This window comes from Corylus avellana, chromosome 3 (assembly GCF_965113065.1).
Source record: "Corylus avellana chromosome 3, dhCorAvel1.hap1.2, whole genome shotgun sequence".
Classification (NCBI taxonomy): domain Eukaryota; kingdom Viridiplantae; phylum Streptophyta; class Magnoliopsida; order Fagales; family Betulaceae; genus Corylus; species Corylus avellana.
Window position 1 is genome coordinate 34,860,258 of NC_142492.1, and position 137,994 is coordinate 34,998,251.

Consider the following 137,994-nt stretch of genomic DNA (forward strand, 5'->3'; position numbering starts at 1 on the left):
AGTGAGGACCATTTCCAATGGTGAATCTGCACCATTTGACAAACGTCCTATATTGGCATACTTCCAAGGTGCAATATATAGGAAAGATGTGAGTTGTTCTTCTTTTCCCTTTTACAATGAATCATTACTGCTTCATCTCGACATCTCTCTTCTTTGTATGGACTTATTCTATCCCCCAATTTTGGAATTAATCACCACATGCTTTAAAGTATTTTTATTCTTGTGGAATTGGTTGATAAGAATGAAGAAGGTATAATGAAATGCTTTGTGATTAGCACCCTGAATTTAATATCGAAATGACTTTAGATGTGAATTGAGGACTCCATAATAAGTACTGCATAATGGAGAAAACTTAGATTATCTTATCCTTCACTACACAGTAATAGCAAAGTCGCAAACTTCAATAATAAGTTGAAAGGAAGAGTAACAAATGTGATTGTTGATTTACTTTGGAGGTATCACTGATCTACACTTTTGTCATGGCTGGTTCTGATTGTTGTAGAAATACCAAAAATGAGTGGGGCAAGGGATTTTTGTTATTACTGATCGCTCTGGAGATCAACTTGGTTATAACCGCATAAAATAAACACCATTACAATGGTTCTTGGTCTGTCCACAAGAATGTTCCGTTGGATTTGGCTTAGGTGCCGTAAAACAACTACAGCATATGTGTTGTAGTTTTTTCAACGGTCCAGATTTAATTTCACTCTCTCTCATGAAAAACTTGGAATTAAAGCTGGACTGTTATGCTGTAGTTTTTTCTACAGCATCAAAGCCAAATCCGTATTGTATTGGATATGCCATCAAATGTACCATTATTACCGCTCATATAGGATGGGTACTTCCTAGCCAAAACAGAGGAAGGGTACTATAGATATAGATTTCCGGTCCTCCAAGCTGTACCAGTTTTGTAGTAATCTATCTTTCTGGGTTCCCAAGCAAACAACAGTTTGTAATTGCTTACACTTCATCATATGGGAAATATTCAAAATGTATAGGGCAATGGCAAGATTTGATTTAAATACTTAGTTTCAGTGTCGCAAAACCAAAAACTTACCCAATTTATGTAATGTATATGAAGAACGCTGTCAATTAATATCAAGTGGATATGATTGACACAATAAGTTTCTAATGCTAGTTCTTTATGGTGGTTATGATGGCCTTTTTTGTCATCATTGCTTTCTTCCTCTCTTTTTTTCATGGTTATCCATATAATTTTGACAACAATATTTTTTTTTCTTTTGAATTGCATCATGATATCTTACTCCATGTAGATCAACCTGATCTTGATTTTAAATTTATTTTCAGGGAGGATTCATTCGCCAAGAACTGTATTACCTTCTCAAAGATGAGAAAGACATACACTTCACATTTGGCAGCATACAAGGGAAGGGAATTAGCAGCGCAGGCCAAGGGATGGCATCATCCAAGTTCTGCCTCAATATTGCCGGAGACACCCCTTCCTCAAATCGCCTCTTTGATGCCATTGCGAGTCATTGTGTTCCTGTGATTATTAGCGATCAGATTGAGCTACCATTTGAGGATGTCTTGGATTACTCACAGTTTTGCTTATTTGTCCGTGCATCCGATGCGGTAAAGAAGGGTTACCTACTGAATCTTCTTCGAGGAATCAAGCAAGACAACTGGACCAGAATGTGGGAAAAATTGAAGGAGATTGCTCATCATTTTGACTATCACTATCCTTCCCAGCCTGATGATGCTGTGGATATGATTTGGGAAGCAGTTTCACGTAAGATATCTTCATTACGAATTATACTCCATAGGGGGAACAGATATAAAAGATCTCAGTCTCTCGTACATAATAATTGAAATGACAAACGCCTACTTGAAAGAGCCATTGAAGGGACAAGCATAATCATTTTAAAGATCTGTTAGGGCATTTCTTCACCTATGTTTATCCACACTTCTTGTAATGTTCATTGATTCAGTTTTTTTATTATAATAACAATTGCATTTGCTGTGCTGATCATGGAGCACTTGTATAAACCTCTTTTTACTACTCTCTTCCTCCTTTTAGACACTCAGCCCAGCATAAAAACTGAACAAATTAATAAAGTATTATTCAATGAAGATGGCCTCTGAGTTTATGATTGGAAATTGCTGCATCAAATTTCAAGTGAAACAAGCATACAGATGAACAAGGAATGAATCAAAACAACATGAGGAATTGGCTATAGCTGAAAAAAGACAAAAAAAAAAAAAAAAAAAAACATTCTATTGATTAACTGTATCCATGAAGAAGAGTCACCAATGCAAAAATATTGAAATTCTTGTGTTTTTTTCATATAGAAAAATTGGAAAATTCACTATATATATATATTGTATGCATTAGCCAGCATTGTCATGCATTTTTTAGTATTCAGCTGTTGGAACCTAAGATTACAAGATACAGAGATAGTGCTGGCTCACAGATTGGTTTTAGCTGCAACTCTTCAGCTTGACAGAAAGCTTCAACTGAAACAAATAGAAATAATGAAATTCAACCACTCCGCTTCAAGAAATTGTCGAGGAAGCACAATGCCAGCCACCCATGTGTTTCTCTTTGCATCAGTTAATAGCCTTTAGCCGTCTCTTCCTTTAGAGTAGCTCCCTCCACAGCAAAAAAAAAAAAAAAAAGGAAAAAAAAAAAGAAAAAAAGGAGAGGCTGGAGCATGTCAACCCCTGTTGTGAATGGGGTCTGATCCTTTTCGAACACTTCTTTTGTTCGACTGATTGGGATCAAACATTATTGAAGGCGAAGGTGCCAAATTCAGCTTCATATGCACATCCTCCTCTGCAACAACCTCTAGAACTCGCAGATGCTTAAGAAATGGAGATTGCCCTTTGCCCCATTTCAGAGCAAGATCAATGCTTCTCAGGCCAGAAACCTCCTGTGGTTGAAGAGCTAAAAGCCCTATACAAGCAAGAAGAATGACTGCTCTATAAGCCAAAGGACCCATGCTTGTACTCTGCAGAAAAACTAGAGAATATGTGGTATGTCTCAGACTCTTATGCCTTATTCCTATAAGAATACGCCTGGGGTTTTATCTTTTTATGGGATTTGGAAGGCTAAAAGCACAAAAGCACCAAGGAGGCCCCAGAACATGTAGGGAAGTTTTAGATTCAACTCAATCATAAGCCTGTCACAGAAGCAATAAAAGGCTGTTTTAGAAGACTCTGACAGGTTTGAATAAAAAGTTAGTTTGGAACACTATCCTTGGGAAGCCAAGTATCTTTGCATTTCGATTCCACATCTCTCTTATCATTTGCCTAGTTCTTTTTTACCAAACCAAGACCAAGAACTGACTCTTGGAACTCTTAACTTAACTGCCCCACGTAATCCCACCATACTGACATGTCCTTAGGACATGTTTCATGCTTTACATGCAGGGCTTCAACTGAACTGATGCAGATCAAACATATCTCATTTTTTTACCACACGAAACATCATATGTAATATAGTCATAGGCATTACTCTAACGTTTAACCCAATTTCATTCTCCCCATCTTCCAATTTCAATTTAGTTAAGGTATGAGGAAGTTAGAAACAATATTTAATAGCATCCTCATTCGGCTAGCCAAATATTATTTTGGCTGGCCAAGATGCTAAAATGGAAGCAAAATGAGCTACATTCAGCTAACAATTTGAAAAAACATTTGATGAGCTATATTCGATGAGTACTGTTCACTCACCAAATGTAAAATCAAAAAATTTTAAAGTGTGTTTTTATTGACACGAAACATCATATGTAATATAGGTATGACTGTATCGTTTAACCTAATTTCATTCTCCTCATCCTCCAATTAATTAGGTTATGGGGGAAGTTAGAAAGAAGATTTAAGGCGGAAAATGTATGGCTCACAATGCGACAAAATGGGTCACCTTCCAATCTTTTTTAGGAAGCATTCTCATCTCTTACCTTTACGCATATAATAACAATATCACACAAAAGAAGAATATTAATATCTATAAAAAAAAAAAATTGAAAAATGAAAAATTTGCTACAATGAGATGTTGAGAATGCTATAGTAGCAAGAAAGACATCAAAAGTAGATATGTTGGGGAAATGGGTAGGGAATAGTAACCCCTCCCAAAAAAACCCAAATACTTGCTTTATGCACCAAGACTTGCTTTAAGCTAACTCACTTTAGAATTCCAAGCTCTTCCCTCCATGCAACCAAAATCACAATCTTGGTTTCTTGTGCTAAATGGAATTCCTTTATGCTTTTCTTTGCTCTCTCTTGGGATATCTCAGGCCTAAATCCTCCATTCAAAGTTTCAAAGGAAACTCTCATTCGGCTTCAATATCTGGCCTTGTCTTCTTTTCTTTCTTTATTTTGTTCTCGCTTATCCATGAAGACCATCTTTCTCTTCTCCCCCCTCCCTCCCCCATCTTCTTTTTTGTTTTTTTTCCCCCAGCTTCTTTCAACAACTTGAAGTTATAAAATCCCACAAACAACAAAATATGCTAAAAGCACAGGCTTCTTCCCAATTTAAATTCATTGTGTGAGAGAGAGAAAGGTAGGCTAAGAAGGAAGAATGGGGGGGAGTGGTCATGGTCCAAACCAAGTATCCCTTAGATACTCTTAACAATGTGGGCCTCTGCTTTAAGTACTGTATTAAAGCAAAAGAATCAATGAACTGTTGCTTTCCAAAAATCTTCCTTCACCATCACATTTCACTTTAAGACCCCCCCTCCCGGCAGAGTTTCTTGCTTATATACAAGGATAGATCGTTTGTTTCGTGGCATGCGGGTATCATTCTGCTTGTAGAGTTTGGCTTACCTCCGGTAATCACCGGAGATTTTTTATGCAGAAATAAACGGTGGAGATTGCAAGAGTACTGAATTTACATCTAACAAAAATAACAGACATTAAATTAGAATTAGAAATGATATATCACAAATCAAAGCGGGGTGTCTTTGCAGATTCTCAAGAATGGTCCTACTAAAGTAATAGGATTCCAGAACCTCAAGGTTTTGTTAACCTAAAGTGATACAAGATAAGAAATCTAAATTGGATGAGGCAGTATAAGAAGTGTCATCAAATTCCTTTTGGGTCCGCAATCAAGATAGAACCAGCAACAAAAACCTTGACGCCTTTCTTGCCAAATGACAATAAAAAAATGTGTAAAGCATAAGTATGGTACAAGTAGAGGATAATTAACATTTCAATCATTGCTTATCATATTAATTTATAAAACCATAAAAATGCAGATAAATGAAAGGGTGAGAATGAGAAAAAGAATACCTATGGCTGCTACAAAGTAACAGTATAATAATAATAATAATAATAATAATTCGTTAACTCAAGAGATAATTAATTATGTTTAAAAGTCAAATTTTTTGCTTACGCATTTTACTAATTATGGGTTGGCAAATCGGTCTGTAAATAACTTTATAAAAATGGTAGAACCCTTAACAACACTCGTACAAGATTACGAGAATCCCCAAAAGTATGTTAACAAAGCAATGATGTCATGCCAAAAACAAGAAATGTTAAGGACCAATAAGTTCTCCATATTCGACTCATATTTTCTAATAAATTCAATAAATCAACCATTAGATTTGCAGGGTCTATCATTAACTTATGTGGGATTCACATAAGTCCACAAATCTAATGGTTGATTTGTAAGATGAAATTGACCAAATATGAAGAAAAAAAAAATAGACCCTAGCATTTCTTTGCCAAGAAAAAGCATGCGAGCTCCAGTCTTGCCACATGGCATGGTGTGTCAAATAGTAACAGCAAACTTGAAAACCGAAGGATCATTATTGGCGAAAGAAAAATGATTCTTTTTATTCTCATTGGTCCTCTCCCTATACAATTCTTGCAAATCCTAACGGGGGATTTGCAAGAATTGTATGGGAGGACCAATAGCATGCCTTTTAGCAAATACAATTGAAATGTGTTGTGCTGCTTTGATGGTAGGCACACTTTACGACAGGCTCATCATTTCCCACAAAATTCTAATATCAGGATAGTTTGCAATATAATAATCTGTGAAGCCAGCTCTTCTACTAAGTTGACAAGTTTCCCAGGCAGCAACTGCTGCAGTAAGATCCAGGATATATGTACAAAAATATTGAGAAATAGCAACATTCAAAAAAATAAAAGAGGGGGGAGGGGGTGATAGAATACCCAATTAAAGATACAACTCAAACAGCCTTCCAATTTTCTCACTGCCAGTAGCAAATTTTAAACAACATGCTCACATTTCCAGTTCCAGCTTTTCTGCTCCACTAATGCAGAATCTTACCACCGTTATGAACACCATATCATTGGAGTGGTTCCTGATGGGGAGTCACTGCAGGTCCTGGTGCTATGGCGAATTGCAGGCCCCTACGTTGTCCAGCCTGCAGCATAAAAGCAACTTCTGCGGCTGCAAGTGCTGCTGCTTCCTGATTCAAAAGAAACATTTATGAACAAATTAATGAAAAAGTACTAAACAAAATAATGTACAACAATTTCGAAATTATTGCATTACCAACCAAACAAGTCAGCAACTCTTGAGTATGCCAGACAAGAAATGATAGAATTTGAAGATGACATATGTATGAGAAGTAAGAAAGAGAAAGAAAATCAAGACCCATTTGTTGATATAGACAGCATTTCCCAGCTGAAGGAACGGAACTAGACATAATTCAATCCCAATTACATCAAGGGAAAAGTTCTCTTAAATGACCAGCAAAGCACGATTCCAACAATATTTTCCAGTGCATGAGAAGCAAGCCAAATTCCAATTAACTTGACTTGCATAATCAAAGTCATTGCTACACTACTGGACTATAATCAAGAAATATATTTTGGTAAAAAAATTATTTCCTCCAAAATAGCAGAACCAAATGCTAACCTGTCTTTGCCTTCGTCGCTGCAATATACTGATGGCCCAGGCCATTATGTAACATGGCAGAAGAAAACCAGCAGCCCGAAGTAAGAAAAGCTGTAAAGCATTAACAATTTAGTTAAGCAGTGCAACAAGTTGCACTTTTGAACTCAAACACCGAAATCTTACTTACAGAAAAAAAAGTGGAAGCATCATCTTCACCATCAGCATTGGTAAGGGATAGAGCATGCCTCAACAGTAGAAGAGCCATTAACTGCCAAGAAACAAGAGAGTAGATCCAAACTATAACCACACAGCATCTTCATGTAAATTGATACTATACTATCACATAAAAAGAGTCAATAGAGAGCACAACAATAAATTTCTCCTTTTCAATTGAGAACAAGTGTATCCAAGGTGTTGTCCTCAAAAGGGACCCAGATCACAATGTGAAATAAGGTCTACATGCTGCCGACCAGTATAAACCAGCTCAAAAGGAATGTAAAATTCCATAAATCATGCAGGTGTCAATTCTTGCTCATCTTCAGATATATCTAACAACATAAGTTCTCAATGAAAATGACAGGCTCACCAAGACATTTGATTCCTATATACCAAATATTTAGACATCTAATGTATAGATTCAAGTTAAGAAGTGGTTTTCCTGGCTTACAATTAGAGCTGCAGAGCGGCAAAATGCAGCTCCACTAGCACTAGTATTAGCATAGTCATCATACTCGGCCTCCAAAAGATGTCGTTCCGCCGCTGCCATTGCCAATAGTCGAGGGTCATGCAAATCCAAAGGGGCACCAGAAATTGTCCAACCCTCACTGTGAGACACTTCCACAAAACAAAAAGAATAAAAGTTTTGAATAGATGAGCATGTAAGATACAAGTCCATGCACAGTGACCCCTAAGAGTAGGGACAGAATACAAACTTGCCTTATATCAATTGCAGTATCTTCAGAGTGAGGTGGAGGAGGTGGGGCAGTATAACCAGGTTGATAAGGCTGCAGAGAGAAAAATATTATGTGAAAGTTGATAAACTGATTTGACTTCTCAATTCATAAGTGGAATTAGCTAATGAAGAACATATGATCATAAGTTTTTCAAGCAATTTCACACTAACACGCATTCAAATATGAGACCATGTTATTGGAAGTCCACCCTTACCCATATCAAAATGACCCCAAGAATTCAACACCTCTCAATGTTTTTTTTTTTTGATAAGTTCAACACCTCTCAATGTGCATATATCACATTGAAAAAAACAATTATCCTCAATATTTAGAGAGAGAGAGAGAGAGATCAAACTTCAGAAGGTATCAAGTTCTCTCGAATACAGGATATAACACATAATCCCACTTGGTACCTATGCAACACCAGATACAATTGCTCATGATACAACAAACTATTTCGTACTCACAATTCAAATTCACCAAGAAATGGAAAATTATCACCATGGCCAGTTTCTGAAATAAAACAAGTTTTACGTCCATGTCTCCATGAATATTGGCAAATTTCATATATTATAAATCCATCATATAGAAATCATCTATATAGATTCCTTACTGAACGGGGGTGAAGATAGCAACTATTCTAGATACTAAGAAGGTGAGGGCTTACCTGATGGCATATCTCACAAGTTATATCTCCCTTCTCATTGCACCAACGCTGAACACATTTCCTATGAGCAAACTGTATAAACAGAAGGGGCATGGGGAGGGGAGAATAAGTTGTAAGTTTTGGTGATATATAACATTATTACAACAAGACATTGGAATATAAAAAGAAAGAAGGGAACAGAGCAATATATCCAAGTACTGATTGTGGGGAACAAGCTTTTAACATGTCAGATACATCTATGTGTGTGTGTGTCAGTGTGTGTGTGGGTCTGCATCTATGTTTGTGTCTGTGTGTGCAGGCGCATGACAGCTGATAAGCATGACACGTACCAATGTCAGACCATTAATGCATGGCCTAATACTACTGTCTAGCTTGATTAGAGCAATAGGTCCTTAACATGAAGATTTCTTATCTAAAACATGGTGTCATATATTACTTGAAAGTTGCATTCTTTTCTATTAGAAAAAATAACCGCTGACCCTTGTGTTAGTGGAAATATCTGTCATTATTCATACTTTTTCTAATAGAAAAAATGACCACTGGCCATTGCAGCCAAGTGGTAGTACCTGTCCCCTTCTGATGAAGGAAAGGTCTACCATTCCAAGTGGAGAGGCTACACAATTGCATACCCCAATTTACCTTTTGATTGTATTATAGGCCAGCCACCAGACCATTTAGACCAATTAGATACACTAAAGGGAAATATTTTTGACAAGCCCAAGCCTCTGAATATGAACTAAAAGTATGTGAGAAGCAAGAAGAAATTAAACCCTCAGATATTCAAACATTTCACATTCAGAAAGGAGAGTGTTGTCTTAAAAACAAAACCTTCAAACTACCACTGCAAGCACAGGGGATCTCCAAATTCTTAATGCTGTCTTCCTCCTGGCAAATGCGACATTCCACCGACTGAATCAGTGGCTCTTCTTCAGATGCACCATGTTCCCCAACCCCCTCAATATCAATGGCACAATTGGGTGGATCAGCAGTTTGTGTAGAACCCTCTCCAGAAGATCCCGGGGCTGCCTCAGCCCCTTGCAGCGATTGCAAACTTTCAGGCGTAACGGGATGGTCAACACACAAAACCACATGGTCTCCCATTCTTACTCAAACTGAAGCTCCTAATTCACCATAACATAACAAAAATCATTGAGCTCCAAAGTTGTGAGCAGGCATCTAATTCCCCAAAAACTAAAATTCCATTTAATTCCAAACAATTTGCTGCTGACAAGCAATGAAATGCATTCAATAGTTCACAGATAAAGTTACAGTTTCAAAAATATTCATGCTGGGTTTCATTTCTCCTCATAGAAACACAAAATATCATACTTGAAAAAATATTCATTTCGCTTCTACTTTCTTAGTTTTATCAGCAGGCACACACAAAAAAAAAAAGGAATTTGTGACAATTTCAATTGGGAACTGCAGCTGCAATCTGGAAATTCCACATTTTTCTTTGCTTTTTGCAGAGGGTCCACCAAGCTTCCAACAACATCACAATAAACTAAAACCAAAGGAAAACATTTACATATCAAGAACTTCAAATTCCCAACAAAGTCAACCCATTTCAGCTCTCTGTTTGGCTGATCAGAAAATGCAGGAAAACGCCATCTATCCCAGCAAAAACCCATTCCAATTAACAACAAGAAAATCAATAAGACATTGGGGGGGGGGAAGGAAAAAACCTAATCGAAACGAAACTCAAAAGTTCTAATTTTCCCTTCTTTTCTCAAGCAACCGCAACCCCAACACCAACCTAAAATCCCAAACTTTTCTTCAAAACCCCTAAAACGCGAACAGAAAGATCAACAACTTACCAGAACGATTCAACACAAAACCCAAGAACCAACAATCCCGATCAAATTTCACCTAAATCAGGATCATTTCATCAAGACCAAGCTAAATTAACAAAACCCAAACGAGAAAATTACCTGAAGATTTCGTCAAATTTGCGCTGTTTGGACCTGAATTTTGAGCTTTCTATGGAAAAAAGTCTAACACGCCCTCTTTGCTTTCTCTTTGAAATTATGAAATAAGAGAGAGAAAGAGAGAGAGAGAGAGCGATTGTTTTATATGGAGAACGCTCATGTCAATCAGGTTCGGTGTAGACGAAGCTGGTGTTCCTCTAGGCTTGGGTAACGTTCGTCCAAAGCGAAATGTAAAATTACGATTTTGTCCGTGTGTGAACTCCCTTCACTTGTCCATCGTATTGAAATTATGTCTATAATTTTTTTTTAAAAAAAAATTAATTAATTCCCTTTAACCATAAGCTGACACATGTCAATAAATTATAATTTATAAGTTTAATACTTTTTTTTTTTAACATGTCCTCACAAGAAAATGAGAAAGAAAATTTGAACTAATAACCTTCGTTTCATTAAAAAAATATAATAATTTGAGGGAAACAGAAAGTCTCTTTATCTTTCCCATATCAATTTTGTTAAAACTCTTAATCACCAACCAGGTAACTATTCTTTTAATATAATTACATTTTAATTACAATGCTATGAATTAATTAACTATTTTATCCGAATCATAATAAATAAATAAAAAATATTATGAAATATATGCATTTTAATTATACCAACACTCTTTTTGAAACATTTTCAGATGAACATATTCAAAAAATATTTAATATATAGTATAACCTATAAATTTATAGATATAAATATCTTAATTAGTTAATTTTGTGAGTTTTTTTTTTCTATTTTAAACAGTAGAAAAATAAAATATCGTAGGAACGTATGCTAGAGGATCTGCCACCGTGCCAATGTGCCATGGTCCTGGTCGAACCCATCCTATAGGGCTTCATTAAATTTTAGGTAACAGGCTGGTGCTTTTATCCCCACCTGCCCTTGTAGATGGGTCCGGCAAAATGTTGTCAAGTCATCAAATTGTGATTCTTTTGTCAAGCCAATAAAACCTCACCAAGCCGACGTCGTTACTTCGAATATCTCTCCTCATTTCTTCGTGTGGATATATTAAAAGAAAAAAAATCAACTTTTACTTTTAAATTGATTTGGTTGTTAACTACATTTTTTATTCAGCTTGATTATATTTTTGAGAAATGATTCCTTTAATGTTATAAACAACATTTTTATCATATTATTATTCCATTTTGCTGATGTGTTTCTTATAAACCATAGTTTTATCATATTATTAACTAATGTGTTAATGTTATAAACTTTGGGTATAATTCACTATTGAAAATCGGCTTATAAGAGAATGGTGTCCAAAAGCTTATACACTTAACCCATGTAGGACAATAGAATCGTAACAGCTAATATCAATCAGTTTTTTATTTTTTTTAGAAATGTTATATACTACATTCTCGTTCCACACTCATCATACAGAACTGATATGGAAATCTTCACCAACCTTTGAATTTTTTTTTTAAGGGCTAATCCAATGATTGATGAGTATTGCAACATTAGCCTAATAAAATGAGAGTATAATATATGGTATTACTTTTTCTTTTCTTTTTTTTTAATAAGGGTTGATTGACACTATCACTTCAACGTACCTAGTAGGGTAATAATGAGATAAAAATGTAATTTCTAACATTACTCAATTTTTCAATGTATTATGAACCAGTATGTTCATATTGTGAACAAATTTGTCAAACATCACATAAATGCTCTCTCAGCCTATTATTGCTTGGACTAGAAACTTTCACTTGAAAAATTAGTTGATTATCTTTGCTCACACTCACCCCAATCCCTACCTTCCACAATAATGTTTCATTTTGACATGATAACACTTGCAAACAAATATATATATATATATATATATAGCTCATTAGCTCCATCATAGTAGAAATATCCATTTGTTCCCGCAACTTGGCGAGTTAAAAGAATTATTTTTTTTAGCCATATGTTTTAAAACCGCTAAACTAAACCGACAACTTATATTCATGGAGCACTTAAGAAACTACTCAAGTTACGACATTCTAAAAAGTTAGTCATATATTAGAAAAATAAAATCTCACTGTAAGCGCATGATTGATAAAGTTCATATGTACTGTCACTTTAAAAAACGTCGTCAAATTACAATTAAAGTTTTTTATAATCATTTATAGTCAAATTAACCATATACCTTTTTGGTAGGTAACAACTCAAATTACCCCTAGATTTTTTTGGATTATGATGAGTTGCTGGAACAAGTGGACCAACCAGTTTGATTGCATATAAAATAAGAACTCTACACCAATCCAAATAAATACAACTTTTCCCTCAAGCAGCATTGGCATGGCAACCCCAGCTAATAAAGTCTTCACTATATATTTTGATTCTATTATGGGGAGGTTGGTGCTTCTAATAAATTTTAAAATAAAATTGGGGAAGCATCCAGCTTGAGAGTACTTCAAACAAATATTCTCATTTTTGTTAACAAAATTATTTTATCTTTTTTAAACAAAAATATTACAAACAATTCAAAAACACAAAAATAGCTTTCACATTTACGTTACATATATCATAACACTTTTTCAAATCAAAAACAAAAAACACCCATAAAACACATTAACAAATAAAGCTTAGTATTCAAAAGATAGTTTAAGACATTATTTTCTCAAATGGCAAGCTTTATCAAACACTTAATTACGTTCTTAAAAATTATTTTTTATTAACTATATTTTAAAATTATCTTTTTTAAACCGTATGTTTTGAAACTGTTAACCCAATTAATCATTAAAGGTTCAATTTTTTAAATAACGGAACAACATATTCACCTATAAACCATTAAATATGTTAAAATAAAGGGAAAATTATATTTTATCCCCCCAAAGTTTGGGGCGATTTGCAATTCGACTAATATTATCCCAAAATTCTCATATTGCCTATAATTTTTACTTTTTATATAAAAATAAAATAAAAATTTAGGGGTACAAAAATGGCCAGATGGCCAAAGGAGTGGCTACCGGCCACCTCGAATTTTTTTAAAATTTTTTTTATAAAAAATAAAAAATTGTGGGCAATATGAAAAGTTTTGGATACAATTGGTCAAATTGCAAAAATTTGAAACTTTGGGGGGTGAATTGCCAAAATTGAAACTTTGGACGTCGAATTGCAAATCCCCTCAAACTTTGGGGGGTAAAATATAATTTTTCCTAAAATAAAGCTTAAGCTTTTATTAGTTTAGTTTTTTTTTTAACCAAATTACGAACACAAATACATGCATAATAATTTTTTTTTAATATATATATATATCAAGGATTATTAGGTCGTGCCAAGATAATGAATCATGAGCCGCGGCTTGGCTTTCCATAATTTGTGGGGAGGAAATTCATATTGGTGGCCTTGGTAAGGATGGGTTAAATATCATCAGATTGTAGGGAAGAGATAGGATGAAGTTAATAATATGTTGGTGAGTTGAATGAACTTAAAATTAATATTTATTTTAAAAGATAATTCGTTTGCTTATTATGTTTATTATTCTACACATCCGCTTCGACTAACAGTAGTCGTGTTGCTAAGAATCACATCCAAATTATAACTTTTTTTAAGTTGATTAATGGTGATTTTAAAGTTGTTGGAGCATCATAAAAATATCGTGACATACTTTGCGAAAAATAAGCTATTGAAATTGTGGAAGCACTATAAAATAATGAAATTCCTACTTGTTGCAGCTTGAATCAATAAATGAATCTAAATAGACTTTGAGATATGCATTATAGTTCTCATCATGGTGCACTTGTTAATTTTCGTGTGTCATCAATGTGATTGGTGTTGGGGTTATCCCACATCGGTTGTGGAATAAGCTCGTTGTCACTTTATAAGTGTGAGGGAAAACATCACCTCTTGAGTTAACTTTTGAGGTTGAGAGAGGCCCAAGACAAATATCTTAATTAATTTGTTTCAAACTTTTTAATTTATTTTCAATTTACATTTGACGAAAAGTGTTTTAGGGATTACATATGAATTACCTCAAGCATTATAATGAAAATATTAAGATATTGTGAATGCAACGAAGTTATTTGAACTTTCAAAGCAATGTCAACCATTCCATCAAAATTCAACGTTAAATCTTAACGGATGACGTGATATCCCCAAAATACCCATGCCCAAATTCAAAGTATTTTTGTAATTTATAAACATATTAAGGGTATTTTGAGAATTTCACTCATCAACGGTTTGATTTAGCGCTGAATTTTGACAAGAGGGCTGACATTACAAATTTTTGAAAGATGTTAACCATAAATTTACGCTTTTTAAAGTTCAAGGTATGATTGCATAACTGATGAACGATCAGGGGTGGTATGTGAAGTTTTTTCCAAATTGTTAAACTCAAAAGCAAAAAGGGAAGAAATATTTTGGAATCTCTAATTATCGATATAGTGGCACAAAAGGTTAATAAGTAATTTGTTATTTTTTTTTTTTATTGGCTCAAATCTAATAACCCTTTGAAATATCGAACGATTGAGGGCCTATTCACAGCTTGATGCAATATTAGCATAATCCAAGCCTGAAACAAAGTGACTTTTGCTATAAATAATTCTTTTTGTCGATGTAGTAACACAATTGGTTAGTAAGGCATTTGTTCTTAATTTTTTTCTTTGTTCAAATCTAATAGCCCTTTGAAATATCAAACAGTCGATGGCCCATTCATAGTTTGATGTAGTATTAGCATAATTCAAGCCCAAAACAAAGTTACTTTTGCTATAAATACCCCATTTTCACCATTGTATTTGGCACAAGGGAGAAGAAATATGGCTGAAATAAAAATATTCATTTTTATCTTTGCTATCCTCTTCATCTTCGCATTTCCTTGGAACGGTGGTTAGTAATATTTTTGTTTTTGTTCTTTATTATGCTCCTATTTAGAATTTGGTATAACCTTTAACTTTGAATTTGTTGAGCCAAAAGTAGATCGTATTATTATTTGCCTTATTATATAAAGGTTTTTTTTTTTTAATTATTATTATTTTTTATTATTGTCAGTATATTAAGTAAATGATTAAATCACTCATTTATTAGGAGATTAAACTTTTGGAATAAATGATAATTTAACATTGTATAAGAGTAGTAAGCCTAAATTCAAACTCTCACTTTATGGTTTATCCATTTTCAGTTCATTATTCCACATGTTGGGTGAGTGTTAGAATATAAATTAAATGATTAAATTAACTTTTTTTATTAGCTTAAACATGTTATCAGACCAGAGGTTATGAGTTCAAACCATGCATCTGTCAACTTTCATTTCAATTAACATTTTCGAGTGTTGGGTCTCACTTGTGATTTAAAAATCTTGATAATTTATATTTCAACCCTTCTCATTCTTAAATTCTCACTTATTGATATTTCACCTTCAACATCGAGTTTTAAGTAGCTCTAAACCTTTGGTAATTTCTAGACAAATCTGCTCGATCAACCCGTATTAAAATCAATAAAATTTTCCTTTAAAAATGTTATAGAAAAAAATAATAATGTTATATGTATCGGTGTTTTAGAAATTCTATTTATAAAATTAACATGATTTTATAACTCAAAGTGTCACTTCAATAGCCACAAGAATATTGAGCAAATTAACTTTTTCTCTTTATTTCTCTATCTAATTGGCTTCAAATCTCTCTCCCGTTGTAGAAGGTGAAAATACTAGATTAAGCAGAACATACAGAGAAAAATGTACCTCAATTAGGTGTGTAATTGCTTCCAAAATAGAGGGCGCAGCTGATGGAGTATGCATTAAGAAGAAGTGTCACTGCAAGCTCGCGAGCCGACACAAACCCTAGAGGCCAAGGGATCAAGGGTGCCACACACAGAGATACAATGAGAATACAAGAGACAAACAAATGAGAGAGTGATTATTAATTGTCTTACTTAAATAAATTGTGCTAGTGATTTCCAATAAATATTTCATGGTAGAAAGAACGTTGTTTGGAACAATACTTCTTAGAAATCTAGAAAACTTATGTCGCATTTTGCTGCTCTAATTTTTTAATTTGTTGTAACCACCAAACCTTGAACCTTTGTTGTTGAGGATAAAACATTGAGGGGGAAAATTTTAAAACACTAACTGCAACCGCATTTTGTCTCTTAAGAGACTTATGTCTTTTGTCTCGTGATTCTCAAAACAATTTCAAAAAATCAGTGTGTAAGGTCAAGTAGACGGGAGCAGAGTGAACGTCGTGATCCCCACGGTACGGTATGGGGTATTTTGAAAATTTTTAAAATATGTCTGTATAATTAAGGTTTAGGGTTTTTCTTATATATATATATATATATATATATATATATATGTTATGATGTAACCATGAATCATTAATAGCAAAATACAGCTGTCTCTCTGTAGACGTAGGCAGACACATTGCCGAACCACGTTAAATCTGTATCTCTACTCTCTCTTAATCTCTCTCTTTTCGATTATATATTGTTTATCATTATTGTGTGCGGTAACAACAATATTTTTCCTCATTTTTAAGAACTTTCAGAAAGTTTATGTAGACTCCACAAAAAATATTTTCTTAAATACAAACCCTATAAAAAAATTTGGAATTAAACACCAAAAAAAAAATAAAACACTTTCAAAACAATTAAGAAATAGAGACATGTTATTGGTTTTTAAATATATATATTTTTTATTTGGATCTCACAAATTCAATAATAAATTAACAAAAATTTAACGGAAAAAGACCGATAAAAAAAAAAAAGGATCTCTAAGAAATATTAACCACCTATCCAAATTTAAATGAGAAAAAGAAAAACAAAGCCGAGGCCGACAAGGATTCGGGAAAAACCGGTTGGGACCGAAGTAAACATGGGTTTTTAGACCCGGTGATTCACACCTTTTAAACCAAACTCAATTAGGGTTTTAGGCTCTGTGTTGTTTGCTCATAGAGTCATGGCCGAAGAGACAGCACCAGAGCTCGCCGAAGCCAACGTGGCCGCCCAAGACATGGACCTCGAGGCCGTGGGACCCGAACGGGATCCCAAGGATGGTGACGACAAAGAGGTCGACTCGGAGGCGCCGAACGGCGACGCGGACTCGAAGCGAGCGAGAGAGGAAGGGGCTGAAGAAGAGGAAGAGGAAGGAGGAGAAGACGACGCCTCTTCGAGGAAGAAGCAGAGGGTGGAGACGTCCGTGGAAGAAGAGCGGTTGGAGAAGCTCGGGGGAGGAGAGGAGGATGCGGGTCGGGTCAACTTGGGTCCGAAAGAGTTCGGGTCGTCGGTGGAGATGTTCGATTACTTCTACAAGTTTCTCCATTACTGGCCTCCAAACCTCAATGTCAACAAGGTAATAAAACCTTACCTTTTTTTTTTTTTTTTCTTCTTTGTTTAAAATTATGTTTGATTGCTGAGGAAGTGAAGGGAAGGGAAAGTTGAGGTTTTGCGTTTTTTTTTTGTGGGTCGTCGGTTGAGAACAATAAAAATTGAATTGAAGTTACTATTTTTGAGAAAATTTGGATGTGTTGGATAGAGCTGAAGGGAACATTGTAAAAAGTTTGATTTTTATTTGTTATGTATTATTTGCTTTTGGTTGCTCAGAAACTGGAGGAAGAGTTAAGAAAAGGGACATTGATGTTTTTGGGCTTTACTTTGGGGTGGTTCTGTGGGTTTTTTTTTTTTAATAAAAAAAGAGCTGAAATTCAAGTATTTATTTTTTATATGGTTTTCGTAGCAACCAAACAGGGTTAATTTTTTTATTTCCCCTTTTTATCAAAGTTTCAAACTTTTGATAGTTTGATGTGTATTTTTCGTGTGCTTAACTAATAAAATCCTCTGTTCCTCAACAGAGTGAAAAGAATGAAAAAAAGGAAAATCTGCAAGTACTCTGTCATTATTCTAAGTGAATTTTATACGGGAGCATTATTATATTGGTTAGTCGTTGTTGTATAATTAGCATTTTTTTTATATAAAAAAAAAAAAAAAAAAAAACTGGTGTGGATTGATTTTGTGGTTCTTTTCAGTCCCCCGTTTTGTGGTTTTTATTCTCTCACATGATTGGTGGATATTTGAATCATTTTATTATTTTGTTCCTCAATTTAATCGTAGCAATACTATGCATGACTATTTGTACAACCTATTCATAGATTTGTTCTTGTGGAATTAAAGTTGGATGTTTAATAGATGGGTGGTTCTGAATTCATTACATTAGGATTGTACGGGTTTAGGTTCTGGTTAATTAGTAACCTAGGTGTGAAATTCTGTGTTTTGAAGTAGGGATAGCTGTAGATTTCTGTTTGTTCCAAATAGGAAGTGTTGAAGCTTCTATTTGATGTGTTATGAGTCTAATGATGTGGAATTTTGGGTACTAATTTAGATTACGGGCAAGCAAGAGTAATGAAGATGAACATAGTCCATTCAACTGTAGTTCGACTCAGTTAGTTATGGGCTTCTCGTGTATAATTCCATGTATCGTCATCAAAGTGGCAGGGTTATATTTTGGATTCATATTGCAAGTTGTGAGAGATCTTTGGCATGTTGAACAACTCTTGTTGATTTGTGTCCTTTGTAGCGGATTCCAGTTTGGCATTGTCTGCATCTTTATGCAAGATTCTATAGATGACTTGCATGGCATCTGTAGAATCATATACTTTCTGGAACTCAGTGGATGAAGAATCTCTTGGCTTTTACTTAGGAGTCTCATCTGATATTTAGAGGGTTCATTATCTTTGTATATCAGAGAATCGCCCTCTATTTTGTGATGTAGAACAAGAATCCATCAACTGAGTTTTCTGTTAATCTCCTTTATTGCTATTCCTCACTGTAGAAAAGCTCGTGAAATTGTGTCAATATGTGAAATCTTGCTTTGCCCATTGAATGTTGCACGTTTTGTTTAGTTGCATTATTGGGTTATTTGGTCATAATTTCTTTGATTACTGGTCCCATAACAAATGTTACAAATTTGTTTCAAAATGAGGCTGTAGATAATGTGGCCTCAAACTTCCGAGGTCCACAAATGAAAAGCTAAAGGCTGCATTGCATACAGATTTAGTCATTAACAGAATATACTGCTTAACTATTTTAGCCCCTGCCATCCGCCCTTTCTGCTCGCCATCTCTGTCCATGCATGTGTCTCTGTGTGTGTGCGTGCATGTTTTAATTTTTGCTTCAAAAGGAAGGAAAGTTATTCTAAAATGCTAACCAGACAATTCACTAATAATTGCCACCCCAAGCCTGTGGCTTTACATTCGTAAGTTTAAACATAGAGAAGGGTAATTGCCATACTTGAATTGTATAATGCATTGGATTGGGATTAATTTCTGTAAAATTTATATCCATGTTCATTTTGTATTTCAGTATGAGCACATGGTGTTGATGGACTTGCTTAAGAAGGGTCATCAAGAGCCAGATAAAAAGATCGGGGGAGGGATTGATGCTTTTCAAGTGCGATACCATCCTTTGTGGAAAAGTAGGTGCTTCTTCCTCATTAGGGTTGATGAATCTGTTGACGATTTTAGCTTCAGGAAGTGTGTCGATCATATACTTCCCCTGCCAGAAGACATGAAGATAAAATCCGATGTCAATAAGGTGTCAGGTGGCAGAGGTGGTAAGGGCCATGGTGGAAGAGGTGGTGGGCATGGTGGAAGAGGTGGGGGGCGTGGCCGTGGAAGAGGGGGTAAGCCAAGGTACTGAGCTATCATGTTTAATTTACAAGAGTTGGGTTTCATGGCGGGAAGAGTTTGTAGAAGAAACATCTAATTTCTTCAGTTTTATCTTTATAGTACTGTTTACTCTATTCTAGTTGATATTGATATTTAAAGTGAGTTTTTTTTTTTTTTAAATTATATATTTGGTTTTTACTCTAGATGCTGAAAGGGTGTTTTATGGAGTATTAAGATTGCAAGATACGTACATATGCTGCATAGCTCTTGCTTTGCAACAATGCTGTGGATTTTCTGGTCTCTTGATATTCACTTTCTATGCTATGGATGCCGGATGGTGGTATAAACTATAAACTCGGTAAAAGAATTCTACTTCTTTGATGCTGCATAGGAGTGATACAATTGAAGAACATCACTGATTCACTGCTGTGCCTGGACCCAAGTTGTGGCCTGGATTGAGATTCGGGGTGCAATGCAATGCCTCCAATCTGAACCATTCATTTTAAATGAACGGTGCAGAATGTGAAAGTACATAGGAGAGAGAGAAGAGGTGGTATGGAAGTCATGAGAATGGCTGAATCACTTCCTTTGGCCACTAGAGTGGTTTGGTCACTTCCAAACCAATTATGAAAGGCGGCCGAACTACCCTTTTGGCCAAAGAGGTAGTTTGGTTACTCCAAAACTGGCCAATAGAGTGGCTGAACCACTTTTTAATGGTGGTCAAACCACTACTTTAATCAAAGAGATGATTAGGCCACCCCCAACCTTGTCATTGGGAGTGGCCGAACCACTCTTTAGAGGTGGTTAGTTAAAGTTAGGAATGCATTGCTCTTTTTGTCTTTGAGAAATGCTAGGTAGGGTTAATAATTCTTTTACTAATATATGGGTAATAACATGATGTTGAGCTTATTCATTGGAGATGATTAAAACAATTAATAAAGAAAAATGCTATGAATACTAATAAATAAGCTATATATCATGTTAGTATTCTCATCTTTTTGTAAAAGAGTTAGTACCCCTAACATTTCTTCACATCGACTCTTTGCTTATTATGCCCCCCTATTGGAACTCACGGCATTTTTCTGTCTTTTTATGTTCAACTATGCCACTTTTCTCAACAAGCCTAAAACTCCGGTCAATAAAAATGGAGGGATGAACCAGATTTGAATACAAGATAAGATGTTTGAAACCTCTTGCCATAAGGAGAGATTTGTAGTGTTTGCCTCAAGCTTGCAAGCCATCTCTCTCTCTAACCAACCATCTACATAAGTAATTTTCCCTTTCTTTATATCTTGATTTTAAAATCAAATACAGATCCAAAAGTTAAGGTAAAAAAAAACTATATGAAAATTAAGCCCGACACCCATTTGTTCTAAGTTTAATATGCATGCAATCATCAACATAATTGTGTGCCTAGAATGTCATCTATGAAACTTTTAAACCATGAACCCTGAGCAGCTCTTCTCTCATTTAAAGCTAATAACTTAACAAAATAGTGGGCAATCATCCACCACTCATTTGCATTTACGAGAAATAAGTAAATACAAAGTAAATTTTGGAACGCAGCCATTAGAGAGAACGTTTTTGAACTGTAAAACTCAGCCATTAAACCTTTCTTTTAACTCTAATCAAATGGGAAAAATGATTATGGCCGCCCTTGTATCATTGATTGAACACTATGCACGTACGTTACAGGGAGATCCTGAGAGTATCAACATAAAACACAGAAATTCCAAGGAAAAAACAAAAGAAAAAAACTGAAATTTGATCACGGCTACACATTTATCGCAGTGTAATAATTGAACAGGGTCAGGAAAAGTCGGCTGGTGGGGGATAAGATAATGATTGTGCTTCAAAGATAAAAACTCCTCTCATCACGCACGCTTGCACCCTACCACTCTCATCTCCAACCTCTATATCCTTGAAGAATGAGTAAACGTGCCAGCCATTCAGACTCTTGAAATCCATTTTAAATTATTAATATTAGTTGCTTAATAATCCACTCAAAAAATATATATAAATTGCCCCAAAAACATTACGAGGTTAGTGGCTCTAGTAGACCAGTAGCATCCATCATGTAGATTAAGGTTGATGGGCTTGACTCGTTAAATTAAATACGATCTGAACATGTTATATGTACGAACACAAATTAACACATCTAATTACACTGCAATGCGATAATCTCATTTGAGATTTTACTCACTCGGATCCCATTTGCTTGAATAGGTGTTGGAAATCTTTTATGTTTCTTTCTCCCTCTCCTCCATATGTAATGTGGTCATTTATTTCCCACATTGTAACTCACACACGCACACACGGGCGGCCACTGATTCATGCATGGCCGCTGCTGCACGTTCCCCAAATATTTAATCTTAGTTTTGCATTGATTAATTAGCATTAATAGAGTTCATCATGATCATGATTCATATATATATATATATATATATATATATATATATATATATATGGCTCCTGGCGGCCTCCCATTCATATTTGCGTCTCATCCGATACTAATGCCATTACTCTCACACCTGAAAACAAGAAAAATCCATTCCCCTGCCTCCTCATTATCCTCTCTGTTTTCCTCTCTGTCTCTCTCAAAAATGGCGAGTCAGACACTCAATGGTTGGTGGTCTACGCGTGAACTGGTCTACAAAGATGACGACCCCTTCCTCTTTCCAACCCAAATGCCTTCTCTAGACTTGAGGTAACATTTTTCTTATTTTCTTCTTTTTTTCAAAAAGATTAATTTCCCTTTTCTCATTTGAACTAATATTTTATGTGGTAGTGGGTATTCTTCATTGGATTGGCAGTATGCCTTGCCAATACAAGAGAGCTTTCTTGATGCTGCTCCTTTGACAGAGGTCTTCCCAACTGACCCTTTTTCTGCACCAGTGGATATTCTTGAGCCAACCACAAGCATAATTCAAGGTGATAAATCTAAATATATATATACATGTATGCCTTGCTTCTTCTTTTTTCATTCAATATTTGAACTATAATAGTCTTTCCAATATTCTATTGCAGATGACATTTTCTGCGGTTATGGAGTTTGGAATGAGATAGGTGGTGGGATTGAAGCTGATCAGAGCCAGGCTTTAGTGTTGTGTAACAATGGGAAGAAAGGCAGGAAGGAAGATAGAGTAGAGAGGAAGATGAAGAGGTGCAGCAGTTCCAACATGTTATCTAAGAAAGCCATTTCTCAGTACTTTTACATGCCTATAACGCAGGCTGCAAAAGAGCTTAATGTGGGCTTGACACTTTTGAAGAAAAGGTGTAGGGAATTGGGTATTCGTAGGTGGCCTCATAGGAAGCTCATGAGCCTCCAAACCCTAATCAGGAATGTAAAGGTATACCATCTCTCCCTCTCTCTCTCTCTCTCTCTATGCATGCATGTAGCATGGATGATGTATGCATAATAATGCATGTATGTGGGTTGTTATATATGCAGGAGTCGGGTAAAGAGGAAGGAGAAGAGAGTGAAACAAAGTTGAGAATTGCCTTGGAGATGTTGGAGATGGAGAAGAAGATGTTGGAGGAAATCCCAGATTTGCAACTTGAGGATAATACCAAGAGGCTTAGACAAGCTTGCTTTAAAGCTAACTATAAGAGGAGAAGGCTGATGGCTATGGATTCAGTGTCATGCTCTAGCAGCAATCTAGGAAGTGTGGATGATGTCATGGCTAATGATCAGAGAATGAATGAAGAAGAAGAAGAGAAATCTCTGCTGTTGGACTCCTTTTCTTCTAGTTGCATAATGTTCTGATCATGAAAGTTTCTTCAAGCAGAAAAGAAAAAACACCAATCTTGGATTGGTTAACTTGCCTAAACATGTTCTATAGATGTTATGAATGAAGGTTTCCAGAAGTTTTTTGCACCAAAAAACTTTATATTGGATGTTGCTACATGCATATATATATGCACTAGTCTTTTTGAAGAATTTTCCGCCAAACAAGTGGGATCCAAACCAAATGACAATCTAACTATACATGTGTTCTTTAATCATATGAACCATTTGACAGTAATATGATCACCTAATTAGCAGAGCCATTGATGCAGACAGCAAATCCCATTTGTATGGCTACCTAGCAGCTTGGAGGGAATTCCTCTATAAATATTTGGCCTCATCTTTTCCCTTTGCCCTGTAATTTCAAAAAACATTTCCATTGTTTGTAACGTATATACGTTGTTGGTTGTTGCTAGCAAGCTTCCAGTAATTTGCTTCCTCTTTTTATTTTTATTTTTTAATCTTCTGCTTTTTTGCAGAGACTTTTTGTACATGATTTATGAATGAAGATCATGATATCATCCAGTCAAGTTTGGGATTTATGGTTTGTGATTTTCTTGATATAGAAGTGAAATTCCAAAGCATTCTTAGTAAAATGATTTTTTGGACTCATAATGCAAATTGTAAGATGGTTTTTCAGGGTATATGTTGAAATATGGTTCGCTTTCCACGCCATAAAGAGATTGGTTATTAAAAGTAGATCTCATTATTGCAATAATTAATTACATTGATTCAATAATCAAATCTAATAAATTGATAGTTTAATTTTTATTTCTAAAAAATCTATTTAAATAGGGGTTTCTTGTAATGTATTAACTATTATCTATAGAGGAGAAAAATGATAGGAATACTAAATTTTTTATCAAGAGATGGGTATTAATGAATATTTTTTGATAAAAACTTTGGTACCTATAACATTTCTCTACATTGAAAGCAATATAATAAAAATGTAATCGGTAGTAATGCTATTCTTTACGCTCATTTATCATATTCATTTCATACGATGTATTTTAAATGGCTTTTTATACCAATTACTTGCAAAAACAAAAAACAAAAACGCTATATAAAACCTGTTATATTAGTCCATGTGAAATGAACGTGACAAATACAAGACTTCACCCGCTCCACTTACCACAATATTATTCCCAAACATACATGAATCAAATCTTTGCATAATGAGAACTAGGATTAAAGTTCTCCTAAATGTAATATACCTTTCAAAATTATCATTAAATTTTAATTTATTGATAATTTTAAAAACCGCATTTGGGATGACTCATTGAATTAATCCTAATCTTATGGCAGTGCGAAAGCTTCTAACTATCTCAGTGAAAAGAGACATGAACTCAAATTATATAACCAATCTTTTAAGGCAAAGAATGAAAACAAGTCCATTGATGGCAACAATTCCGCACCGCCGCTCGCTGACTACTGTTGCATTTCATGCCTCTCAACAGCCTCAAAATCCACTGAAAATCCCTGCAAAACCACTCCCACAAGAAAACCAGACAAAACCCATCTCTGACACTACTCAAGCCGCCCAGAGACATGAACAACAACAAAACCGACTGCTTTCTCTCATAAAATCATGCACCCAGAAGACCCATCTGCTCCAAATCCACGCCCACATTGTCCGTACAAGTCTCCTTCAAGACCCCACCATTTCCCTCAACTTCTTGTCCCGTCTGGCTCTCTCTCCCGTACGAGACGCGGACTATTCCCGCCAGTTCTTTACTCAAATCTCAAACCCATTGGTATCTCACTACAACACCATGATCAGAGCCTACTCTGTGAGCAATTCACCCCTGGAGGGGGTTTTCATGTACCGAGAAATGAAACGTCAAGGCCTGCGGGTGAACCCCTTGTCGTCTTCGTTCGCTCTCAAGTCTTGTATCAAACTTTCTTCACTTTTAGGGGGAGCTCAGGTTCATGCTGCGATTTTGAGAGATGGGCATCAATCAGATAGCCTATTGCTCACTACTTTGATGGACCTGTATTCGTGTTGCGAGAAGTGTGATGAAGCATGTAAAGTGTTTGATGAGATACCTGAAAGAGATACTGTTGCTTGGAATGTGTTGATTTCTTGTTGTATACGTAACAACAGGACCAGGGACGCGTTGGGTTTGTTTGATATCATGCAGAGTGGCGGTGATGGATGTGACCCTGATGATGTTACGTGTTTACTTCTTTTGCAAGCGTGCGCCCGCTTGAATGCGTTGGAATTTGGTGAAAGGATTCATAGTTACATTGAAGAGCATGGTTATGGAAATGCTTCCAATTTGTGTAACTCTCTTGTAGCGATGTATTCGCGGTGTGGATGTTTGGATAAGGCTTATGGGGTGTTTAAGGGAATGCGCATTAAGAATGTGGTGTCGTGGAGTGCAATGATTTCTGGTTTAGCCATGAATGGGCATGGGAGAGAAGCTATCGAAGCATTTTGGGAGATGCAGAAAATGGGTGTTCAGCCCGATGATCAGACTTTTACTGGAGTTCTTTCTGCTTGCAGTCACTGTGGTTTGGTTGATGAGGGAATGAAGTTTTTTGATAGTATGAGCCAAGAGTTTGGGATATTGCCAAATATTCATCATTATGGGTGTATGGTAGATCTCTTGAGTCGTGCTGGTTTGCTCGATCAGGCCTACCAGCTCATAATGTCAATGGGATTCAAGCCAGATCCGACAATATGGAGGACCTTACTTGGCGCTTGCAGAATTCATGGCCATGTTACCCTTGGGGAACGAGTGATTGGACATTTAATTGAACTTAAGGCTCAAGAAGCTGGGGATTATGCTCTGTTGTTGAACATTTATTCCTCGGCTGGCAACTGGGAGAAGGTAGTGGAAGTTAGGAAATTTATGCAGGAGAAAGCAATCCAAACTACACCTGGCTGTAGCACGATTGTATTGCAAGGAGCAGTACATGAGTTTGTTGTGGATGATGTTTCACATCCACGGAAGCATGAGATTTATGAGATGCTAGATGAGATTAATCAGCAGCTGAAGATAGCTGGTTATGTTGCTGATATTTACTCGGAATTGCACAATTTGGGTGCCGAAGAAAAAGGGATTGCGCTCTCTTATCACAGTGAGAAATTGGCTATTGCTTTTGGGGTTCTTGCAACTCCACCTGGCACAACAATCAGGGTGGCCAAGAATCTTCGGACCTGTGTTGATTGCCACAATTTTGCGAAGGTTCTCTCAGGGGTTTATAACCGAGAAGTGATTGTTAGAGATCGCACCCGGTTTCATCATTTCAAAGAAGGACGATGCTCCTGCAATGATTATTGGTAAGGATATCTGGGGTTGGAGAAACACATTACACAAATTTACTGTGAGGCAACTGTTTTTGCTAGAGATGCAAGGGCAGGCTTGTGTGTTACACTAGTCCTGTTGTATGAGTTCGGGGCAGAGAAGCATATGTGTTTACCCGGGCATATTCACTTAGCATTTCAAGGGCTAAAATGATAACAACGGGCCGTTTATGTCACAACAGAGAACGATTTCGGTTTCAACGCAAACTCTTGGATGGCTGCTTCCATCACCAATTTCTCAAATTTTGTTATCTCAGTCTATGAAATGCCAGGTTCAGCCTTGTTTCTAACCCTAGTGTTCTGATTTGGATTGCAAATGTTGAACGGCAGATCCAGTCCTGCACCGACAAGTTTGTACTTTTTACTACATAAACATCAATTGCCAAAGCAGTGAAATCTGAACTACACAATTTTGTGCTGATGTATTTGATATGGATAATTTGTTCTTGATCTTTGAATCATTACCAAAATATTTTTCAAGGAACTAGACTTTGTTGAGATACCATGGGGCTTCATTGTTTTGTTTGCAAAAGAAAAAGGAGAAGCTCATGCTCAATCAGAAGGCACAGGGAAGAGGACTTGAGATGCCATGTGCTCCCAATTACTGATGTAGTATCCCAGCTTGTATTTTCGGCAATTTGTACACAAGCCTTTCCATAACAAAGAGGTGTTTCAACACAAATCATATAAATTATATTCTTCCATGTAATGATGAATCCACAAAGAATACCAATCAGAGGTCGCTATTCTATTCCATCAATGCTTTCATATGACACATTCTAACATCAGAATAACGATATGACACCCTTCCTAACCAATAGCAGATATTTCTTATCCCACTCAAGAGGTTTAAATCACAATTCGAACAAAAAGAAATTCAACAATAGAGCTATCAATAACAGAAACAGTTCATGGTTCAAACAAAAGATAAAGTTATGCTTCTTTGGCATATGAAAAAAATAAAACACAAACATCTGGGATGATACACATCCACTGGACATAAGTATATTGTAACAGCCATGTGTTATTCCAAAACTGTCAATTACTAATTTACTACTACATGCTCCCAGTAAGGAAATTATTAATTATATGTTTAGAATCTACAACAATATAGCCACCTCTAAAACTTCTTACTGGAAGGGCCTCAAGATAGTGAAAAGAGAAAAAAATAAATCATTCTACAAAACTGAAAGTACTGATTCAATGATAAATCCGCCAAAAAAACCAGACATTGTCACATCACTTAAGTAGACGTTATAATGAGGCAAGGGCTCCAAATACTTGAATTCTATGCGGCAACTGTTTGCTTCTGAGTAAACGCAATCCCCTTCTCAATGCTGGCCTTCAATTCTGGCTTAAGGGCTTCCAGAGCCTTCTGCTCATATTCGGTCAACCCTTGGAGGTCAGAAGAAATCAGAGCCTCAACCCCATTCCTTCCAAGCTTAACCCTTGATGCAAAGAATGGAAGATCAGTCAGATCTGACTGAACATACGTGCACTCATATACATCCCCATCTCCGTCAAGTGCACGAAGAGATGACTCAACAAATCTGGCTGCTGCATATGCCATTGATAATGTAGCAGAACCAGTACCAGCTTTTGCCTCCACAACTTCAGTCCCGGCATTTTGGATCCTAACAGTTAACTCTTGAATTTCTTCATCAGAAAAGTTAACTGATGGTTTTGTCCTTGACAGCAGAGGTAGAATAGTGATCCCGGCATGTCCTCCAACAACAGGGACATCAACATCAATCAGTTTTAGGTTCTTCTTCTGAGCAACGAATGTGTTTGCCCTAACAACATCCAGTGTCGTAACACCAAAGAGCTTCTTTGGATCATAAACACCCTTCTGCTTCAGAATTTCTGCTGCAATTGGCACTGTTGAGTTAACTGGATTGCTGATAATGTGGATGAAGGCATCAGGGCAGTTATCAGCAACAGCCTCAATCAAGTTCTTAACTATGCCAGCATTGATGTTGAAGAGGTCATCACGAGTCATACCGGGCTTTCTTGGAACTCCAGCAGGTATAACAACAACATTCACACCCTTCAAACAATTGGCTAACTCAGAAGGTCCAGTGAAATCCAGAACTTGGGAAGGAGTGTTGCAGTGACTGAGATCAGCAGCAACTCCCTTTACATTTGCTATATCATAGAGATGCAAGGAAGAAACTAATGGGGACATCTTGATAAGAAGTGCCAGTGGTTGACCTATCCCTCCAGCAGCTCCAAGAACTGCCACTTTGAAAGTTGCCTGGGGCTGCAGGTGATACTGATAACTCTGATTTTCCTTTTGAGCTTTTGTGGCAAAAGATGCCCGAAGAGCTGCACTAGTTTCCTTGCTTAAGAAGGATGACTCTGATTCACAACTCACAGATATTGCAGCCTTGAGGCCACTGAAACTCTTTAGCGGGTTCTGGGAGTTAAACCTCACACCAAAAGGCTTTGATTGAGGAAGTGAGCGCACTTTACAGCCAAGGGAAACATTTGTTCCAATTGAAAAGGTAGTTGCTGATGTTGCTGCCATTTCACACTCTGTAGAACAAGAAAGTATCAGGGCTTTATCCATTGACAACAAACCAGACCACTTAAATTACTTAATCTAGAAAATAATATCCTTATTGCTTAGGTTGATCTAATCTAAACTTAAAGCTACAGTACTTCCTATTGGGCTGAAATACACCAAAAGCTTCCAATGAAAGAAATTTATACACAATCTGCGGCCAATAAAAGTGTAGTTCCAATCCCATAAATTTTTTTCGATGAAAATTGTTGACACCAGTTCAACATGTAAATGTAGTCAATCAAAACTATGGATGTTAAACTTAGCAAATCCATGGACACTGTATTTCAGAGTCACAAAAGAAAACGTTAAAATATGATAAGTCCAGCTTTTGCTATGTCCAAGTATTAAGTTCACAGAAAAGCTGTAACAAGTGTTATAAAATTTTCAAAATAGGGAAAATATATAAACTTCTGCAATTAGAAGTAAATCTACCGATTGTAAGGCTATCAACATGGACCTGCAACTCCCGGATTCGACAAATACACATTAATAATGAATCAGAAAATAAGATCACATAAACTCATAATCAATCAAGGCTGAAATTCTTTCTGTTCCAGAAATTTCAATAGTGGGAAGACCAACTGTAGACTGGAGTTGCTTTAAAATGAATGGGAGAGGACACTACGACTTCAAAACTTCCTAATATCACTTAAATGAAGAAAACCCATCACTAAAACAGTTGAAAATCACATCTTTATGTTTTTTTTTTGGGATTTAAAATCTTTCTTTTCCTACAATTTCTACACATTTTCCCTTTTATTCTATATACAGACATCTATTCCATCTAATCAGAAGTTTTACGCTACCAAATTAACCACCAAAAACAACGCTCAAAGATTTTTCTTGTTTTTCCAAAAAGCAAAAATAGTAGAACATGCATGTATGTTCTTCAATACAGTTTCAACGCAATGGAACTTATGCTTTCACAAACAACAACAACAACAACAACAAACACGCTTCCAAAACATGACCCAGATCCGGAGATACCCAGATGAAAACAAACCCAGCAGATCCGTCAATATCACAAGCAATCTCATACTACACAATCTCAGGAAGTTCCCAGAAGAGAGGAGCTCATGCTCATACAAACAAACAATAAATAAACAAAAAGATAAGAAATTGACAAGCTACAGCAGCTAGCAAATACTAAATCTTTAGGCAATAAAAAATTCAGGAAAATGAGATGAACAAAAGATTGGGAACACCGAACCTCGAGATCTCGACGCGAAGAGTGGAAGTGAAATGAGAGGCTTCGGTTAGGCGCTTCTTTAATAAAGGCTTCTCGTTTGGGAGCTCCGCCTATGGGCCTCGTACAAATCGCTGCTTTTCGGCACCTGCGACTGCGCCACGCATCTTATATATGAAACCAAATCTCTGGCATATTCCCTCCATCCCATTTTAACGGCTCTGATTAAATCTTCTCTCTCTTTCCTTATTCTTTGTTTTCCATTTTTTTTTTTTTAAGAAATTTGTAATAAAAACTATAATTCTTAAAAAAATAATTATGAGTACATGGAAAACCCTTTTTCTTGTTTCTTATTCTTTGATTCACTTGTAAGTAAGATAATTTCACATAATATTAGCAAAAAATCGAGGTTTTTTCTTCTTTTTTAAATGATGATTAGGCTCTAAAAGTTGGTGAGATAATTTCATTTCAATGATTTTTCTTTTTTGGGTAACATTTTTTTCCCTTGAAAAATAATTAATTGAGATAGTCTCGTTGGATCTTTGCTACAAAACTAATAACTTACTTGCCAAGAACAAGAAGAAAGGAGAGATCTTAGCTAACAAAATTAATGGTGGGTTTGTCCACACAAAAGGGGGAGGGAGAGGGGGGATTTGAACCAGTGACCATCACTCCATGAGGCGTGATTCCCAACCGATTGAACTACCTTTTAAAAACAAGAGTTTGAGACTTTTTGAAAATGAATTATGCACAAATTACTATTTTAACATTATCCTTCACATCTGGGCTCAAAATCTCATTCGTTAAGATTCAACACACTTAATTGAAATGAGAGATAAGTTGTAAATTTTAAGGTTTAAATTTTGGACTCGGTTATGATATTATATTAAATTATTTTTTATTCTAAAATTTTAAAATATTATTAGTTAATATTTTAATATTTATTTTGTCGAAAGTCAGCTCTTAATCCACTTGACACCTGTAACTGTAAACTCTAGACTCTGCAACCTTCCACCAACTCCTTGCTTCTTTGCCATTGTCAACGCTTTGTTGGTGGAAAATAGGTGAATTTAGTTGAGCAAGTAACGAGGGTGGACATTTAAAAGTAAATAGTAAAATATAAATTGACCATTTTCCTTTTCCTTTATGCCTATACAGCCCCTGAACGCTCACTATTGTTTGTGCATGGCTTTTTTAAACACAATTATTAAATATTTTTTATATTTATGATGCATCAAAATACTCCTGCATTAAAAACAATCAGAAAACCTCTCCCAAATACTCTCGGGAGAGAATCGCCCACAATTATAATGAGATTTAGACAGAAATTTCCAAAGCTTCCAATAATCAACAGCATGCTTTCTTATACTACCTGTTTTCCAGCATCAAAGATAAGTAAAACAATGCACTTTCTATATTACTATCACCGCATCATAATTAGTAAAACAATAATGCAGATTAATCTCCAGGGTACAAAGATCATACGGAATCACAAAAGAATGAAAGCTAGACATTACACAAAAGGAAAAGAAAAGAAAAGAAAAGGCTTCCTTCCTCTCATACACTAAGCTTGTCCATCTCCCTTCTAAGTGCATTAGCCCTCACCAAGCTCCCAATGGTATTCACGGCCAACTTCAAATCCTCCCAAGGATTCCCAGGCACCACAGTCTTGTACAAGTAGCTGTCAAATGTCATCTTCTGCACATACTCATCTGCGCACATCTCCACAAACGCTTCCCTTGCCGGATTCGACCGATAGAACACCTTCTGCAACACATCTAACACCTTGTATGTTGGCCAGTAAGTCTTGTCCCACTTCTCCAAGTACTTCCTCAAGTCCCCCTCATTCACCATCCTCTTCCCATTCTCCGACCCTTCCACCACCGCCTCGGCGCACATCCTCCCGCTCTTTGCCGCAAAATAGATACCTTCGCCCGAGCACTTTGTCACGTACCCTGCTGCATCCCCCACCAATGCCACTCTTCCCGACAACCTCCGTGGCCGAGGGTGTTCTGGTATTGGGTGTGCCTCAACCCGTATGATCTGACCGCCCAATATCTTGTCCTTGGCTCTGTTCCTCGTTGCAAGCTGGAACTTCTTGATGTCCCCTTTGTGGGTCACCGTGCCTGTGCCAACAGCCACATGATCACACTTTGGGAAAACCCAACCATAGAAGTCGGGAGACACATCATCGCCAACATACATCTCCGCAAGGTTCTGGTAGTAAGCCATTTTATCATCAGGAATCTTGATTCTCTCCTGCAATCAAAGACACAAATCACCACATCATCACAATTCCAGTCCTAAAAACCTCCAACTGCAATCAAAGACACAAATCACCACATCATCACAATTCCAGTCCTAAAAACCTCCAATTACGAACTTGCAAACAAGGGATTGCAATGTTACAACTAGGAGTGTACAAATAGTTAACCACCAATAACGTTTGAATAATCATTAACCACCAGTTTTAAAATAACCGCTGACCACCTAAGCAGTAGCGGTTATTAATATTCAATAACTGCCTTGGCGATTGCAGTTTTAGCCAATAACTGCTAACCGCAACCGCTTGTATACCCCTAGTTACAACCTTTACATTGTCCTAATCAAATTCCATTTAGCATTGCGATTTTGTAGGCAAAAAGCGTGATTTTAAACAAAATTGCTATGAAAATGTATGGAGGGATATGTTTTAAAAATCATACAAAAATACGATTTTAAAAGCTATATCGTAATTAGCAAAACATATGTTTTCAAATCACTATTAAAGAACAAGTTATTTAGTAAATATATTACTATCATACATCATGATGATTTTCAAATAAAAAGGTAAAATTAAAATACAAACTAATTTTCAAGGTCAATTCATCTTAATTCAGCTGCAGTTCAATTTACTCAATAGTATTTTTGAATTTTAAATCTCAATCTTAAATGAAGCAATTTTTGTACAAGTCAAATTACCTGAAACGCAATGGCGTAGTCATAGTCACCAGCACCAATGGCCTTGGCGACACGCGAGTTAGCCCCATCGGCGCCAATCACCGCGTCCACCTCCAAGGTCCGCTTTTCCCCAACCGCGCCGGCCTTTCCGCCGTACCCAGTGTAATGCAGCACGTACGGAGACTCCCCGTCTCTGGGCATGTCCATTTTGAGAAACAGCCCGTTGATGATCTCGGCGCCGCTCGCCTGGGCTCGGTCCCGAAGATACGCGTCCAGGACCTCGCGTCGCACCATGCCGATGTACTCGTGGGGCTTCAGGGTCTGCCCGATGTCCACCGCCACGTTCGACGGCGAAATCATCTTCATCCTCGTGACCCTCCGGTCGATGATGTCCAGCGGGAGGTCGAACTCGCCCACCATGCACAGCGGTATAGCACCGCCGCAGGGCTTGGCGTTGTCGAGCTTGCGCTCGATCAGGTAGGTCTCGACCCCGCCCTTCGCGAGGGTCTCTGCGGCGGCGCCGCCGGCTGGTCCGCCGCCGATCACAGCCACCCGGAGGTTCCTGTTGGTCAGTCTTGGGCTGGATTTCGAAGCCACGACTCTGAGCTTTCGGGGGTTTAAGGAGCTGGGTTTGGTTTGGGCGGTCATGAGGTGGGGATTCTCCGCCGTGTTCTGGCGGAGTCCGATGAAGGATTTGAGGGCAATGGAGGCCATCGTTGGTCGGAGTTGGTGCTGAGAGTGTGAGAGTGATTCAGACTTCAGTATAGAGTGAGTTTTGTTCTAGCGGTGGATATGGTTTGGGATATGAGAGGGTGTGGCCCGTTGGATGTTGGAAATGGACGTATGGGATTTCATGTGGATAATGGCATGGATTTTTTGGTTTGTTTTCTAAATGGCTGACATGTATGCCACGTTGTTTTGGAAGTGTTAGGTTCTCAAAGGGGAAAGTCAGATATCTTACATGCAACCAATAGTAGTTTGACACGTGTATGGTGTAAGAAGCCCTTGTATTTTTGGCAGGCACTAATCCACGTTGCACCACTCAAATCAGTCTAAAAAATGGTTGTTGCATTGAATTAAAGATTGCGAATCCATCCAAATAAGTCTCAATCTAATAAGAAAATTCTTATTATTTGTATTTAATCTCAATTTTCACTAATATAATTAAGAAGACAAGAATAATAAAAGGGTTAAATAACTTAAATCTACAACAAGTCCTTGTGCTTTATAATGCTCATTAATATTGTGAGAAGAGTTACAATAATTCAATAAATAAAAAATTTAAGAGTTTAGAGTTCTTTTAGTTACAAAAATTTAAGAGGTAAGAATTATAAATAATAAATTAAAGTTATTATTGTTAATAGAAAAGTATAAAAGATTTGTAACGTTTATATTCTTTCTCTATAAATAGAGTATTGTACACAATTAAAAATATCAAAAAAAAAAAATGTAATCATAAAAAAACTTTGATGTGTGAATATAAGCTATAAGTCAAACCACGTTAATTCTCGAAGCTTCTTCATTTTTCTCATTTGTCTTCTTTAAATCATAAGATCTAATAATTGAAAGAAAAAATCAGTTTTGTATTTTCAAAAATAATAGAATTGATCATTAAATATAAAATCAATCATTTCGTCCACTTCTTTCAATTATTCATTTGTTAGGTTAGGTGTATTGAAAAAACGACCACGACGTGTACTATCTCCACAAAAGCATTGTCAAATCATCACACTGTGCCAAATCAACACTCCATCTAGTTTATCGAAAATCTTTATATATATATATATATATATTAAAAAAGGAAGAGCTACAAATTGGATTGTAGAGTTCAACCCAATTAGCAGAGACCCATCTGATCTTTGTTTGATCAGATTGAAATCAAACTTTGACCCGGCCCATTAGCAGAGTCCCATATTTGTATGAGAGTAGAGTTCAACCTATATCTAAAGCTCAGAGCAGTCAAGCCCAACCCAAAAGGAACAATTTCACCCTAATTTTTGTTTTGTTTTGTTTTGTTTTTAGTGGTCCCTTTCTTCGATTGTGTGTTAAGAAATTATTATAGTCACGCCAATTATTTGGCTTCATTCTTAGAAGAAATCTCTAGTAATTTTACTGGCCGAATTGCTGGCAATATGGCCGGACACAAAAACGATAAAACTAATAAGAAACACACCTGCCAAAATAAGTTTTGAATTGTTTGTTAATTTGTTTGGACAGACAGGCTTTATAAAAACTTTAATTTATTTCTTGCTGGCATTAGTAAGCAATTGGCGGCCAACAAATTGCTTGAAATCTGAAAATATTCTCAAATATCATACAAGTAGAAGCAAAAGAAAGTCTTTCTCCGAATATTACCAACCAAATGGGACTTCCCTAGCTAGAAGAAATCAAGACATATATGTATATATATGTACGCTAGCCTAGATGTCTCACCCAATCGCCCTGGTGTGAATTCTTCAATCATACAGCTAGCTTACCAACATTTAAACCACAAAAGCAAACATCCTACGGGTGAGCAAATTTCCTTGTCTATACATGTTGACAACGTTCCATAGTCAAACATTGTTGCCCCCATGTTGAGCCAATACCGTGTAATTTAAATTATATCATTGGTAGGTAAACTCACAAGACCCAACCCTAATTAAATGCTTAATGCTAAAAAAAATAAAAAAATAAAAAAATAAAAAAAAATTCATAATCTATGTCAGTCTATTAAATTGACATATATCTTCAGACAGTAACACACTGAAGGGAGAATAAGAAGAGATATAATATTTTTCAGTCCGACTCCCTAAAGTTAAATTTCTAATTTCGTCTTTGTGGTTAGACACATGTTCTTTTAACCCAGTTTGGAGGGAACTTTGTCGGTGTTAAATTACTTGGGAGTTGGGACATGCAACATTATGATATTTTTCTTATCTCCGTTGTATATTTTATTCATACATACATATATAATGTCAAATTGTTTGGGACATTGGGCAAAATCAGGGTGGTTGCAGTAGGTTAGAATCATCAACAGTTGGTTTATCAAACAACTACTTTCTGTGTCTCTGTCTCTCAAAAACATCCTCCTGTTTGTGCCTAGCTCTAGCTACTTTATCCACCCATACGTTGCATGACTGGCATGTTTAAATGCAACCCAAATCTCCTTAATTAAACGACAATTCACTGAGAAAACTTGGAGGGCCTGAAACAGAGGAGCTTCTTATCAAACATGAAGAACTTCCACGGTGTGCTAACAGTAATGGTGGCCATCCTAGGAATTGCCATGGATGGATACAATTGCAAGGTGGTGCAGTTCATATTCGGCGACTCCCTCTCCGACGTCGGAAACAACAAGTACCTCGGCCGGAGCCTGGCTCAGGCCAGCCTGCCATGGTATGGCATTGATTTTGGCAATGGCTTGCCTAATGGGAGGTTCACCAATGGGCGTACAGTCTCTGATATAATAGGTACTCCATGCCTGCACATTGCTAGTATACATTTACAGGTTTTCCTTTCCATAATGTCGCGTGCATATTCGGTTTTGGTCGTGCATTTTAACGTCCCTGTTGGACCCCATAACCATAGCCTGTTAATTTTGTATTAGATTCGTATCAAATTTGCAAGTCGTGTCAAAATTGACAGCCCTGCTTGTACATATTCAGGTGACCGGACGGGCCTCCCAAGGCCACCAGCCTTTCTGGACCCATCTTTGACAGAAGACATAATTCTGGAAAATGGAGTCAATTATGCCTCCGGAGGTGGTGGGATTCTGAATGAAACTGGTAGCTACTTTGTAAGTTGCAGATTCAAAGGTGGCATCAAGAAAATATATATATATATATATATATATATATATATATATATATATATATATGTGTGTGGAAGAAGCTTCATTTAAGAGTACTGAAAGTGTTTTTTTTTTTGGGTGTCTTGCAGATTCAAAGGTTTTCTCTTTACAAGCAAATTGAGCTTTTTCAAGGGACAATAGAACTGATAAGAAGCAAAGTTGGCAAAAAGGAAGCAGACAAGTTTTTCCAAGGATCTAGTTATGTGGTTGCTTTAGGCAGCAATGATTTCATTAACAATTACTTGATGCCACTTTATACCGATTCATGGACATACAATGATGAGGGATTCATCACCTACTTAATGGAGACTCTAGAAGCACAGCTTAAGGTTAACTAATCTCCAATTATCAATCTTTTTCTTCTCTCACTTTGAAAGTTAAATCGCCATTTATCCCAACATTTCTTATTGTTTTGGGTATATATAGATATTGCACAGCTTAGGGGCACGGCAGCTGATTGTGTTTGGGCTAGGGCCAATGGGCTGCATTCCACTCCAAAGGGTGCTGAGCACATCTGGGGATTGTCAGGATAGAGCAAACAAACTGGCTCTCAGCTTCAATCAAGCTTCAAGCACGCTGTTAGATGATCTATCAGCCAAACTTCCCAATGCAAGTTTCAAATTTGGAGATGCTTACGACGTCGTCAATGACGTGATCAGCAATCCCTACAAATATGGTACGTAATGATTACCATAAGTAATTCTAGAAGTTCCTCTTGTGTCATTCTTGTGTCACTTAAAAAATAAGGTGGCTTTTAAAATCATCATTTGATCAAAATTCAATAGTAACCAATCACAAGTCCACTGGTAATTTTAAGAGCAACATCATTCTCAAAAGAATACAAAAGTGACACAAGAGAGACTTGTAACATTACTCTGATTAACATTGACATTATTAATGTTTAAAACATGCAAAATGTTAGTTTATCAAAATTTGTGTGACACCCTCCAATGGAGAGCTGCCACTTCAGCTTGGAACACAATACTAAAACAAAAAACATCAAAATTTACCCTTTTATGCATATTAACATAGATATTGTAATGAATTTGATGGTTGCAGGGTTCAATAACTCGGACTCACCATGTTGCTCCCTCTATAACATTCGACCTGCTCTGACATGTACTCCTGCATCAACATTGTGTGGAGACAGAAGCAAATATGTGTTTTGGGATGAATACCACCCAACCGATAGTGCCAACGAGTTGATTGCCAATGAGCTCATCAAGAAATTCGGATTCACGCAAGTGGACGGCAAACCCAATCCCCCTTCCCCATCCCCTGTTCTTCCCCCTGCCCCTGTTGTTGCCCCATCCCCTGAGGGATAACAATTGTACTAGTTGATGGTGTTTTGTTGCTCCACATATCTAATTTTATTTGTGATTTTCCAAGAGTTAGTGATATACAATAAATAATTACTGCTATGGTTTTTGAATTCAATTATATTACATGTATGCCCTCTTTCTATAAAATATTTTGCACAAGGAAGATTTTTAATTTGATTACTTTTTCGTTACTCTGTTCATATTATGGTAGCCTTTGAAACAAACTTGTAAGCTATGCTAAGATTACGGGTTCACATGTTGAAACATAAGTATAGGTCAATTATAACCTGCCCCATTTAAATTGGTTAAACCAGTCATCTACAACCAACTATTTTTGTGTTAGGTTCGTATTGAATTTGCGGGCTGTGTAAAAAGTTGTCAACCGTAAACAACTCAGTGTTAGTTGAGGGAATACGCCTAATAACCCAATGTCAAGTGGGGGTGTACGCTTGACGACCTAGTGTGAGGTGGGAGAATACGCCTAATGACCCAATATTAAATGAGAGAATACGCTTAACGACCCAGTGTTAAGTGGAAGATTACGCTTGCCAACCCAATATTAAGTGGAGAAATACGCTTAACGAAATTATAATTAAACTAGTAAAGTAAAGAATATGTTTCAGATTGTGAGTATGCATCATGAACATGTTTTGGATTCCAATCATGTTTCTCATTATTATTTGCCAAGCAAATGAATTGAATATGTATACTATTATATGATTTTGGAAAAAAAAAAAGCTAAGAATTTCCAATTTTACAATCCACTATGGAAGAAAAGTCTCTCTCAGTTTGACATTTAGAAATAAGTTTTACACACGTTTCTTGAAAGGTGTATTATCGCAATAGTTCTCTGAAAACCTTGCATTTCCTTTACAGAAAAGTTTACTTTAATTTTGAGAACCAACCTGTATTTTAAATGACTTTTACAAACAAAAGAGATCAATTTTAAAGGTAAAAAGGGGCTCTAGGGATTTGCTTTTAGTGGTGCCCTTTTGACTATGTATGGAGTAGTAGCAGACTAGCAGTTTAAGGAGCAGTGTAATGGACATGACAATTATATATAAATCAAGTTGTGTTTGTATTAGAGCTGTGATGTCCTATTTACAGTTTGTGGTTTGAAAAAATATATATAAGGCAACGTTATTTATGGTAGTAGTAATAGCGCCACATGAAATTATCTTATGGTTCATGGGCTTAGATATTTATTGTTTACTAAATCTATGAAATTATCTTCAACATTCATGAACACTAATCTAACTTTAGTTTATGATAGAGCAGACACCATGTCAAGCATTAATTCAAAAACTTTAGTCTATTTCAAGGTCCTAAATACAATTTAAGGAGATGGTCCTTCTGATTCTAGAAAAAGGGTTATGAATAATGTTCTCTCGCCCATCGTCCATCTGTTTGGGCATTTGGGCCGCTTGTTCGTCACCAGGGCGATGACACGTGGGTTGTCGAGATTGACCTAGCATGGCTTCTGCAGGGGCTAGCCCACTGGTCATGCTAGGAGAGGTGGCTCCCATACTTTCTGCAGCATGGATTGGGTTGATTGGATGCTTTACTGTTGTGATAGGACATACGCCTCTCTTGATGAGACGCATGCTTTTGTTTGAGTTAGGGGTTTGGTAGGCGAGCCTAATTAGGTTGGTCATAATGGACAACCCCCAACAGGATGGTTCGTCATAATGATACGTACTGTATTGACAGGTGTGATCTCAGTGGGAGCCTCTAAATGGGTTTGCTTCTGATTCGAGGTTCGCGGCTCGCCATTGGGTTAATTAAAGAAAAAAGCTCTTGTTTATTGATTTTCTCCCCAACAAGGGTGTCCAATTCATCATCCAATTTCTAGCATTTCTTGCTAGCTGGAACTACCTTTTTCCATTTAGTCCTGATGTGCATGAACTTTTCCTTGGCATTTCTGCTCTTGATTTGCTATATTTATAAATTATATACAACTTTTGTTGTAAGTATAGGTATAGTTTCTATAATTTAATGAGATTCTGTGTTTCCAAATTTACTCTGTGGTCTATTTTCAATGGTGCATTTGCACCTTCAAATGCCATTATGACCAATAAGTTATTGTCCAGTTTCGGGTGGAAGTTCAAAGAGGCCCCGGACACAGCAGGAAGTGACAAGAAAGTGGATGTCTACCACTTCCACAATCCACTCTCTCCACTTAACACAAGGCCACGTACAAATGCTTTGTGATATTTATACACAGGCTCTTTAGTGCTTTTACCTAACATGCTTCCTTAAAGAATTTAGATTTGTTACTAGAATACACTTCCTAAGCCCATTCGAACTATTTTTCAGTATTTAATTCCATCTCTTTTCTTGCCAAACAAGGTTTAAAAAGGCAAGCAATTTTGAGGTGTTTTGCTGCAAGCTGCAAAGGTGGAAGCAATCTTTGAGTGCATCAATAGAATGAAGAGACGTATCTCATACGTTTTTTTATAGTCTATGTCATAAAATAATGTGTGATTGATTACTACTGAAAGAAATGAAGAAAAAAAACAGAAGAAGAGGAAACAGAAGCAATCTCAAGCATAGTTCATGAGTAAACCAAATGCGATCACAATATAATCCCCCAAAAGAAGCATATCATTCATAATTCTGAAATTTCTTGCTCAGATTAAAATCAGCTTTGAAAATATAGCTTGGCATTTGTCCGAAGCCATTTCATGTATAGGGCTGGCACCAACGCACAGATACTTCAGAAAAATATCAAAGAGGAGGGAAAGTCACCTTCTCTGCCCTCTCAGAAGTGTGTTCTCAGAAAGAGTAGAGCTTGATTCTTGTGATAGGAAAAAACACTGTTAGGTACAGCACTTGACTAAATTACAGAAATCTTTAGTTGTCTCAAAAGCTTAGTTGATAGAGAATTGTGAATTTGATCATCTAACTAATATCTATGCAACTTAGAAATGTTTTGAATGATGATTCTGCCTTATCTAAACTTGGTGAAGGCTTGCTGTATATATAGATGAGTTTATTACAGAGATAGAGTTGTATACACTTGGAAGATAATCACAGCAGAATTGTAGATATACAATGAAACTAATTTACATTTGAAAATACAACTGCTATCTTCCAGATTTGTCTTTGGCTGATCTTATCTTATCTGCTGTGTGCTTTGGTTGTTGTTGTTCTGTATGATAACAGTTGAGGACTCACAAAGGGTGTGTGCACCCCATTCTCATTACTTCAAAACTAAAACAAGGATTTCTTTCCTGATTCACTTTAATTTCTTCTTTACTAACTTCGAGGCTTTCTTGCTTTAGTTTCTTTTGTCCTGTTTTCTTATATATTTCCATATCTTCAAGCCAAGATAAAATGATAAATAAATCCCAATACACTATAAAGATTTACAAGAAAGAACTAAAACAAGGACAATGTTTTCTTCCTGACAACAATTAGAGCATTTTCATGGTGAACACACCAACAATGAGAGAATTTGCAGCCGCTGACTCAAATCTCAACATAGAGAAAAGCTGCTTGTTCCTGCTTAGTGATCCACAATATATTTGATGGGAAATGATAACATAACATAACAATTGGTATATTATGCATCAAGCTTGTAGGTAACTAATAGTTGAAAGTTCAACTTCATACAAATGGCCAAGCAGATCTAGTTGCTTAAAGGCTCTCACATTCACATAACTGAATTCTACTGTAGTTCTTTTTCCTCTCTTGCTCAGTAGCTCTCATTCTACATATTATTTGCTATCTAAATTCACCTTTGTACCCCCTTCCCCCAAAAGAAAAGAAAGCTCTTGAGTCTTGATCTGTCCAGATCAGTAATTAAGGAGCAGATTCTTTACTAAAGCTATACATCTCATAAAATATATAATATAATGAAGAACACACCTACTGCCTAGAGAAACTAACAATCACTACAGATTCTCCCATATTGTGCAGGCGGCTTAGGAGTATGGCGGTTATTGGCTCCTGATCCGGGGTAATCATGTAGCTCAACATCCATTCTTCCAGCAATGGTTTGTTCCTCCCATTTTTCCCCTGTAGCTACCTGTGTGTGAAGATAAGAAAATTCCATTACTACATTGAAATAGAAGTTATTGAGCCATAGCATAAGAGATGTCAGAAAATTTATAGTAAATGTTGGAGAAATTTGTTAATTACTACCATGTGGGTAATCTGTGAAACTTGATGAGCTTGCAGCCCGTGCTTTAGGCTTCCAATTCCTGCAAATACAACAGAAGATTTCATTAGAAGAGGAAAAAGAAGATGATGGTGATGATGATGATGATGATGAAGATCAAGTTAGAAGTTATTGAAGATTTACTTGTGACTGGGACAGCATTCAAGCAGATATGGTGAGAGAACACCAATAAGAATACAAGTAGAGGAGAGAGAGTGTTTGCCATTCCTATAACAGCCATCCAAGTGACAACTTCTAGTCTTCTACCAATGTTGTATCTCGTAAAAGCTTTGTACTCAATTTATACATTTACTTTCGGATTTTTCTGGACGTTTGGGATTATGGGGGGATGAAAAATGACCATATTTTCTGAAGTCAAAAAGGTGATAGGAACACCACATTTTGTGGGGGCTAATTTAGAGACCTCTCTTTCATTCTTTTTCTTTCTCTCTCTCAATGTGAACCATAGATGTGGAAGGGCTCAATTCTCTGAGGCCACGGGGAATTTTAAGTGGGGGACATCGTGAAATTTATATTTCAGAAGGTGAGAGAAGATGGGAAAACACTAGTGCTAGTGGAGGGTGACGACAAATGATGGTAAGGCAGCAGCTGAGCTCATGCATGGTTTTAAGTCAAGGCTTAGTGGGAAAAAGATTGAAGATATTCAATGAATTGATATGGCATGAAAGCCTCAAATCCAAGAAACTCACTAAAACCTAGGGCACCCATACTTTTTTCCCTCAGCATCAAACAAATTATTGCCACCAAATGTGGTATTAAATTTTCCATGCAAGTATGATCTCTGATGAACACATTTTAAGTCTATTTACCTTGAATTTTGTAGTTTTTTTGTTTTTGTTTTTACTTGATAAAAAAGGGTAGGACGGGGCATAGTAAATTATTCGAGCTTAGAATATTTACTTTGATACTAATAGGTCCCAGTCAAAATCTAATATTTTGGTAAATGTTCGACTAGATGGATAACAACTATATCCTTATAAAGATAGATATGCTATTTAGTACATTTGGGTCATTCTCTTACCCTCTTATTTTGAAAATCAACAATTGAATCTATAAGACGACCCACACATAGATTTTTCAAATTATTTCTCAATCACAGCATGAGCGTAGAGCAATTATAGGGTGATTGTGGCTGTAAAGGAGGATGCTTGGCCTCCCAAAAGCTCTTGGGACTATTTTTTTATTTTGCAGATAACCCATTATAGGTCTAGTCGTATAAAAAATTACTTTACCAATACGATGTTAAACACTTATCTCAAAACCTTAAACTGATACAAAATAATAATAAATTTAGTCATTTGATTGGTTAAATGCAAAAAAATAAGTATTGAACAAGAAAAACAAATTAGTGGGGAACCAAGATTCAAGGATGACAAGATTATGGTCACTCTTTTTCACTCTTTGTCCGTATCAATGAACATGTGCCTACACGGCTACAACATATCAAGATTATGATCAGCCTAAGGCTACAACATAATAGTGCAAGCAACAAGACATTTCTCCACTAACATAGTGCTCTCCTTTATCTTCTTCTACCTACCTTTAATAGTCCAAACAGTTGAGCAGGCAATTGATGTTTTACAGTGCTCTCACTGTACCAATGGTTCAACTGTTCTTTGATGCTATGGAGAGAAGGGGTCAAGTTATGGTTTAATCTGAATTAAAGAAGTGCTTGCGATTCTTACCGTCTAAACTTTTTTAGTACAACTCTCGGCGAATATATGCAACTATAATCACGCCTAAATAAAATAATCACAATTGATCAATTCGATCTACTCTTCTTTAAATAAATAAATAAAAAAAAAAAAACAAAAATGGTTCAACTGTTCTTGTCTTCTAAATCGGCCGGGGGTGTCGGCATGATGGCCTTGTGAAACAGCAAAATTGCTTGGAACATGTGTTGTCTTGTCCTGTCTGACAGGGCAAATTTGTTTGCCTTTAATTGTTAAGTTTAAAAACTCTTGAGTCTTGGCTTTCACACTTGAAATTGATTTGTCTTTACGTTTTCTAATCAATCCAAAAGATCCGCTGACCTTAAAATAAATCAACATATTGATGAAGTTTCCCTGCTTCTTTCTGACTTCTGAGTGCTTGTTTTTAAGCTGTCCCATTCCATTAATTAGTAAAGATTATGCATGCAAGTTAAAAAAAAAAAGTGATACAAATTTCAAAGTATAACTCATTTTTGAAAATTGGTTTTGTCATGTTGGACGCTTTTGAATTCGACGTCCATTACAGCTCACCCTATTCTATAGGCTATCCTCTTTGTAACTCAAACTCGTGACATGTGAATAGCTTTGATACCAAAGGAAACAAATCTCAAATAAAACTTACCCTAAAAAATTGAGCGACTTACAAGAAGAAAAATGCCAAAAAAATTATATATACATGCTTAAAGGATGTTTAATTAAAAGAATATTGTGACAAAAAGCTGAAGCAAAAGCAAAACAGAAAAGTCCACAACCTTACTTTGAAAAAACTCCATTACTTTCTGGCTTTCTGCCACTTTCCCGGATTCATTATAATAGCTTTGAAGTGAAATCAATAGTCAACTGTCAACCCGTGTAAATTGCAAGGAAGTTAGGTTAGCACATGGAGAATGGTGCACGCCCAACGCACGTCAACTTTTGCATTTGGAAAGAAATTGACAAATGCTTTACCTAAAAAGAAGAAATTTTAAATTTTAAAAAATGATGTCATGGAAACCTCATAAATATTGTTTTGCTTTTGTAGGTAGGCAATAGAGATAATTGTATCTTCTTTCTTTTTTTTCTTCTCAACTCTTCTGTTTTAATGCGAGAATATTAATTAAATAATTAGATCTCTTATTTTTTATTAGCATAATTTTTTAAAATAATTTATGATTTAACATGATATTAAAATAATAATTTTGAGTTTGAACTCAAGCGTAAGAAATAGTTAAAATATTAATTAAATAGTTAAATTCATACTTTTCTATCGGATTAAACTTTTTTTTTAAAAAAAAATGAAGCACATAATCATTAAGCTCATAACTCGAATAAACAATTCTGTATGCGTCACTTTCTAGCGATTTGGGTAGGGTTGAAGGGTCTCAAAACGGTCATGCCCCTACCTGCGTTTTTTGTTTTGGTGCTTAAACTGCTTTTTGTGGCCTTTATTGAGAGGACTGAGTCATTTTATGAGTTATTTTTTACTTTTTCTTTATATTTCTTGCACTGTAATTTTCTTTTTGAATCGGTTGTTAGAAAGCACATCTCTTTTTCGGTGTTAATTTTTGCGTTCACATGATCTTTCCTCTTGACCGTGGAAAGGAATTCCTTACAATCTCTTTTTCTTCCTTCTCATCTAAGAAATGAGATAAAGAACTTAATTGATTTTGGACCATCCTATCACTATAAGAAACTTTTCTTGTTATAATATGAATGTGAATCTTTCCCATAGTCATCCCTTGGAAGCCTATCCACTTGTCAACCACTGATTGGAGTCTCTCTCTGATATTCTACAACACAATCATCTATATTTTACTGGGCAATAATGCATTATGGTCGTTCAACGTGCAATACAAGCTAGAGTGTTGTTCTTCCTACCAAACAAGAGAAACACACCAATCTCTACCTATTTGAGAGAATTATAATACTATAATTCACACTTTCTATTTCACGACTATTATATTATATTGATGTGATAATACTAATCGGTTTTTAAATTTTTTTTGTTTTTAATTTTTAACAATGACTAATTCAAAGACTGTTTGGGACTACCACATCAATGAAATAAAGTAATAATAAAATAAAGGGTAATTACTTTTTGTCCCCATGAATTACAGCGCTTTGGCACTTTTTTCCCCATGAACTACCAATTATGACACATGATTCCATCAAACTACCATCTTATGACAAAAAGCCATATTCCGTCAGTCAAATGGGTTAAAATTGACGGTCAACAATCATGTGCAAGTCATGTGTCATTTTAAATTTTTTTCTTCCACTTTTGGCCTCACTTCAGACCAAGATAATGACGCTTATACCCTCCTAAACCCTAATCCAACACATGAAAACAATTTAAAATGAGGGCAAAAGTGGAAGAAAAGAAATTAAAATGGCACATGACTTACACATGACTGTTGATCGTCAATTTTAACCACTTTGACTAATGGAATGAGGGTTTTTGTCACAAGATGGTAGTTTGATGGGGTCAGGTGTTATAGTTGGTAGTTCATAGGAAAAAAGTGCTAAGACGCTGTAGTTTATGGGGACAAAAGGTAATTACCCCATAAAATAAAAATTGTTTCTAACATTAGTCCCCCAAAAACAAAAAAAAAAAAAAAACCTGCATTTTACTTGAGCATTTAGAGATCCAAGTGGTAGTAATGACTAGAGCTGGTGGCATGCGGTTGGGCCTAATGGATTAATGGGCTCTTCTTGGTCTGGACTAATGCAATTTCGGTTTGGGCGGACCACAATACCATAGAATGAAAATCAAACTGCAATTCCATATAGAATAAAGTTTTCTTTTTAAAATTTAATTAATTAAACTGATTTTGAATCACATGCTCTTTTAGCCAATGAAGCCCACGGTCAAATACAGAAGAATTGGAAGCAATTTGCAAAATATACACTTTGAGGGAATTAGGCTAAGCCTAGCCTAAATGAAATTTGCAGCCTAATGTTAGGCTAGTTTCTGGCCCATCAAAAATATCTGCCACATCAAGCCCAAGACAACTTAAACCCCTCTTTCCCCTCCCCAAAAAAAATACAAAAAAAAAAAAAAAAATGACATAGAAAAGAGTATGCTAGAAAAGATGTGTTTGGTGTCATTTACTTGCACGTTTTTTGTTTATCTTTCTTTAAAATTCATCATCGAATATGTGAGACTTACATATGGGTTTTATATATTCAACGGTAGATTTACACATCGCTTGTACGAAAATAGACAAGAGATATGTAGGAGAATGAAACCAAATATTTTTCATGTTAGAAACTACAGTTTTATCTCATTAGTATCTCACTTTACTGATGTGGTAATGTAAAACACCCTACTAAAAAAAATAAAAAAGTCTATAAATGCTACACAACTCATTCTTCCAAATCAGAAATTATCCCCAAATATAAAAATATATGTATCATAATACTTATTTTTAACATGTTTTCATGTGTTATCTAAGGTGTATATATTTTGTCACATCGTAAAAGTTTTAAATAATGTGGCAATATGCACATCAGATTTTTATCATATATATTATTAAATGCAACAAAATATAACATTAATCGTATAATGAATCATCTCCATGTCAGTTGAAATTAAGAGGAAGTTATTCCTTTTACTTTGAGCATAAAGTATGATTCGTTAAAATGTATTAACCAATCATTTGGCTAGCCTCTTTATCCTTAGAGTTCCCAATATTTGCCAAAAATTCATCCTAATCCATTCAAATCCAATTAGTTTAACCTGTCCAAATCATAATTGTTATTTTTATTAAGCATGTTGTTAACCAGCTAACCTCCCACGAGCCATCCTTAATTAATAAATTAATATTTAATCAGAAAGTAACTTATGAATTAGATGTGTGACACATTTTTTTTAATTCCTTACCTTAATCTATGTGATTAAATTAATACCAAATTGGTTGACCCTTTTACACCGAAAGCTCGAGAAGATAATGTTGGGCACCTTTAATCCCTGCGTGCACCAATTTATTAATCTTCCATGCCCAAAAAAACGTCTAGATTATGGGATTATGTGTCATACTTGGAGTTAGAGATAATTTTTGGAAAGCAAGGTTACCAGATGGCCTACACGTGTCTGCTTTCTAGGGCTCAGATGAAGAAGCTGAGAAAGCCTTTCTTTCCAACTTTTGTCTCATGGGTGGGTCCCAGTTAGAAAAATGTATGGGGATGATGTGGCAAGAAGCCATTATGAAATATTTCTTTCTATTTCTTTATCAACTCCTAATTACTTGCTAATTAGGGTTTTCAACATGTCTCAAATGTCACTTAGCCAATACCTTTTATTTGTGAAACATGTTTGTAAATTATGACGCAACCTGAAAGACATCCAAATGGGATATTACTGTTATTATGTCTATGTCTTGAATTTCGTTATACATATCTTATCAAAGGGAAGGTTTACATCAATTCACTTTGATGACATAGCTTAACATTAATGGTATTAAAAGTATTATGAGTAAAAATTAAGGGTAATTGTTAAGTTTTGCTTAGGTGGCAAATATGTCACTCTGTCAAATTTTAAGTCCAGTCTTTATTGAAAAACTTGACGCTGCTTATCATATTGTCTACGTCACACAAATGAAAACGTGATATGTCAACTTACGAAATAGGCAATTACGCTAAAAAACTTAAAAAGAAAAACATAAAAAGGCTAAAAAAGGAAAGGGAGGGGGGGGGGGGGGGGGGGGGGATCCACTACACAAAGGGAGGTGGTGGAGGGTGGTTCCACTTCGGCTCACCTCTATGGGATGGATCTCCACACCTGTGGAGGTGGGTGGCAGTGAAGCCACTCTCGCCACTCTCGCCACTTCTTTTTTAAGGATGGTTCTCCAATCACGCAAAAGTAGGTTAGGGTAGAGTCACCTCATCAACCATTCTATTGGAGTCGATCTCCACTCACACTACCCCCTCTATGAGGTGGGTGTGGCTAGAGCCACCCCCTCTGGGACTTTGCCCCTTTATGGGATTGGAGCCACCCTCTACTGCGTTTCTCTGTGGGGTGAAGTGTGACAATAAAGTAAATCTCCACTCTCGACATGATCACACTTTTACTTGTTTGATATAAATAATATGATAAATAACAAGTTTTTCGTTAAACTAGACAAAAAATCTAATAGACAAACCTATTTATCACTTAACTAAAACTAAAAACTTTAATTGTCAAAATTAAAAACTCGAGTCATTATTATCAAATTGGCAAAACTCAAAAACTTTTGGAATAATTCCCCCCTCTCTCTCTCCCCACATGGGTGCTTCTGAGAATAAAGATAGAATAAAAACTATATTTAAATAGAATAGAGTGAGATTTATTATGTGGTGCTTTTGAAAATTTGATAGTTAAACTTAAAAATGTGAGTTTTTTTATCCAAATTTTAACTAAAGAATAAAGAGTTTAACAAGAATAGTTTGAGTGTTGTTTAGATGTACATATATTAGCGAGACTTACAAATATTAGTAAGTTGATAATTAATTGTTAGTGTGACCAAAAAGGTTGAAAATAATAATAATAACACTAGTGTACAGAGAAAGGGCGGATTGAATTCTCTTCAAATTTTCTATTTTAATTGCACATAATTCAAATAGGGAATAAGAGAGAGTAATGCGCGTTATCCAGACAGATGAGCCACGTTCCAAACTACTCAAGTTGAGAGACTCTATACTTGCCTTTTTCTCATTTTGTGTCGAAATTGTCTAAATTACGTACACTCGGGTTAATAAATTTCAAATCCTTGTCAAGAACAAATTAAAGTCTTCTTCAATTAGTTTATATTAGATTTTATAGTTTTTAATGAAGTACATGGTATTAAATTATTTACAAATAAAATTTTGTTATGAAATTTAATATCATTCCTTTAAAAGAAAAAAAAAAAGAAAAGTCAATTATTAATGTCAAAAGTTGGGTGGCCTGGTCGATATTCCAAGTCAAGGAAAACATGACACGAGTCACAGGCTATGAACATTAGAGGCCATTAAAGAACTATCGCAGGACCTTTAGTTTCTATCCATGTTTCCACCAATTTCACACTGCCACGTCCATAGATGCAGCCAAATTCCCGTACTACCTCACAGACTTCATAATTTGCTGACTACAAAGCACAACTCGGTGCCCCAAGTCTTTGTGCAACAAGAACCTCCACCAATCCCACCATCCCACCATCCCGGCGGCTACCTAATTGTCGATTTCCTCATGAGACAACTTTGCTAATAAATCGGATAACTCTATCTTCGATAACCATTTCTCTAACTCTTAAAAAGGTTAAAAAATAAAACAATAATATATTTTATTATTTTATTTACATTTTCCTTCAGCAAGTAATCTCAAAGGGAGAGAGTTTGAATACATTTATTTTATTTTAACATTATGTTAAGAATAATGTTATTTATCATATTTTATTTTATAATTATATTATAATATTGACGTGATAATCTCAATATAAAATAAAAATGTGACATATTGTTGATATGTAACAGTGTTGCTCTGCTTATGTGAATAACGCTTACAACATGTTTTACAGAGTGTAATTTCGAATGTCATAAAAAATTTTGAATTCTCTCATTAGATACCAATTAATTTTTAAATAAAATGATTATAAACTCGATCCAACAAATGATATGAAAACCAAACTTATGAGTTTGAGTGTGAAACGTAGCTTTAAGAGAGATTGTTAAAGTGCAAGAGGGATATGTTAAGATTTAAAAAAGGAAAAGGACATGACTTGGTGCACCAAGGCTGTGTGCAGCGGGAGAATAAAAAAATGGGAAAGAAGAATAGAAAATCTAGAGGCCACAAGAACTTGTGGCTGAGAATCAAACTCTAATGCTGATCTGGCATCCATTCCTCGTTTAAACGGATCAAAATCGTAGACGACGTACGTGAATGCCAACGGAGTCCTCAAACCCAAAGAAAAACCTCGCGCGTTTTTATTTCTTCCTCTGTTTGGTTGCCCAGAAAATGCAAGAAAATAAAGACCCCGCCATCAGGCTCTTCGGCAAGAAAATCTCCTTGCCTTCCGACGGAGATAATCCGACCGTCTCCGGAGACGACTTCTCGGTGAATACTTCGGAAAAGGAAAAGTGCGGCAGAGTAAGAGGAGCAGAGGAGGAGGAAGAAGAAGAAGAAACAGAGAAGGTATTGTCCATACAGTGAGTGAGAGTGAGAGGGTTTTACAGTGCGTTATTTGGAAATTTGAGGACGACCCATTTGTTAGAATGTTAAAAGAGCTGGTGGGTCGTTTTTACTTTTTCCACTTTTATTGGTACAGTTGCTCTGCTTTTTTTTTTTTTTGGCATTTTTGTGGGTTTGAGTGTTAATTGGGATTTTGAGATTTTCCTTTTAAAAGTTTCTTTCATTGTTACAGAAATTTATTGTGTTTTTATTTGATCTTGGTGTTTTTTTTTTTTTTTTTGGGATTATATTTAGTGTTTTGAAGCTGATAAAAGGTAAAACGGGGCTAGGAAAAGCTAAATTCCCACTGAATTGAGCTTGGTTGAGTTTACTTTTTTTTTTTTTTTTTTTTGGTAAAGCTAACAAATTTCTACCGTAAGATTCTAAAGTGTTTTTTTTCCTCAATTCTCATGCACTCAATGGGAGTAAAGTTTTTACCCATGATTACTTACTATGTTTTATATCTTTTCAAAAATTTGTTACCTGGTCTTGATACTACTCAAATTTCTATTGATTAGTTTTTCCTTTAAGAACTGAGTTTTAAACCAGTTTCTGGATGATCTGAACTAATTTTTTCAAAGAACTTGTTTTATTTCACATAATTCTACAAACCCTGCTGAGATTTGGGTTTGTTATAAAGTTCGAATTTTTATTTTTACTAACCAATTTACAATCTACTTATTGGGTTTGTTGCTTGAGTTTTTTTGTTTGACATATTGAAAGTGCTTCCTGTTGAGTTTCTGAATCTGTTATTTTCTGAATTCAACTTTCGTTTCTGAACCCCTCCCCCTTCCAAAAAAGAAAAAGGAAAAAAAAAAAAAAAGAAAAAAAAAAGGGCTTTTGTTTGATTTTATAGAAGTTTCCCACCATACTTTAATCCCAAGCACCAGGGCAACTGGCTTCTCTAAATTTGTTAGAAGTCTCAATGAAATTGTTTAGTTTTAATGTTGCTTTGATTGTGTCAAAGAATTATACAGATACAACAAGAGAGTTATGACAAACCCTTTTTTATAGATAAGAGAAGAAACCTAATTATGAATCCTAAAGTTATTTTACTGTCTTTTGTTGTTTGTCCTCTGATGTCGGTGCTATTATGCTGATTAGGAAAACTATGTTCAATATGCAGGATCCACCTGCAGCATATCCGAATACAGAAGAGCCTACAGATTTGGAAACATTGCCTGGTGCTAATGTGAATCCTAAAACACCCTCTATAGAGGAAGAGAAAGCAAACGCAAATACTGCCAAGACTGAGAAAGAACAGAGTGATACAACCAACTCACAAGAGAAAACCCTGAAGAAGCCGGATAAAATTCTTCCATGCCCTCGCTGCAACAGCATGGACACAAAATTCTGTTACTATAATAACTACAATGTCCATCAGCCGCGTCATTTCTGTAAAGCCTGCCAAAGATACTGGACTGCAGGCGGTACCATGAGGAATGTGCCGGTCGGAGCTGGACGCCGTAAGAACAAGAACTCCGCCTCACATTATCGCCAAATCACCATCTCTGATGCTCTTCAAGCGGCTAGAATGGATGCTTCAAATGGAACTCACTACCCCACATTGAAAAGCAATGGCAGAGTCCTCAGCTTTGGATTAGATGTACCCATATGTGATTCCATGGCTTCTGTTTTAAGTCTTGCAGACAAGAAGGTTTTGAATGGTGCCCGGAATGGATTTCATAGCTTTGAGGAGCAAAGAATTCCAGTTCCTGGTAAAGGTAGAGAAAATGGTGACGATTGCTCAAGCGGATCTTCTAATATCACAGTTTCAAATTCAATGGAGGGAGGGAAACATTGCCCTCCAGAACCATTTGCTCAAAACATTAATGGCTTCCCTCCTCAAATCCCATGTCTCCCTGGTGTTCCCTGGCCTTATCAATGGAATTCTGCAGTACCTCCACCAGCTCTCTGCCCTCCTGGGTTTCCTATGCCATTCTATCCGACAGCTTATTGGAACTGTGGTGTTCCAGGCACTTGGAACGTTCCTTGGCTGTCTCCACAACCTTCTCCAAACCAAAAGTCTCCAAGCTCGGCTCCACATTCTCCAACGTTGGGGAAGCACCCAAGAGATGGAGACATGCTTAAACCAGACAATTTGGAGAGAGAGGAGCCGCCAAAACAGAAAAACGGATGTATTTTGGTTCCAAAAACTTTGAGGATTGATGACCCAAGTGAAGCTGCAAAGAGTTCTATATGGGCAACGCTGGGGATCAAGAATGAATCCATCTGTGGGGGAGGCATGTTTAAGGCCTTTCAATCGAAGGGTGATGAGAAGCATCGCATAGCTGAAACTTCTGCAGTGTTGCTGGCAAACCCTGCAGCCTTGTCTAGATCCCTCAACTTTCATGAGAACTCGTGAAGTGGTAGCTTATGATGTAACTTTGATTCAGGTATAAAGCATGACGTTGGATTCAACTTAGTTTGGAGCGAGTTTGAAGCACTGACAGCCATCCAGCATACTTCACTTTGCAGACAAATTCCAACAAAACTGGAGGCCAGGGGTTTTCTCACAATGCTAGGCAATTAAGTAGGAACTAATTTTGTCTTCTTGTAACAGTAATGAGCAGGTGCCTTTTGGTGCCTTTTGATGTACTTAGTTTGTTCAGTTCGTGTACATGTATATGTATATAAATCCAAGTGTATGGGGCTAAAATTTTCATACAGTTCGAGTGGTAGAATATTAACTAATGATTAAATTCACCATTTAGCTTAACTTTTTGGAATAACTGATAATTTAATATTATGAGTTCAAATCTTGTTTCCGCCATTCACTTTTCATTTTAATTAAATATTTTACATATTTTTATTGAGTTCTCATTGAGAACTTTGGAGTTGTAATACATATCTCAATCCATCGAACGATAAAGAAGGCAGGAAAAGTGAGGAAGAAATAGATTTTACCCTATTTACACCCAGAGCCAATACCTTATCAGACCATGCTGCCCGTGTGAAACCTTTCTTTTTGGCGTAACAGTGGTAGAAGGTAACAAAATATTGCTTAAAATTCAGTGCTTTTTTAGATAACTAGTGATTTATCACTAACAATGAATCTTTTCCCTCGGCTTTTTCTTGCTTTTGTGATTGAGAGTAATAATAAAATTCAATCAAAATAAAAGAAGGGTATTGTTATTCTTGAATTACAGAGTGACTAAAAATTTCAGAAAGGAGTATCTTCTTAATCTGGAATAAGAAAAAGAAAAGCTAGTAAGATTCAAGAATGAATCACAAGCAACAGAAGAAGTTGACAGGACTGAAGACTACTCTTGCACCAAGAAATAGAATGCAATTATATATATATATATATATATGTGTGTGTGTGTGTGCGCGCGCTTGGATAATGCAAAAGATTCCTTACAGCTAGCTATGCAGTTTGTGCAAGACATAAATACATGGGGGGGTCTTGGTGGTGGGGGGCCAAAGCAAAGACGGTGACAAAAACAACAAAACTGAAGTTCTTTCTGAGGATAAACTTGAATTAGGTTCAAAAAGAGCCAAGCTTCTGTCCTTTTCAAGCTCAAGGGCCAAAGCAACTTGCACAAAAAGGTGAAATGCTGGAACAAAGTTCTCTGATATTTTCCCTGCTCTCCTTCCCTCTTTCCCCTAGTTTTATTCTCCTTACTGAAAATTTTATGATGGTTTTTGTTTTCCATTTTTTTCATGGATAAGAAATTTATTAAGAAAAGAAGTAAAGAATACAATAAAGATAACTACTCTCATGGGTCCAACAAGTTACATTAGTTGAAACTTGAAAGACCCCAATATCCCACCAATCATTTACTTCTATGATGCTTCCACTAGGAATAGGGCCAACATAATTGGCAAATTTTGTTAGATATCTCTTAGCCTATGCAACTTTAATTTATGGTCCATTTCCATTAGGCTCAGGGAAGGAGAAATAAATAAAAACACTTTATTTATGCTCGACACCTTACTATATTAGTGGAGGAAAATACAATTAAAAGCTTGGTAAAATCGCGATTTGGTCTTTAAAATCGTAGTTTAGCCTTTAAAATTGTGTATTTTTAAAAATATACTCCTTAAACTGCAATTTTTCCGTGATTTTGCTTAAAATTATAATTTTGATATGCGAAATCGCAAGAAAAACAAACTCTTAATCGAATATTTTACATCAGACTGATGGAAGATCAGGTGAGAGAGTTAGATGGAGAGGTGGTCAGCTCTTCTCAGTAGTGACAAAAACGCGGAATGGTCTTTTTCTCTTTTGACAAAGAATTTCATGGATATTTGGATTACTCTCTAGATGTATCTATCAAACTTTCTTTATAACACTTGGTGGATGCATCAATAAACAGGTATGTGTCACTAAAAAATGAGCGAGGACAAAGAAGAGTCAGATATTTTGCTGCTACAAGCAAATAGAGGCCACATTTTATGTATAAAATGAGTTGTTATGGGACCCAAATGCACTTAATGCCCATATATAAACCCTTTTGGCATTCTCTCTTGCTTTTGCTTTCTTTTCTTTATGCTTTTTTCTTTTTTGTGGGAAAGCAATTGCCAATTGCTCTTCATCCATATGCCTAGATTCAGCCCATAAGTCAAGTATGCATCATCATCATCATCACCATCATCAATTTCTAGCCATTTGGTTGGATAATCTGCTTGTGAATCAACTTAATGACCCTTCAACACGACAAACCTTAATGTGACCATCCATAGCAGTCATATCAATTCTACTCTGTTATTCAATAATTTCTTTTGACTGTCACCTTGTTTTAAGTCATGGGGGCTCCAATGGCAGGGCCATGTACATATCTTAGCAGGGAACAAAAAAAAAAAAATAAATAAATTTTTAAAAAAATAATAATGATAATAATAAACTGGCCTAAGTTCAAGTAGTCTTACCACGTTCTGACAGTTCTGTTGTTTGTATCTACTTACAATTAAATTTGATAGTGACTAATGTGACAATGCCACGTGAATTGTCAATTTAAAAGTTTACATGGCATTTATCACTTCAATCACTACATAATTAAATTTAATTGTGATTAACGTGACACTGCAAACATTTTAGTCTTAAAATGTCAATCTTGTCTATGTTGTGCTTTTCATACTACTAAAAACTCATTATGGCTAATTGGTTCCAGAAAAGCATATTCCAAACTGAACCAGTTTGGTGACAGCCCAACAGCTGATGTAAAATGTTAAAATATGCCCCATTTTCGATGGATAGGGACCTCACCAAAGCTAATCCGCACTTGGAAGGTTAATGACAGTGCTTTATGTCAACAAATTTAGGCTACTTTTCTTTTAAAATCTATTTGATCCCGCAATTTCGCAGACTAAACGCGTGTTTTTAAAGAAAATAGTAAGAAAAAAAAATGCACCATTGGGAGAAGTGCTTTTGAAAACATAAATTTGTAGGTGCGTTTATAAAAAGTAAAAACACCCATTTTCATTTTTAAAATCGTTATTTTTAAAACGGTTAAGCTAAACGAAAAATCAGTAACATAGTGCATAAATGAAATCAAACTTGGTGAGCCTTTATTTTATTTTACCACTTTTTTCCATGGCCTCCATTACCATTATTAATCAAAGGTGGTCTGGGTAAGATGCACTTGGAAGAAATATGTTTTTCCTTTTACTGAGCCACTTGCAAAAACAATGGCCACTTATTAAAGCAGACTTTGTTGAGAAAAGAGAACACTGAGAATCATTGGGACTCAGAGTCAACCTCCCACTATAACTTATCCCATTGGTCTAGTGCCCTTTTTATGTTATTCAAATTATAGACAAGTGGCAGATCATTAAGAAAAGAAGAAAGACTGAAAATGGTGGATCATAAGACACATTATTTTCCAGTCATCGTTTCTTCTTTTTGTTATTTGGAGTTGCCATGCCATTGCCCTCTTAATCACTGATCTCAACCATCATCAGAACAAAACTTTGAGTGTAAGTGTGTTTTTTTTTTCTTTCTTAAAACCTTTTGTTTGTTTTGAAGCGTTGGTTTTGTGTTGAAAGAAAATCAAATCAATTTTCAAGAACATGGTTATATTTTAAAGTGATTTTCAAGAACAAAGTTATATTTTAAAGTGGGTCGAAAAAAATTACTTCAATTCAATTTATCACATGATGTCAATTTAATAGATTGGATTGAACGAAAAAAAAAAAAAGGGAAAAAAAGAAAGAAAAAAGAAAGATAGGATATTAAGCTGGTTTCCTCTAAGAATTCAGCATAAAACAGGTCTTCTGTATGTATGAGTTAGTTGGGACACGTGTAAGGCACCCAATACAGCTTCCAATGAGAAAAACGTAGTACCTCAAACAGAAAGGAAAATAAGAAAAAGTGTTGGAAAGATGATAAGCATCTTAGAAAAGTAGCCGTCGACCTGAAGCTACTTTCCCACACAAAGCTCTAGCAAAAAGAGAGAAGAAAAAGAAAAAAAGAAACAGGCAATTATTTTCTTTTGTTGTTTGTTAATTCTTTCTCTCCGACAGTGGAGACTCATAACTACTCCAACTTTAAAGAGATAAGACAATTATTTACAATTTGCATGTACTGTTTTACTTACTGCTAATATGTTTTTAATTTGAATAAAATGTTTTGATGACATGCAGATAAAATTTATTTTATTTTTTAGGAGTATTTTGTGTTTGAGTTATTAATATTTCTGTTTTGATAGAAACCAATGGTCCTAAACAAGCTTAGAGATTATGAGAAACAATGATTGTGAAGCCAAAGTTCTTTTTGCAGCTGTTTTAAGCCTACATTCATATACCGAGTATATTCACCAAATAATACTGAGCATTGCTTAAGTCCTCTCTCTGAGGATTGATTAGAATATCTCACTAAACAGCTAACAAGAAGCACTCAAACAAATGGCACCAGGAAATATCTAGCAGTCAAATAAGCACTTGTCATGAAACTGGATTGCCTTTGACACCATCTGTTCAGTGTACATTTAATGAAGAGACCTAAGCTAACAAAAACATTTTTTGGGCGATGGGAAGAGAAAGCCCACTCAAATGCTTTACATGACCAACAGAAGGTAATCAAGCACATGTTGTGCAGTTTAATGCAAATGTTAGTGTATATATATTCATATCCTACTCAACTTCACAAGAAGTTACCACGGCTAGTATTTCTATTGGATTCTACATCCCCCAGAGTCTTGCCCACGACGGACATTGCCGTAGGCAGACAGTTCGAGAAGATCCATGTCACGACCTGCAATTAATTGGATAACCCATTCAGAATTTTCAATTAGTCATTCTAGTAGATCCATGAACTTTGAGATGCCTATGGAGGTCTATAGGGCTTGGTTGTACCTGCAACCCGGCAATAAGAACTTTTCTGAATGAGCTCAGTTCTTGACATCTCGGTCCGATTTCCCTTTGAACGATTAACAGCTGTCTGAAATTTGAGAGACGAAGGTTGACTGACTTGAATAGGTAAAGCAAATAAGAGAACACCCTCTGAGCTAATAAATTGCATCAAATACTTATATGTGCTCAAAGCGGACTTCAGTGTACAAATAAATTGAAAGACATTTGAAAGAACAAGCAATCACAAAATGTTTACTTCCTAAAAACAAAGCCCTTGCCAACAAACATACACACATGCACGCATAAAGGACTCCTTGTGCTAGATGGTGAATTTCCAAATTGGTTTGATTAGTAGGGTAAGCATTGTCAACCCTTTTGAAGCTCTCCAGATATAAGGTAGGCAACTGTCCATCTAGCTTTACAAAAACTACCTTTTAATTTCAACGGCACTTCCTGGATGTAAAAGGAAAAGATTTTAACTTCCAGTACAACAGTTGGATTAATGAAAAAATTGCAAGAAGCAGTTTACCAAATTGGCCAGTACAGTGGCACAAGGAAAGCTCAGAGGAGAAGATTTGTTTGGCTTGAACTAATGATGTTTAAAAATTGTCGTAAAGCTGACTCTAGGTTTGAAACTATTTTTTTTGAATGTTCACTCTAATTATTAGATTCGAGTAAAAAATGTAGTTCTGGGTCAAGATCTTCTAGAGTTCTAATAGAATTTTTTAAATCACATGTCTTTTAGAATAAAATGTTAAGATCTTGTCATGTCGTCAATCTATTAACATAACCCTAAACAGTGGTTAAAAAAAACCTGCAGAGGTTAATCTACCAACATTATTTGGGCAAATTATCAATCTTTTCACAGTAGTCTACCTCCATATATCAATCTTCTATTTTCCTTCTCTTTTCTAGTTCATCTTGGTGGTCATCATCTGAAAAATTTTGGTTGCCACAAGAACTATGGTCTTTAAACAGAGGCAACTGCAATTGAACGTTCAAAGTATCGAACAGTGTTAATATTGTTTCCAGGTTTTTTTGTCTCCTTTTGAATTGAATTTTTAATTTTTTTTCTTAAATCACCCAAAGGCATCCAGGTTAATTGGTTTTTTCTTCTTTCACATACTTTGATAGTGAATTCCTTTTGTTTTTCTTCTATTTTTTTGGTACTCCATGTGTCCACAGTTCATTAATCAAGGGTTATATTGCATTCAGTCTACTAGATCCTTTTAATTGCTTAATGGGCTAGAGCGATTAGATTTGGAATCCTAGGGAGCAATGATATATATCTGCATTGGTGCATCAAGAGTCTGGCATCTCCATCTTCATGTTGCTACCAGGATGCAGAGATGTTTATTGCACTTGAGTCATTATTTCAAGAATGATCAACAAGCCACTCACTAGAAGGACGGATGCTGATTGAATATGTTCAGTGAATGCAATTGCAGTTAGAAAAATCCTTAAGAAATATAATAGATTATGCACCAAATTAGTTGATACCTACTTACTACCCTTGCTGATTTGGTTGATATTCCTTTATATCAAACAATAATGTTGGTATTTTGCAGCTTCTATTTTAAGTTCATTGCTTTGTAAATGGGAGGAATTCAAATCCAATGCGAAGGCTGAACACATTGAGCTTTTGCAATCACCTTGGTTTATAGAATTGGTTGTTTCTAGTTTAGAACTTTCTGCAGATGATTACTACCAAGATGGAAAAGAGAAGATTGGTCAATGGAGAGGTGGGCTACCATGAAAACCTCGACAATTTTTTTAACATCATGTCCAAATAACATCACTAGGTTGATGTCTCCCTTTTTTTTTTTTTTTTAACCACTGTTTTTTGGATTGTGTTAGCCTGTTAGGCTTATGTTGATTGAAGGATTTCCATGTACATCCACAACTCAATTTTCATAATGCTTAAATACATAAAAATAAAAAATAAAAAATAAAAACTTAGTTAGCATGCTCCATAGAGTAACGGAATAACATTCTAATGCAACATTTCTGCAGCACAAACTTGCGAAAATGAAATACCCAAATTTGCAGAATGTGAGAAAATGTACATAATATTGAAGCACAGAAAAAAAAGATTCCGTATAAATTTGAATCATTTGATAGTAATAGATGCTAAAAGGAGACAAGCCACATACCTGCAAAACCTGACAATTTTCAAGCGTGCTTTGTCCTCCCTGAATTTTGAAAATAGCCAAATCAAGCATCAGGCAGCAGTTGAGAAAAATAAAAAATAAATAAATTGGATAGAAAAGTAGTTTTGTTATAAATTTCCCTAAAGAACCCTTCCAAACAAAAAACATAAACAGAATGGGTCAAACTGAAAACTGGAATCATGAACAAAATTTAGACAATGAGTATACTCTTTCTAATCTATAATTAAAATCAAAATGTAGAACTACCAAGTAATAATGAATTGATAAAATATGCATATTTGTGCAAAAACATTTCCTGCCATACAATGAGGGGAAAAAAGGTCAATTGATAGCAGAAAATAAACTATAGTATAACAAAAATTCTTCCTTGAGAAAGAATTTTGTTATATTATAGTATGACCATAGTTAGAGCACTTCATCCTTGAAGAGCCCTCCAACAAAAGTTCTTCTCTTAAGAAAGATAACTACATTTTTCTTTTTGGTAAGTTTTAACCATAAAACCTTTTCTAGGAAAGATAATTAGATAGTTGAAATTTGCATTCCCAGCATGTGGTCCTCTTTGAATATTACACCCTCCATCATTACAGTAAACGCGAATCCAATCTCCTTTTGGCATTAGAAATCTAGTGAAATAATATTGTATTCCCATATCCCCCCTTTCCATTGTATGCTTTTTGGCTTCAGCATCTTCTCTGGTCTCTCCATGCCTAAGTTTGCCTTTAAATTTATTAAGCTTTTAATTTGTTCTCCTCCTCTTTCAAAGCAGCCCAACTTCCTGAAAATAGAAGTATCAAATATTTCTAAGAATTGCAATGCAACACATCATAATCATCCAAACTGTGGGGCACGCAGCCCTCTTCCAATCAGGCCCCTTGCTTGCTCAAGAGAAGCTTGAAAAGCGAGTTTCTTCCTAACTATACTAAAAACTGATTATTCGGCCAGCAAATACCGGTGTCTGACAGTGCCAATCATCCATCTATATCAATCCCTACAAGAGATATATGCTCTTACCCCACCTTTCTCTCTTGAGCCCTAGCAAGCTTTTCGGAATATCTTTTGGACTCTCAAAGATGAAGGTCCAGACCAGGCACCAGTAGCAGAATCCATCTTAGCCTTCACAGTCACTGTCTTTGGGGGAGATGAACACTTAGGGAAGTCTCCTCAGTGAGACCTTGATATAACATGTTGGACCACCACCAACCCAAAAGCTCAAGCCTACATTGTGGCTACTATTCACTCCTCACGCTCAAACTAACAAGTCTATACTCTAACACCATTTATGTAACAATCCAAGGAAAAAGTGCTAGTCATATCTGCCTATCACTACTAATCAAGTTACAACTAAAGCTCCCTATAATTACTTATAAAGCTCAATCTTACCTAATAGGAAACTAATATGAGACTTAACATTCACGAGCTCCTTTATAATCCAGTCACTCCATGTGAGCTATTCATTTTCAACTTGGGACTGTGGTGTTACAATCTAACATGGCATTATATCACATGCCCATCAAGCTCACTAATGGTGCAGATAAGAGACATGCAATTATGCAAAGGTTTAAAATTTACTTCAAGGTCTCTTAGAATCTCTGAAATGGAATGCAGGCTAGGAATATAAAGCAAACTAACAATACCCAAAAAGAAAAAATTACGACAAAAGTATCAAATTTAGGCATGTATAAAGCAAATGCACCCTAAGCAGACCCTCAATTGCCAGAACCAAAGCAAACCCACTTCTCAAAATTCCAACCACGAAATAAAGAAAAAGAGAGAGAGGGAAATTTGAGGACCTTAGAGTAAGGAACAATGTGATCATAATCATGACAGAGACATCCCGGGCAACCCACGAGCTTCCGAAACAGGAGGTTGCCGAGCGCATCTCGGCGCCAGCGCTCAGGGTCTCGGCCTCGGACCTTCTCGGCCTTGTCCCAGCACTGCTGCTTCACACTGTACGGGAAGCTCCGAGGGTTGGCGTCTGAGGAGATTCGAAGGTCTTCGAAGAGAGTGGTGGCATCCTCGGTGACGAGCTCGCGGTCCAGGAGAGAGGTAGAGGGAGTGAGTGCGGGTCTAGTTTGGCGTGACCCCGGTGCGGAGAGGGGGCTTCTGGTCCGGTCTCCGATTGGTGATGATGGGGAGCTACGGCCTCGGCTTCGGCTTCTCTTTGGTTCTTTGGTTGGCCTCATCTTGGCTCACAAATGAGAGACAGAGAGAGAGAGAGAGAGGCCAAAAGATCTTGGCTCACAAATTACAGATTAGTGTTTATTTTGGGAAAGATAACAAATTATCATATTTTTAGTAGTAATTAATATCAAAAAGTCACTTAAACTATTAAACCTATCATTCTATTTTTATTTTTATTTTTTTTAAGGGAAAAAAAAATTTATTCTCATTAACAGAAGAATGATCACAAGCGGAAATGCTCTTACATCACAGAACAAAAGTTCTAAGAAAATCATAGTTGAAGCTACGAGGTTACAAATCATAAATACATACATAACAATCTAACATTTAAGACCTATCGATGACTAATCTTTCGCTAACCCATGACTAATGTTCAATTGTAACAACAAATTTGTTCAAGACAAACTCAACTCAATGTATAGGTAGCTCATATTCATCAGCCTTGGAAGCAGAAACCCTATGTCGAAACTCATCCTCCTCGACATGCAAGCCAGCCAGGAAATTATTCACATCCTCAACCCAAAAGGCTAGGACCATAACATACCGGGAAAACAGAAAATACAGGGAAAATAAAGATAAATCACAAAAGCCCACAAACACCATTAGAAGCCGCTTGAAGATTCTGGCCAAAGCGCGAAAAAACCATGCACAGGCGCGTGCGAGTCACAATCCGTCGCAGGGGGCCGGAATTAGAAGCGGCAGGTGCCGTTGGAAAGCGCGGGGTTGGTGCGCGCGGAGGATGGGCTCATGTCGAGGTGGGTCTGGCTGAGAGACGTAGATCATTCTATTTTTAATTAATTACCATCTTTTTTCACATTCTCTCATTATTTCAAATTTTACAATATTCTCTTAATTACTATTGTGATTGTAATGTCTTTTTTATCTTATGAAATATATTTTTGTCATTTTGAATGGCGAAAGAGAGACGTTGCAATCATAATGGTAGATTAAAGGAGGACATTGTTATTAGTGAAACGTTGCAAAAATGGTGATGAATAGAGGGATATATATGTAGTTAACCCATTTTTTATATAAATTGACATATGTTTTTAGAATACGTATATGCATTTTAAAAATATATGTATATGTGAGAAATCGCATGTTTTAAGAACTAAGTGTTAATTTAATAAGTTAAGTTTCTAATCCAATTTAAAGAATAGCTATGTCTATTGGACAGCAAGCTTAATTGATAAATTTAGGTGAAGAGTGAAATCTTTTAGAAATATTATAAATGCAGCCCATAGTGTTAATTTAGTCATGGGACTTCAATTTGAACAAATTATATATCTTCTGCTAATATTTATTGTTAAGTCAAAATAAATTTATTTGAGATGGATATTAACACAGCCATATGATGACCTATAAATTTTGATATAAACACAACCATATCAAAATTTAATATTTATTGTTAAGTTAAATTTAATGATGACTTTAAAAGCTATGTATTGCATATTAACACAACCACTTATTATAGTGTTAAGGGAGCTATGATGTCCACTTCAAATAAAGTTGGGCATCAATCTCTTTGAACAATTTTTAACAACTGGGTCGATGGGTGCAGGTCGTTGAAAAGAGTAATTCTATTCGCATGTGACTTTAACTTATGGGCCGATCTGGGAGTGCTTCCATCCGTTAATAAACAAACTTACAAAAGCATATGATTAATTGGTTTGCGCCACCTCTAACCACCGTGCGAGAGATGACACCGACTATCATATCTGGTCTATTAAGAGTGGTGCAACCACTCTCAAAAGCTCAATGAGGGTAATCGAACACTTTCATATCTACTGGCAACTACTACCCACTCACGCAAACCTTGTGACCCAATGCTCTATTGCCACAAAACCCTATAATTTTCTCAATTCCTATACCTAATTTGATCTCTAAATTTTAAATATTTTCATTTTAGTCTTATTTGTTTTTTTTATATTGCAATATTTCTTGTTCAAACCGATGATGATACCATTACAAAAATTTCTTTGTAAATTTCTTTGTTTCTTCTTTGAATAGTAGAATATGTTGGGTGACGTGGGTTCAAAAGACGTCACATTAGAAAAGAGGTATTATTAAAAGAAAATCCCCAATTGGATCCCACATCTTCTTTAGTATGAATTTAAATATTGTGTCACATTATGGGGATCAGGATCCTTTTCCATTATTGAGAGAATTGGAGATTCTCAAAATTTCAATCCTGGTCATCTATTTTTATCAAACAGCCCATACAATGCTATGTGTGCCACTTAAATTAAATAATAAAATATTAATTAATTTTTAAAAAGAAAATTAAAATTAAAATCAAATAAAAAATAAAAAACGGAGGTGGCCGGCCACTCCGGTTTTTTTTATTTGATTTTAATTTTTTTATTATTTTAATTTTAATATATATTTTTTAAAAAAATTATTAATACTTTATTATTTAATTTAAGTGAGACATGTGGCATCGTATGAGCTGTTGGATAAAAATGAATGGCTAGGATTGAAAATTGAAAATTAAAAATTCTCCAATTCTTCCAATAATGGAAAGGGATCCTGATTCCCAAAATGTGACACAATATTTAAATCCATACTAAAGAAGATGTGGGATGCAATTGGGAATTTTCTTTATAATAATACCTCCATTCTAATGTGACGTCTTTTGAACCCATGTCAGTGATGTCACCCAACATATTCTACCATTCAAAGAAGAAACAAAGAAATTTACTAAGTAATTTTTGTAATGGTATCATCATCGGTTTGAACAAGAAATATTTCAAAGAAGAAACAAAGAAATTTAGTAAGTAATTGTTGTTGGGAGGGGATCTTGATCCCATTCTCTCCCCTGCCTTGTCGGCTAGACACAGACTAGACTAGTTAGTTGGCCCATCTGCTTAGATGGGAACCGACCGACACTTCGGTGTCGTTTGGCAACCAACAACAACATTACACGGCACTGTTCATAGTAAATGATGTGATATAAAAGTGATAATATTTTGATGTTGTTTTTTTTTTTTTTTTTTATAAAAAAATTACTATATATATATATATATATATATATATATATATATTTCTCTTCTCATATCTCTCTTTGGTAAAGAGAAAAAAGGTAAAAAATGAATAATTTATTTTATTTTGTTTTGTTTTATTTTTATGATGGGGTTGCTTAATTGCGTGAATAACGTTTGGATAAGTTTTGATCACGTTTCCCATTAATGAAATGAAAGTGATCATTATCCTGTCGTTTAACTTACTGCACAAGTCGTCCCCCTACGTTCCTCCGAAATTTCTCTGCAATTACAAGTTTCGTGTTAACCCTTCACCCATGCCAACTCCAACGACTTGTCGAACCTATTTTTGTCCAAAGTCAAGCTGCATTTCTCCCTTTGCAATAACCTGGAAGCTGCGATCTACCTTAGACTATGTAAAAGAGTGAACTAATGCTACTTTTTTTTCTAACAATGGTCGGTGTGAAATGGGTGTGTGAATTAATTGGAAAGGAATAATGCTATTTTTGGTACATGATATCAGATAAGAAGTCGTGTCTTCCACGTTACGTCTTAGGGTACATTTGACGTTGCAATTTTATAAACAAAAAAGTGCGATTTTAAACCAAATCGCAGAATATAGATTAGTTGGGATTGTGTTTAAAAAAAATTGTGATAAGGAAGTGTTTTTTTTGAAAACGCATAATTTTAAAAGGTTAAACTGTGATTTGATTTTGCTAAATACTTAATTGCGTTTTTATAAATTACAAACCCAAACGCACATTTTAAAATTTCTATTTTAAAATTGTATTTTTTAAAACCACAAACCCAAATAGACCCTTACTCATTAAAAGAGAATTTGAACCCACACATGATGATAAGTGCTATAATATTAATTTAAATGATTACGTATATCATTTTCTATCATTTAAGCTTAATGAATAAGTAATAATTTAACGTAATATTATAGCAAAAGTCTTGAGTTCATGCATTTTCTCAAGTCAATTCACCACATTTCACTTGCATATTCAATGTTCAAGGCCATACGATAAAGAGAGCCCCTATCGTCTGGACCAAGCGTAAAAGACCCATTTTGCAGCACTCAATACATTTTTGACACGTAAGCTAAACTTAGACCCACATGGGTTTTGAAGCCAAGCCTCCTTCTCTGGTCTTCAAAGAAGACCTGCAATCAAACTAAGTCTTGGTTTGATTCGGTGTATTTGTTGTAGGGTATGTTTGTGCAAATTTTTTTGCATTATCTAAGGCGTCAGCATATTATCGGATGTTGTAAAATACCACTTTTAAGCCAAGTCCATACCAAAGTTAGACTCTACTATATAGACTCTACTATAAATACTTTTAACACACATTTATCATTCTGTCGTAAAATGAATATGATATAATAAGTGTGAATAGTGCATTACTTGGAAACTTTCACCCCCTAATTATTTGTGGAAACTGAATGGGTGTTCACACAAAGTTTCGCCAACCTTTCCAACAGGCCTTTTCACCTTATTTATACGAATACAAGCAAGTGCAACCTTCACTAAACGAAACAGAGTAAAAAAAAAAAAAACAGGACAGTTAGTCGTTTGTATTGATACATATATTTTGTCCTTGTCATCTAAATGGAGAAGACAGGGGAAGATAAATCTGCCAGCACCATTGCAATTGTTGGCATTCTCTTAGCTCTTAACGTGATTAACATACTCCACATGTTCATATGCCTTCTTCACCATGCAAGGAAGATTTGGATTGAAAGCAAAGAGGCTCGATTCCAGAGACTTTGTAATTGTGCAGATGAAAACATGGATGATAAGAAGAGAGAATCCCAGAAGCAGAAGCTTCAAGTTTGTGAAAGTTATGTAGATAATAACAAGCTTTCTATGGGAGAAGTGAAGATGGTGATGGAGAAACTGGGAAATGAAAACTATGAAGAGAGGCTGGATTCACATGAGATTGCAAGGCTGTTCGAGGAGGATCAGCCAAGCCCAGAAGAACTGAAAGAAGCTTTTGATATGTTTGATGAGAACAGTGATGGGTTCATCGATGCAGGGGAGTTGGGAAAAGTCCTATGCACATTGGGCCTCATGGAACCTTTGGAAGTGGAATGCCAAAGGATGATCAGAGTCTTTGATGACAATGGAGATGGACGGATAGATTTCAAAGAATTTGTCAAACTTGTGGAGCACAGCTTCTGGTGATTTCCTTTTTCCTTCTCTCTCTCTCTTCATTTTTTTTTTTTTTTTTTTTGTTCTAGCCAGGTACGCCGCGATACCCAGCCTACCTATTGGCCAACTCGGACCGAAGTTAAAAGTACGATAAATTTACCTCTACTTATAAGCTTATACTTTTAAGAAAAGTGGTGATTTAACAACTGAAGCCTATCCACTAAAGAGTAAGGAGTATCTCCTGCCTTTGGCTCTGGTCAGCGGCCCGGCTAATTCTTTGGCGTTGGGTGCTTTAGGCGAATATCCGTTAGCACCGTGTCTGCTGGATCTGTTCTGCTGTCCGGGTTGTTTTGTTTTTGTTTTTATTTTCCTTGATTTTCTTGTATAAATGCGTTTTCTCCCGCAAGCCTAAAAAGCTTTGATTTGGTATTGAAGCAATAATTCAAGGAACCAACAAACACCAATAAGTATGAGCTCATTATTATTATTGTTATGAATAAATTTGTATTTGGGTGAAAGAATTTGTATGAGCACAAAACCAAGGATTACACGACACTCCAGCAACCAAGATGGAACAACAAAAAGAGCATCTAACAGCAAACTAACCAAAACAGAGCAACTTAACACAAACAATCTTATCCTTAATACAAGACATTATGTGCTATAACCTATTTACTACAAATCTCTACATTCGTATCATCCATATATGATTTCTTAGCACAAACAATAAATAGCTAAACCAAATTATTCAAACCATATTGATTGATAATTTCTATTGCTTTTGCAATATTAAACTCTCTATTCATAGTAAACTCAATTCCTAGCATCAAATCTCCAAAGCTATTAATCTAGCAGAGGCTTTTATCCAACCTTCAGTGCAACAAGTAGTAAATCCACAGCTGCTGATTGGTTGTTTAGAATATAATTGATAATTTAATTATTCGCAATAATATAGCAAGTTCATAACTAAAATACAAAAGATTGATATATATTGTCACTATCAGTATACAATTTAAGAAAATTAAACTCCTTTCAAGAAAAATAATTTGTGCAAACGGTATTCATAAAGGAATTAGCCAAGTTTGCCAGAGAGCTCAAGCCAAATTGATCGTATTCCTCAGTTTTTTTTTTTTTTTTCCTAAATAAATAAGAAAAGAGTTACATGAATTAAAATACTGATAATATGTGAGCTTTCCAACAACATACCAAAAAAAAGAAAAAAAATACGGTGCAAAAAATACAAACAAAAAGTAGAAAATGGATCATAAAATGACCAAAAGTAGAAACAATAGGTCAGGACATGACCGTTTCGAGTGTTGAAATATTTTCAATATATATATATATATATATATATATATATATATATATATATATATATATTATTTTATGTCTTGAGAATGTTTTAAATGGAAAGCTTTAAAGAGTATTGAATGAAGATTGAAAAATTTGTTGTAACCCTATTTTATACCGATTCTGGTGGGGCAAATATTTTCTTAAGAAAAGTAACTTTATAACACGTATTTTCATTTTCTGTATTTTCCCCTATTTGTATAACATCGAGACCCTTCAATCCTACCCGAATTATATGGTGATATTGTTGTCATGACATTTAAAATTTTTAAATAATGGGAAATCATATTTTTTGAGAAGATTAATTTTTTTATTTAGATTATATTTCACTAATCAAATGTAGCATATATTTTATTAAATGTTGAAACAAAATAAAATGAAGCTCATCAAATAAATCACTTATTCCGTATACCGTTGGATGAATCACCTACGCGGGACCCATCACATCCAGACGTGGGATGATCTGAATGGGTTGACGCCCTTCCTTCCTGCTCGACAAATGTCTAAAATATATAAGGGTTTAATTTCGTTTTGCAAGAATTGCGAAGGGTCTGGCCTTATACTGGCTTCGCCATGGCTGTACCTCAAGCCCATAAACTCGGGCTTCCTTTGATGAATCTTGTAAGGTTCAAAGGACTGCCTATTCTGCAGCAATTGCATTTGGAGGAGCGGCTGCTCCGCACGTCGTCGGAGAATTGGTGCATCATCAACGATGGAACCGATCAACCCGCTATTGTCATGGGCGTCTCAGGGTAAAAACACAAACTTTTTTATTCACTTTCAAATGGGATTTTACTTCTATGTATTTTTCTGCTTGTTAATTTGTCAAAGTGGAGGAATTTGATATAAGTTATTAGCTGAAAGGTCATATATTGAAATAAAAGTTAAGAAATTAGGTGGACTGAAGTTGTTGCAGAAACCCAAATGGACTAATTCAAGTTCAATGCGATGTTTGAACTCTATGCTTGCTTACTTTGCTTGGAAAGTTTTAGAATTGGGTTCACAAATCACAAACCTACCTTTGTGAGTTAACATAGCGACTCTGATAATGTGGGTACTAGTAGTGGATAAGGATATGTTAAATGAGGAGGTTATGGAGTGTTTGATCTTAGATACAACAGAATAGGCTATAGTATATATTTGAAAGAGCTGATCTGACCCATTGGGTTGAAGGCTTAGTTGAGTTAAGTCGAGTTGAGTTTATGTAATTTGAGTTTTTGAAGGACTAGCTAGAAAGAAATATTACTGCTCAGCATGTTAATGATTGCTTGATCAGGGTGCATTCAATCTTTATATGCCTTTGAATTATATGATTAACTTTAATTGTCACATTTCTCTAATTTTGTCATGTATGTGAAGACTATTTCCTGGTTATGTAGTGTGTCTGCACTCCCAAATTTCTGTGGACATGTTCTATTCTTGGGGTTGTGGTTCTATATATTCTTTTAAATCGGACATGACTGACTTGTAGACGACTGCATGAATATTTTTCTTAGGAAGCCTGCAGAACTTCTCGAAATTGAATCTGTGTTATGTGATCAGATTCCAGTCATTAGAAGGTTTACCGGTGGAGGTACTGTAGTTGTCGATCCTGGCACAGTATTTGTCACTTTCATATGCAACAAAGATGCTGTTGCTGACTTACAACCATATCCTAAACCTATTATGTCTTGGAGCAGCCTTTTGTACAACAAAGTTTTCCGAGGAATTGGGGATTTCCACCTTCGTGAAAATGGTACTTGCATTGAAACCTTCACTTAGTAATAGTGTTTTCACTGGTGTAGAGAACTTCTGGTGTATGATGTTTCAAGGGGATATTTTCAAATTTGATTCTTTGATTCTGTTGATCTTACAGACGCGTTCTGTTTTGAATTGAAATTGATTTATGCTTCTTTTCATGGATATGGAACTGCTTTCTCTTTTCTCCTGAACTCACTGGACTACTTGTTATTCATAGAGGGTCTAGCTTATATAACTTTTGAAGTCATGATACAATAGTAGCCAGAATGTTCTGACCGGAGGGTTTTCTTTAATATGAGCTACCAAATATATTGTTGTTATGCTGACTACCATGGCACTTATCCCATTTATTCTGAAACTAGTCCTTCACAATGTATGAATCTCCCAATCCCATTTTGAAAGTGGCTAGTAATATTAATAACTACTATATCTGTGTTTTAAGGTGGATGTGGATGTAATGTGTTTGTGTACGTGTACGCACATGTATGCATATGTCAAAGTTACATTTCACTTTTTAATTCTTCCTAGATATGTTAAAATGCATATTTGAATGGACAACATGGGTGTGGAAATACTTTTCTTAAATCATTTTTCAAAATTCAGTTCATTATAGATTTTAATGAGCGAGGCATTTCACCTAATTTTTCCTAGAACATAGTGCGGGAATTTGAAGGATATGACAACCCACCAGTCATGAGTCCAGGATTTAAAATCCCATATTTCTAACTTCAATAATAATTAAAAAAAAAAAAAAAAGGCTTTTCATTCACTGATTTTAACAAATATAGTGTGGTTAAAATGTAGTAACTACATTGTAAATACCAATTTCTTAACTATAATGACATCCATGAAATCTCTCTTTTTTTTAATCATTTTGTAATGCAGTAGAAGTTTCATGATTATTTTTTTGTTCACAATTTTATAGTTGTTGATGAAATTGCTGTATGATGCTTACTTCATATTTTTCCTTTAGGTTTTATATATGACCTAAGGAATTCATATGGAGGAGTAAGGAAGCTGTAATACATTTTTTCTCATCTGATTTCAGATTATGTTTTCGGTAACCACAAGTTTGGTGGAAATGCTCAATCCATTACTAAAAACCGGTGGATCCACCACACCTCTTTTTTATGGGAGTACGAGGTCAGGAACATGGCTTACCTGAAACTTCCCGCAAGGGCTCCTGAATATCGACTGGTAATGTTAATGACTTCTCCAATTTTATGTATTTTTTCCTTTTTTATTTCTTTTTATTGGATTTGTTCTCATGCCAGTATCTTTTATTTATATCCGTTCTAAATATAACACGTGGTCACACCATCATTGGAAAAAAGATCGCTAGTAAACATAGCCAGCGATGAGTCAAAAGAACAGGTAAAAGTAAAACATGTGATGTTGAAAAATATAGTTTGGCTTCTATTTGATCTTTGACATTTGATTAGAGGTTTTTATCTATTTTATCTTGTCTGGTGAGGATATTCACCATGATATTGTTTGCATATATAGCATATATAGTGACTACTAATGTAGCACTATTTTGAGGAGGCATAACAAAGCGGAAAATGGAGGAACTTTTCATTATTTGTTCTCAAACATCAACCCTTGGTCTTGGGTTCAGTTCATTGATTAATTTGAGACTTAAGATTATTCAAAATTAGAATTGCTTGAACTTCAATGTTGTTCGGATAAGTAAGTAAATATTGGAAAATAATTAATTGGACAAGTATAGAATGAAACTGAGAACTAGAAAGTCATTTTCACCTTGGAAATAGTTGTTTTGTGATGCAATGTCACCTTGGAAATAGTCCTTTTCCATTATTAGCCACCTCTACTGATGAGTATGCTATCTATTATCTGTTCAGGCAAGGGGCCATTTGGAATTTATATGTGGCATGAAGGACTATATGCCAAGATCAATATTTATCGACAAAACTGTAGAGGCAACTAAAACGGAGTTTTCCCTTAGACTAACAGAGTCAGAAGCCATTGAGACTCCTTCAAATGCAAAATTTTGTCACTCAACCAGGCTATTGACAATGCGGGAATTGGAGGCAGCAGCAGCTTTGGCTTCTTCCTCTGAGGGTTCTCTGGCTGAGTCATTTTCATAGCAATAGCGAGTGCTAATGTTGCTAGAGGTCTTGATGCAATGTCACCTCTGACTTTTGTAACAATTCTACTTCTTTTCTTTTCTGTCCTTTCCCCCCACTTTTTTTTCCCAATTCAAGATGCAGTCAAGTGTAATGACAAAAATATACTGCTATACAAATAAAGAAAAATCCATCTTAATGTTATAACTTTTCCTCAGAAACCCACATGTCAGCATATTTATTATGCATGAAAGCTGAGAAAATCTTTCTATGAAGCATTTTCCCCATTTTCTAAAACATTGAGAAAGATAATTAGCAGAGTTACCAGAATCATGCCATGATAAAATCATTTGCAGGAGCAATATTAGTATTTTACTTTAAACCTGCATAGGTGGAAGAGCTGCCTGAACTTTTGGTAAAAGATGAGGAACTAGCATTTTAAAGAACACTTATGAAGAATGATCCTACTTCTATTTTGAAGAATCACTTATGAAAAACATTTTACATCCCATTATTTTATTTGGAAAATGGATATATCTTATTTTAAAGTGTGATTCTTCATAATTTAAAGAAAAAAAAAAAAAAATTGTTTAAAGGATCAACTGTTCAGCAAGGTGTCCAGACAGCAAGTAGGTCAGGAGGATGTCTGCCCTCTTAAATGATACCATCTGTATTGTCTCATTACACCTGATGTGGATCCTCATTGCTCACAACTTATCAATGCATTGCATTTGCACGTTTAAAAAATATTTACTTTCTTGTGAAAAGAAAAGATGATGACAACAAATTCATTCACCCAATCATATTTGTGTACTCGTTCTAGAAAGATGGCTTTTGCCCTTGGTTTTCGCAAAACAAACAATGGGCTATCATTCATGAATCATGAGATAATATATATATAACAATGGGCTATCATTCATAAAAATAAAAAAATAAAAAACAATGGGCGATCTATCCAAAGAACACAAAATTCAAAACCCGTGGGCTACCTTTTGCAAACTCCGCCAGGTCATCTGTGATATGCGAATCCCATAAAATAAAAAATAAAAAAAATAAAAGGACAAGTGGAACTGACATACAGAAGCTCAAGAGCTTACATTATCTGCTGCACAGGAGCACAGGTGCTCCCACCGGATAACTGAAATAAGACTTTAATATTATTATATCTAATTGCATATAGTGTTATATTATTTAATTTTTTTTAGAATAAGGTGTCAATATATTTATCATGTACTATCATTTATATAATTATCCAACTTTATCTCTTTATCCAAATGAAATAATGAATTATCTCTTTATCCGGAAAAAAAAAAAAAAAAGTATAGATAAGAGACGTAATTTGAGTAAAACCAAAAGTCTATATACATCTGAAAATTTGATTAGAAATACTAAACTCTAAGAAATATCTTAATATATAATTAGAAAAATACTTGAGATATTACAACTTTTAATATAATTTCATTACAAAGTTATGTATAAATATCACATAAACGGTCACATAATAATCTACATTTTAGTAGTCGTGACTTATCATCATTTTTTTTAAAAGAAAAAACTTATTATAAAAGCTATAATAACCTTACAGTATTACTCATCTTATCAATGGTAATTTTAATAAATAATAGAATGGGTAAAAATAAAAATAAAAAACCAAGGAAAAAAAATTAGCATTTTCCAAATAATAATTATATGGTTGAGGAGCTACCTAACTAACTTATCTTGTAGAGATTCGTTCAAGATTTGTCATTAATTAAGCTCTAATCCGGTACCAAACATCTTCTGCCTCATTTGTTTTTGTTTTTTTTTTTCTCTCGAAATAACTAAATTAATCGAAAGAGACTCAAAGAAAGTATTAAAAAAATATCTCAATTTAAATATTTTATTTTGATTATGCATCCCTAAATATACTGTTAGTTCACAAGGTAAAGATGGATGCTTTTTTTTTTTTAATATGGTGTTTATCTCACATATATTTATGTTGGGTTGACATGCTTCAACTATGGTTAATTAAAAATAATAATAATAATACATGTAGTATGCCAATTAAGTAAACATGTATTCAAAATAGACAACAGAAATTAAGCAGAGCATTTTTCTAAAGTAAAATTGGCCGCCCATTGTAACTTTTACAACTTGTGGGTAAAATTGACATAATCAAGTCATCATTGGAGAATATTTCAGCAAGTACAGCCAAATACTTTTTAATATTGTGTTGATTTAGCGGTTTTTAAACCATGGTTTAAAAAAATAGTAATTTTAAAAATGTAGTTGAACGTTTGTTGAAATCACTAACGTGGTTTGGTCTTTAAAATCATGCATTTTAAAAAATACACCTTCTAGCATGCTTTGACCAAACCAAAATGTTTGCACGCCATCCTATCACTATTTTTTAAATACATTCTCAAACAAAACAAAATTCGTGAGTTTGTTTAAAAATACCATTTAAAATTGCAGATTCAAATGCAATATTGCTTGACCGAAAAAGAAAAAGAAAAACACACTATTCTTTTTTAGTAAGGATAAAAAACCACATTTTTATTCGCTACTATCTCATCCTACTGACGTGCCAGTACTACCGCTTCAATAGGATAAGATAATGATAGGATGAAAATACGATGTTACTATTTACGCCTATTTATCATACTCATTTTACATCTGTAGTGTGACATGTTTTAAGTGAATTTTTTATAATAAAAAAAATTTTAAATGGTTCACATAAAATTACTTAAAACACGGTAAACCAATATAAAATAAGTGTAAATTAGTACTTTAATTAGTCTCTTCCCTTTTTGGCGCAAAAAACTGATGCCTTATCCACATCTTGGAGTGCTGAAGAGGCAAAAACAAAAAACAGAGTCAGCTTCGCGGTTTAACCGTTTCATGGGACAACAAGGCCAACTGCCAAACATGTTGCGGTAATATAGAAAATCAAGGAAACATGGCCAACTGCTTAAATTCGGTGTTTCATTATCCAAAACGAAATTAAAAATAATAATAATTTGAAAATTTGGATAAAGTAAAATCCAAACCAAAAAGATCCCCCACCAACCCCACCTTCTTTCTCTTTTTCTTTTTAAACAATAACCCCCACTTCTTCCTTCTTTCCTTCTCTTCCTCTGAAGCTTTGAAAGTGCGTATTTTCTGTTCAAATCCCGTACATTTGGTTGAATTTTTCAAGTGGGTCTTGGGTTTCAAGGGTCTCCAAAACTTTTCATACCCCAGATACTTTTGATTCCAAAAGTTGGTGTTTGATCCAAAAGGTGAAGTGGGTTCTGCTTGTTTCATGCTGAAAGCGCCAAAAAGGTTCCTGATTTTACATTATTACGATGGCTTGTTCGATGAAGAGTTGTCTTTACTTTGACGGGTTGAATATGAATGAGACTATTCTTGGCTCGAAATCCAGAAGGATTTGTGGGTTTTGTCCCCCTTTTGGTTCTTCAAAATCAAGAGCTTTACCCGTTTTAGGTGCCGATTTTATGGGAAAGCCCCTGCTTATGGCAGATCAAAAGCGTCTACGGGACTGGAGTCCCAAATCCCCCAGAAATTTCTCTGTTCGTGTATGTGAATACTTTGCTTTTACTGTTTTATATTTTGAACGAATTTGCCGTCCCTTGCTGCATTTTGGGGACTAATGCTCAATATCTTATTTCAGGCACAAGCATCATCAATCTGTGTGAGCCGAGCTCTGAGATGGTGGGATAAGACTCTAACAACCAACATGGTGGAGATTCATTCGGCTCAAGAACTTGTGGATTCCTTGAATAATGCTGGTGATAGATTGGTCATAGTTGACTTCTACTCACCTGGTTGTGGAGGTTGCAAAACTCTCCATCCTAAGGTAAATAAATATTTAATTTTTGAATCGTTTTCTAGATAGAAATTTATCAAAGTACTTTTTCACAGAAGAAGCCTATCACAAATTTATATACATCTAGTTTGATTATTAAACATTATATTGGAATTTTTTTGTCAGATCTGTCAGCTGGCTGAACTGAACCCCAATGCAATTTTTCTTAAAGTTAACTGTGAGGAGCTCAAAACTATGTGCTACAGTCTCCACATTCATGTCCTACCATTCTTTAGGTTCTATAGAGGTGCAGAGGGCCGTGTATGTAGCTTCAGCTGCACCAATGCCACTGTAAGATTACTTTTTATTGCTGGATTTCTCATAACTTTAAAAGGGTTGTTTGTATTTCAAATGCTAAGTCCAAATTCTTGTATTACAGATCAAGAAATTCAAAGATGCATTGGCAAAGCATGGGACTGAGCGATCAAGTTTTGGTCCTGCAAAAGGTCTAGATGAATCTGAGCTAATGAGTTTAGCATCAATCCATGAGATTTCAATGCATTCACCATTCCCATCCTCCAGGGAAGAAAGTGTGGAGGATTTGGTTATGGAAAGCATAGGTTTTTCTGGTGTCTTGAGTAAAGCAGGCAATAAGATGGAACTCAAAAAGGAGATGCTTTGTTGACGATGAAGATATCAAGTAAAACAACTCATTAGAGACAAGTTATGCAGCAGCAAAGCAGCTCATATTTTTGAATTGCTGCTTCTGCTTTTTAGCTGTATATATATATATATTTATTGGGTTTTCCATAAGCAGGGCTTCTGGGTTTTTTTGAATTGAGCCCTGCCAGTTTGGTTGATCTGTTATTGAGTTGGTCCATTGGATATTATGATCTGCTATAGAAGTTTAATGCAGATCCAGCTTGATCAATATTTTGTCTTATTGCAGGAAGAAAATGGTATAATTCTCATGTAATGTTTTATGTCCTATAATGCAAATAAATTCAGAAGAAGTGTCTTTCAGATTATTTGGAATTATTCAACAATGATTGTAATTGCAACCCAAAGTGGTGAGTTGGTCTTCTAATGTCAACCATCCTTTACCCACATGCATTTCTCACCCTTGAATATTGTTCTTTGGTATCTATCATATCACCACCGCCTAATAAGGCCAGGCAGTGAGAGTTTTCCACGTCCCATGGCATGACAAAGTCAAGTAATTTGAAAAGGTAAAGCAGTGTGTACACAATTCAATCCAAACAGCATTTGGTTTGCGGTTGAATCAAATTGATCTTTAAGATCTTGAAAGTAAGTAATTTAGAGATCTCCTCGGGTAAATTCTCCGTATGAAGTCGACCATTTAACAGAAACACCAATTGTCGTGTCACATGTCGCATGGCTGTGACTTGGTGGGTAAAATTATAGTTTCATTCTAATTTTTTTAAAACCAAAATAGAGAGGCCACCCTTCATGTAGCCTCCTCTCATATGGAGAAGGCAAGCAACCCCCTACTTGGTAAGGGGCGGCTTTCTCTTCCTCTCACCATATGAGAGGCGTTTGACTACCTTTACATGAGCAGAGGACTGGTGCCCCTCGATAGAGGGGGTTAGTTGCCCCTGAGGAGTGACCTATTTTTTTTTTTCTTTTTCTTTTTTTTTTTTTTGAATTGGAGATAAAACTGTAATTCTCCAAATGTATGACTCATCAACTATATCACGTATCAATAGACGATTGATTGTGATGTGAACGTATTAATAGACGATTAGTTGTGATGTGAATTCACATGGTACATGTAGCTGTTCATGTCAAATGGCCGACGTCAGTGACAACTTTGGGCATTTGGCTGTACTCCAAAGATCTTCATCATGCTTTTATAATACCCCAAAAATTAAATGGGTATAACTAGAAAGTGCAAGTCTAAATAAGTAATTTTACATTTTGGATAATAGCTTTTGGATCTTAGATGACATGGGACCTTGCTGGACTTGAGACATCTCTGCTTTCAGAAATCAATGTAATTTGTTGGGCCAACTTTTTAGATCTTAAATATTATTGTTCCTGTTCGTCGCTTTCCTTTAATAAAGTTGAAATCTTAATTTACTTCAATTATCTAAGGATATGATGTTTGCATGTTTTTTTTAACTAATAATTTGGGGAGACAAGCTCTAATTTACCCATGTGTGCCTAATAAAACTAATGTTAATGAGGATAATGACAAATAAATCCACATTATATTAAGGACAAAGTTTTCTTTCCTTCAACTCACTCAATTATTATGACATTTGCCCCATAAAACATATGGTTTTTTAATAAATTATATATCAATTTAATAGTTTTTTTTTTTTTAGACTCATCTTGAAAAAAAAATACATATTAAATTTGGCACCTAACCTAATAGCCCCACCAAGGCTTGCAAGGCACCACAATGTCCACGAGCACAATAAAAAAAGCAGCATGTCCCCACACGTGATGAACACTCATTCCCCCACCCCCCAGCCCCCAAAGTCCCAAAGAAAAGTGGGTCTAGAAATCAAATACAAACATGGCTTTGCTTGGCAAGATTGAGTGGCATCGACGTGGATTAGTTTGGTTCTTACCAAAATGGGTTCCACTTCCACAGAAAATGATTTCAAGTTCTAAATTTGGCCCCTAACCTAATAGCCCCCACCAAGGCACCACACAATGTCTACGAGTCCAATAAAAAATGCAACATGTCCCCACACGTGATGAACACTCATTTTCCACCCCAAAGTCCCAAAGAAAAGTGGGTCTAGAAATCAAATATAAACATGGCTTTACATGGTCAGATTGAGTGGCATCGATGACTCGACGTGGATCATTTTGATTCTTACCAAAATGGGTTCAACTTCCACAAAAAATGATTTCAAGTTCTAATCATTTTTCCTCTACCCTATCCTAGTGATGATATACATCACTCTGGGCATGCATGACTGTTGCACGCCGGTGTGATGTTTATCATCACTCGCCCCCACACGTGATGAACACTCATTCCTCCCCCCCCCCCCCACCCCACAAAGTCCCAAAGAAAAGTGGGTCTAGAAATAAAGTATAAACATGGCTTTACATGGCCAGATTGAATGGCATCGACATGGATGATTTTGATTCTTACCAAAATGGGTTCCACTTCCACATAGAAAATGATTTTTTTTTTTTTTTTTTGGATGAGCAACTAAGAGAAAGGTACAGGGATTAAAACACTAGAAAAAGGGATGGGTTCTCCCACAAAAGACCCAAAAGGAAATTACAGTGCAATATATACATGCAAACAGTTCACAATGGGTCAAAAAATGATTTCAAGTTCTAATCATTTTTCCTCTACCCTATTAGAAGAGACCTTCTTTTGGAAACCCAGCTGAGATCGCAATCTAATAAATGTAATGGATAAAGTTTTTTTATCTTTTTTTTTTGTTTTTTTAAGGGAAAAAAGTCACTTATATTATTTTATCATATTTATAATCATATTCTTAAACTTTTAAAAGTGTCAATTTAAAGTTATCATCTTTCAGAAGTTTGCAATGTCAACAATTCCGTCAAAATTAAGGGGTAAAATCAAATTATTCATGAGTGAAATCCTCAAAATACCCTGAAAATGTTTATAAAATTATAAAAATATCTTGAATTTGGACAGAGGTATGTTGAGAATTTAACATCCTTCGTAAGGATTTAAAGTTGAATTTAGACAAATGGGTTGATATTGCAAACTTATGAAAGATGGTAATCCTAAAGTGACCATTTTTAAAGTTTAAGGCTATAATTACAAAAGTGATGAAAGATCAGGAGTAAAATGTTCCCATGTTGAGTTAACTCTATTTGTTGGGGGGTTAGAATTTGGAGCAATTTAACAGTCTAAAATTTGTCTGGGCCTGTTAGTTTTTTATGGGCTTTCTTATTATAAATGTCCACATTACACAGCAACTATTGCTGTTAATCTCAATTTCGTTTGTTAATGCTTTTTAAAGAGTGCTTTTTATTTTTTGTTTTTTAAAACAATATTATGATGTACCATAAAGTAATTGAAAACATTCTGTCATTTTTTTTTAAATTTTTTTTGAATTATTTGTACCTTTTAATATCCATAGGGCTTTGTCTTAAATTGATCTATGTAACTTCATAAAATCAAAATGGGTTTTTCTTGGGTAAGTTGTTATAGTTTTTATTAAGCCCTAACAAGAAAAAGAATTTCCCAAATAAAACTATAACGATTGAACGAATCAACATAGATGAATATACCTTGTATTCCACTCCAACCCAAAGTGAATGTTTGAAACCTCTATTCGATTATTAAAAAAATTTAGATTTTTTTTTTTTTTTTTTTTATAATTAGTATCAGTTGTAATCTTTTGCATTTTGATTGTAGATTTTTACCATTGTGCTTCGCCGTAAACCAGAACATGTGGTGTCTTGTATTGTCTTCTGTTTCTCTATGTAGTTATGTTCAATATCCTATAAAAAAAAAGCCAGTCCTGAAAGTTAAAAGGCCCCTCTTAATCCAGTCAAACCTACCTGTTCAAACAATTGCTCAAGCCCAAGAACTTCTAGGCTCTCAGGAACTCTTTCCACAAAATTCAATTGCTGAGGCAAAGTGAATTGCACAGAGAATTGGCCTAATATTAAATTTCAAAAGCTTTTTTCCATTTATAAATTAGAGAGCAATGTGTATCAAAAATACCTACAAATTAAGTCTCAACCCAAAGTGCATTTTTTTTCTTTCAGTTAGATGTTAGGCACGAAGAGAATGTAAAATTGCTCCAAAGCCTTCATATACCAACTGGAAGAAGCTATCACATGAGATGCTTCTGGAGCCCAATTTGTCCTCAGGCTTCTACAAAAGCAACATTCAAATCTCCGTTCTTTTGTAACAATCATCAGGCTACGAGGCAATTTGCAGACAATAAACAAAATCCAAGTCAACCATAGAATGCAAAAGTTCCAACATACAAGCTAAAACCACAAATAGACTATGCAATCAATAGAACTTATAACAAAAGAAGAAACTCAAGACTAAGATTTTTAATAAGGCAATCATGTATTTTAAACATAACGCTGCTTCACAAGAAATAATTTTACAATATCTTTTTCTGCTCTTTAAGTAGCTCAAAAATTATTATCTACTTTACCTTCATTCTCCACTAATTTAGTTTGTTTGTCCAACTTCTGCTTTTATATGAACTTGTTTAAATAGGAACATAGTGTAAATTAAAGATAGGAAACCTAAAGTCATCTACAATCCATTGTCCATCTCAGATGTAGTGACAACCAAATTGTCTTAATACCCAGTTATGGGGAGGGTTGACACAAATTAACACTTTCATTAATCAATTCTATTCGGAGTAACTCTAACCCTCCCTCTAATTTCAGGTCAAATTCTCAAAGTCATGCCAAACATAGCGTGCAATTCCAACCGAGTTTACAAAAAAACTTTAACTAAATCAATCTTGCCTTCTCTCTTTAGCCCATAATCTTCAATTATTCATATGCGATGGGATGTTTGTCCAACTGGATATGGCAAAACCGAACAATTCAACAAACAAAGCATGGTTTCTTTGAAAAAGGGTCCGGACAGGTTTTCCTAAGTTTAAACTTTAAAAGTGCACAAATAGCAAGAGAAGTAAACATAGAAAAAATATCAAAAAACATTTCATTTCCAAAGTATGTTGCCTCAGAGGTAGTGACAATCACATATCATCATACTTGTATCTGATAATACGTGCATTTAAATGCATCATTGGCAAACAGTAGAATGTTTGTATCATACTTAAATAAATAATGCAATCCACCAGCGAATAGATCCAAACTTGTACATATAAGGGCACAAGTACACTCACTCTATCTCTATCAAGTGGATGCTCATGCACCTATACAGTACCAAGTAGGACCTGTTAAGTAATGGATACCAATCCTTTTTTTGCACAGCTATGATAGGATTATAAATGAAAAGAGGAAAGAAAAACCAAAAAACAGAATAATTTCATTAAAAGGAATAGGAATCCAATAAAAAAGTAAAACCATTATACATATAATACAATATATGCAGATTTGAAAATAGAGAACACAGAATGAAAGAAATAGATATGGATACATATAATATTGTTTGGAAATTTTAATATACGCAATCACACTTTCACTCACACTGTCATGCTATCTTACATGGCTTTTAAAATCATGAATAAATCAAAATACATATATCCAATGGAAATTAGGAGTGGAAGTGCGTGCAGCATTACAACTTGAGAAAGAGCTAAAGATTAACATATGAAAGTAATCGTATACAATGCATCAGAGAGATTCCCAAAGACGAGTCAACATTCTCCAAAGGAGTGCTGATGTCCCTGTCTGTTCTATCATCACTTGCAGTGTAAGTAGTTCTAATTTTTTCACACGATCGGAGTAGCAAAAATGTTTTCAAGGAACATGATTTCAATAAGAGACCTATAAAAGGGTGAGTACTATTATCATATCTTCAAGTAAAAAACCAATATATCAAAAACACAAATTACTACGGTGCCTAAAATTGCAAGCCTATGGGACAAACACAGAATTACTGAACAAAAAATAAATCTTCAGAGCATATAGAGAAACTACCATTTGATGATAACAATAGACCAATGTGCCCTATAAAAAAAAAAAAACTAATCTTTGAGCATTAGAAAATTGTTTATCATTGACAGAAGCTTGGTTGCTGAAAAAATGTTGGGTAATGACAAGTGATAAGTCCTTTACCGAACTTTCTAGGCAGCCAAACAAGTGTAAAACTCAGACAATATAAAAGCCTAAGCCTCAGATTAAAATAATTTCACAGAGAATACTCTCTCATAGTATATTTAACACCATCACAGGCACAGGCATATTCCTTCACGGAATCCTTCACATAAAACACCAAAAAGGAAAATCACGATAAACAAATAGGAAGCAGTGAAATGAAATTGAAAGTTTAATCTAAGGCTTGAGATATCAAACTCGATTTACGGCCACTGGGCACTTCTCCTTGGTGATGAAAATGAACAAGGGTTAGGGTTTGGGGTTGGGTTTATGGTGTTTATATAGAGCGAGAGACGCAGCTATTAGGGCAAAACGGAGACAATACGAAATCAGAACCGTCGATTTTGAGCAAAAGAAAGCCAAAGACTGATACGGCGCCGCATTCAAATATTGGCACGTGAAAACTCATGGGCTCAGATGACACGTGGGAATGTTCGACTTGGTAATGGAAGGTTCTGGCTCTTTCTTATTAGGGCCCAAGCTTCTTGCCATTTAGGTTCATAAAATTAAATCTATTATAATTATATATATACACATTCATTCCTGACCAAATCAATTTGATAATCATTATTTATAATTAAAATTAATAATCAATTTTTAATTTAATTATATGGATTATGCATATGAAGCGGGATTGACACAAATTTAACTTGTTTATTAATTGTGCCTAACATAATCACTCATCTTTAATTTCGTGTTGAAATCTCAAGTCGTGTAAAATGTTATCCGCTCTATTACAAATTTACAACCCAATATATATATATATATATATATTCTTTGCCTTTTCCGTTTAGCCCATAATCTTCGATTATTTATTCGTATGGGATGGGATGGGATGTTTGTCTTACAGGATATGGCAAACCGGCCCATTCAACAACCAACCCATGGTTTCATTGATAAAGGCCTGGATATGGTTTCTTTGGGTTTTCTTTTTTAGGGCACAAATAGCAAGAGAAGTAAAAGTAAGGTACAACGTTGAAATTAAAAACTAATCATTATAGGTGAAAATAAAAATAAAATACAAATTAAAAACTTAATTTTCCTTAATTACAGAACTTAGAGTGCATTTGGTTCAATGATTTTGGAGGTCAAACGCGTATTTTTAAACAAAATTGTAAAAAAAAAAAAAAAAAAATTTTATTTGAAAAAGAATGACGATTAAGAAACGTTACAAAAAAAAAGAAAAAAAAAAAAAAGTCATGTTTCTAAACCATAGGTAAGGAGATGTATTTTTAAAAGACGCACAATTTTAATGGTCATATGTAAGTTTACTAAACATTTAACTACATTTTTAAAAAAAAATCACATTTTTATTATCGGCTTACGATTGCTTTCTTCTTGCTAAAGAAACATAAAGTGGTCTTATAATATCTATATTAGGGCCAAATTTTGAGTAATGACTCTCTCCTCTTCGCCCCCTTTCTCATTTCCCCTCCTTTTTCCCGCATTCACCGTAGATTGACCAGAGTGTGTTTCAATGGTCCTCAGTGTGATTTCTAGCTGCGTCTGGCTAGCTAGTGGTGGTGGTGTATACGTGAAACGCATGAGGATGTGTTGAGTTTTTTTTTTTTTTTTGCTTTATTTATTTTTATTGGATTTTCATTGTTTTTTACTAAGAATATATTATCTCTAGATCTGCTTTCAGTAGCGATCTATCGGGTAAAGTTTTATTCGTTTTCTTAGGTCTTGTTTTCATGAATCCTTATGAATAATGAAATTAGTTTCTGGTCAGTCTTTTGTTTTCAAATGGTTCATTTTTTCTAGGAGCAAAGACTGATGACAGAGGATTTATCAAGTATGTCACTATGGTAGAGGTAGCGAAGGAGATTGCGATTGATAAAGCACTAATAGCAAAGATAACAAAGCTATGGAATCAATGACCTAGCAATGGATAGATACGTGATTCGTCAGAATCTGCTGTAGATCTGAAACTAACTGGGACTATGGCTTTTTATAGATATTGTTTTATAATAGCCCGAACAACTATTGTGTATGTCATAGATAATGTTTAAGTTGTAAAGATTCTAAATTGTATCTTTGGCATTGTACGGAACATTTTGCCACATTTGATTATAATTTGTCCAAAATAAAAAAAATAATAATAAAAAAAATGATGCTAACATTTTTTTGGTATGATTCATTGGCCGCTGTACTTGCTAGTTGCTATACAGCATAGACGGGTACCACTAATCCGATGATTTTCTTCTAATCAAATCTTTTAATTTATGGTGATTTAATCTCATCAAATCCTTATCAATAATCACACTCATTATTTAACTAAAATAGACAGCTATATCCAATTTTTGTGTTTTTCCTGTATTTGTTTCTCTTAGAACTTAATTATCATCTGTAAAAAAGAAAAAAAAAACAAGGGGAAGCTAGATGCATGCATGCATGCATGGTCGTTGTCCTAAAGAGGTTGATGGTTACTTAATCTCTATCTAATGATGCTTTTAAGGGAGATAAAAAGGGGGATTAGGTGTTGATTAATATGACTAGGAATTGAACTTTCCTTCCTCCCAGAGCCTCTGACCTATCCTAAAACCGTCATCTTGGAAGAACACAATTCCTTCACACCGCTTTGATTGACTGGGTGTACGTACGCACATAGAGCATGAGATCATGTCCCGAAATTAGTAAAATGTTCCGATGAGTCGAAGGTTTTGAAAAGACTGATGGAATCTCACGTGGACTGACGACACTGTCGTCATCACACCCACTAAAACTGAAAGTACGTGTGAAAAACCAGAGCCGCTGGCTAACTAGTAAAGTGTCAGACGCCTAAACGACATGCTTCTTTTTTTTTTCCTTTTACATTATAATCTAGCAAGTGCTTTTGGTGTTAAAATTATAACATAAAATACAAAAGATCAGTTTGTTAATGTGCTTTGAATGGTGTTTTCTTGTTTTTAATTTGAAAATGTGCTAAGATGTGAAATCAACGTTAAACAGGTTTAAGTGTTTCGTGTTTTGTTATGTTATAAGTGTTGTTACACATCTCTTTTTTATTCATATTCGATGGTAAGCTCATATTTTGTACGAAAATGATGAACAAAAGATGAAAACCAAACACTTCTTAAGTGCATGTTGAGTTGAAAATGCAGGCTAAAACTTGTATTGTAAAACATATGGATCTTATTAAATACATTAACATTGTAATCCTGGATAAATACATAGGGTGAAATCTTATAGCTAGATTCTAATATATAATTAGAATTTTTTTTTTTTTTTTTTTTTGACATAAACATATAATTAGGAGTATGTAGATGATTAAGGTGACAGAACGATTGATCAAATAGCCAAGTAGGAAAAGCCAAGTAGCTAGCCAACATCGAACCCAGATTAGACGTTATCTGGAGATTTGGACTTTCTTTAACCATGTTTTTAACATTAATTGACATTAATTTTGTCAGTTTTTCAGTTGTATCTATCAACTTATCTTGAAAAATCTAAGCTTTAATTTAGAACCCAAACAAGTTGGTCGTAAGACGGAAAGAGCGAGATTGATGATGTCTCATCACCTTTAATTAGGTAATCTTGCTGATCTTCAAGGGAGCAGTCAACAGAGCTTTATGGAGAAGTCAACACATGCAGCTTGATCCATGCTCTAGAAGCTTGCTGAGTTTATTTAATTAACTAAAATAAACAGTGAATGATTTAAATAAAGTTTAAATTTAAGATATTTGTTCTAATACTATCATTTATATCAAAAATTTAAGTTAATAGGAATCATAATTTATTCATTTTGATTAATACTTTAACATCAAAAAGCCTATATGATTAATTAAGGATCTTTAAATACCCTGATGATCATATGATCGAGCTTTATATTGAAAATAAAGATGAAATGGAAAAATCATTTTTAACTTTAAACTGTTTATTATGACTATTCTCTGGCAGCTTTCACAAGAAAATCTACGATAAATTTTAAATATTATCCTCAATATATATTCCATTTTATAATTAGCTCATTACCAAATCCAATATCATTTATCCAAAAAATTTAAGTTGGTAAAAAATAATTAATTTAATAATTCAATAAATATTATAATATATACTCTCACTGATGGATAAATGAGCTAGTGAGACTTAACCTGTATAATATTTAATTGAAATGACCAGTTGTAATGTGAATTACATGTTAAACAAGCACTTATTCCACAAACAGGTTAAAAAATATGAATTTAGTTAATATTATAACAATTTTTCAAGGATAAGTATTTAAATATATATATTCAGCATCCCAATTCAACCGCAATGCTTGACCTTAGCCATGCTGAAATGATATATTCCAAACCAATCTCATTGTATCGATCGATCCCATCAGAGGAATTCAAAGAAAAGCACACGAAAAACAACAAAACAAAAAAAGGTTTGAAGTTTGATTTGCCTTCTCAGATTTATCCACAACCGAAAAAGAGAAAGGCAGCAGGCTAGGGACCAATTTCGCTGTATTTGATTTATTTTCCTATTTTTCTTCTTAATTTTACCTAATATAATATAAATATAGTACTGTTCAATATTTTATTTTTATTGTCTTGATTATATTTTTGTTACAAATTAACAATTAAGCTTATTTATAGAGAAAGCAAGGTAGGTAAAGGGTGCTAAGAAAGGTAATAAAGAAAATAAAATATTTATGGTGAATACTAAATAAGAAAATATGACATCAACAGTTGAATATGAAAAATACTAAAATATTTATTTTTTTTTTTTTTTTTTGGGAGGGGCCAGATCTGGTATACCATCTGTTTAATTACATCCTTAATTTAATTTAATTTGATATAAATAAATTTTATATTTTGTTTTTATGTACATGTCAGTGTTTTTATCAAAAATTTTAATTAATTAGGCTGAGTTAATTAATACTGAGTTATATAATCTTATACACATGACTTCTAGACGGTCAAATCGAACCCCACACATGAATACAAATTAATTACCACCCCTACCTTGTTGTCATCTATATTTTCTTAATTTCTCTTGAGTTCGCCACATGCATGAATATGAAAATCTTCATTATTGTCCAAAACCCTAATGAAACCAGCCTTTTAATATTAAAGCTTACGAATTCTGACCCACTCGAAACAACTAGCTAGCTAGTATCGATCAGTACCCCTAGAAAGATAAGAGGCAGCTCTGATATTTACTTGTCTTCTTCATTTTGAAGCATTTATCATTCCATGCAGTGACTGCTCTGATCTATCTTAGCCGATCGATCGGGCCAAACTAATATATTATAGACAAATAAAAAATAATAATATATAATGGGATCGAAAATATGTAGAGGTTGAAAGTGAAATGTAATACAAAAGGCTGTAACACATATAGAGGTTGCTTTCAGGGATTTGGATTTTATTGGTTGAAGCAAAGACAAAGAGGTGAATCCGTGAGAGAAAAGGAACCAACGGTTCAACCAAACACAACGCCAAACCAACTTTCAGGACGACCGAGAGAGCAGCCAACCCTCGTTGCCGCTTCGATCGATCGTGTCCCTTTTCACAACCTAAATGGCAGCATCTCCACTCCCTTTCAACACATCACTTTCATTTCCTCTCTCTCTCTCTCTGTAATTTCGTACTTTGAAGAAATAAATAGAAGAATATATGTGAATCCTAAATTATATCTCTTAACGATCTAACTTGCTAATTTGATACTAGGTTCATGTTAAAATTGCGAGGAACATTGTTTTTAGATGTCTTATACGCTCATTCCAGTACTTTATCTGTTTGCAGGATAAAAGTTTGAAGAGTATTGACAAGAATATTATAATTTTTTACAGGCTAACATGACAGTTGATATTCTAAACAATTAAATTTAGCGGTTTAATTCAAAAGGTGGATGGGAGGATTAGCTGCATGTGTGGGGGTTAACGTGGTGATAGCTAGTTGGTCAATTTGTAGCTAGCTGGCTAGTGCGCATGCGTGGTGTTGCTTTTATATTAGCAACTTTTGAATTTGTAGCTAGTGCATGCATGCTAATGCTACCTTTTGCTTTCATATTGGCATATATATATATATATATATATATAGTTGTTCCTATTTCAGTAGAGTCTGCAGGCTAGGGCATGGGTGGTAAGCCAGTGAACCAGCAATTAGTCCTTTTCACATAAAGAATCTTATGATTTTTGGAAGAATACAAAAATTCATGGATGTGTTTGGTAAAAGGCCGGATTGGACCTAAATTTTTTTTTTAAATTTTTTAAAATTAACTTTAACATTCTTGCTTTTTATATCACATCAATCATTTTTTATTATTATTTAAATAAAAAAATCACTACAAAACAAATTTTTTCACTTTTTAATACAAAATATTTTTACTTTTTTCTCTCATATAAATCAAATTTGCTACAGTACCGTTCCACTCCATTTTTCCATTATATTGCCAAACACAGCCATGTACACCAATTTGAACATTTACTTTGGTTAATTATATGGCTAACTATATATATATAAAATGTGTGTTTGCGCGCGCAAAGAGAAAGATAACAAAGCTCACGTGGGATTACGGCTGTTAATTTTTAACACATATACGAACTTAGCACAAATTAATGACTTAGAATTGAGAGGTCATGACATAATCCAAATCCTTACGACTATTAATTTTTAACATAGATACGAACTCGGCACAAATTAATGATTTAGAATTAAGAGGTCATGACATGATCCAAACCATATATATATATATGTGTGTGTAGAAAGATAACAAAGCTCACGTTACGGCTGTCAATTTTTAACACATATACGAACTTAGCACAAATTAATGACTTAGAATTAAGAGGTCATGACATGATCCAAACCCTTACGTCTGTCAATTTTTAACATAAATACAAACTCAACACAAATTAATGATTTAGAATTGAGAGGTCATTACATGATCCAAACAAGACACTAGTACACAAATTGACATGTACCCTTAAAAAAAACACTCATGATCTTTTGTATTTTTGTGCTGTTAGGATGAATCACTCATTTTTTTCTTTTTTACTGGTATCTTTTTGTTAGATTAATCATGCGTTTTCACGTGGCATGCATATTTGCAAAGGAAGAGAGAGTTTGGTATTTGAAGGAGCAATTTGCAATAAATGAATTGTAATGAATGAGATTGAGCTGTACTTTCTTCTTGGTTCTTCCAAAGCAACAGCCTGTTTACATACATCAGCCATGTGCAATATCGGCACCTCTCTGTCTCTCTCTCTCTCTCTCTCTCTCTCTCTCTTTTGGGTTGGAGGGGGCTTTGGGGATTTCTGTAGAGCATAATAAATTGGTCAGAGCTGCTAATAAAGTTGTTCACAGCATGAAAGTAACATTAGATTTTGCAAATTGGTCGGCTCCGACACGCTTTTAGACCCAACCCGGCCGGCCGGCCGGCCTTGTCATTTTGATTGGGAATTTGAGTGCACCACGTTCCCCAACATTTGGATAACATATACTGTACTCATTTTTAATATCAAATTAATATAAAAATAAGAAAAGTTGAAAGTTCAGTTGATGCCTTTTTACTTTTTAGGGTACTTAAAAAAAAAAAAAAAGTTGTTATGATGAATATAAATGTGAAGATAATTGAGAAAGAGAATTTTTTTTTTTTAAAAAAAAAAAATTACACTCCAAATTATTTTCACATATATATCCATCACAACACTCCAAAAAAAAAGTGTTATGATGGATATAAATGTGAAAATAATTGTTAATGTTTTATTTTGAAAACAAAAAAGAGAAAGATAATGGTTTAACAAAGAAAAGTGCTCCTCTGCCGCCGTTTGAGAGGTTTTTGTTTTTTATTTTTTATTTTATTTGTCCTGGCCATCGGGTTGATAATGGATTGCTGTCCTAGCTTTTGGGTTGAAAATGGAATAGATCAATGTGGGGGCTTAACTTTCACGGCCAGATTTTTAGTTTCTAGTTATTTTTTATTTTTGTATTGTATTTAGGCTACCCATGTCCTAGATGTAGTCTGCACGAAGCAAATATGTTCCTTAAATGTAATTGTATATGGGTTAGCAGAAGCTTAAAGTCATTTTTATGACTTTGTAACCTTCATAATTTTTTGCTATGATTTTTCAGAGCTGTATGTTCTATGTTAAAAGAGCTTTATGCTCATGAAATAATTTCATCAATGAAAGTTCCATATTTTTCAAAACAAAACAAAACAAAGAATTTCGGATATTGTTCGAGCTAGAAACATACATCAATATATCTTTTAGATTCTTGGAAGTGCTAGGTTTTGATCTTATTAACTTGATTATATTTTCCCTTGTAATAATTTTCTCCCTTCAATTTAAACAAACAAAAAAAAAATTGAGTATATTTGTTTTACAAATTACCTTATTTATAGGAAAAATATAATAGGTGAAGAGATCTTATAAGTATATTGTAGTATCATGAGAGTTTCTGTCCAACTTGAGTTTGACTTTAGATGCTCAGAACTAAAAGACAAAAATATGGTGTAATCCAAATTATGAAGCTGGTTCGGTGCTGCCATTTTAGACTACTTTGTTGAAACTTTTTGCTTAAGGAATTTTTGGTCCATCCATCATTAGACATTAGATATGTTTTATACAAAATCAAGATTTTCTAAAGTTTTTTTTTAGATAAGTTTATGATCTTATTTATATCATTCTTTAAATTCTAATATACAATGACTTCAATAAAAACAATTTCAAAATCTGAATCTGAGTATATACAAAATCTAAATTATTTAATTTGAATTAAAATCTCTATATGATGTGATTCATTAAGACTTCACACTCCCTGCCGTGGCAGTGAAAATTACCATCGAATATTACATGTATTTTTAGTTGTTATTATGAGCTCACTCCCTTAGGAGTAAGTGTAACACTCTTCTTTTGTCTAGAGAACACCGCTTCCTTTCAAATTGCAATACACATTGTATGGTATGCCCTATATAAATTAATAATAGTTACCTAGTTGGTGCATAGAAACAAAAACAAAAAATTGTTTAAACTACTACAAATTTTTTTTTACATGTCAGTCCACATTTTATAAAAGTAAGTGCCTTTAAATTATCATAAGGGAGTCTACATTTTATTGGTTGATGAAAAAACTATTATATGGATTGCCATATCAAATTGTAAATGACGAGGTTTAAGTATCATGACAATCAATATTTTAGTAGTAAATGTGAACTAACATTAGCATGTAAAGGTGATAAGCGATAAGTTATTTGTCACGTAACAATTCACATTTTAGCTACCAACACAAAATGAGCCACATAAACTATCAAATTAATTTGTAAGAACTTTATAATAATAGTTGATTTTTTATTTTTATTTTTTTGACGTGTCCACACAAGAGGGGGGAGGAGGGATTCAAATTAGTGACCTCCACTTTATGAGGCGTGGTCCCTAGCCGATTGAGTTACCCGTTGAGGACTTTATAATAATAGTTGTAATAACTATGAAGTCGCAATGCCAAACATACCTTAAGTATTATTGGCATCGACTTCGCTAGCTTCCCCGCCGGAGCTCGGCCACCCGGTCTTGGCCAACGGGATCCTCATTCTTGATGCGCTCAGTGCTTTCAGACCCTTGATCGTGTTAAGGCAGGGACGGAGCTAGGAAATTTTGTGGGAGGGGGCTAACCAAAATTTTTTTCGGTTCTTTAGAATTTTTTTATTAAAAAAAATTATTTTGGTTGTTTTTTTTGAACTAAAGACTACCGTAAGGGTAAAAAAAAAGTGAGCATTTGAAAATAAGGGCAAAAAAATGGACATTTGAAAGCAAGGACCAAAAATTAAAAAAAAAAAAAAACTTAATGGGCATGGCCCAAAAAAATTAAGAATATGGCCAAAAAATCTAAAAATAGGGTCAAATTTTTTGTTGGGAGGATGACTAAAATTAAAACATTATTTTACTTTTTTTTTTCCTATTTTTTTTTACTTATTTTGGGGGGACCATAGCCTACCCCAGTCCCCCCTCTCTCTGTCTTTGTATTAAGGCATATGTATAAGACTATATACATCAGTCCTAATTTAACTTATTTAATTAAACAGATCAAACCTCTTAACCCTAACATTTTAATTTCGTACCAAGTTCAAAGTAGCACACCAAAATAAATGAGCGTAACTGGTAGCCGCTGTGGGCGTGACAGTTTGACCGTAGTTGAATTGTTTGATCAAAATGAATTTACCGTACACACACAGAGGAAAGTTGAAAACCACGTGGTTTCAAGAAACGTGCCCTTGTTTGGGCCTTTATTTGTTTTTCCAGGGCCGAAAACCCATAGCACTTGGCGGTTTTATGGGCCCCACTCCTCAAATTGTGTCAGGTTATATGACGTTGCCTCCCCCACCCCCCCTCAAGCATCTATTTATCCCCCCTCAACCCCCTCCCATTTTCCTCACAACAATCCCCTACTTTTTCTCTCAAAAGGTTTGTGCATGATCATCATCATCATCATCATCATCATCATATAACTTCCATTTTCATTTCATTTTGATTTCTTCAACAACATGCATGCACTGCAGGAAACAAAACAAAAAATGGCCCCTCTTGGAATTCTCTTGCTGGGATTTCTCTGTTTGATGATGAGCTCGTCTGCTGATGGTTATGGTGGGGGTTGGATTAATGCGCATGCCACTTTCTACGGAGGGGGTGATGCCTCTGGCACAATGGGTAATTAAATAACAATTTATAGTATGGTCTGATTTTTATTGTCATTTAATTTACAGGGCAGTTTAGTGAGGTATTGAGGATTTTGCAGGAGGGGCTTGTGGGTATGGAAACCTTTACAGCCAAGGCTATGGGACGAACACAGCAGCTCTGAGCACAGCTCTGTTCAACAATGGATTGAGCTGTGGGGCATGTTTTGAGATTAGGTGTGTGAATGACCCAAGGTGGTGTCTACCCGCCTCTGTTGTCGTCACTGCCACCAACTTCTGCCCCCCAAACAATGCTCTCCCCAACAATGCCGGCGGCTGGTGCAACCCTCCCCAGCACCATTTTGATCTCTCTCAGCCTGTCTTCCAACAGATTGCTCAGTACAGAGCTGGGATTGTTCCTGTGTCTTACAGACGGTAATTAAACACCCTTTTGTCCTCTTCAATTCTGCTGCATGTTCCTAAGCCTTCCCTTTTTTCTGTCTTTTGGAATTTGGAATTACACAAGAAATTAATTATGTATATATTTGACTTTTGGGTATATGCTCTGCATAAAACAGAGCATCCTTCTTTTTATCATGCATACTCGTAAAAGCAAAGGCTTTGATTGTTTGAACTGAAATAATATGTACAGGGTCCCATGCCGAAAGAGAGGGGGCATCAGATTCACCATCAACGGCCACTCTTACTTCAACCTAGTACTCATCACCAACGTTGGTGGTGCTGGTGATGTCCATGCTGTTTCCATCAAAGGGTCCAGAACCGGCTGGCAACCCATGTCTAGAAACTGGGGACAGAACTGGCAAAGCAACGCTTACCTCAATGGACAGAGCCTCTCATTCAAGGTCACCACCGGTGATGGCCACACTCTCGTTTCTTACAATGTTGCCCCTGCTGGCTGGTCCTTCGGCCAGACCTTCGGCGGCCGTCAATTCCCATGAAACCCCATTTATTATTAAGTCTAGCTACTTATTATAACAGAGATTCTAGCAGAAAATTGTTGGAGATCTCGATCCGTGTGTCGGGTTAGTATGAAAGAAAAAGGAAAGGTTTAGGGTGGGTGGTGTATGTTAGTATTGGATGTGGGCTCATTTTAAGATGGCCCTAATTACCATTTTAGATTGAGCTATGGAGGGGACTCTGCTTTGCCCTGTTTTGATAAGGCAAACAGAGGATTGGCAGTGGTGGGGATTAATTACCACCCGTCACTGGTTAGTTTTTTATGGCTGGTTTTGTTCATTTGTTAATTCTTATGCTTCATTGAGAAGCATCTTATGCATGAAGCCACTGTAATCAGCTTGTGTTGAAGGTGTATTTGTTATAGTTGAGTGATTGTGTAAGACTATATATGTTCAATAAAATCCGTACAAGTTTTGTTTAATATTGTGCAATTTTGTTCTTCATCCACCTATACAAACTCTCTCTACTTGTGAAAATAAATTTATAAGATAGCATTTGAGCCACCCATCAATGAATTCTTTCCTTAACTCTATAAAATTTTCTGAAAAAAATTCAGTCTATTAAACTGGTATATGTTTTTTTAGATCATACCATTTAATAAGATTATAAAATTTATAAATTAAATTGAAAGAATTTTCTCTTAACCACTAAGAATATTTATAGGGTTATTCCAATAGTTCATTGACTTTATGGGTAAGTTGATCAAGAACAGATTAAGCCAATGAGTTTAAACCTGATCATCTGCAGTAAAAAAAATTGTATATAATAGACACATGACGAGCCATGCAGGCCAGACATCTGTGACGTACGTGTGGGCTATAGTGGCCCATTTGTTCCATGGCTTTTCTTCAACCTCACATCTGTTAGAAAATTCCACGTTAAATTATTAAATTTATTTATTACTTTTAAGTTTTTATTTTTTAGATAAATGATGTTTTAAGATAGCGTTACTAAGAAGGTTTTGAATTTGAACCTTGTTTCTGTCATTAACTTTTAAGTTTTAATTAAATATATTATGTCAGATCAGTATAATTTTTTTCCCCTAAGTAAATAGGAAAATGTTACTTGGAATCTAAAACGGAAGAAAGAGGTGGGCGCCATAACAAAAGATCTAAAACAAAAGTACGAAGCAAAAAAAAAAAAAAAAAAAAAAAAAAAGGTCAAAAATACATGGTCCTTTGTATCTTGGACAAAAGCCAAAAACAAAGTGGGCTATGGAAGCAATAATCGAAGCAAATAAGGTACAGAATCTCGAAAAATCTCTCAACCCTTTCCGAAAAGACACGAACCTTAAAAGATCTCTCAATCCTGTATATTATTTGAAGGCTTATCTCTTTTGCTAGGCCTTATTTCATTAAGACCAACGGTGGATCTAGCTGTGGGCTGAGCCCACTCCTGCACTGCTTATTGGGCTTCTGTTTAAATAATAATTATTTGATTAAATTCGTCATTTTAATAAGTTAGACAACTTTATCTATTATTTTGAAGTTGTCTCAATAAGTCTAAATAAATTTATTCGTCAGTTGTCCATTTAATGATTTAAAATTGATGTTTGATCTTTGATTTAATGTTACAAAATCTGCAAATTTTAAAAGAAAATATATTAGCTAAAGAGAAATCATAGAAACAAAATGTAAATGAATATAGCTTTTTAAAAAGTGAATATCCTAAAATGATCAAGTTTTCCTCCGAGTTAATTTTTTTGTTTTTTGGAAAATGATTACTTTCTTTCTCCGGTCCTTCTCTTATTCTTCCCAATTTTTAAAATTATCATTGGATTCACAGATTCAATGATAATTTTGAAAATTTGAAAGATGGGAGAAGAACCGAGAAAGGATATATAGCACTTTTCAATGTTTTTCCTTTCTAATTTAGCATATTAAATTGACATATATCTAAAGTACATGTAATTCTCACGTACATTTTTAATTTTCATTTGCATTTTAATAGTCATGTCTTATAGATTGGATTAAAAGAAAGAATTTCTTCTCATCAGTTTATAGAAAACTTTGTCTCTCCTATAAAAAAAATCTTGATTCTTAAGGGGGAGCTCAATCGGTTGGGGACTACGCCTTATGAAGCGGAGATCACTAGTTCGAATTCTTCTTCCCCCTCTTGTGTGGACATGTCAAAAAAAAAAAAAAAAGTCTCGGGGGTCGTCATCAACAATTCAATTGATTTTTTTTTTTTTTTCTACGCAACAATTCAATTGAATATATCAAGTGAATAAATGTGGCCTATAGATATCATCAGGATTTAATTGAGCCATATGTCATGCAGTGATTGGAAGGTGTGAAGTTAAAAATCTTGTTCCACGGCAAGAAAAAATGACCCCACAATATCATTGATTCAACCAACCAGATGAAAGAAATAGATCTGTGGATATGGCACAAGATAAAAGGATAAGGTCCGATTCTTCTTATTGGCTAATCCATAACTCAAGAACGCATCTGGACCGTCGGATCCTAAAAATCAAGCAAACCAACCGTCAACTTCTAACGAGCAACTAGAGCCACAAGCACACCCTTGAAAATGAAAATACAAAGCCATCCACAAAACATTACTACACCCAATCCCTCCCTTGAGACTCCCCTCTTTCTTCCATTGATTCAGGTCGATCGGAAAAGATGGCCACCGTCACAACTCAGGCGTCGGCCGCCGTTTTCCGGCCGTGTGCCTCGAAATCCAGGTTCCTTTCTGGGTCTTCTGGTAAATTGAGTCGGGAGTTGTCCATGAAACCAATGGCTTCCCCATCCTCTGCTTCTTTCAAAGTTGAGGCCAAGAAAGGTGAATGGCTTCCCGGATTGTCCTCGCCGGCTTACCTTGATGGCAGGTAATCTTCGACACGCAAGAAAACCTCAATGTATTTCTTCGCTAGATTTACAACTCTTTTAAACTTGTTGACATATATTTTCAGGCTTCCCGGTGATAATGGGTTTGATCCTCTGGGGCTTGCTGAGGACCCGGAGAATCTGAGATGGTTTGTTCAAGCAGAGCTTGTCAATAGCCGATGGGCTATGTTGGGTGTTGTAGGAATGCTGCTACCAGAAGTTTTCACGCAGATTGGGATTCTTAATGTCCCAAAATGGTATGATGCAGGGAAAGCAGAGTACTTTGCATCCTCTTCCACCCTCTTCGTGATTGAGTTCATTCTGTTCCATTACGTCGAGATCAGAAGGTGGCAAGACATAAAGAACCCAGGGAGTGTGAACCAGGACCCCATCTTTAAGCAATACAGCCTGCCTCCAAACGAGGTGGGATACCCTGGTGGGATTTTCAACCCACTTAACTTTGCACCCACTGAAGAGGCCAAGGAGAAGGAGCTTGCAAATGGTAAACATTGGAAAAACTGGTTGATTTCATTTTCAGCTCAGAAATTTTGTGTAGAAACTGGCCTAAATTAATTAATCATTCTTTGAATGCATGCAGGGAGATTGGCGATGTTGGCATTCTTGGGATTTATTGTTCAACACAACGTGACTGGAAAAGGACCATTCGACAATCTCTTGCAGCACCTCTCTGACCCATGGCACAACACCATTGTCCAGACACTGAGGGGCTACTAAGTTCATTGGAGATGATGATCTATTGATCTGAGAACCTCTGTTTCGTTTATTCTGTAACCATAGGGGCGTGGGTTTTGAGTGAGACTGGCAAGTGGCATCAATGTGAAAAGGTATCCATGTACAGGGGAGCTAAAATGGTATTATTAAAATCACCTTGCAGATTACATCATCTACTTTCTCTTTGATGTTCAAATTCCATGTGTAATTGCTTTGATTATCTACAACAGTTCAATTTACGGCTTGAATGATTGAAAACTAATATAAGAAACCATCCCTAGTTGTCACACAGTTGTTAAGAAAACACACAAATTTTATTTACAGATGAACCAGAGACCCTGCCTTATGAGGTAGAAAATATATAGCTATGATATTGGGCAGCCAAAATGACCAAATCAGCACATGTACATCTTTTACATTGCTCTTATTTAATCTCTAAATCAAATCTAGAATTTGGGTGTAACTCTGTTAAAAGAAATGGACAGTCCAATCTTCCAAGGCGATGCACCACAGCGTTTCTTTCGGCTACTATCCTTGTCATTGCGATGAAGTTTAATGTGAACCATGAAAGTCAATTTGATTACTGCAAGAGAATGAAAATGATAAAGAATGGGAAGACAGACTTGGTCACTTGAAAACTAGAGACAACAAATGAGCACAAGAGTAGGAACACTAACAGGATGATCAATGAGCATTTTGTCTATTTGCTTGTTCTTTGGAATTACATGATGAACAAAGAAAATATCATACAACTACTTTAAACTGAACCCATTCAAGATATGGTTAAGTGATAATAATACAGCAATGCAACCCTTTACACCCATTTCACACAGGTTAATATGACGTATTTTAAGTGATCATCTTTTTGTTTTTGTTTAGTGACTAACATAAAAATAAAAAGTCACTTAAAACACGTCATGTCAACCAGTGTAAAATGGGCGTAATAAATAGGTGTAGAGAGTAGCATTACTCATAACAATAATATAATAAAGAAATTTCCAGTTATAATTAGCTCAGAATACATAGGTCATCTAACAGATCCCAAAATGAATCCTAGTTTATCATTGATGCAGGTGATCATGAACTATGTGTAATGCTCTCTTAACTTAAGGATTGTGTGTTATCGATTATAATATAGATGGCAATCCTGAATTTCTCTTAACTCAAAAGTATTTTTGTGGAAATTGTTTCCCCTATCAACTAAAGAACCAATAGGATTGCAAGGATCATTTGAACCTTGATGTATGAATTCAACAATGTTGAAGTGAAGAATGCCTAAAATTCGAGTTTTTAACAAGTTATGAAAACAGGACAGTGAAAACCTAATAGAGTTAAGTAAATTTTTGGCCAATGAATAGTTTTTAAGTAATAGAGTTACTCGGTAATTTCTTTAGAATTGGGGAAAAAAAATAGTGAAATAGTTAAACAAATGCTCACCACTGGTAGGCATTCTGATTGTACATGGCAATACCACAAGGCCCGGATGAAGAAAACCAAGTATGCTGCCCATTTTCATACAGCGATCTAGACAGTTCAAAGCTGCTATTAACTTGATAATCTAGAAGATTTGCTTGCGAGTTCATCTCCATCTCAGGCTTCAATTTCTTATCATCCGGCAAATTTGAACTGCCATACAGTGGGTATACGTATTGCTCACCAAGTTGTACACTTAAACATGCAGTTCTAGTTAACTCATCCAAGGTGCCACCTCCTGAACCCATATTATCAACTTGTACCATATTGCCAACCTCCGTATGTTTGCCAGTGTTAAAATAACCAGAATAACCTGGAAGCGAGACATCTGAGGAGCACCCCACTTCTCTGCCAGGGGAAAAAAAAAATTGTCTATCAAACTTAAAATTACTCTCAACAGTTATAACTAATACATATTGAAGACTGCACTGCATTATGGTTAGCAGTAAACTTACAGATGTGGCAAGAAGTTCGGTTCATTGGGTACTATCATATGTTGATTGCCATTGCTTGGAAGCCATGATAGGGATTGCGCTTCTTGCACACCGCTCATTATCATATGTAACGGAATCCCATTCTGAAACTGTAAGGCAAAATAAGTCTTAATAAAGATTTCCCAACGGCTAAGAGAGAGAGATCTGAACCAGCTGAAGTTTTAATTACCTGACTAGTGCATTCTAGTGATGTTCGTTGTTGTCTTCCACAATTTTCCTGCCAAGAGGAAAGAACTAGCTTAAGTATAGTGATCATCCTTTTTTTTTTTAATATTCACGAGTCAATTACACATAAGCATTGTTTAAGGGGGTTGATAAACTAGCCATGTCAACCACAGTTATCATAGACGAGCAGGGCCCTCACCAGGGCAAGGTGCCACCGAGGTGCCTCTGAAGGCTCAAGGTGAGGCACCTTTTTCTTTCAGTTTCTTATTCTTCCTCCCCCACCCCCTCTTTTTCTCTCTACTTTATCTCTCTTTCTAGGGATTTTTCCTTTTTTTTTTTTTTAAAAAAAAAAAAACTCTTTATTTTAGTCAAAATCTCTTACACACTTTCTTTTTTTCTTTAACAAAAATAGGTAACAAAATACCCATTTTTATTTTCATTTTCATTTTATCCCGGAAAACATTTATAAGTTAAAAATAATATCAGTTTTTGAGCAAACAAATGAATTAGATTAGACTTTACTACTTTAGGTTATAACTTGAGTTCATAATATGTATACTATGTCTAAAAATACGTGTCTTATGTCAGTCAAGTAAGTGCCTGTATAGCGCCTCGCACCTCAGGCGATATAAGGACTTGACACCTTGGGGCTGCCTTTTGCTTTTGACAACACCGGTGCGCACCTCTATTCTTGACAAGTGTACAAAGTCCCTAATAAGCCAGGATGTTGTCACACTCGCTACACTTCTGAGACTGAAGAAAGTATTTCTAACTAAATGATATGATCAACATTTTTGTGATTCTATTTTTTTATTAGTAAGTTTTATTTTCTGAGTTCTTTATTCATTTATAAATTATCTAAAGGACAGAAGTAATCTTGGGTAAATACGCCAAACTTTGCCATATTAGCATGAGCAATTATCGTACCTTGTGTAGACGTATACGGTTAACTGATTCTCTTAGCAAGTCTTCCATCTGCCTAAGATGTTCTACATTGCTGACTTGATCCAGATCATTCCAACAGCTGAAGTAATGGCAAGATAATTTAAGATTATTAAATGATGTACATAAAGGATATTAAAGAAGAAACGGGTCAAACCAAATAGATAAGAGTAAGAAACTAGAGGATAGTTCCAATAAAGAAACAACTTCTTGCAATCCATTCTCCCGGAAGGAAACAGGAAAAGTGGACATCTGAGCACAAGGAGAACCATCAGGAGTTGAACTTTGCTAGGTAACGCTTGCCAACTGTATGAGAGCTTGAAGTTTACGCATATACCAAGGCACAAGAACAACAGTTTCAAAACAGATGATGGAACATATAATATGAAAGGAATGAACCCGATAATTCCGCTTCTGTCAATGCTCAAAGATCCCCTAAATGCACCATCAATTCCCTTGAAAAATGTGTTAACGGTACAAAGTATATGACCCCAGTTCTAAACCGCTACAAGATAATTAAGATAAGTTCATCTTATTCCAAATAAGACAACTCGTGTGCAGCCCTCAACTGGATGAATGTATGGCCAATAAATATTGCAGGACTGCAGATAAAAGTTAAACAAAATTGTAGTGGAGGAAAAATGCCAGATTCAAGAAAAAACAACTCGTGTGCAGCCCTCAACTGGAGCAATGATGACACCAAATACAAAGGACAGTTTGAACTGAAAATTTAGACCCTTCAAATTTTTAAACCTTAGTGCCAAAGTGCCTAAAAGATTATAATGAATTAAGTTTCTATTTCAAATTACCAACTGTAAATATATTCAGTTTTCATTGCATATCTGTCTAAGGCTAGCAATATGATTCACAAGAGCAAAGAGGAAAAAAAAAAGAAAAAAAAAAGCAATACTTTAACAACCAAAAGTCCAAAAGGTGCACCTCAGTCTCTTCTGTACTCCTGTAAGTTGAGTTTGCAATAACCTTACTTGACTATTCAATTCCTGCACATTGTTATTTAACCATAAACCATTTTATTGACTAAACAAAGAAGCTCAAATCATAATGAATTACAACAACTCTGGTAACAATTTGTACCTCGACTTTTTGAGTGCTGCAAGAAAAAGAAAAAAGTGGGTGCTAACTTAGATCAGTTCAAGAGGTTCTGCTCGATAGAAATTTATACATTTGATAAATACATTAATACCTTGAACCCAGAAAATCTTCTATATTTACTTCATGGTCCAACTTCTTGAAGGTTTTCTTTAGTGCCTATATTATCAAACAGAATGTCAAAATGCATGTACTGAATAACAATTGTCCAACCTTCATGTGATATAACCGGAAGAAACGGAAATAAATAATATATTTGAAAGGATGAGGAACAACAGTCATACTTCAAGGCTCTCCAATTTCCTGTTCCATCGAAATAAAAGATCAATTAGCTGTAATGCATCGAAATTCAATCAAGAAAGTGAATAAAAAGGGTTGAAAGTTTTTTTTTTTTACACCTTTTTGCCCTTTCCTGTGGTGTTAATTGCGAAAACTTTGCAATAACCTCTTCAAAATTTCTGAGATGGCAAAGAAATGCTTCAGATTATTATAAATGCAATATATCAAAAATCCATTTCAGCCTTACTCGATTTCTTTTGTAATATTTCTTTTTGCCATCTAGGTAGACTACTTGCATTTTGTGAGGGATGTGTGACCAATATATAGCTTCATTTCATCTCCCAACATATTGTAAATTTCCTTCCAAGAATATCTAGATTGATACATCTAACAGAAACCTATCTATTCTGAACATGAACCCTATGTTCATAGAAGGATACAGAATGCTGAAAATAGCAACTCCTGAAAATCTAGACGCATGAAGACAGCCTCTTATATGTCTATTTGGTGAATCTCCTATGTTTTAATACATTTTTTTGATAGGTTCCTATGTTTTAATACATTTTTTTGATAGGTTCCTATGTTTTAATACATTTTTTTGATAGGTTCCTATGTTTTAATACATATATGCATCTCTATCTAAGCTTCAGTGTGTATTTGGAAGAGGGCACGAAATGATAAGCACAGCAATGGTCTTATAACAAAGGATATCCACTTGCATACCTGTGCTCTCCTTGATATAAAGTAGGCTTCCCAGTTGGAGAAAACATGAGAAGAACAAGATCTATGTCGCATAGTATCGCTAATTCCCTAGCTTTCTTCAAAATCCCATGTCTCCTTTTCGAATAAGTCACCTGTCGGTTGCTAGTGCTCTCTAACCTCTTTATCTTGAGCTTCACCCTTCCCATCCTGCAATCTAACAAGCAAATCCCTTTATACTTCCATAATCCGCCGACTGCCCCCCAAATTCCTAATGTTCAATAACAATTCAATTTGGCCAAAAACACATCCTTTTTCTTATGAAATCCATATTGACTCACTTTAATTATGCAATATCAATCAACTTCTCCAAACTGAAGCTTGCATTCAGGCACCACCAGCACCACTAGATACCAATATATATGGTAAAAAGCCAAAAAAAAAATAAATTTCAAGCTCCAGTTCTCAAGAAATGAAGAAAATTTAAAAGCTGCCGATGTTTGAAGCTTTGGACATGAAAAATAATCCAATTTAACTCGCACCCATAATTGAAATTCCTCTGTTTCTATAAAGAATGTATCGCCACTTACTGTAAGATCAACAACTCCAATACAAATGAACGAACCTTAAAAGCAAGAAAGAAGAGGAAAAAAACAAAGAAGAAGCAAATTTCTACAGTACACACATGGAAAAACCAACCCTCATGAGAAAACAAACTGAAATCGTTTTGCTTTTGGGGCCTAGAAAGTATGATACAAAACACTAAAAACACCCCAAAAGAGTATACCCAGATGGCAAAATCAACAAGAAAATGACAGAAAACGAAACACTCATAATACGGCAAAATAAATTAAATTATTACAGAAAACCCAGAAAGGAAAAAGAGAGGGAAAGAGTATGCAAAAGATATAGCACATGGAGACACACAGAGAGAGATTTGGATATTCTTATAGCTTACAATATTTAGACGACAGGTCAAGCTGTGATTTCGGTCGCAGAATTGAGCGGAACCAACCAACAAGAAATTGTTTTTGGTGTTTGATTAGTCTGAAAAGAGTGTGTGTGAGTGTCCGAGAAAGAGGAATTGACAGTTAATAAACATGTCTCAATTTTGGGGTAAAGATTGCGACGAAGAGATTCTCCACCGAGAATGCATGCTTCTGTGTAGGAGTTGATTAGCTAAGTCCACGTACGACCTGAGTCTCTCTCGATTTTGTTGAAAAGTTCGTTATTTTTCCTATTTCAATATATAATTTCTGTTTTATTTCTTTTTGCAGAAAAAAAAAAAAACAAAAACAAAAAACAAAATGTGGGTTAAATTGATACTTATGATTTAGCAAAAAATCACATAATTTAATGATAAATGTCAATTTATACTAAAAATAGGTGTGATAATCACATTCTATATCAATTTAATACATTGAAACTTTACCCATCATAAATATATTTTTGAGATATAAATTGAAAAGATGGTTGACAAAGGACAATAGTAGAAAAATACAAGTGAATGTGTCAAAGTGTTTTTTTTTTAAAAAAAAAATTGTTCTAATGCTTGGTTACCCCTTTGTATAAATATATAAACAGTAATTTACTGTGGTCATATATTTATTTTTTGAGTTACAATAATACTTCTATGATCTATCTAAGAGTTTGACTCATTAGAAATTACTACAAGCATTCTTTCTCTTTAGGGTTCAAGGAAATTAAGCCTTAGCTTATTGCTATTGGTGGCTATAATGTAGATTCGGTTCACGTTCAGTTCCAATCGAAACCAGACACAATAACCCTTTGTGTTTTGTTATAAAACATATGTCACAATCTCAACCGTCCAAGCCTAATCCCTACAATGGTGCAGATAATTGGAAGAAAAAGACACCATGTATCCCCTATACCTACTATTTTGCAGATTTTTGTTGATTGCCTTTTTCTGGCTATGCATTTGGTCCATCAAAGTGGAGAACTCAACTGACTTTGACTCTTATTGTTGACTTTCTTGTAAGAATATTTCTCATTTAGGTAGATATTTGATTACCATTTTGTATTCTCTATAATCTATATTAAGCCTTTATTATATTTCTTTGTATGTTTATTATCTTCCTTATTTAGTGTAGGTTTTCTTGTTCACCATCCCTTAACCTCTCTATAAATAAAAGAGTATTGTAAATACAATTTAATACACTTCAATATTCAAGATGTCGCCCTACTTGTTCTTCTCCCTTTCTCTCTCTTATAATTAAGTCTCATATTTTATATTTTATATAAAATTCTACACTTATTAAGATTTTTTTAAGAAAATATTCAAAATTTTGAAATTTAAATTGATGGGAAACAAACTCTAATGAATTTGTTTTTGTTTTTGTTTTTGTTTTTGTTTTCTGGACAAATTCATGTGTGACATGAAAAAAAACACTCAAAATTTGATCTTGTTTTTTTCCTACTTAATCCACACTAAGTCCAAATTTTTATGGCCTTCCAATTATTGGTATTAATAGCAGCCATGATTTGGGTATTTATTGCATCAATTATTTGTGGGTAAAAATTGTTTGGGTAAGCGAACGCAAGTACTTATTTCATCAATTTTTGAATGCGGGTCAGGTAAAAACCAGTAAGTTTGCACCAATGATATCCTCTCCATTCCATGTAGACTGGGCATGATTATTAGGGTTGAAATCCAACCGAACCTAACTGATGGATCGAATTCATTTGAAAAGCCCAAATGAGACCCAAACGAGAAATGAGTTCGGCGGCCCAAAACATCACAATTACATGGAATTTTTTAATTTTGGTAATGGATCTTAGTTGAGTCCACTTCCAAACATGACCTACTCTCATAAATTAAAAGTTGGGCATAAATTTCCTATAAACTAGCCAAACTCATTATGATATTGATACTAGTGGTAGTGCCGACGACCATGGCAGCAATGATAGTGATAATAGTAGCTCTAGTGGTAGTTATGCGAATGGTAGAATTTGTAAAATGATATATAATTTGGAAATGAAATAGAATTTCACATTAATCATGATTGGGTAGCAAAGTTCTAATTTGTGCACTTGGACAAAGATATCCCCCTTCCCTCCCTAGCCCTTTCCTTTGTATTACTTAGAAGAAAAAACGAAAGAAAGAAGAAATAATTATTTGAAGCACCTTACCTTATTTCTTTTTTCTTTATAGATAAATACACAATGTGCTTCTTATCAATGACATGTAAAGCATGAAAACGTAGCACAACTACTTGACAAGCTCCTCTTTCTTGCCGGCTTCCTCCAGCTCACGCAGCCCTCCAACCTTCTGCTCAATCTCCTCGATCAACTCCTCCCGCCACAACTCAGCTCTTGCCGATTCTTCAATGTCATCTTGCTGCATCGTCATAGATAGATACGCAATTTCAATTACTTCTTATTCTAAAAGTTTAAGTAGATAGGATTAAATGAATTTAATCATTTAATTAGAAGCTTCCATTGAATACAATGAATTAAGGGAGAAAATTACCTTCTCATATATCCAATTTCCAGTACCATCTCCTCCATCTTTTCTATATTGCTCTGAATCATAGTAAGGATCCTAAACATGATAAATACATTAGACACCAAGCTTTGAACTAATGGAAGTTTCAATCAAAGGAGTGGAATGGGACATTCTCACCTTCATTGAACCAAAGAACATGCATCCCCAGCAAGTGAAAAAGATATAAAAAGCATCTACAACAGTAAAGTGGGAAATCAAGCCAAATTTAATTAATTGTTACATTTCAAATTCCAAGCTTCAATTTTCTATAAATTAGATTGGAAGTTCCTACAACCCAGTTTATAATAAAGTTCTATTCAAAAGAGATAGTAAAGTTATTTAAGAAACTGTTATACAACTTCCATACAAACGTAAAAGGAAAAATTAAATAATGATTTTCACTGCACTTCATTCCCGTCACAATATTCGTATAACAGTTTACTAATAGTATTTCTCCAAAAAAAAAAAAAAAAAAACTGAAAATGAAACACTTACAGACATTCTTTATGGCTTGATCGCTGAGATGCACAACAGATTTGTAGGTTACAAGGTCTCTTTGGCCTTCCATATGCTGAACAAGAACTGCCATCAGATGCCAATCAGGGAGAGCAGAGGCTTTACACGAAGAGGATCTCCCGCTCTTCCCGCCTTCAAGCTGTGGTTAAAAACAAAACAAAGGTATAATACAAGTGCAGTACTTCTTTGTTTGGCTGCAAGAAACACCAGATTCTTTTCTCTTTTCTCGATCTTTTGAGCAACCAAACACAGAACACGCTACGCGGTACAGTAAATACACTGGGGAAATTCATCGAACGGCTTACCTGCATCCCCCCATTGAAAAATCCAGAGCTTGAACACTGTCTTAGCTGCAAAAGCAAGACACATAATATACTCAGTTTCCAGCTTTTTATGATTCTATGACGATAAGATTGAAACGGAGGGAAGATTTACCAATCTTGAACATGGGTTTGTGACCAATTTTGTTGTTTGAAGAGAGCTGTGAATTTGCGGTTTGATAATGGTGAAGCCCATGACAGCTTCAGCCATGTTTTTGAAAGAGTGGTAGTACGTTGAAATGTGGGAGTTTTGGTTGGGATTTTGGATTTTGGTGGAGTGGGAGGGAGAGTGGATAAGGGAACCATTTGCATCCACCCTTCCATCATACACATTCAACCCAATTGGATAATGGGGAATAAATTGTTTAAAACACGCAATCACCATTCATAATCTTGTTCATCAACAGGATTTAATTGATTTTGGTTAGGATTGGTTCTGTTCAATAAAATATCATAAATTTTTTTTTTCTAGTGAGATCACAAAAGTGCGTGCAAGAAATCTACTTAGGTCCTGTTTGGATGTGCGTTTATGGGGTTTAAAAGTGCGTTTAGTACCTAAAAAAATTTCGTTTGAAGAAAAAAAGTATATAGTTTTGTAAAAAAAAAATCGAAAGTGCTTTTAAAGATAAAAAATGATCAAAATACACTTTTGACAAAAATTTAAAAATAAATTTTTTGCAAAAAAAAAAAAAAAAAAAATTTGACTTAAAAACTTAATTTCTCAAACACAATATCAAACATGCTCTGAGTTTGGGCCCAACAAAAAGACCTGTAAAACCAAACCAATTCTTTTTTAGGTTGGACTCGGATCAATTCCATAATGTCTCTTCATTATAATTATAATGAAAGAAAAATGCCTAATTTTTTTTATTATTATTATTTTACAATTGTTGTAAGTTCAACTAATCATTGAATTTTCATTTGATTTATCGCTACATTATCCTACCAATATTCCAAGTCATATATATATATATATATATATATATATATATATATCAATACAAGAGGAGAAAAGTAATTCGAATTAGTGATCTTCATTTCATTATGCATAATCTTAACTGTTTAAGTTACTTCTTTAAAAACATATTTCAAGTGATATTACTTATTCATCATTAATTTTTTAATTTTTTTATTTATTTTTTAAGCAATAAACGATTTAAGAATAAATTAATAGTACCACGTCAAGTTGGAAAATGGAAATAATTATGATGAGATGGTGCACCGTATCTGAATTTTAGTTGTGCAATTATTTTCCCTCAGTCTACCGTACCAAATTTTGATGGGCTCATAAAAGAACAAAAAGTAGCGTGCTCAGCCATAATCAACCGTTCAATTATTTTCGTAGATGTGACAAAAATGAACAATAATTCACAGCATACGGCGTGCTTAGCACGCTTGTGTAATTTTTTATTTATTTTTTTAATTAAAATTTTTTTTTGTGCACGTCGCGTGCTGGTTTTATTTACTTAACAAAAATATTGGGCACAATTTATTTCCTACTTAAAATCGTTGGCTGGTTGATGTTGATTAGGGGTCCAAATATTTATTGACGTAAGAGAAATTAAATTTACAACTATATATATATATATAGTATCTACGTTCACATTATTTAAAATTTAATTATTTTAATTTTGTCCTATTCCGATTGGTCATATATATTATATATGCCTCGGTGTCTACGAACTGCATGCCTGGTATGCGCAGGTTAAGAATCTGCACATCACAGTGCACGTTAGTGTGATTTCGATGAGATTCTGGAGAACGTAACTTCTAAAAAACAATTAATTAAAGAAAAGAAATGGTCGTCAAAAGCAAGGGGAACTTCCAACGTGCTCTTTCCTCTGGTTTTTCAGCTAAACCCATCTTCTTGTCCTCCTCTTTATACCCGTTTTCTTTCGTTTTTTCTTTTCTCACCAACTTTCCCAGAAATTTTTTCTGTTCATAGCTCAAAGCCACATCCTGTTTTCCGAGAAAGATTTCATGGGCAGAACGGGGTTGTTTGATCTTGAGAGGCATTTTGCCTTCTATGGGGCATACCACAGCAACTCAATCAATGTTCTGATACACACCTTCTTCGTGTGGCCAATCTTTTTCACCGCCCTGGTTCTTTTGTACTTTACGCCTGCTCTCTACACTCCCTCACCTCAGATTGGGCTTTTCCAATCTGGATTCCTGGTTTTTAATTTTGGGTTCTTGTTGACTCTGATATATGCCTTGTTCTATGTGGCTTTTGATAAGAAAGCTGGGGCTTTGGCTGCTTTGCTGTGTTTTGTCTGTTGGGTTGGAGCTAGTTTCCTTGCTAGTCGGCTTGGGTTTTCTCTGGCGTGGAAGGTAATGGTTTTTGTTATCCATTGATTGACTTTTTATTTTCTGTTCGGTTGCTGAGAAAATTCGGGAAAAGAAAACGACTTAGATTTATTGGTTATAAAAGTTCGTTTTTCGAGGCAATTGTTTGAGTAGCTGAGGAACCAAAATAACATTAGAATATGATAGTAAAAGAATCTAAAATTTTCAATCTGCCCGGTTTTGTAAGTATCCGAACTGAGCACAATTAATTTCAGATGGATTCTGTAGGTCTTTTTTTTATGTTTGTTTTCTATGTGCTTGGGGCTGTCTTTGGCTAAGGAGACGGTTAGGTGTCTGCTGGCCATTCTGAATTCAATTCTCCCGCAACTTGTGATTTTACTCTGGCCTTTGCATTAAATTCTTGCAGAAGGACCCGATAATGCTTTAAAATAGTCTCTTTCTGTTGTTTGAAGCATGGTCAACAGACAACAAATGTAACAAATGCTTTGGCTTTCAGTTTTTTGCGTAACTATTTAATGTGAGAATGAACTGTTCTAATATGGATCGGGATCTTGCAATTTTTGTTTGCAACGTATTAGTTGATTGCCCTTACCTATGATGTACATGGAAATGGCTACATTATTCGTTTTCACAAAGCAATTTAAGCTTGTACAAATATGGGAGGCTTATAAGTAACTGGAAAATCTCGAAAATGTCCTGTTGCAGAATCCTAAAACTCATCCCTCTCTCTCCCCCCCACATTCTTCCTCAAACCAACAATTACAGTCCTCATTTACTTTTTGTAAGTAGAAATGTTATGCCCTTACATTTGGTGATCTTTTATTTTTTGTTTTCTTCCCCTTTCACTCCCAAATGCTCCTTTGTGCCTATAGGACGTAAGACATCATAGTTAAGCTTGCTGTAGGCATATAGCATACGCCATATATTTATATTGACCATTGATCTCATTTCTGTTGTGTAGATGCACGTTAATGTTTGATGTGTTTCATAAGCGAGTTTCTCAGTCTTGTGTAAGAAACTATGCTTTGTTCTATGCTCATAGGGATCTGTAATAGGTATCTTTTATTAAACCATATACGTGATATCAATCAGGAAAAATTTTAGGTACTAGTTGTTGTTTTATTTGGCTGGTGCTACCATTGAGCTGTTCTTGAAGTATGAATTTCTGCCTTTATTTATCTCATTTTCTTTTCTTAGCCCTGAACCCAACCCCCCACCCCACAAAGCAAGATCTTGACTTATCCATTTTTAGTGTTGCAATCCTGAATACTAAAATATTGTTGTCTTTGTTGAAGGTTATGGTCAGAATTATACAATGGCTTGACCTAGTTATTAAGAAACAGTTTAAAACACAAGCATATAAATCATTGTTTAAATGCTTGAAGTGATTCTGAATCTTGCTGTGACATGAGTTGTCTTTTACTGAGAAATATGCGGTGCTGTGTTATCCACTAGATATGGTATCAATAAACACGTGACTAATCTTGAGTTGCTTGACCCAGCAGGGGTTTTTTTTATTATAAGTTATTGGTAGAAACAATAGTGTGGTATTTTACCCCTATGCATTTGGTATTCTCTGGAGTTATTGTCACCCATGCCTAGTTCAAGACAGAGTAGTGGCAACCAGTTAGGGGTACTGTCATCACATCGTGAGGTCTGTTTTGGGTACGTAAATACTTTTGACCTTGGTGAATGTTAAATGGTCAATTCCAGACGTTGAAGATCAGATTTTGGAGCATATATTAAGGAGAAAAGCTTTAATGAAGAAAGAAAATCTTTGTGTCTTAAGAAGAGACCCATAAAAGAAGTTTTCTCAGTCAACACTAGAACTTCAAAACAGAAGATTGAACAAACATGTAACAAATTTTCTTTTTTCCTCTTTCCAACAATGAGAAGTGTATAGAAGCGTCATTAATTTCATTTGATATGTCACTATGTCTGAACATCAGTTGGGTAGTGCCAACTACCTTCTGGACAATAGGGTAATTGGAGAAATTTGACACAGTGCCTCTGCTACAATCCTACAGACTTGGTGACTGGGGTTCAGCAAAGGGAATATGTTCTTACTAATATTCTTTTGAAAGCTTAACTTGAATTGTGACTAAAGCCCATGTTTTTGTCTCTCTTCTATACCAAGAAACGAACAGATGAATCTTCTAGTGCCTTCTAGTGGCCCTCCTTTTTTCCCTCCCCTTTCTTTTTTCCCTGTGGGAATAGAGCCCAATGTGTTGAACAACCTATCTTAGTCATTCACTTGAGGCCGCTTAAGTTTCTAGATGATGAGAATTGATCAGATCAGATTGTAGAAATTTCTTTCTTTCTTTTTAGTTGCAGGATTGGTTAGTAATTCGTTGCTAATTGATTGGTAATGAGAAAGATTCCTACTAAAATTCACCCATAAATGACAGTTAAAGTTAAATTCCTCCGCGTTTTGACAATTCCTCATATTGTCAGAACTATTGAATTTTAACTGTCTATAACATCAATTATTCAGGTTGTACTAGCAGCTCAGTTGTTATGTTGGACTGGACAGTTCATTGGCCATGGAGTGTTTGAGGTGATTACTCTTCTTGGGCATATGATTCATTGCTTGTCTATTTCTAGCATGTTGAACATTTCACTTAAATACCATTGTTTGTAGAAACGAGCACCAGCTCTTCTGGACAACCTCCTTCAAGCCTTCCTAATGGCTCCTTTCTTTGTATTGCTTGAGGTAGCTGTTTCCAGTCCTCAATTAAATTTGAGATTTTTTTTTTTAATCATTTTCTAAATGACTCGAATATGATGTCCTTGATTTGCAGGTTCTTCAGACATTTTGTGGATATGAACCGTATTCAGGGTTCCATGCGAGTGTGAAAGCAAAGATAGATGCAGATAGAAAAGAATGGCAGAGCAAGAAACAAAAGAAAAATTCCTAAGCCTGAACATTTCATGTTTGGGCGATGAGAAATGCTATACACATTCCCACTCTCACACTCTCAAATGCACACCCCCTAACGTGGCATTTAAAATTATCATTGGATTCAAAATTCAATAATAATCAATTCAAAATCTAATGATGATTTTTAGTGCCATATCAAAGAGTATGCATTTGAGAGTATAAAAGTGGGATTGTATAGCATTTCTTTTGGGCGACAGCTACTTTGCCTAGTCCTTTGTAAAGGACCATAGAATTGGTTTGTACCGTAATGTAAGTGAACTATTGTAACAAATATTCAGCTTTTTATAAATAACTTTCCGCACACTTCTTAATAGAGCTCATGACCCAATTTCCCCTTGAATGTATGCCTAACTACAAAGAATCTAATGTTTGTCAAGCGGTACATGCAGTAATCTTATGTTTGTAACCATCGGCCATCTCCATCTTTAATCTCATAGGGGAATGAATGCCAATGAAGCTATTTCCAGGCTCTGGTTTCTGTACTCCCCTGTCCTGCATTGTTTTTCTCACTCTTGTCATTTCGTTCCATTTACCTACACTAGCATACATGTTTGCGAGGAGAACATAATCACTGCTATGATCTGGTTCTAACTCCAATAGATGGCTTCTCACCTTCTCCCCAAGCTCAACATATCCATGCATCCGACATGCAGCCAACAATGTCCTGTACACAATGGCATTGCATTCCATTGGCATGCTTCTTATCAACTGGTAAGCCTCCTCCACAAGCCCGGCTCGTCCCAATATATCCACCATGCACCCGTAATGCTTTATTGTTGGTTGAATATGGTAGTCTTTGCTCATAACATCAAAATATCTTCTTCCATCATCTACCATCCCTCCATGGCTACAAGCAGACAAAACTCCCAAGAAAGTAACATCATTTGGTGTCTCAAACTTTTCTTCCAACATTTTTGTGAAAGTTGCCAATGCCTCGTTTGTATGGCCATGTGCTGCAAGACCTAGAATCATTGTGTTCCATGATACTATGTTCTTCCGTTTCATCTCATTGAATATCTCATATGCTTCTTCAACTGCTCCACACTTTGCATACATGTCAATTAGCGAATTAGACATCGAAACAATGTTGCCTAGGCTAGTATGATTAATGCAGGAATGAACCCACCTCCCAAAATCTAACGCACCCAAATCAGAACAAGCCGAGAGGGTCACAACCAATGTAGCCTCATCAGGCTGTATGCCGCTCTGCAGCATCCGCAAGAACAGGTCAAGTGCTTCCTTGCACTTCCCACAATAGACATGACAATCAATGAAAGTATTCCAAGTCACTAAGTCTGGACTGGGTATTTCTTCAAACAGTCGGAGTGCAGTTTTGATATCCTTAAACATGCCATACATATGAATCAGCGTGTTCCTCACAAAGACATGAGATTCCAGGCCATGTTTCACAGTATCGCAATGTATCAGTTTCCCCAACATAACAGACCGCAATTGCCCACAAAACTTGAGCAAGAAAGAGAATGTGAAATTGTCTGCCACCTCTCCTCTCTCTTGCATTCTCTTATAGAACTCAAAAGCCTTCTCTGGCTGACTAGTCTTCCCAAACCCCCTAATCATGGTATTCCAAAGAAACCCATCTGGGTTTTCAATTTCATCGAAAACCGAAGCCGCATAATCCATATCTCCGCCCTCCGAAACCGCACAAAACACGATTATCTTGCCAACAACATAGAGGTTGTGATTAAAGCCCGTTAGTGTTATATGGGCATGGACTTGCTTCAAATCTTTCATGGTGGAACACTGCTTGAAAAGGGACATAACTCTTTGTTCCTTTCTAAAAGCAGTGCCTTTTGAGCTTATCCCTGAACTGGTAGACAAAGAAGAGAGGTTGAGCTTTGAGAAAGCCCATGGAGAACATAGCTGTATGGATTTCAGGCGGCTAAGGCATCTAACGATCATTATAACTAACTTTACCGGGTTCCAATTTCAAATGGCCACACCATCTATATACAATGCAATATATAAGCTGTATGGGATTTTAGCGTTTAGCGCATCGAACAGTGACGTTAATTGCAAATGAGATGTTATCCGTACAGATATTTCTCCGGCTGCATCTTCGACGGTTCTGACGACAGCTCCGACTGCAACCTACTCCGCATTAATCAATGCCCGTCTGTTTGAAGTTTGAAAATTGAATAACTCTTCACGTTCACTTATTCTACATATATATTTTATATGAGAAATGCCATGCATCCGAATGGGCAGCATATCCTAAAAATTTAAATTAATAAAAAAAAAAAATCAAAAAATCATTTAATTAATATTTTAATAACTCTCAACTCCAATTTCTCTCTTTAAAGTTGAATAAAATTTTAGATATAGGCTGGTAATATAGTAGCTAGTTTGAACTACTCCCACTTGAGTTTATGAAATTTTAATGGGGAAAATCGTACCCACTCTTCTTGTCTTGGCATTTTGTTTCAAATCATTCAAATTTTCATTCATTCAAGCTGTTATGGTAATCTGTTTTCCCTTCAATTTAAAACCATTTTGGTACATTTTTGATAGTGATGGCTTAATCGCTGACTCTGGCCATTTGTCTCCTGCCGGCCACAACTACCATTTTGTTTTTAGATGTTTAGAAATGCTTTCTCTAACGAAACTATATATATATATATATGGGAGAGGGGAAATGGAGACAATGAGACTGTGTAGATTGTCTGCACATATATCTCATGTGTCTGCAAAAAAAACAGTGTAAGGATGGTAGGAGTTGAGTAATCCACGTGTACTTTTAAATCTCTAATAGATGATGTGTTAAAGTATTAATCAAATAATTAAGGGTAAAGTTCACATACCCCTTCAAACTACCACCCAATTGACAATGTCCGCCCAAACTTTCAATTGTGACAATGTCCCCTTAAAACTACCAAAACATTGTCAATGTCCCCCCTAAGACTAGCAATAAGACAAAAATGCCCCTTTAGATTTCTCAATAAGACAAAAATACCCCTATAAATTAAAAAAAAATGATTTTTTTAAGAAACAAAGAATTTAAATTTAATATAATATTTAAAAAAAAAAAACAATTTTTTTTCAAACAAAAATTTTTAATTTTTTTTAAAACGGAAATTTTTATTTAAAAAAAAAAAAACTATTTTTTTAATTTAGTTTTAAAAAACAAAAAATTTCATTTTACTAAACGAAAAATTTATTTTTTTTAAGCGTAAATTTTTATTTAAATAAAATTATAAAACAAAAATAAATAAATAAATAAAAAAAATTTCAATTTTTATATTAAAAAAAATCGAAATTTTTTTAATTTTTTTCTTATAAAGTTGATTTTTTTAAAAAAATTGGCCAACGTTTAGATTTTTTTTTTTTTTGTTAGTTTTAGGCTTTTAGGTTTTTTCTAGAAGTTTTAGTTTTAGTTTTTTTTTTTAATTTTACTAAGGGTAATTTCGTCATTAGGGGGAACATTGACAATTTTTGGTAGTTTGGAGGGGGGACATTGTCACAATTGAAAATTTGGGGGGAACATTATCAATTGAGTGGTAGTTTGAGGAGGTTATGTGAATTTTTTCCAATAATTAAATTCATTATTTTATATTAACTTAAATTTTCAAGATACGTTGTTGTTATTGTGAGCTCAAGGATTTGAACTCAAAACATTTACAATAATACCATGTTAAATAATTTTTTATTTCAAAAATGTACATGAATAAAAAAATGATAAATTTAATTAATATTTTAACAAAACATACAAGCAGATTTGTAGGCTTAATTTAATGTCACCAGAAAAAAACAAATCCTTGTATAGTATACCCAAGCATCATGATGCCATGCAAACGTATGTACATGGCTCATGATCCCCCAAAAGAAACAACATCTACCAAATTATATATATTATCATATTTTTTTTACAGTGAATAATTGACGGGTTTTGTCATATAATACAATGGTGTTAATGATGCTTATTTGTTTAATTGATAACATTAGGACGTATGGATTAACACTAAATAAAATTATATAAAAAATAAAGTATATAACTTATACGATGACTACTATTTCTAAGTCCTCCGTGAAAGATACGTGAAATATACAAGATCTAAAATCACCCTGTATTTCCTTCGTCTTATTAATTAAAGTAATGATAAATATTATATATTGTACTGATGTGACAGCGTCTATTAGATTTTGATTTATTTATTTTTAACAAATGTTGATCCAATTGACTGATGAGAAATGTCATATTAACCCAACATAATAAGAGTAGAAGGGAATGTAGTATTTAGCATTACTCTTTTATTAAACCACTCTCTCATCTCACCTCTATGTTACTAGACTGACATGGCAACCCCAATCAACTTTTTAGTTGATCTGAAGGCTAATATTGAACAGTATCACATTAATCCAATGAAATAAGAGGATCCACTACGGATGGTATAGAATAAGCCAAGAAAGAAGATACGTACATCTTGCTAATTAGATTAGGAATATCCTTTATCCTTAACTAGTTGGTTACAACCTCCACGTTTAGTTTATATATTAAATTGATAAATTATTAAAATTGTCTATATCAAGTCACATTAAGATGTAAAAGATGGAATATAAAATAAAATAAATCATTTCAACTTAATCTTAAAAATACTTAGACTTTTTAATGGAAATAATACTATTCTGGATTAACTTAAAGCATTTTATATACTTTTTTTTGGTGGAATACATGAAACATGACTGTTCGTTTCTTTCTTAGCGTCAACTTTTTCAGGTAAGAGGTAACAATGCCTTATCCTAGTTATAAACATTGTATTGACTATTGAGAGTCAAATCCACGATCTCCAATTATTAATTAATATATAAATTGGATTCACATTTTATGTTTCCCACAAACCAGACTTTCCAGGATAGGTAACATCTTAGTACTATTATTACATAAATACGTTTAAGTGTAGAGTAACCTCAACAATATTGTCCACTTTAGTTTCCACGAACTAGACTTTTTAGTAGGTCGCCCATCTTGGTACTTCTCTCATGCAAGTACACCTAACTGTAGAGTTCTGATAGGTTCATAACCATAAGATGAGTGCGAATATACATATAAGCAAATTCCTAAAAGGTTTCATTGTATGCTTTAGGTCTCAGCCCGCATGGTTTTATTCATGGGTTTATCCCGAAAGGTGTCATACCTATAGAAGCACATTCTATTTCCTATATTAGAACACCACATTTCCAATTTGCACTATCACCTCCCAATCTTTCCTATAAACAAAAGAATTTGCAAAGACAAAGCACACCCCCCCCCCCCCCCCCCCCCCCCCCCCACTTTAGCTTCAAATTAGTGCTACAAGAATAAGATTATACCATTTATTTTATGCTCCACAAAATAACCAATGAAGTTTGAGGCATTTTAAATCAATCAATAAAGAAAAGAACCAAGCAATCCAAAAAAATCTATTCCTTTTTTAATTGCAAAAACAAAAGGAAAAAATTTGAGATATTACAACACCTAACAGAATGACACGATGGTTCACGTGACAGTATCACATTGGCCACAAAATAATATAATTTAACTGTTTAGTGATTAACGTATCAAACGCTGAAGAGAAAGAATTGGAATCTTGCATCCAAGTCAAACTAAAAAAAGATTAAGAAGAACAAATTGTGTCATATTGTCCACCACTAATGAAAAGGAAAATAACCATGTGAAGGCAAAAGGGCCACGTACAAGATCATCCAATTGAAAAGTTAAATGATTTTCCACAAAGATTTTGGCCTCACCCTGATGATATCTCAAAGTTAGGTAACAAATTAAATGGTTAGTGAAGATTTTTTTAAGTCTTAAGCCAACTCACCCGGATTTCTAGCTTCTCAGCCAAGCTGATCTGCCTAATAATTTCAAATACTTTGGACTTTCTGACCAATTGTATTTCGCCACGTGTTTCTGTCCCTCTCATGCCCACATCATATGTCGGAACAAATGAAACAGGGCCCATATACAATCAGCACATAGTCACACGTGGTTAAGAGTCAAACATTTGGGTTGATTAAATTAACCAAGTTTGGAAATTCCAAACAAAATTGCCCATTAGAAGTCTGCCAAGTGGCTACGTGGTACAGTGGCGGCACTGTCAAATCAAAATTTCCCACGGGTTTCGGGGCAGTCTGGCAGATATGGAGGTTGACTATTCAACTGAATCTGAGCCGTCCGATGGCGAGGTTACTCAGACGAATGAAATTCCTCAGATATGCAAATGCAATGATGACTGGCGCCCACCGTTTTGGATTTCATTCCTCAAAAGGAAAGATTCGTCTGGTTCATTTTAATGGCCAAGTATCTAGTTTCTACATTTGGATACATGGAAAAGGACCATGGAAAAATTATCATCAAATGAATGTAGACACACAGAAAAAATTGGGTTTGTAAGCCACCAATCTAGGGAGCTTATTTGGGTTGGTCTAAGAAAGACTCTGGGTCAATTTGGTTTTGGTAAGAGAGTTAGGGTTGAATCTAGTTTTTGTTGGAATTGAATTCGTTAATGTCTAGATATATATTTCGTAACAGGACATAAGAGATACGTGTTTCAATTCTAACCAACTAATTTCAATTAAAATTAGATCAAGCCGAATTCATTTTTTGATAGATCAACTGTTAAATACCTTAAATCATCACGCATTTCATTGTTGTCCAACATGTGGTCACATGGATTAGATTAACAGATACCTATAATTGGTGGCCTATGAGTAACGATTAAATGTCACTCCACGTTATTTTAACATGACAGTTCTAACTAATATTTAGATTAATCTTTATTATAAAAATAAGTAAATAAAAAATCAATAATAAATTGAAACTGCCAAATGAGAGTGTATGCCACTTTGTGTAAGGCATACTATATATGTTTGTGCTTTATTAGAATATTTGGACTTAGATAGCGGATGTTGAAGCCTGTAGTGGTGTGAATGAGTGAGTGGGACATTCAAGAGGAAGGGCGTCCTTGATAGACATATATGGCAATTGGTGGCCACTAAGTTCAACGGTTTGGTGCTTTTCATATCAACATCCGGCCTAAATTTCACATAAATTTAAACATATTTTAATAGAGTGGAGTTGCGAAATTTACCCTTTAAATAAGAGATATGTATCTTAAGATATCCAAAGTAAGTGAATTCTGCAAACTACTCTCTCCTTGTTCGTCTGAATTTCACTAGGTTGTATTCCATATCGAGAAATAAGGCTATGAAAAATGCTTGGAGTACAAGTTTCATTACAAACTGACATGATAGTATATAATGGGTGAAATAATTAAGTAAAAAAATTCTAACTTGTGAATTTAGATTGCCAACTATATACTCTTAATCATTTTACTAATTATAAACTGTCATGTTAGTTTATTAAAAAAAAAAAAAAAAATAGTAAAAGATAGGAGAAAATATATTTTAGCTCTTCGAATTATCACATATTTTGTAATTATGCTTTAATAAGTGACATCGAGACCCCACATACTACCATTACATGTCAAATTATACATTTTTGCTTAAGAAATTAAGAGTGCTAATATGAAAAGGGCCACCATTTTTTGGTGTTTTTCGTTTTTTAATTTTTTTTTTCAAATGGTTATTTTTTAAATAACTTTAAAGGTATTTTGGGAAGAAAGATGTGAAAGTGTCTAATTTGACACGCGGTGGTAACATATGAGGCCATAATGTCACTTTTTAATTTTTGGAAGCGTAAATACAAAATGAATAATAATTTATGGGATGAAAGTGTATTTTTCCCAAACTCGTAGGGCTATTATCTATGATATTATATAACTTCAATAATACATATAAGAAAATAATGGGCATGGATATAGCATAGTGTCCTCCATCGTCTTCTCCTTATTTATTTTTGTCTTTTTGCCTGTGATGTCTCATGTCTTTACTGAAACGTATCCTGGACTTGGTGCTTTCATTTTCAAAATTAAGTTAGCTTGTACTACTTTACCACATTGAATTTGAAGGGATAGTAATTAATAATATTGGCCTATACTACACTATAGTTTACGAGGAAAAAAGAGAAAAAACACTTTTAGAGGGTTAAAAATTAATTTTAAAAGATTTGTATAAATTTTATTCCAATATGATGAAGCTATGATACTATGTTAAAGCTTGTGGGTAAAATTTAAAATACAGAAATAATAACGGAAGCAAGAAAAAGAAAATAATAATAAAATTTACGTGTGGTTCGGTGTTAGATACTTACGTCCACTAGCACCTATGACTACATTGTGCTCATTAATTTTATTTATTTACAATACATAAGTCTCTATTTATAGTTGTATAAATCGACATATACAAGTAAACCTAAATCAACTTATACAAAATAATAATAATAATAATAATAAATTGACCTATATTATAAAATATAAATCAATAATATAAAATCAGAATATACTATATACAATAACATACAATTTTTGGTACAGGCATATGTACTACGAATTGAATTATTATGTAAGGTGTTTGTAGGGTGAAGTGTGAAGTGACATATGGATGCACAAATCATTTTGAGAATAAAAAATTTATCATTATTGCAGAGAGGCACCCCACAAGATTTGGATTGCATTTAGGTCAAAAGTGTTGCAAAGGAAAATTGTGTCCGTGAAACCAACATTATTATTATTATTGAGGTTTTTGTTTGGAACAACAATGACCATCTTAATCATATAGTATAGATTCGACAAATTTGCTTACCAAGCACTAATAGATTTCTCTAATATTTTCAACATTCTTATACCTAACCACTTCAATTCCCCTTAATCACAAAAACACTTTGTTTCTTTGTACATCACCCTTGCAAGAATTTGAAGGTGAAACTTTGATTAATTAGTAAACCCTCCTAAAGAAACATACATGATTAAAAAGGTAGCAAAAAGGGGGAAAAATTTATTTAAAAAAAAAAAAAAAAAAAAAAAAGGAGGAAAACTTCACTAAATCCCACTGAATTTTTACACGTTTTGAAATTACTCTCATAATGTTTAAAAATTCTCAATTTAGGATATCGGATTTTCAACTTTTGTAATGTCCCACATCTGTTAGAATATTTTGTTAAATCTTGTCAAAATTTCAAAAATATCCCATTTGTTTTAAATATATATATTGCAAAGATTCAAACGTAAGTATTTTTGCAAATTCCGTTACATTCTGACAGATGCCTCAATCTTTGCAACTTTTTTATGTTTTTATTATAATTAAAAAAAAAAACATGAGTGTTTTGGGAATTTTTACAAGATTTAATGAAAAATCCTAATGGACGAGGGACATTGAAAAAAAATTGAAAGTTCAGTGCCCTATATTGAGAGTTTTGGAACGTTGAAATATGTCAAAACGTGTTGAAGTTTAGGGGGGCTTTGTGAAATTCTCTTCCCCCCCCCCCCCCCCCCCCCCCAAAAAAAAAAACATGTTGATTTTCTTCTTGTGTATCCAACAATCTTATGGTTTTTGAATCAATGGTTTGGCCTTTTAATAATTGGTATAAGAATAGGCACCACGTCATGGTTCGAGTCACAAACAATAAATACTGATAAGTGAATGAAGTCATTAAAAAAAAAAAAAAGTTTTTATTGGTTCAGTGTCGATAAAATGAGTCATCATAAACGTTAAAATCAGTATACAATAATTTTGGAGCGCTTTTGGATCAATGTTAGGCCTATAAAGAATATTAATCATTCAATGTTTGTATGGTGTAAAAAGTTTTAAGACCATGATAGAGATCGTATGTTGTTTTATTTCTTCATATTTCCATCACCTATGTTGTAGCTCAAACAACCTAGGAAATGAGTCATCACCTTTTAATAATTGGTATAAGAACAGGCACCACGTCATGGTTTGAGTCACAAACAATAAATACTGATAAGTGAATGAAGTCGTTCAAAAAAAAAAAGTTTTTATTGGTTCAGTGTCGATAAAATGAGTCATCATAAACGTCAAAATCAGTATACAATAATTTTGGAGCGCTTTTGGATCAATGTTAGGTCTATAAAGAAAATGATTTAAAGAATACTAATCATTCAATGTTTGTATGGTGTAAAAAGTTTTAAGACCATGATAGAGATCGTATGTTGTTTTATTTCTTCACATTTCCATCACCTATGTTGTAGCTCAAACAACCTAGGAAATGGACCGCCTATTTGGGCGTGCCTCGTCCTGCAAAGTGTCACCTCTCATACTAATTGCATGAAGATTGAAGAAGAATAAAAGAAAAGAAAAAAAAAAAAAAGAAGAAAAATCTGTAAGAAGTCGGTTCCAAACCATTTTCAAAGATCTCTCTTTCTCTCTCACTCCAATTGGAAGGAAAAGTGTGGGGGTCATATGGTCATTTTGGGTTGAATAAAGTGAACTTTTAACTAATTTTTGGAAAGGGAGAGTGGATTTTTTATACCTTCTTTTATCCATTCACACAGCTGTATATTCATCTGGACTAAGATTTTTTTTGGGATAAGATATTTTACAGCATAAATGAGATTATGTTTGGACTTTCTTCAACTTTATTATTATTATAATATATTTTTTATGAATGCTATATATATATATATATATACATAAGAGAAGGGTCAGAAGAATTCGAATTAGTGACATCTGCTTTATTAGGCGCAGTTCACAGCTGATTATGCTATCCCTTAGGGACCTATTTAGTATACTTTCGTACGACTGTAATATAAATATAATAATGTAGCACATCATCATAATTGTATGATAGTTGTATGAGAGTTTATTAAATATTATTTCTCATAATTTTTATTATGAGTTTTTTATATCTTTTTTGATTAAGAGTTTTTTATATCTTGATTCTCACGTTGTAGTCTACATAACATTTATTACGTCAGTTAATAAAAAATAAAATGTAAACTATATTATAACGTAAATTTATAAAAAGTTTGTAGGAAAAGTTTTTTTTTTTTTTTTATAATAATGATGCACGTTTGATAATTCTGGTAAAAGCATGAAATGTAAAACTAGATCGAAGAGCCTAGTTGGCATTCTCATCTACAAGAAAACTCTTTAACCACTGGAAAAGGCAATAAACAATTAAAATTGAAAGAAACATAAAATTAGATCACTTTATTAACCACATTAAGAATATAAAATTGGTTTTATTCTCAAATTTTACATGCGTGGGATTAAGAAGAATTGTCTTTAGTCAAAATTTAGAAGAATATTAATATTACAGAAAAGTTAAAAGAAAAGAGAAGGGGCTAAAACAACCAACCAGGTTGCGTTACATACCACGTTTCTTTCTCTCCAAACACCAGTATTTATGGCCTTTGTGTTCCTCTTACTGCTTTTTAAATTAACTTCTCCATCTTTCTAAGTTACAACCTTTTTTAGTTCCATGGCGTTCCTTCTTTTCCTCTCTACGCCCACCTTTTCTTTCCAAATTCCAAGCCTTTTTCTCTCTTAACAATATTCTTTTTCTGGGTTTTTGTTTTGCTCTGTGAGGAGATTGTTTAATCAATTTCTGGGTCGGAAACAGAGGTTTCAGATAAGAAGGCAACAGGGTTTCAAGTTATCCGGAAATGGAAAACGTTTCAGGGCTTTACAGGGAAGAGGAACGGATGGAATTGCCGCCGGGATTCCGATTCCATCCAACCGATGAAGAGCTTATAAGTCACTATTTGTACAAGAAAGTTACTGATACCAGCTTCGCTGCTAGAGCTATTGGGGAGGTGGATTTGAACAAGTCTGAGCCTTGGGAATTGCCATGTAAGTTTCTGAAAAATGGGTTTTCTTATTTATATATCTCTGTTGCTCTTATGAAGGTTGGTGAATCGTTTGGAGCTTTGTCATTTATCTTAATCAAATTTTTATTCGTTTTTCTGGATGAAGGGAAAGCGAAAATGGGAGAGAAAGAGTGGTACTTTTTCTGTGTGAGGGACAGAAAATACCCAACTGGTTTGAGGACTAACAGGGCTACTGAAGCTGGTTATTGGAAAGCCACAGGGAAAGATAAGGAGATATATAGAGGAAAATCCCTGGTTGGGATGAAGAAAACCCTTGTTTTCTACAAGGGTAGAGCCCCTAAAGGAGAGAAAAGCAACTGGGTCATGCACGAATACAGATTAGAGGGTAAATTCTCAGTCCACAACCTCCCAAAAACTGCGAAGGTATAACTCATCAGCTATGTTTTCCTCTGTTTCTCATGTTTTTACTTTTTTTCTTCTCTTTTTCCCTCTGTTTGTCCTCTGTTTTGCTTGAGGTTGATGGGTTTTTGTTCTTGAATTGCAGAATGAATGGGTGATTTGTAGGGTGTTTCAAAAGACTTCTGGTGGGAAGAAAATCCATCTCTCTGGGATAGTGAGATTGGGTTCTATTGGGAGTGAATTGGGTCCTAATCTTCCACCATTGATGGATTCTTCCCCTTATATTGGCAAGACCAAACCTGTTGCTGAGTCGGCTTACGTGCCCTGCTTCTCCAATCCCATGTATGCTCAAAGAAACCACGAAGGGATGGTTGATTCCTTCAACAATTCTCTTTATGGAGGTTCTTCGAATCCCACCGACATTCTTTCAAGAATCCCACTTCCAAGTTCCTTCTACTCTGCTCAAACTGCTCCACTCTCGGGAAATCCACAATTCCCAGGCTCTTTTACAATGCAAGAGAACTCTGTTCTTAGGGCCTTACTTGGAAATCAAGGATCAAACCTGAGGCAGAGTTTCAAAACAGAGAGGGAGATGCTTAGTGTCTCACAGGAAACAGCTCTGACTACTGACATGAACACCGAGATCTCTTCGGTCATATCAAATCTTCAAATGGGCAGGCAATCATTTCATCATCAGGAGGCCCCATCCACCTCCGTTGGGCCAGAAGACCTTGACAATTTGTGGAGTTATTGAAACCAAGGCATCAGCAGTAGAAGAAGCGGAAGGTGAGAGCTTTATGGCAAAAGAAGTAGAAGCAGAGGCAGAGGAAGCAGCTTCAGTACCTATTATCGTTTTGAATTGATGGTGTGGATTTTATGTATAGATTTTCTGTATCCAAAGACAAATGAATGATAGTGAAGCATATGTTATATATGCACTGTAAAATATTATGTGCTCTTTTTGATTTGATGAGGGGTGTTCTTGTTTTGGCATAATTTTGCAGTCAATTTGCTTGGATACAAAATGGTCATTAAGAGAAATGAGATTCAGTTGGTGGAGAAGTGATCTTATTTTGCATAATCTACTCAAAAAATTAAGAAAATTAAAAAATTAATAAACAAACCTTCAGTCCTGTAGATGCTAGTGCTTACATCACTGTGGACATGAGTTTCATTCTCAGAATTTTTATTTCTTAAAACCATTAAATTTTGAATTTTTTAATCCCGGCTTGTGGGGACTCGACTGAATATGCCATTGACAATTGATCTCTCACCCTCGTGCGGGCACACAAACATTAATAAATGCTTTCTTTACCTACTCACGTTGTGAATTTCTATGGATGTGTTCCGCAATGGAATGAAAAAATTGAGTGCAAAGGTAGTGTAGCAGAATTGATTGGTATGAGAAAAAAAAATAATAATAATATTTTGTATAAAAAAGAATAAAAAGTTTTTGTTTTGTAGTGATTTTTTTATTTAAATAGGAATAAAAAGTGATTGATGTAATGTAAAAAGTAAGAATGTTGGAGTTGATTTTGAAAATAATTTTTTTGATTTTTGGGTTTGGTCCGGTCCAGCCCTTTTGCCAAACACAGCCGATCTTCTTTTATACAAAACCCGAGGTATATTTTAGTCTTGAAAATCAACTTATAAGGGTTATTTAGGTTTCTAAGACGCTTAGAATCGTCAAATCTCAATAGTTACAGTACCCGTCAAAACTTTCCCAACCAAGAAAAATATGTGTATGATTACTCAAAAATTTTAAAAAAATTCCTCAATGATTTTATTCCATCGATTTATAAGTTCACATGGTACTTATCAAATCGCTCATTAAATTTAATTGTCACTAATATAGCATTGTAACATATGCTACCACGATGATAAAATTTACTAAATATCACCATTATAGATCGCTATTGAATTTTTTAATCTAATGATAATTTTTAATGTTACGTCAAAATATATAAAGTTAAAAGTATAAGAGAGAAGAGAATATGGGTAACATTTTCCAAGTTTTAATAACCAAACGTTTTCCATAATTAATTAATGCAATGCTTGCTTGCCAAATAGTTTGGGAGAAAGGAAGGGTGCGTTGTATAAAGAAAGTGTTTGACTTTCGGGCCAATCAACTTTTTTTTTTTTTATGCTTTTCTGGTTGAGAGGTGTTCTATGTGCAAGCTAGATTCTAAGAATCATGGAGGCCTTGTGTCGTACTAGATTGTGCCTGAACAAACAATTACCGAATGAAATATTAAAATAAAACCAATTAAAACAATGTGTGATGTGATTTCCTTTCCTCTAATGAAATGAGCTCCAAAGTTGTTTATTCTTTTGCAATCTGTTCAACATTCATCAAGTTCATTTAATACATGAAGAAAATGCTGCCCAATTATGCCTCATGAAGAAAATACTGTCCAATTAGCACTACCTATGCATTAGTTTGAGTCTGTTTGGCACAAATATGTTTTTTAATATGTAGCTTAGTAATGGGTTAGCGAATTGATTTTGAGTCTAAAATGTAATACGTCATTTGTAACACTTGTAACCCTATAACTTTAGTTATGGTTGCTTGTAAGAGCTTTATGCTCGTGATAATTTTTATGAATGAAATTTATATAAATTTCCTTCCAAAAAATATTATCAGATTGTCTAAATAACACAAAAATTTAAACAGTCTAAAAAATAGTTATTTGGCTGCTGAACCCCACGACTTATTTTTTAAACTGTTCATATTTTTATATTATTCGAACAGCATAATATGAAGAATCCCGATCCATTTGACGGAGAAAGAATCTTATTCATTCATTCATTCATTCACTCACTCACTTTCAATTTGTACATATTTCACTCATTCATTTGGAATCATAAGCTGTAGCCTGTAGAGCGTGATGTGAAAAAATTGCATAATATCTACTAAGATCTCTTGTTAAAGTTTTTTATTACGACAATGTCGTGGCTTTGTTTGTGGCACATGATCGAATCTGTCATGCTTGGGGACAATTTGAGTCCTGCACGACATAGTCCTCAACTACATGAAAATGGAGCATTTTGTCGTTTACTAATTCTGTTGGAATTATCCTTTTTGATAGCAAATTTATTATATAAAAAAAAACTTCCCCATTATCTTCTGCCTTGGAGGAATCCACCAACCAAAGCTACCCAAATCGACCAATACCCCAGACCCAGTCCCCCCATTTTAAGGAAACAGTTTTTACCTGTTATTCTTATTAAAGGTTTGGTATATTCTCTTTGGTCAAAATATCATAATATAATATATCCTCTTCATCTTATTATTAATTTTACCTCTTAATTTATATCGACACATTTTAGTAGGTTTTAAATTATTATATTTTTATTTTACAATTATTCAACAATACTGACGTACTTGATAGTTTTAATCAATTTTTTATTTTTTTTTTATTTTTTCTTAACAGTGATTGATCTAAAGATTGGTTAAGATTGTCATGTCAATATTGTAAGATAATTATGGGATAAAAATGTGGTTTCTAACATTATTTTTTAAGGAAACCCCACGAGTACCTTTGTATCTACGTTAACATTGTAAAATAATTATGAAATATAAATATGGTTTCTAGCATTACTTTTTAAGAAAACCCTACGAGTTTTAGGTTCTATTTGTTTCGACGTAATTTTTTTATTTTTTATTATTATAAACTATTTAAGCAAATCATTTTTTAGAAAATTATTTCAGTTGAAAACATTTTTTGGCATTTGGCTCATACGAAAAATCAGCGACAACGGGCAACAACTGACGACCTCCAACAGTGGCCAAAAAGGCCAGCGACTTTCGACAAACACCGGTGGCAGATTTCAGCAACCTATGGTGGCAGTAAGTCAACAACTGGCAACTTCTGGCGAAGTTTGTTTACATCCAACTTATTATGACCAACTCTAGCAGCATTTTGTGGCAGATTTTGGTGACCAACCTCGGTCGTCGGTGATCTTCGGTGACAGTAGAGAGAGAAAGAATGTGAGAAGATAAGCTTAAACTTGAAAAATGGTTGACAATTGTTTAAAAAATGAAACCCTTTTACGAAAATTAAATAAGATTTCATAGTCAACCAAAAAAATGTTTTCGGTTTGATCACAATTTTCAATCATACCAAACATTGAAAAAAAAAAAAAAACATTTTTCATAAAATATTTTACGTCGAAAACAAATGGAGCGTAAATTCTTAGCGTCTTGGTTATCGCAAGTAGTCTCACTTCTAAAAATGGATAGCATTTTTCTCATATTTGGTTGGAGTGTGGATTGGATAAATTCTTTAATTCAATTTATTAAATTGACATATGACTCTGAATATATAATTATTTTTATTTTTCACTACTATATTATAAGAAATTCCTCAAATTAAACCTTGGTTTATAGAAAGACTCTTTCCAATAAAAAAAGAGTTAGACAAATTTCATCAAGTGATCACACGTGCAAATTGTATTAATCTTATAAAGCAACATAGACTTTAGAAAAAGTTAAAAAAGAGATCAACGTGCATAGTATCTACTCACATTTGCCCAATTCAATTGTATGAATTCGACATTAATTATAATACAATTTCTGGTGGGAAATTGTATTATAATCTTGGTGTGAAAACTTTGTAGGAGGAGTTTAAACGTTACTTATTTATCAAACTCAAAATGTATTGACTATGCAAACGCTCCGACGTGATTTATTTATTTATTTTAATTATTTTATTAAATACACTATCCATAGGAGTGTGGCCACTAAGTTCTAATAAAAAATTATTAGTGAGGAAAAAAATTCATAAATAAAAAATAATTAAAAATAATTCACATACCCTCCAAACTTTAATATTTTTTTTTAGTAATGTTAGAGATCATTTTTTTAGAGTAATTCTAAGTGACATACTTGTGTCTTATTTGTGTCCCGCTAAAAATGATGTAGCTATTAAAATCACCCTTTGATCAAAATTTAATAATGATCAATCACAAGCTCAATGATAATTTTAATAGTCACACCATTCTTAGTAGGATACAAGTAGGCCACCTAGAATTACTCATCTTTTTATCTTCCTAAAATTGATGTGGTTTAAAAAATCACTATTAAATTTTAGATGAATTATACTTGAATTTTGATCTAATTTTGAAAGCCACATCAACATTAAGAGAATAAAAAAATAGTTCATAGTATTATTTTTTAGATATAAAAAAAGGTCGGAAAATGGTTAGGGTGTTTTATGTAATTTGGTAACCCGAAACCTACGTGATGGAGGCCCACCCTTACCTGACCTCTAACGAGATTGTCTGGCGCGGTGTGTCCCGCATCGATGAGGTCAGACCTTGGAGAGGGGGGTTAGGCTGCTTTTTAACGGTCCACACGTAAGCCGGTGGGGTCCACCCCAATTCCCGCGCTACTCATCACGCGGTTCGGGTTTCTCTGTCGTCATGATATGGTCCACCTAATGCGACCTTCTGGCCACCCACAGCGCGCCACGTGTTATTGACGTAGAGTGGGCCCTTATTCCAGCTATATCTGCTCGTGTGCAAGGAAGACAAAAAACACTCCAAACTAACAGCATCATCATCATCACAGAGTGCTGAGGAACCGAAGGTTCTTAATTAATTTATATATAGATCGAGAGAGAAAATTCTCTTATTCTTATGCTTATAATTTTAAAATTCAGAGGCAAAGATAGGCAAAGTTGGCCTGAATTGAGACCTAATCGAGCATATAGGTTTTATATAGATTGTTTCATATTTGGTGTCCAAATTAACAACCCACATGGAACTTGTCTATCCAAAAAAAATTTTAGGTTATTTAAATACCTATTGAGACAGGTGAGATTCATGTAAGTTGTTTAGTAATTTTGGGCAGTAAATTATACTGAATTATTATCCAGTATGCCTATTACATACTGAATAGGAGTTTCCTCCTGCCCCTTGTCCAAAGAAGAGGGGTAGGAAAATTATAAATAGGTTCTTTTTTGTAGGAGCAACTCTCATAAATCCTTATCCAAAGAGAAGAGGACAGAAGTAATAACAATGATCCTCATTTACTACATCTGACCTAACAAACTGTTGTCCTAAAGACTAAAAGTTCAAGGTTTACTTGTTATCAAATCCCAATATGCATTTACTTTTCTAATTTAATTTCTTCGACCGAATTAATTAGGGTGCATTTGGGATTGAAATTTCGCAAGAATAATCTGTGTTTTTAAAAGATATCACAAAATATACGGTGTTTGAAATTACCATTTTAAAAACACTTAATATAAAATAGGAAGAAAAAAATCTGCGATTTCTATAAGTAGGTTATGAGATGCTTATTTGAAAAATAACGAATTTAAATCAAAATCACGATTTCACATAACAAATATTTGATAAAAAAAAATATTTTAACATGTTTTACTAGAAGCTTTTGTGATTTTAAAAAATAACGATTTCAAAAACGCAATTTTTAAAATCGCACTTATTGAAACCTCAATCTCAAATGGATCCTTAACCTCACATATGTCCCAAGAGCATATAATTTTTATAAGTATTTTTTAATATAATTAACAAAACATTTAATTCTCACATACGTTATAGGACATATATCAATTTAATATACTGAATTAGAAAATTTTTATCCTAACTCAATTTGACGAAAAATTTTGTCCTTTACTATTGGACGTATCATTGTGGGGTGGGTCACACAGATATATATAAGATTAATATAACTTCCAATTATACACGTGTCAGTATCAGATTGCGTCTTATTTGCATTAAATGAAGATTTCTAGTCTTGATTATGAATTTGATTACGAAATGTATAAATTGGTTGAAATGTTTAAGATGGGACCTAGCAATTAGCTAGCTAGTGTTAGTGTTTCACATGGCACTAATTATATTGCATTGACTGAAGGATTCGTTATTAATTAGGCAACCATATGATTAGGAAAGATAAATCCATTATAACTAATTAGCTGTACCCCATGATTAGAAAATGTTAATCAATGCACATATCAGGATTTTCTCAATTTCACTAAAAATATAAATAAGTAAATTTATTTTATTAGGTCTAACAATTCACATGGTAATACATCATTTAAAAAATTTTAATGACGTAAAAACATATATACCATTAAATCTATAAAATTAAGCCTCGAAAATGGTAATGTTTTTGGTGGAAGAGAAGGGTTGTTCTTATTCATGATATACACTCCCAGAAGAGTATGTTGTGTAATTACATAAAAAGAAAAAGAAGAAGAAGGAATTTGAAGACAATAATAGTTTTCTTAGGATAAGGTATGGTGAGGCTTGAAGGTTATCCCCATTTACTTATTATGTAGAGTCCATTTTTTTTCTCCAAATCCACACGAAGGAGTACAAAAGGGATGAGAGACTAAAACTTCTATCTTTTGTCCCTTTTAAAGTATGATTATCCTTTCCGTTTAGTTCCAAAATTTGGCTAAATTTATCACAACTCATTGCTTGTGCATTTTTCCCTGGTTACCCACATCATAAGTCATCTTGCCTTCGCAAATTCTGATTTTGTTGAAGTTGAAACATGAAGAATGTCTTGAAATTGCATGGAAAAGAGAATTATTGTGGACCTTAATGGCATGCATGGCAATTATATATGCTCATTCTTAGAGGAAAAAAGTGTTGGAAAAAGTAGTGTTGAGATGCAAAATGACGTTTTAGCTTAATATATATATATATAAATGACTAAATTTATATTTTTCGGATTTGTAATTTTAAAGCGTGATATTTAAAAGTAACGATTTTAAAGTGTTTAATTTTAAGAAACGTAATCAAGTGTTTGGTAAAATCATGAATTCTTTTAAAAAGCGCACCCCTTGCCTACAATTTGAGTAACAAATTTTTAAAGATGCGCTCTTAAATGATACATTTTTAGCGATTTGAGTTAAAATCACACTTTTGTCTGTGAAATCGCAATGCTAAACACACTCTTAACATGATAGGATCATATCAAAGCAAAACGTTTTGATTTCAAACCCGACCTCTATAATTTATCTCATTTCAATTAAATATTTTACATGTTGAGCTTCATTTATATTGATAGTCTATTTGGGATTGCGTTTAAGACATAGAACTTTTAAGTCAAAAAATATTTTTTGGCAAAAGCTTTATTTTTAAGCTTTTTTACTTTTTGAACCCTTAAAAGCGCTTTCAATTTTTTTTACCAAACGAATACTTTTTTCTTCAAACGAACTTTTTGAGTGTTAAACGTACTTTTAAGCCTTTTAAACGCACACCCAAACAAGCCCCGAGAGAGTGTGTTAAAAGTTTTTTTTTTTTTTATCAGTTTAATATCTTTTAGATTATTGGTGGTTTTAACAAATCTAAAATTCAAGAGTTTCCTGACCAGAAATTGGCAATGAAAAGTTGTACAGAAATGGCCAAGAATGCAGTCACTAGCTGAACAGCTAAGACTTGAGAGCCGCCGCCCTCCTTTTGTTTTGGTTCCATTTAACAGATTGTACATCTACTCAGTAACTCGAATATATATCTAAAAGGAAGTAGGAATAGGTTGAGTCTTAGTCACCGTTTGATGTTAATACGACAAATGTACAGTGATTATCATCTCATTTCTTTGACTCAGCTGGCTCGGTAAAGATGGGCCAAACATTTCTTTATCTCCTCCTTTTTGCGCACTATCCTCTTCTTCTTCTTCTTCTCCTAAGGCATGCACTAACAAAGTCAGCAGCTTTGAGGAATCAAACTTGTCATCATCATCAAGCAATTAATGCCATACAAGACCAGATAGCCACGTATCGGGATCCTGTACAATCGTCCCGTTTTTCTACATGAGTCTAGCTGTTCAAGTAAGTGTTCGAGATACTCGGGCAGATCCTCTCACAATTGTCTGCCTGATTGCACTGGATTGATTTTGACCTACTGATTGACACATGATTGTGGGAGCGTTAACAATGAATTAATTAGGCATGGAAGGGGGTGATTATTGTCAACATAATTGGGTGATAAAATTCCCCAAGATAGATATGGTTAATTAATTGTAGATTTTCCGTTTGAATGTGTATATCCATTGGATTGCGACGTTTGAATACGTGTTTTGATTTCTTGCAGTTATTTTTTTGCATTCTCTTGGCCCCCTCCCCTCTTTTTATACTCATGAGAGAGCTCCAATGTGATTATTGACCCAATTTGATATGATGGAGATGGCCCTCCATGCACTACAGTTTGTTTTTTTGCTTGGTTCTTAGGTTCTTATTATTCATGTATATTAATAAAAAGATGAGATTAAGACTTCTATTACTTATAAATTATTCCTTTCTTCCTTCTCTCTCCTTTTATTTCCTCTTTTGGGAGCAGGTACCTGTACACGCTAAAACAATAATTAAAGTACGTTTGGTTTCGTGTTTCTGCAAGCCAAACACACGTATTAAAATAGAATTATGAAAAAGTCTCATTTAATAGTACGTTTGACAAAATTGGCATTTTGAACACAAGATCAATGGAGTACTGCGTTTTTAATAAACAAGCGATTTTAAAAGTCAAATTGTAATTTTATTAGAAGTTTAGCTGCACTTTTAAAAATATTACATTTTCATTAATCGTATACCGCAAAACTAAACGAACACTTAAACTTTTAGAAATTATTAAATCCAAATATGTCAAACAAACAAAAAAAAACGCACACACAAATGAAAGATGGGATCTTCAATTTGCTTTGAACCTTGATTTCTACCAACTTCAACGTAGTGGACGAACCGCACTCAACACTAGTAGAAGCATCTAAAGCCCTAGGGTAATGCAAACTACGGGTGCTTGCTCCTGCATATATAGAAGTGGGATATGACAGGTGGGAAAATTTTGAGCAGAGGGTATATGCTCTAATCACTGTTTATAGACAACAAATAAAAGAAAGGAATCATATTGACCGTAAAATAGATCGGATCACATTCTATGGATTTGTAAGGCGAGTATACCATTAATCTTTCTCACTCTCCCTTGATCTCTGTTGGCTAGGTCATCTAGCTAGCTTGATCAGCCTAGCTAGGGTTTTGAATAGAACCCAACTCAAAAGCTTTTTGACTAGTGCTCTTAGACCAATGTGGGTGGATGATGATAAGTTATTTCATTCAAACTGTTAGGATACATAATGCCCTTGGTTAGGTCGGACAGGGACAAGTTGTTTGGACGTTTAGAGAGGGTTCAATATAGTTCTCACCTAAATCTAATACAGACAAACTATGGCATAGGAAGAATATTTCCTCTCACTAATGGAATCTCTTTGTTTCTCTAGCACCATGAAAGAGACTTTAGACTTGTGAAAATTTTAATGATCAATGGTACTATCACGTCAATAAAATAAAATAAAATATGAGATAAAATATGGTTTTAGTGTTACTTTTTTTTTTTTTTGAATGAGTCCTCCAATTAGAACAATGCTAGTATTTGTTGGTTTTAGTTAGAGTTGACAATTTGTTATACGACGCGAGAATCCGAGACAAATCACTCTCAAAGTTATAGGATTAGAGTTTAGTAAAATGTCATGTCGTGTTTGGGTTGACGGGCCAAGTGAATCAAACCGAGTCCGAACCCGACAACCCATTTTACCAGCCCTAGTTTCAGAAGACACTTCAAATTTTGCAGGTGGTTGTCTATATATTCCATCTACTTGGGCCTTGCTAATGCTCAAACTATTGGACCCATGGGCTGACTAGCCTTCCAATAATCTAGGGGAAAATTGGGCTGCAGCCTGCAATAATGGAATTGACATCAAACACATCGTCATCAGCCCATTTTGCGAGCCTTTTGTAAAGGAAAAAGAAGAAAAAGCAAATAGAGATGAGTTTAACTTATATCGGGCCTTAAAACGCCACTTTTACGTCTCCTAATCAATAATTGACACATAAGTAAAAACAAAAATAAAAATGCATAAAAATAACCTGCAATACAATACACTAGATTTGAGCTCATTTTGAGCTCAAAAGAGAGAGATTTAGAGAACCTCGTGGCTGGGTGGATTGGGCTGCAGCCTGCAATAATGGAATTGGCATCAAACACATGCTCATCAGCCCATTTTGCCAGCCTTTTGTAGAGGAAAAAGAAAACAAAAAAGAAGAAAAAGCAAATAGAGATGAGTTTAACTTATATAAAAAAGCCACTTTTACATCCCCTAATCAATAATTGACACATAAGTAAATACAAAACAAAAATGCATAAAAATAACCTGCAACACAATACACTAGATTTGAGCCACGAGGTTCTCTGAATCTCTCTCTCTTTTGACCCATGGTTGGGTCACGCTAGTAGGTCTGGTGTGACCCACTGCTGGGTTTGGCCGTGACCCAGCCATGAATCACCTCCTCTGACGTCGTCAATCACCTCATTTGGTACTGTGATTCACCTTTTTTGGCCTTTAGAGTGATAAAATCTCTAAAGGGTTTTGAGAAAACGAGTTTTAAGGCATCAAAAATATTTTTTGAGGCGGGTCACGGCCGGTCAGGGGTGTTTTTGTTCTTTGATCTGGTGTGTTTGTTCTCACATTTAT

General features: G+C 34.8%; 20 protein-coding genes, 3 non-coding genes and 1 pseudogene across 25 annotated transcripts in view; 13 read left to right on the plus strand and 11 right to left on the minus strand.

Annotated features, from left to right (window-relative positions):
* Positions 1-1,985, plus strand: part of LOC132176659 (Exostosin family protein) — a 3,716-nt gene extending 1,731 nt beyond the window's left edge. Inside the window, exons 2-3 of the mRNA XM_059588928.2 lie at positions 1-88; positions 1,309-1,985. The exon at positions 1-88 is cut by the window's left edge and continues 1,290 nt beyond it. Of these exons, the coding sequence (XP_059444911.2) occupies positions 1-88; positions 1,309-1,830 (610 nt within the window). The 3' untranslated portion in view covers positions 1,831-1,985. The remainder of the gene's footprint in view (positions 89-1,308) is intronic.
* A 4,008-nt stretch (positions 1,986-5,993) lies between these two features.
* LOC132175645 (RING/FYVE/PHD zinc finger superfamily protein) lies at positions 5,994-10,518 on the minus strand. Its single transcript, XM_059587653.2, has 8 exons — positions 10,384-10,518; positions 9,281-9,573; positions 8,453-8,524; positions 7,769-7,836; positions 7,500-7,656; positions 7,020-7,100; positions 6,854-6,943; positions 5,994-6,401 (listed from the first exon to the last, which is right to left on the minus strand). Exons 2-8 carry the CDS (start codon positions 9,551-9,553, stop codon positions 6,279-6,281), a joined length of 864 nt encoding a protein of 287 aa, XP_059443636.2. The 5' UTR covers positions 9,554-9,573; positions 10,384-10,518; the 3' UTR covers positions 5,994-6,278.
* Positions 10,519-17,203: 6,685 nt separating this feature from the next.
* LOC132175286 (DCL-like protein) lies at positions 17,204-20,168 on the plus strand. Its single transcript, XM_059587172.2, has 2 exons — positions 17,204-17,683; positions 19,690-20,168. The coding sequence occupies exons 1-2, from the start codon at positions 17,291-17,293 to the stop codon at positions 20,023-20,025; spliced, it is 729 nt and encodes a 242-aa protein (XP_059443155.2). The 5' UTR covers positions 17,204-17,290; the 3' UTR covers positions 20,026-20,168.
* Positions 20,169-22,597: 2,429 nt separating this feature from the next.
* LOC132175285 (protein RKD2-like) lies at positions 22,598-23,827 on the plus strand. The gene is made up of 4 exons (XM_059587171.2): positions 22,598-22,701; positions 22,783-22,925; positions 23,022-23,344; positions 23,446-23,827. The coding sequence occupies exons 1-4, from the start codon at positions 22,598-22,600 to the stop codon at positions 23,758-23,760; spliced, it is 885 nt and encodes a 294-aa protein (XP_059443154.2). The 3' UTR covers positions 23,761-23,827.
* Positions 23,828-25,178: 1,351 nt separating this feature from the next.
* On the plus strand, positions 25,179-27,845 carry LOC132173516 (Pentatricopeptide repeat (PPR) superfamily protein). Its single transcript, XM_059585029.2, has one exon. The coding sequence runs from the start codon at positions 25,179-25,181 to the stop codon at positions 27,069-27,071; it is 1,893 nt and encodes a 630-aa protein (XP_059441012.2). The 3' UTR covers positions 27,072-27,845.
* A 252-nt stretch (positions 27,846-28,097) lies between these two features.
* Positions 28,098-30,999, minus strand: MDH (malate dehydrogenase). Its single transcript, XM_059587546.2, has 2 exons — positions 30,868-30,999; positions 28,098-29,626 (listed from the first exon to the last, which is right to left on the minus strand). Exon 2 carries the CDS (start codon positions 29,616-29,618, stop codon positions 28,380-28,382), a length of 1,239 nt encoding a protein of 412 aa, XP_059443529.2. The 5' UTR covers positions 29,619-29,626; positions 30,868-30,999; the 3' UTR covers positions 28,098-28,379.
* Positions 31,000-32,235: 1,236 nt separating this feature from the next.
* Positions 32,236-34,616, minus strand: LOC132176034 (Pyridine nucleotide-disulfide oxidoreductase family protein). Its single transcript, XM_059588146.2, has 2 exons — positions 33,805-34,616; positions 32,236-33,102 (listed from the first exon to the last, which is right to left on the minus strand). The coding sequence occupies exons 1-2, from the start codon at positions 34,495-34,497 to the stop codon at positions 32,401-32,403; spliced, it is 1,395 nt and encodes a 464-aa protein (XP_059444129.2). The 5' UTR covers positions 34,498-34,616; the 3' UTR covers positions 32,236-32,400.
* Positions 34,617-36,966: 2,350 nt separating this feature from the next.
* On the plus strand, positions 36,967-39,088 carry LOC132175896 (GDSL-like Lipase/Acylhydrolase superfamily protein). The gene is made up of 5 exons (XM_059587988.2): positions 36,967-37,235; positions 37,431-37,561; positions 37,705-37,944; positions 38,042-38,291; positions 38,675-39,088. The coding sequence occupies exons 1-5, from the start codon at positions 36,998-37,000 to the stop codon at positions 38,938-38,940; spliced, it is 1,125 nt and encodes a 374-aa protein (XP_059443971.2). The 5' UTR covers positions 36,967-36,997; the 3' UTR covers positions 38,941-39,088.
* A 3,395-nt stretch (positions 39,089-42,483) lies between these two features.
* Positions 42,484-43,555, minus strand: LOC132175779 (uncharacterized). Its single transcript, XM_059587831.2, has 3 exons — positions 43,244-43,555; positions 43,084-43,142; positions 42,484-42,967 (listed from the first exon to the last, which is right to left on the minus strand). Exons 1-3 carry the CDS (start codon positions 43,338-43,340, stop codon positions 42,824-42,826), a joined length of 300 nt encoding a protein of 99 aa, XP_059443814.1. The 5' UTR covers positions 43,341-43,555; the 3' UTR covers positions 42,484-42,823.
* Positions 43,556-51,667: 8,112 nt separating this feature from the next.
* CDF3 (cycling DOF factor 3) lies at positions 51,668-54,663 on the plus strand. The gene is made up of 2 exons (XM_059588225.2): positions 51,668-51,958; positions 53,121-54,663. Exons 1-2 carry the CDS (start codon positions 51,707-51,709, stop codon positions 54,357-54,359), a joined length of 1,491 nt encoding a protein of 496 aa, XP_059444208.1. The 5' UTR covers positions 51,668-51,706; the 3' UTR covers positions 54,360-54,663.
* A 4,185-nt stretch (positions 54,664-58,848) lies between these two features.
* On the minus strand, positions 58,849-63,688 carry LOC132173358 (HNH endonuclease). Its single transcript, XM_059584832.2, has 4 exons — positions 63,249-63,688; positions 61,441-61,479; positions 59,291-59,375; positions 58,849-59,189 (listed from the first exon to the last, which is right to left on the minus strand). The coding sequence occupies exons 1-4, from the start codon at positions 63,639-63,641 to the stop codon at positions 59,107-59,109; spliced, it is 600 nt and encodes a 199-aa protein (XP_059440815.2). The 5' UTR covers positions 63,642-63,688; the 3' UTR covers positions 58,849-59,106.
* Positions 63,689-68,230: 4,542 nt separating this feature from the next.
* On the plus strand, positions 68,231-68,806 carry LOC132173511 (Calcium-binding EF-hand family protein). The gene has a single exon (XM_059585026.2). It carries the CDS (start codon positions 68,231-68,233, stop codon positions 68,804-68,806), a length of 576 nt encoding a protein of 191 aa, XP_059441009.2.
* A 1,842-nt stretch (positions 68,807-70,648) lies between these two features.
* Positions 70,649-74,060, plus strand: LOC132174996 (Biotin/lipoate A/B protein ligase family). Its single transcript, XM_059586784.2, has 4 exons — positions 70,649-70,875; positions 71,620-71,858; positions 72,912-73,060; positions 73,726-74,060. Exons 1-4 carry the CDS (start codon positions 70,697-70,699, stop codon positions 73,969-73,971), a joined length of 813 nt encoding a protein of 270 aa, XP_059442767.2. The 5' UTR covers positions 70,649-70,696; the 3' UTR covers positions 73,972-74,060.
* A 2,921-nt stretch (positions 74,061-76,981) lies between these two features.
* On the plus strand, positions 76,982-78,765 carry LOC132175051 (thioredoxin-like 1-2, chloroplastic). Its single transcript, XM_059586858.2, has 4 exons — positions 76,982-77,507; positions 77,603-77,788; positions 77,924-78,088; positions 78,177-78,765. The coding sequence occupies exons 1-4, from the start codon at positions 77,277-77,279 to the stop codon at positions 78,420-78,422; spliced, it is 828 nt and encodes a 275-aa protein (XP_059442841.2). The 5' UTR covers positions 76,982-77,276; the 3' UTR covers positions 78,423-78,765.
* Positions 78,766-83,413: 4,648 nt separating this feature from the next.
* Positions 83,414-83,489, minus strand: LOC132176816 (small nucleolar RNA snoR122). Its single transcript, XR_009439677.1, has one exon. It is a non-coding gene; the product is annotated as a small nucleolar RNA snoR122 (small nucleolar RNA).
* A 539-nt stretch (positions 83,490-84,028) lies between these two features.
* LOC132176793 (small nucleolar RNA R44/J54/Z268 family) lies at positions 84,029-84,113 on the minus strand. Its single transcript, XR_009439653.1, has one exon. It is a non-coding gene; the product is annotated as a small nucleolar RNA R44/J54/Z268 family (small nucleolar RNA).
* A 414-nt stretch (positions 84,114-84,527) lies between these two features.
* LOC132176790 (small nucleolar RNA Z267) lies at positions 84,528-84,601 on the minus strand. Its single transcript, XR_009439649.1, has one exon. It is a non-coding gene; the product is annotated as a small nucleolar RNA Z267 (small nucleolar RNA).
* Positions 84,602-94,859: 10,258 nt separating this feature from the next.
* LOC132175622 (expansin-A10) lies at positions 94,860-96,515 on the plus strand. The gene is made up of 4 exons (XM_059587621.2): positions 94,860-94,907; positions 95,003-95,150; positions 95,239-95,551; positions 95,769-96,515. The coding sequence occupies exons 2-4, from the start codon at positions 95,018-95,020 to the stop codon at positions 96,073-96,075; spliced, it is 753 nt and encodes a 250-aa protein (XP_059443604.1). The 5' UTR covers positions 94,860-94,907; positions 95,003-95,017; the 3' UTR covers positions 96,076-96,515.
* A 2,124-nt stretch (positions 96,516-98,639) lies between these two features.
* LHCA4 (light-harvesting chlorophyll-protein complex I subunit A4) lies at positions 98,640-99,829 on the plus strand. The gene is made up of 3 exons (XM_059586958.2): positions 98,640-98,927; positions 99,012-99,427; positions 99,524-99,829. The coding sequence occupies exons 1-3, from the start codon at positions 98,722-98,724 to the stop codon at positions 99,658-99,660; spliced, it is 759 nt and encodes a 252-aa protein (XP_059442941.1). The 5' UTR covers positions 98,640-98,721; the 3' UTR covers positions 99,661-99,829.
* Positions 99,629-105,973, minus strand: AGL65 (AGAMOUS-like 65). Of its 3 annotated transcripts, none has more exons than XM_059586956.2 (12): positions 105,778-105,973; positions 104,844-105,029; positions 104,240-104,299; positions 104,126-104,144; positions 103,936-104,000; positions 103,827-103,842; positions 103,671-103,732; positions 102,717-102,813; positions 101,794-101,841; positions 101,586-101,713; positions 101,095-101,502; positions 99,629-100,240 (listed from the first exon to the last, which is right to left on the minus strand). In XM_059586956.2, the coding sequence occupies exons 2-12, from the start codon at positions 105,026-105,028 to the stop codon at positions 100,210-100,212; spliced, it is 1,119 nt and encodes a 372-aa protein (XP_059442939.2). In that variant the 5' UTR covers position 105,029; positions 105,778-105,973; the 3' UTR covers positions 99,629-100,209. The 3 variants fall into 3 exon arrangements, with proteins under 3 accessions (XP_059442939.2, XP_059442940.2, XP_059442938.2); XM_059586957.2 differs by having other exon boundaries at positions 101,095-101,478; positions 104,844-105,036; XM_059586955.2 differs by having other exon boundaries at positions 104,844-105,036.
* Positions 105,974-107,797: 1,824 nt separating this feature from the next.
* Positions 107,798-109,500, minus strand: PNSB4 (NDH dependent flow 6). The gene is made up of 6 exons (XM_059587799.2): positions 109,276-109,500; positions 109,146-109,190; positions 108,820-108,979; positions 108,463-108,518; positions 108,310-108,381; positions 107,798-108,177 (listed from the first exon to the last, which is right to left on the minus strand). The coding sequence occupies exons 1-6, from the start codon at positions 109,369-109,371 to the stop codon at positions 108,049-108,051; spliced, it is 558 nt and encodes a 185-aa protein (XP_059443782.1). The 5' UTR covers positions 109,372-109,500; the 3' UTR covers positions 107,798-108,048.
* A 1,457-nt stretch (positions 109,501-110,957) lies between these two features.
* LOC132175327 (ER membrane protein, putative (DUF962)) lies at positions 110,958-114,723 on the plus strand. The gene is made up of 4 exons (XM_059587228.2): positions 110,958-111,491; positions 113,962-114,024; positions 114,109-114,180; positions 114,269-114,723. The coding sequence occupies exons 1-4, from the start codon at positions 111,141-111,143 to the stop codon at positions 114,383-114,385; spliced, it is 603 nt and encodes a 200-aa protein (XP_059443211.2). The 5' UTR covers positions 110,958-111,140; the 3' UTR covers positions 114,386-114,723.
* LOC132175326 (pentatricopeptide repeat-containing protein At1g59720, chloroplastic/mitochondrial pseudogene) lies at positions 114,315-116,535 on the minus strand (annotated as a pseudogene).
* Positions 116,536-125,693: 9,158 nt separating this feature from the next.
* Positions 125,694-127,487, plus strand: LOC132175048 (NAC domain-containing protein 100). Its single transcript, XM_059586854.2, has 3 exons — positions 125,694-126,114; positions 126,238-126,515; positions 126,637-127,487. Exons 1-3 carry the CDS (start codon positions 125,928-125,930, stop codon positions 127,243-127,245), a joined length of 1,074 nt encoding a protein of 357 aa, XP_059442837.1. The 5' UTR covers positions 125,694-125,927; the 3' UTR covers positions 127,246-127,487.
* The last annotated feature ends 10,507 nt before the right edge of the window (positions 127,488-137,994 follow it).

Coding starts and splice junctions, on each gene's coding strand:
- LOC132175645 (XM_059587653.2), bottom strand. CDS start 9,553: ATGGGAGACCATGTGGTTTTGTGTGTTGACCATCCCGTTACGCCTGAA. Junction 8,525..9,280: donor CTTGCAGTGGTAGTTTGAAG/GTTTTGTTTTTA, acceptor CTGTTTATACAG/TTTGCTCATAGGAAATGTGT. Junction 6,402..6,853: donor AGCGACGAAGGCAAAGACAG/GTTAGCATTTGG, acceptor CTTTTGAATCAG/GAAGCAGCAGCACTTGCAGC.
- LOC132175286 (XM_059587172.2), top strand. CDS start 17,291: ATGGCCGAAGAGACAGCACCAGAGCTCGCCGAAGCCAACGTGGCCGCC. Junction 17,684..19,689: donor CAAACCTCAATGTCAACAAG/GTAATAAAACCT, acceptor TTTGTATTTCAG/TATGAGCACATGGTGTTGAT.
- LOC132175285 (XM_059587171.2), top strand. CDS start 22,598: ATGGCGAGTCAGACACTCAATGGTTGGTGGTCTACGCGTGAACTGGTC. Junction 22,702..22,782: donor ATGCCTTCTCTAGACTTGAG/GTAACATTTTTC, acceptor TTTATGTGGTAG/TGGGTATTCTTCATTGGATT. Junction 23,345..23,445: donor CCCTAATCAGGAATGTAAAG/GTATACCATCTC, acceptor TTATATATGCAG/GAGTCGGGTAAAGAGGAAGG.
- LOC132173516 (XM_059585029.2), top strand. CDS start 25,179: ATGGCAACAATTCCGCACCGCCGCTCGCTGACTACTGTTGCATTTCAT.
- MDH (XM_059587546.2), bottom strand. CDS start 29,618: ATGGCAGCAACATCAGCAACTACCTTTTCAATTGGAACAAATGTTTCC.
- LOC132176034 (XM_059588146.2), bottom strand. CDS start 34,497: ATGGCCTCCATTGCCCTCAAATCCTTCATCGGACTCCGCCAGAACACG. Junction 33,103..33,804: donor ACTACGCCATTGCGTTTCAG/GTAATTTGACTT, acceptor CTTTGATTGCAG/GAGAGAATCAAGATTCCTGA.
- LOC132175896 (XM_059587988.2), top strand. CDS start 36,998: ATGAAGAACTTCCACGGTGTGCTAACAGTAATGGTGGCCATCCTAGGA. Junction 37,945..38,041: donor CTCTAGAAGCACAGCTTAAG/GTTAACTAATCT, acceptor GGGTATATATAG/ATATTGCACAGCTTAGGGGC. Junction 38,292..38,674: donor CAGCAATCCCTACAAATATG/GTACGTAATGAT, acceptor TGATGGTTGCAG/GGTTCAATAACTCGGACTCA.
- LOC132175779 (XM_059587831.2), bottom strand. CDS start 43,340: ATGGCTGTTATAGGAATGGCAAACACTCTCTCTCCTCTACTTGTATTC. Junction 43,143..43,243: donor GAATGCTGTCCCAGTCACAA/GTAAATCTTCAA, acceptor TTGTATTTGCAG/GAATTGGAAGCCTAAAGCAC. Junction 42,968..43,083: donor TTTCACAGATTACCCACATG/GTAGTAATTAAC, acceptor CTTCACACACAG/GTAGCTACAGGGGAAAAATG.
- CDF3 (XM_059588225.2), top strand. CDS start 51,707: ATGCCAACGGAGTCCTCAAACCCAAAGAAAAACCTCGCGCGTTTTTAT. Junction 51,959..53,120: donor AAGAAGAAGAAACAGAGAAG/GTATTGTCCATA, acceptor TTCAATATGCAG/GATCCACCTGCAGCATATCC.
- LOC132173358 (XM_059584832.2), bottom strand. CDS start 63,641: ATGAGGCCAACCAAAGAACCAAAGAGAAGCCGAAGCCGAGGCCGTAGC. Junction 61,480..63,248: donor ACATTGTTCCTTACTCTAAG/GTCCTCAAATTT, acceptor TTCAAAATTCAG/GGAGGACAAAGCACGCTTGA. Junction 59,376..61,440: donor AAAATTGTCAGGTTTTGCAG/GTATGTGGCTTG, acceptor CTCAAATTTCAG/ACAGCTGTTAATCGTTCAAA.
- LOC132173511 (XM_059585026.2), top strand. CDS start 68,231: ATGGAGAAGACAGGGGAAGATAAATCTGCCAGCACCATTGCAATTGTT.
- LOC132174996 (XM_059586784.2), top strand. CDS start 70,697: ATGGCTGTACCTCAAGCCCATAAACTCGGGCTTCCTTTGATGAATCTT. Junction 71,859..72,911: donor TTTCCACCTTCGTGAAAATG/GTACTTGCATTG, acceptor ATCTGATTTCAG/ATTATGTTTTCGGTAACCAC. Junction 73,061..73,725: donor GGGCTCCTGAATATCGACTG/GTAATGTTAATG, acceptor TTATCTGTTCAG/GCAAGGGGCCATTTGGAATT.
- LOC132175051 (XM_059586858.2), top strand. CDS start 77,277: ATGGCTTGTTCGATGAAGAGTTGTCTTTACTTTGACGGGTTGAATATG. Junction 77,789..77,923: donor GCAAAACTCTCCATCCTAAG/GTAAATAAATAT, acceptor TTTTTTTGTCAG/ATCTGTCAGCTGGCTGAACT. Junction 78,089..78,176: donor TCAGCTGCACCAATGCCACT/GTAAGATTACTT, acceptor CTTGTATTACAG/ATCAAGAAATTCAAAGATGC.
- LOC132175622 (XM_059587621.2), top strand. CDS start 95,018: ATGGCCCCTCTTGGAATTCTCTTGCTGGGATTTCTCTGTTTGATGATG. Junction 95,151..95,238: donor TGATGCCTCTGGCACAATGG/GTAATTAAATAA, acceptor AGGATTTTGCAG/GAGGGGCTTGTGGGTATGGA. Junction 95,552..95,768: donor GTTCCTGTGTCTTACAGACG/GTAATTAAACAC, acceptor TAATATGTACAG/GGTCCCATGCCGAAAGAGAG.
- LHCA4 (XM_059586958.2), top strand. CDS start 98,722: ATGGCCACCGTCACAACTCAGGCGTCGGCCGCCGTTTTCCGGCCGTGT. Junction 98,928..99,011: donor CCGGCTTACCTTGATGGCAG/GTAATCTTCGAC, acceptor ATATATTTTCAG/GCTTCCCGGTGATAATGGGT. Junction 99,428..99,523: donor GGAGAAGGAGCTTGCAAATG/GTAAACATTGGA, acceptor GAATGCATGCAG/GGAGATTGGCGATGTTGGCA.
- AGL65 (XM_059586956.2), bottom strand. CDS start 105,028: ATGGGAAGGGTGAAGCTCAAGATAAAGAGGTTAGAGAGCACTAGCAAC. Junction 102,814..103,670: donor GGAGTACAGAAGAGACTGAG/GTGCACCTTTTG, acceptor CCATTACTTCAG/CTGTTGGAATGATCTGGATC. Junction 100,241..101,094: donor AATCAGAATGCCTACCAGTG/GTGAGCATTTGT, acceptor ATTCTCTTGCAG/TAATCAAATTGACTTTCATG.
- PNSB4 (XM_059587799.2), bottom strand. CDS start 109,371: ATGGCTGAAGCTGTCATGGGCTTCACCATTATCAAACCGCAAATTCAC. Junction 108,382..108,462: donor TGTTCTTTGGTTCAATGAAG/GTGAGAATGTCC, acceptor TATCATGTTTAG/GATCCTTACTATGATTCAGA. Junction 108,178..108,309: donor GAAATTGGATATATGAGAAG/GTAATTTTCTCC, acceptor ATGACGATGCAG/CAAGATGACATTGAAGAATC.
- LOC132175327 (XM_059587228.2), top strand. CDS start 111,141: ATGGGCAGAACGGGGTTGTTTGATCTTGAGAGGCATTTTGCCTTCTAT. Junction 114,025..114,108: donor TTGGCCATGGAGTGTTTGAG/GTGATTACTCTT, acceptor CATTGTTTGTAG/AAACGAGCACCAGCTCTTCT. Junction 114,181..114,268: donor CTTTCTTTGTATTGCTTGAG/GTAGCTGTTTCC, acceptor CTTGATTTGCAG/GTTCTTCAGACATTTTGTGG.
- LOC132175048 (XM_059586854.2), top strand. CDS start 125,928: ATGGAAAACGTTTCAGGGCTTTACAGGGAAGAGGAACGGATGGAATTG. Junction 126,115..126,237: donor TGAGCCTTGGGAATTGCCAT/GTAAGTTTCTGA, acceptor TTCTGGATGAAG/GGAAAGCGAAAATGGGAGAG. Junction 126,516..126,636: donor ACCTCCCAAAAACTGCGAAG/GTATAACTCATC, acceptor CTTGAATTGCAG/AATGAATGGGTGATTTGTAG.